The 130,828-nt window shown below is 41.5% G+C and overlaps 1 protein-coding gene and 2 long non-coding RNA genes across 3 annotated transcripts; 2 read left to right on the top strand and 1 right to left on the bottom strand.

Moving 5' to 3' along the window:
* The first annotated feature begins 12,520 nt into the window (after positions 1–12,520).
* Positions 12,521–19,790, top strand: LOC121825395 (disks large homolog 5-like). Its single transcript, XM_076560685.1, has 3 exons — positions 12,521–12,704; positions 15,168–15,330; positions 18,047–19,790. Exons 1-3 carry the CDS (start codon positions 12,572–12,574, stop codon positions 18,237–18,239), a joined length of 489 nt encoding a protein of 162 aa, XP_076416800.1. The 5' UTR covers positions 12,521–12,571; the 3' UTR covers positions 18,240–19,790.
* LOC121826290 (uncharacterized) lies at positions 17,476–117,910 on the bottom strand. The gene is made up of 4 exons (XR_013047692.1): positions 117,792–117,910; positions 110,622–110,801; positions 28,739–28,975; positions 17,476–18,604 (listed from the first exon to the last, which is right to left on the bottom strand). It is a non-coding gene; the product is annotated as an uncharacterized LOC121826290 (long non-coding RNA).
* LOC143270510 (uncharacterized) lies at positions 21,944–27,398 on the top strand. Its single transcript, XR_013047693.1, has 2 exons — positions 21,944–22,181; positions 23,115–27,398. It is a non-coding gene; the product is annotated as an uncharacterized LOC143270510 (long non-coding RNA).
* Positions 117,911–130,828: the final 12,918 nt, after the last annotated feature.

Genomic DNA, 130,828 nt, shown 5'->3' with positions numbered 1-130,828 from the left:
GGTTCTGTGCAGTGCTGGGACTAGAACCCGGGGCATCGTTTTTTTACTAGGCAAGAACCCTACCAACAGAATTACTTTCCCAGTCAGGCTGTGGCACACCCCTTTAATCCCAGCACTCAGGAAGCAGAGGTAGGTGTATCTCTGTGGGTTTGAGGCCAGCCTGGTCTATAGAGTGAGTTCCATGACAGCCAAAATACAGAGAAATCTTGTCTCAAAAAAAAAAGAACAACAACAAAAAAAAAAAAACTCCAAGAAAACAATTATGAAATACAAATAAAACTTTTTCAGAAATAAGATTCTATAATGAGGTCACTCAACTCCAGCAAGTTTCTGTATAATTTCACTAGATTTTATGAAAGTTGAGAGAAAATTGTCAGATATTCATATATGCAAGCACTTATGAATTGGGAATATTCAATTTGAGACCCATAGGTTTCAAATCCCTGAAAGACACCCAATCATCAAACACTCTAATTTGCTCTGTAGGCTGAGCTAACAATCTGAATACAAGTTTATGAATGTTTTGGAGGCTCTTGCCAAGTGGAAGTAACACGTGACTTTAATCCTGGCACTCAGGAGATGGGAATGGTTACACTGGCATTTGTGTTAAGGGTATCGTCATGGAAGCCATGTGCTTAGCTTTGGAAAATTGCCCCAGCATTCCTTAGCAGATTGAGAATGCAGCCAACAGGGTGCTGGCAGCCTCCAGCCTCAGGTTTCCTGGCCACAGAAAAGTCACAAGGTTGGAGGCTGACTTAGCCATCTCATCCAGGTAACAAAATCCCCTCTGATCTGCCCTTGATGGGATACTGTTGCTGTGCTAGGCACCAGGGTGGGATGGCAGCTGACATTCCTACCATCAGCTGGCAGGTGCCAAGGATTCTGCACACCTTGTGGCAGACACGGGTGTCCACACGCAGTCTATACTAACATCAGGAGCCTAAGCAGAGTGGACAGAATGCAAGAGGTGACACCCTGATCCTTGCTCCCTCATGCACCCCTGGCTTCAGGAGCATGCTCAGACCCACCTGGGCATCCAGGATGGCATTCTGCTCCTGGTCTTTCTGTTTTTCTTAAAAAAAAAGGAAAAAGAAAAATTTATTTTATGTGTACAAAGTGTTGCCTGCATGTGTGTTTATACACCATCACACTAACATTAGTTAAATCACTGTTACATCAAATGTAAAAGACAAGAATAATTAAATCTCAATTACAATATAGCTAATGGGGGGGTGCTGGAGATGGTTCAGTGGCTAAGAGCACTGGCTGCTCTTGCAGAAGATCCAGGTTCAGTTCCTAGTGGCTCATAACTGCCTGTAACTCCAGTTCCAGGGGCATTATTCTGGACTTGATGGGCACCAAGCATGCACATGGCACACAGACACACATTAGGCAAAACACTTGGACACATAAAACAAGTAAATAAAACACATGGCTAACAGATCTATAATTCAGGGATTTCTGTCTCAGTGGCTTTGGTTATCACTTCTCTCCCCTGAAGACCTGCCTTCCTGACAATTCAGCCCTACTGGCTTCTATGATATCGCCTATCTACATAGGGCATGAACTGGTAAACACATTAGGCCAAGGTTTCCAAAGCAATCTGCTCCTCACTATTACACCTTCAGCATGGCTTTCCCTAAGTGTGCAGACTTGGAAGGGTACAGGTCCAAAGCCAAACAGTCAAATCTATTACTGTCCTCAGTATACAACATAAGTTTTTTTTTTTTGTTTTGTTTTGTTTTTTTGTTTTTTTGAGACAGGGTTTCTCTGTGTAACACTCTGGCTGTCCTGGAACTCAATCTGTAGACCAGGGTGGCCTGGAACTCAGAGATCTGCCTGCCTTTGCCTCCTGAGTGCTAGGGGCTGTAACTCTGTGGTAAGTGTCTTGCCCAGTACTGAACACACAGGTAGCATCACATCACCTCCCTTTATCTTAATACTTGATAAAAAGACTTTATGTGACTCTTCTAAAATAGAACCGGAGCTCTTTCTGGAGAAGTCAAGCCTACAGGATGGGCAAGGCCCGATAGGGATAGTACCAAAACATCCCCACACAGTAGAGCACACATGGTTAGAAACCACTTATTAGAATGTGTATGTCCTGAGAATGCACAGGGCACAGCTGATGCTGCTGAGGTCCAGATTCATGCACTGAGCAACAACTGGGTTGTGGGTCTCTCCAAATGGGAGACAGTCACTGTGGGACAACTATATCGGCTGAGGTAGCCAGCCTCAAGTTACCAGAATCTTGGGCTTTCAGATAACTGTTATGCTATTATAACTCAACCTTTGTAGTGCCTGTGGTACCACCCATTCACCATGTCCGAGGGATGGGCTGAGTATTAAAAATAGAGACAAGACAGCAGGACATTCGTCTCAGCAGAATGCCAATGCCGTTTATTGAAGAAGGGAAGAGGCCTTAAATACAGGCTTACAGCACAATGGGAGAACCCCAGAGGGTAGAAGTTCACTACAGAAGTTTTACATAATTGCATCCTAGCTGTTTACACCAAATATGCAGGATACACAAACAAGGAACCTCCTTGAGCTCTTCAGGAGGAAGGAAACTGGCAGGGAATTAGCATAGGGAGGTCATCTGATCAAGGTCAGCAAGCAAGGCAACAGCTACCCAAAGAATGGGGATCAGGGCCCAATAAACCTTATTTGATATATTCTTTTAAAATGTGTGTGTGTGTGTGTGTGTGTGTGTGTGTGTGTGTGTTTTGCAAAACTCTAGTAAGCACAAGGTCTACTTTTGAAATACAGCATGAAAAGTATTTTCTTCAAGTTGTGAGCTGAAAATTTGTGTGCAGTGTGTGAAATAAGATGTTGTTTTCTCTTCTGTCCAAACTAATGCTTAGAGCTAAGGTTAAAGTAAGTCTCTCCTTTCATAAGTAATTAAAATTGATTCACAGTGGATTAACAGAGTGTTTGAATTCATTGGAATATCAGTATAGAAAGGAAGGGCTTGATGACTAGGAAGACAAGAGAGTATTTCACATTGGCAGATGACTCACTGAAGGCCTTGTATTTGCAATCATTTTGCATTACCCAGTGTTCTCACAGTATCTGTACCCTACTGAAGACTGACAGTGAATGAGAAAAGACAAATCAGGCTAAATCTCAGATCTTACAGATCCCTGGAGTTTTTATGAGAACATTGGCACCAGTGGAAATCTGGTGACATGGGAGAGGAACTGTTAAATCACTCTGACTTACTTCACTTGTATATTTGTAGACTGAAGACCATCGACAATGTGTACAAATGTAAAAATCTCTCAAAGAAAATTTTACATCTTACTTAAAAGTTTTTAAATAGGAATTCCTAGGCATTTTTGTGTGTGTGTGTGTGTGTGTGTGTGTGTGTGTGTGTGTACCAAGGCATGTACTACAAATGTTGACCAGTAGCAATTGCTATTGTTAGACACCCCTGACTACCAAATTTTCTAGGTGTTGGATATTACATTTTTAGTGTGAATGATGAAGCAATGGGATACTAAGGCTTATATGCTAGTGGATACTCAGTTTGGGCCACTTTGCTCCTTCTGGTTTCCCATCCCGTTTTTTTTTTTTCTTACTTATATAGATATGTTATGATTATTTTATATGGATGAGTGTTTGCTTGCATGCATCTCTGTGGAGATGAGCAGGGCACATTAGACCATGAGTATATAAAAGTGTAGGTGGTTCTGAGTTGACATGAGGGTCCTGAGAATGAAACCCAGATCCTCTGAAAGAAAGAGGGAGGGAGGGAAGGAGGGAAGGAAGAAAAGAAGGAAGGAGACATGACTACTCCTAAATTCAGAGGTTGATTATAGGTATGTGAGAATACATAAGAGAAAGAGGTGTGTGGAAGAGTGTGAGGCATTTACCCACCAACCCCACAGCTCCCCAGAATTTTCTTGAGTGTGAGCAGCAGGAAATATTAGATAGAAGGATTTATTTGAGGATAATCTTGCTGAGATAAACAGATAGAAAATAAAGGATAGCCTTGAGAGGGCCTGGAACCTTTTCCAACGGGCCCCAACTGTCTCTGCCCCAGGGTTTTTATAGAGACACCAAGGGGTGGAGCAAATGACCTCCTCCCCCAGCACAGCCAAGTGCAGAGCATCTCAGACACCTGCACTCAGGCCCCTGGTCCTAATCATCCTCTATGCGGAACTGCTGGGTAAAGCCACGAGGAACCCGAAAACGGGCTCCCACAGGTCCCCCTTTCTTAATATATAAAAAATAACTATTAATGGCTTACATCAATCTCCATAGCTGTTACACCTCCCAGTATGGGAGCAGAGGATGATAAAGTTGGCATTTCTCTTTTGAATTAGGTCCAAGGTGATACAGCAGTCTTAGCTGCCTCAAGTCCTTTCTAAACCAAAAACTCTTAAGGCGACTACAAACTTAAAAAATCCCTTAGCTTTATCATTACCATTAACAGGTTAACATAAATATTGCTATGTACATAGTATGGTGCTATATATAGTTAACAATTTTCTCCATCTTACAACTTTAACTCAATCATTTGAATTCTCTTGCTAACAGAACATAGGAAAAACTTCAATGTACTCACATCAAACTTCCTTAACTCCACAAAACCAGGGTGCATTAATATCAATAGGTTTCTGCAAACATAATTCAATCTCATAACTCCTCCCTTTCTTTATAATTTTTTAAACAAAATCTCAAACCTAGTTAGAGGAACCCAAACTTATACAGTTCCTACAAACCCATATTGAAAAGCAATATTTTCAATCTAACCATTAACACTTTGAAAACTTTTAGCAAAACATCCAAAAGCAGTTTCTTAATAAAACTCTTTACACTTTAAAAGTAGTCTCTTAGTATACCTCATTTTCATTTCTTACTAATCAAAACATGACATGAATCCACTGAAACAATTTCTTAAATTAAACTAAGGAATATTAACTCTCACTTTTCGTTATAACTTTTTAAGCAAAATCTCAAGCCTAGTTAGAAAAACCAAACTTTTCCATTTAAACAGTTCCATTTGTAACGCAAAACCAGTTCTGTACGTAATTCCATTTTTACATTAACAGTTCCACAAAACAATTGCATTTTTAACACAGAACAGTACATGAATCACCAGCATATATACATACACAAAACTGCATCTTGAGTCAAGGTAGAAACAATAAATTTCTTCATTGAAATAGTTCCATTTTTAACCCAATTCCAGAAAACAGTTTCTAGCTCATTACGATAAGTAAACTCAAAATTGTCCCATTGCAATGAAATCTATTGTTCATTTCATTAAGTCCCAAAATTCAATTAATTCTGGTACAAGCCTTCCAAATATGAAGAAATCCATAACAAAAATTTTTCTGTAGTATTATCCGATTTTAATTTCAAAACAGTAAATTCTGGTATCAGACTCTCACTTCCAAATATGAAGAGACGTTTTACAACCAAAACTTTTTGCAGTTAACAATTTTAGTTAAAACAAGCATATCTCCAACTTTCATTCTCAAGCTGGAGATCTTTTTAGTTACATTAATAGTTTAAACCACACCGTTTTTTGTTGTTAGCTCAGGTTTTTCTGTGTTGCGTTGATTTTTCACGGATCTCAGCTGTGGATTCCTTGTTGTGCTGGTTCTGGCATCTGCCATTCTTAGCTTCTTAGTGGCTTCTGGAGCTTTTGAAACCATTCAGACTGCCTACTTTGTAGTCTACTAGGACACTAACCTTCTGTGTCTCGGGTTCTTTCACCATATACATTCAGAATAGATTCACACTTAACATTTACACTTTACAAACTCACATATAACATTTTTTTTGCCTTGCAAAGCATTTAGACTCACATTCAACCTTTACATTTTACAAACTCACATATAACTTATTAACATCTACTTATTTATACTCCTTAAGGAAACTTTTTACAAGCTTATTACTACATGTCTTAAGACTACCTTAGATATTTCTTGCAAGCTTATATTCTTAAAGGAACTCTATGGACCTATTTTACAAACTTATATAGGGCTACCATTAGCATATATCTAAATTAGCAAACACCCAAAGATTTCTTAACACAGATCTAACAAGACAGAATAATCTCTACAAACTCACATATCTTATTTTCATCTTTTTCTACTTTTTACTCTTATCATCACTATCTCTATCAGAAAGATTCTCTTAACTAGACAGGAAGTACGTACATCATTTCTAAAGTTTAGAGTTTATAGTCAGCTTTGCTATACAGCACTGGAATTTAATGAGTGTTGTCCTTATAGAGTTGTGATACTTGTGGCTAGGGGATTGTAACATTCTGGGATGGGGGGAGCCACACCCCAAAGTTGAGTTCTCTCAGCCTTTCCGGAACTGGCAGAGATGCACCATGGTAGACGGTTTTTAACTAGAGGCTGTCCCTTCACCCAAATTCATAATAGCTCCCCTAAGTGCTTCAATTCAGATAAATGTTTCTATTACAGCAGTACTTTTGGTTTGCTCTACAGAAAAACTTCACTTCATGCTGAGTGAAATTACCATATTTAGTTGCTGTAAAGCTCTTCGCCAAAATTGCACAGCTACTAGGTGATATAAAGTATTTCTCTAAAAGAGCTAGTAAAGCCAAAAGCAGCACAGCTCGGAACTCTATTTCCTCACTGTTTGCATTAACCAGTGACAAAACCTCAGAAACACTAATCCGGCCACTTTCATTCTGGTTCCTTTAAAGGAAGGTCATGGGAGTTGACCTTCCTTAGTTCCATGCTCCTTACCAGAGGCTTCGGTATCCACTGAGCTTCATTCTCCTCTTGTGATAAAACAAACAAGCAAACAAACATGTCTTGACCCCATATTAAAACAGGATAGGGACCCTTCCATAATCCCGAGCAGGGATCTTTCCATTTCACTTGAGCAAAAGTCGCTTGGGTGCCACTGTGCCAAAATCTATATGCCGCAGACTGTTCATAGACATCCATATTCAAAAAGTTCATAACAAAAAAAGCATGATTTAATGCATTATGTGGAGATTGAGGGTAAATTTCTTCCTTTTATTTTTGAAGTTGTATTTTAAGACTGCTATGAGCCCTTTCTACAATACCTTTTCCCTGAGGATTATAAAGAATACCTGTTTTATGTACGATTTCCCATTGGGTACAAAACTGTTGAAATGCCTTACTACTATATCCAGAAACATTACCAGTTTTAATAATTTTTTGGTATACCCATATACAAAAAACACTTCAAGCAGTGCATAATTACATGTTTTGTAGCTTCCCCAGGTTGTGCACTAGCCATTAAAATTCCTGAATAAGTGTCAATGGTCACATGTACATATCTTAATTTGCCAAATTCTACAATATGAGTAACATCCATTTGCCATAGATGATTGGAAAGAAGACCTTGAGGGTTTACCCCCAAGTGAGGGACAGAAAATATTTTGGACATACCCCCACATCGTTTAACTATTTAATGAGCTGCTTCTTTGGTGAGATTGAATTGCTTTCTCTTAAGCTTTCGCTATTTTGATGAAGAGCATTTGACTGTTGAGCCATTTCCACTTGGGATAATGCTCAGCCATTGCATTACCCCTCAGCTAAAGGACCAGGAAGATTGGAGTGAGCTCTAATATGGCCCACAAAGCATGGCAGCTTTCTTTTGTGAATAGCATCTTGAATTTGTTGAAACATTTTGACTTGATTGTTGTCAGTTCCAATATTTTCACCAAAACTGTTACTATTCAAAGGAGTCAAGAACATAGATGTTCTTTCATGAAACATATCCTTCATTAGCTTACTTGGAGAAAAAGCATTTTCAGGATTTAGTATTTTCACTTCATTAGCTTTAACTCCTGATATTATCCGCTGTGATATTTAGCAATGATTTCTTATAAGGAACTTTCAGGTGAAGCAACTATTTTTTTCAGACAGCTTTTCTGAAGTTTCCCGTCTCTAAAGCAGTCATTTTTTGAATGGCTGTTTCCTTGTCTCCTTATTAGATTTGCAAAGGAATTACTCATTGAAAGCTGTTGGTTCAAAAGGCAAAGAACTTTATTTTCCCATAAGTTTCTTCATATCTAAAACAATGTTCAGTGTATAAACGGCTTTCTCAAGGATTTTAAAGTGGCTTGTTTGCTCTTAAAGGTAGCTTTTTGTCATCCAACTACCTTAAAAATTTGCACAGCTATTAGGGTAAATAAGGCATTTTACCAATGGAGCCCCAAAACGCGAAGCACCTAGTTCGTTATCCTTTCAATTTTTCATTGGAACTGACACTTAAACTCTTAGACGACTTTCCTTATTCTTTAAAAAGCTCTATATTAAGTTTAACATGAACGTATTTTCGAGCTGACAAAAGTGTTTCAGGACAATGTCGCCATCTTTAGCAGAAAAACTACCTTTCTCAGAATGCGTTTCCCTTATATCAGTCCATTAAATCATTTCCCTTATATCAGTCATTTCCCATAGTTCTTTTGGGGTCTGAGAGTCAACTGGTTCTCTTTTACCACACTTGCATACAAATTCTTGCCCGGGAGGATTGAACAAATTTTTTTGCTTTTGCAGTGGGAGATTTGAACAAGCATCTTACATTTTCAATTATGGGACATTGGGACGTTTCTGGTCTCTCCTCAGCTGGCTTTAACAGGTGTCTCTCCTTTATTTGACACTGGCCCTGGATCAGAACTGCACCTGCCTCATTAGCTGGCACTGAGGCTGGCATTTCTAATAGCAACTTTCCTTGGGGCTGTGTTTGTTTTAGCCAGTCAGTGAAAAACAAGATCATGTACAACAGTTTTTCCATAGCTCTTTCAGAGAGATATTCTCCCACTGATTTTATTCTCATTTTGCTTGTTCCTTCTCCCCTAGATGCAGAGCTTCAGCATTCTGTGGCTCTGTACCTCTGCTAGCTGCCTTTGGAAGTAGGGGCTCCCCCGCCCCATCTGCCTCAAATTCTAGCAGCTTTTCACATGTCATGCATTTTCAGGGGAGGAATCTGTCCCTTCTGTTTTTTCAGAGTCTTTCTCCCAGACAACTCCCAGTTTGGTCTCAGTTTATTCCCTCTACCCCAGAAACAGTTTCTGACACTACTGTGGCGGCTTTCCCTGCTACTGAAGGTAGGGGCTTTTTTGTCTGTTTGTTTGTGGGGTCTGTGTGGTTTGCATACAGACGGAAAATCTAACCAGGGAGGTTTTTGCCATTTCTAAACACCCATTAGGACAGGTGCTTTGCCTCATTAGGCCTTCACCTGGCCCAGTCCCCCAGTGGGTTGTGTTTGCTTGTCTGGGTGCTCAAGGACAGAGCTTATGCCAGAGGCAATCACCCCTTAGGGCTACACTCCCTCATCTCATGGGAGTCAGTTGAAACAAAGCTTTTCTCAAAGAGATGCTTTCTCTGATAGAAAAGAAAGCTTTACTCCTGGATAGTCCTGTTCTGCCCTGGCTGGACTCTTTTCCCAGACAGCGTTCTGACTCAGCAGCAAGACTGCTTCAGACACAATTCAGCTCAACTGTTTTCCCAGAAGGTCCTTTCTCTGATAGGAAAGCTTTTTCTCAGATTTATTTTTGCAGCTGTGGACCTATCAACCTAGGACTTGTAGGAAAGTGGGCAACTGTGCTGTTCCCACTGGTTTTAGCTTTGTTTGTTCATTAGCAATCTTCCCCTGGGTCCTGCACCTTCCTGCCTCAGCTCTGTGCTCCAGGAAGTTTGCAACTGCAGGAACCCTAGTGTCCCCAAAATACTCCCCAACTCAGAGATGCTGGATAGGCGCCTCTGGGTTTTTGGTCAGAAGAGAGGACACAATGCTAACAGTTTGCATTGCTTCAGGGGATCTTTGATTTAGGATGATTAGGAGCACCTTTTCATTCTGAAATGCTCACTCAGACAAAACCCTTGTTGCCTCAGCTCACTGTAACTGAAAAGCTTGGCCTTTTTGCCTTTCTCAGGTAAAGTTTCCTGCCCTTTTGGGCTCTCTGTAGCTCTTCACCCACACTCTCGTAAGCGTTTCCCTCAGGGTACTCTGACCCACTGTCTTACTAACTTGAAGAGACAGAGCTTAGAAGAGGTTTTTAGGAACTTGTCCCTGCCTCCTGCATTGCAGGGAGGATTGTTAAAGCTTGAAAGAACTTAGGTTTTGCTGTCTTAAGTTTGTTTTCCCTTAGAGCTAATCACAGGTGCTCCCCATACTAATATCTTCAGGTGATTCTAATTTTTGCCCTTTTGAGAAAGTTAAAGGCTTTAGTTTTTAAGTTTAAGAGATTATAAAAAAGATTAAGGGTTTTTAGAGAGATTTCCCCCCAAATATTCCAAGAAAAGCTTTATAGTTTAAGAGACAGATTTTTTCCCCAAAAGAGAAAGGCCAACTTTTCCCCAAACTTCCCAACTTTAAACTTTTTGGCTTTTTACACCCCCATTTTTGCCTCAGGCAGAAAACACTTTCTTGAACTTTAGTATTTCAGCTGTCCCCAGGACAAAAGCTTCCATAGGAAACTTTTTCTTCCCCCAAAAGCTCAGAGAAGAGCTTTTTTACTACCTGTAAATCACAAAGAAAGATTTTTTCCCCAGTCTGTATTCAAAGCCCCCAAAGTTAGAAAATTGAGTTTTTCTGTCTAGTTAGTTGACTGACTTATTTTTTTCTACACGATCTTACACTTCTAAGTTTCTCCTACACTATATTACTAACCTATACCTTATACTTATTTTTCACAGATAGAAACTGAGAAAGGGATAGAAGATTGAAAATTTTGACAGAAGAGAATTTTGCGCTGCAGCATCAGACATCCTTCTAGTCTGTTTTCCTTTACTCTCAAGGATAAACCCCTGCCCTTCAATAATATATATAAAATATATATTTTCTATAACACTGGCATGCCTTTCCACTGGCAGGGCTGACTCAGCACTTTCACCAAAAACTCTGTAATAAAACTATTATTTTCCTTTATCTTTGGTCCCTATTATTTTGTCTTTAGTCCCTCTTCATTTGTCTTTAGTCCCCCCGTTCTTTCTTTAGTCCCTGTTCATGGCGCCATTCTGTGGGGCATTTACCCACAAACCCCACAGCTCCCCAGAGTTTTCTTGAGTGTGAGTAGCAGGAAATATTAGATAGAAGGATTTATTGCAGAGAATCTTGCTGAAATAAACAGACAGAAAATAAAGGATAGCCTTGAGAGGGCCTGGAACCTCTTCCAACTGCCCCTACTGTCTCTGCCCCAGGGTTTTTATAGAGATGCCAAGGGGTGGAGCAAATGACCTCCTCCCCCAGCACAGCCAAGTGCAAATATCTCAGACACCTGCACTCAGGCCCAAGGTCCTAATCATCCTCCATGCGGACCTGTAGGGTAAAACCATGAGGAACCTGAAAACCGGCTCCCACTGAAGAGTCCACAGTTATCAGGACACAACTGAGGTAGACCATGTGAGGAGAGAGAGGAACAAGAGCAAAGGAAGAGCCACAGACAAAGAGAGGCAGCTTGGGCCAAGGGAGGATGAGGCCAAGAGACTGGTGTAGCAAAAATTCTTCAGTTATATAGGTGCCAGTGGAACTGGGGAAGGGAAGCTTTTAATACCAGGAAGTGATGGCAGGAAGCAGAAAGGTATATAATGTGTGAGGACCAGGAACTAGAGCCTTTTTTAAGCTTTTAGCTTTTAGCAGCAACTCAGCTGAGATCCATTCAGATGAGGACTCAGAGGCTTCCAGTCTGAGGAAATATGATTGGCTGAGAAATTGGCTAGCTGAAGGTAGCTATGGGAAAAGATCTTCACAAGCCCACATCTGACAGAGAGATGATCTCCAAAATATATGAGGAACTCAAGAAACTAGACATCAAATTACCAAATAATCCAATTTAAAAAATGGGGTACAAATCTAAACAGGGAATTCAAAACAGAAGAATATTAAATGGCAAAAAGAAATTTAAGGAATTGCTCAAAATCCTTAGCCATCAGGCAAATGCAAATCAAAATGACACTGATGCGAACTTATACCTATCAGAATGACTAAGATCAAATCCATTAATGACAGCTTATGTTGGAGAAGATATGGAGCAAGGGGAACACTCCTCCACTGTTGGTGGAGTGCAAACTTGTACAGCCACTCAGGAAATCAGTAGGGCAGTACCTCAGAAAGTTAGGAATCTACCTATATTAAGACACAGCTATACCACTCTTGGGCATATACCCAAAGGATGCTCAATCATACCACAGGTCACTTGCTTTACCATGTTTATAGCAGCATTATTTATAATAGCCAGAACCAGGAAACAACCTAGATGGCCCTCAACTGAAGGATATAATAATATAAATGTGGTACCTTTACACAATGGAATATTACCCAGTGGTAAAAAAAAATAGTGATATCATAAAATTTGTAGGCAAATGGATAGCACTAGATACTGAGGGAGGTACACAGACCCAGAAAGACAAATATGGTATGTGCTTACTCTTAAATGGATATTAAATGCAAAGCAAAGGGTAGCAGATATACCATGTGACATCAGCACATGGACATTCTACTGTCTCCTGGAGAGCCCTGGCATTCCATGTGATGTCACCAGTGTTGTGGCAACACCAACTGTCATTGGGGCATTGGGGCAGTGTCTCCTGTTTCACCGACAGACATGCTGACTAGACTGAACAGGATTCTTGGGAGACAGGATGGCGAGCACAGGGAGATCAGAGGAAGGCAGAAGGAAGATGGCCTTCAGTCTCCATGTCACACACCAAGAAACAAATGGTTCTGGGGAAAGCCCAGTGAGTCCTGAGAAAGGGATGGGGAGCTTCCTGAAGGAGGAAGGCTTCAGCTGATCCTTCCAGGAGGGAGGCTCAGGAGGGGAGAGTTTCTGAGAAGCAATGGGCCTATCCTGGTCCTCTGAGTTCTTCAAGAGCAGACCCAGAGATGAGGATTTCCCATGGTTAGTTTGCAGAGAGCCAGGCATGGTCAAGGCTGAAGCTGCTCTGTTGAGGGCCCTCTGCTTTCACTCTGAGTGGGAAGGAAGGACAGAGGGACTAAAGAGGTTTCAGTTCCAGCCCTGCACTTCACCCACACTGGATTTCTTTTGCTGTGTGTCACTAATAACAGGGAGAGTAAAGTCCCCTGGCCAGATCTAGAGAGTCTCACATTTTAAATAACCTCTATCAGGGCAGGAGCCACCAAGTATTGCTGCATGTCAGTGACCCCTAAGGTTTCTGAGTTCCTGCCCTCTCACTAGCCAGTCCTCTTTCCTCTATCTTGAGTGCAGGACTGGGACATCACTCTTCCTGTAAGTATTTGTTCTTGGTGTCTGAGGGCTTACCTATGGATGCCCAGTCATTAGGTACATTCAGTCATACTTATCAGTGGTTGATAACACCTTTGCTAACATCATGATGGCTGGAATGTATTCTGCTGAAGCTTTTGGCAAAAGTTTCATCATTACCTGTGTGACTTATCATTGTTCTGACAGGACCCACAAAATCCTCCACCACCCCCATACATTGTAACAGCCCCGTGGATCTTCTCTGATGTGCTTGTTCAACTCATGGAACTGATTTTCCCTCTCCATTGTCCTGAGCTAATTTCTTAGCATCCTTAATTTCTCATCTTATAAGGTGGGAATCATCAGGATGAGAAGAGCTATTCCTGGGCGGTGTGTGGAAAATGAGTCTTGCTTTCCACACATGATGAATTATTGAATTAGAATGAACTAGATTTTAATGAATCACAGAGATCTCGGGATTGGAAGGAGGAGGTGCTGAAGGCCTTCCCCTGTGTCTCAGGAAAGGCTCCTGGAAAAGGCATCTTGGCTATTGTTGAATTGGGGAAGAGCTTGTTAAACATAGGTGATGACCATTGGTAGTGGCCCTAACAGTCCATTCTCCGGAAATTCTATTGTATACTGGAGAGCCTGTGGCATTCCCTGTGAAATCACCAGTGTTGTGGCAATGCCAACTACCCTTGAGGCATTCACTAAGTCCTTATATTGTTCATCAAATTGACATGTTGGCAAGACTGATCACACTGATTGGCAGAGAGAGGCCTCGTTTCCTAAGGAGGAGGTGTGGCTAGAACTGGACCTTCTAGTCATGGGGTTCAGTAGCTGTGATCATGAAGCAATGGGCCTATGCTGCTTACCCAGGTTCCTCAGAGCAGATCCAAGGTGGAGGATTCCTGATGGTTAGTTGGCAGAGGGCCAGGAATGGTCAAGGCTGCAGCTGCTGTGTTGTAACCTCCTTCAGTTCATTGTGAGTGGCAAAGAATGCAACAGGAGGCTGAGAACCACTAGTGTGGTATCAGAATGGGATGTTGTTGCACTTTATGTCTGATGTAAATACCAAGGAGGGAAATTTTCCATCAATGTACTAAGGTCTGAGACATTTAGTTCCTTTTAGTCGTGGACACAGGATATCAGGGCTGGGAGGTGAAAAGCACTAGGGACTCCTGGACTTCCTTGCATCACATCAGTGCAGCACGGATCTTACAATTCTTATTAATAAAATCAAACCTGAGCCAAGTATTGGGGTGAATGCTGGAAGATCAGAGAAGCAGAACAAGCCACAGCTTCCTCACCTCGACAGTTCCTCAGCTGGTCCTGTTTCCTCAGACTTGAAGCTTCTGTGTCCTCGTCCCAATGGCTCTCAGCTGAACTGCTGCTCAAAAGCCTGAATGCTTAACCAGCCAAAAGCTTCTAGTTTCTGTTCCTCATGCCTTATATACCTTTCTGCTATCTGCTATCACACCCTGGGATTAGAGGCGAGGGTCACCATGCCTGGCTGTTTCCAGTGTGACCTTGAAATCACACAGATTCAGAGGGATTTCTGCCTCTAGAATGCTAGGATTAAAGGCATGAATACCACCACTTTCTGGCCTGTGTATCTAGTGGCTGTTCCTATCTCTGAAGCCAGATAAGTTTATTAGGGTGCACAATATTTGGGGGAACATAATACCACTACCTATCAGGTATGAGCTGACAATTCCAAACCAACATGGCTGGCCTTGCTTATGTCTTTCAGGGCCAGTGGGCAGCAGTAGGGGCTGAGGCATATATCTAGCCATAGGGATTGGAGAGAGACACATGGCTTATAAGGCCCAGCTTAAGGAGAGCTGCTCTGATCTTTGAGGTCTTCACTGGGTTCCATGCATTTCCTCTTACTCAGGCCTCCTCTTGGGACTCCACATGACCTTCTTGGCTTATGCCATTCATCTGTAGAAATTCACTTGTGTTTATGTACCTACAGGGACGGCTAGGAAGGCATCATCCACACCCTTCTTCCTCACTGAGCAGCAACAGCACCTGAACCAGGTGGAAAAACTGAAACTTCAGCTACAGATGATGACCAATGACAGGAATGAACTGCATGAATTCCTGGCCCATTACAAAAACAATGAGTTGAACAACAGGTATTCATCATGCCTTGTTCTCTGGTGAATGTCTTGACACTACTGTGTCAATTCCAGCAGTCCTTGGGTCACTGGAAGCTGCACCTGCATGGCTACCTGCACAAAAATTTTCCTGAATGCATCTGTGAGGCAGAATTGAAGCCTGTAGGAGTGAGACAGGTCACAGGCTGTTCTGATTCCTCCTAATGAAAACCAGAGCCTGTGGCCTGAATCACAATCCACAGAGAGGGGCAGTAGGGTGTAAGATCACAACATGCATTTCAAGAGGCCTTGACAGGTGTTGGCTTGTAGGAAATACTGTGTGCTCTGAGTTTAACCTGAGTCTCTGTATTTGACAAGATATTTACTTTTGCTCATTGCTCTGGGAGCAGCTTGAAGGGCCTGGTGGTTCTACTTGTTCCATCTCTGTGTGTCTGGAAGGCCTGGAGTCCATCCCTGCTCCTCTCTGGTCTTGTTCCTTGTACTGGGAGACAATGCCACACAGCTGCATTTCTCTGACATACTGTGTGTGGGTTTGTGTGCATGTGAATTGCCCTCTAAGGGGCCCAAACATTGCAAACATGGCAGTGGCAGATTTTGCCATTTTCACCTTCCTCTCCCTTGAAAAACCATTAGATTACATTCCTTAATTTAGTCTCCAGAGTTCATTCCCTTTTGTGAACACTGACTCATTCTTGAAACTAAGCATCAAAGTCCAACCATAAAAATTCATTTCTCAGCTACACTTGCCAACCTGACAAATCAGATCTCAGCAACTTACCCTAGCACAGACTTAACCTTTCTATTTAAAATCCCACTGTGGAAAAAGCCTGCTGCATGTTGTCTGCCTTTGCCTGATCCAGAGGCAGGCTCCCAATGCCATGCTTGCCCTGCTAGGGAAATGCATCTCTTTGTGCTAAGGATTTGGTGTCTCAGTGTGTTCTGTACTGTCTCTGAGAGGCTCCCTTACACTGTGTGTGTATGGGGGTAGTGGGTCCCTTCAGATCTTGTGAGTTAGAGATTGATAGTAGGCCTGAGAATTTGCCTGATTCAAAGATGTCAGGTGATATAAGTGCTGAGACCACGGAGCTCAACTTTAAGCATCACTGTTCTCAGTCTTTTTGCTCACCCTGGTGCCTCATTGGAATCCCCTTGGGAGTTTATATAGTCAGCCTCATGCTGTGCCTCATGCATGGCAATACTGATGATGAGTCTGGGTATCCTTGTAAGGACAAAGCATTTCTGTTCTCACGACAGTGGAAATGTCATTGCAGATTTCAGGTAAGCCCATGCCGCTGGACCTTCTTAGAGAGCTACTCTATACTTTCCAGGCCTACTAAGGAAGCTCATGGAACCCTGTCGCCCTCCCTGTTGACACCCAGCCTCTCCTGGCCCTGGGGCAGGGTAGCAAGTCTAATGCACATCAGGAGTTCCCAGTACATAGGATTCAGTGTGTGACATCCAGTAGGCTAGGGTAGTGCAAAATACAACCTTAATTCATGGGGTCCCTGAGGCCTATGATCACAGGGTTCTTTGTTCCTGGGGCTATGCCCTACCAAAGGCTGAATTCGGAGCATGAGATGCAGAACACAGAGCATAAGAAGGATATGTCAGATGTGAAGAAATTACCCAAGGAGTTTAGTGAGGCCTTGTACAAGTGCATAGAGCTGAGTGAGAAGACCAAAATCTACTGGTGAGTGCCTGACTTGGGTGGACTCCAGAACTTGGTAAGGACTGCTTCTTGTTGTCTGAAGTTTCTCCAGTCCTGCCCGACCCCGCTGTCAGGAGGAATCCGTCCCTCCTGCCTCCTTCAGCCAAATGGCCCCAATAAACACACAGAGGCTCACATTACTTACACACTCTATGGCCAATGGCTTAAGTTTCAGGATAGCTAGCTCTATCATCTTAAATTAACCCAATATTATTCATCTGTGTTTTCCCATATGGCTGCTACATTGCCAAGCTGCTGGCATGTTGCTCCTTGGGTGGCAGCTGGCATCTCCTCCACCTCTGCCTTTCTTCTCTGTCTCTCCTGGATTTTCCTGCCTGGCTCCTTCCTGCCTTGCCATAGGACAAAGCAGGTTATTTATTAACCAATGGAAGCAATACCTATTCACGGCATAGAGAAAGACATCCTACAGCATCTTCTTCCCTTCTCCACTGTGGTTCTAGTCTGTTTACCTCTTAGCAAGCAGCCTGCCTTATAGCTCTTGGACTTGTGCCTCCTAGACTGAGTTCTCCTAAGTGTTAAAAGTTGAGAGCCCCTCCCAACATTTTCCTGTCAGCTTCTGGAACTTCTAGACAGAAAATATAGTTTGCACCATGGCTTCTGTGGCTCTGACAGGAGCTTAGACAGCTGGTTTCTATGGGACACATGGGTGGAATATATTCCAGATAGGTCTTCTGTCTTCCTCAGAGCATGGTTTCCCTCTACCTGCTTGTTTTCCCAATACTGTGAACAGTAAAGTACCAGGATGTGTGTTCGTGAGGTAGCAGATCCAATCTTCAAAAGTACATGGATCCGTTTTGCTGTCAGGGTCTTCAGAAGTAGTATAAATCTTTCTGGAATTTGGCTATTCTCTGGCTTTGGCCTGCACCTGAGTGATACTGGCATGGACAATGAGGGCTCCAGCCCAGGGCTTTTGGGGATGGGGACATGGGACCTTGCAGGAATCATGATATACCAGGCAGGGTTGGCAGATGGAGGTGGAGCTCATCATTTCTTATGATATTTCAGCACCCTCTACAGTCAGCATCTGAGTGAACAGACTCAGCTGAAGGAAAAAGTGAGAATGTTGCTAGAAGACAAGAAAAAGCTGCAGGGGGAGCAGATTTTACTACAAGAGTTGCATGCGGAGGCCAAGAGGCTCCATGAAGAGGCCCATGAGAAGATCTATGACCTCTGGACAAGGCAGCTGCAGGTAGGTTGAAGCAGCAGGGCCAACCTGGCCATCAGTCTGACCATACACACACATATACACACACTCATGTAACCATCTACTCACTTATCCAACTGACCCATCCCATCCAATAGTTCACTTCTGTGATCATTCACAAGTCTTTCTGGGAGTTAGCCTCTGATAGCAAGCAAACCCAACTGCTCTGCTGGAAGCTGCAGTCCATTCAGTGAGACGAGTAAGTCACATATCACTCACCTGTATGTCAATATGGGAGGAGCCGGGCTGTGATGGGAGCCACAGATATCGAGTGAGTCAGGTCAAGGGTCTGGGTCTCATTTGCTTGGCAGGGGTCATGTGAGATCAGAGCAGACACAGCATGGAAGGAGGAACGCCCCCTGAAAGAGTCAAAGACCGTGTCACATTGACATCTTTTTGGGTGTCATATGGCATTTTACCCTCTTGTTCCCAGATTGCCATGGTGTCCTCTTTACCTGGCCAACCTCTTGGTTCACAGTGACAGAAACTAAATTAACAGCTTTTCAGTACTGTTTGCTGTGAGTGGCATTGGCCCATTCTCCCATCCTGGATCTTACATTCTGAAGCTCACTGGATGATCAGGGATGTGGCAAGGGCTTATGACAGGCGGTGTTCAGGGTGACAGATTTGAGCCAACTGCATCAACATAGCCTGCAGAGACACAGCATGCTTCTCTAGGCAATTTTAGTCCAAAATTATGCAGAACTGTGGGACTCACTTATAACAGCTATTGTGAAGAGTTTAAAACCAACTGGCAATGTCATCCTCATCCAGTGTGATGTCCTCCTCACTGCATCCTGGTCACTGATGATTTGAAGGGTGTTTGTCTGAGGGCACATACATCTGTGAGTGTTTTGGAAGGTCTGATGATGACATCGAGTGTGCTCTGTTGCTTTCTCCCTTATGCTCTTCAGCCTGAGTCTCTCACTGAACCTGAAAGTTTCTGTTCTGGCTAAGCTGGATAGCCACAGATCTTTGGATCTCCTGTCTCCTCACAGTAGAGCGTCCTGTCTTTTTCTGTCTCATTTTGTTGCTAAATGGTTCATTTGGTCAGAAAGAGAACTGACTTGTTGGTTTCTCTTAATTTTTAAACAATTTTATTACTTTGGATTTAATGCGTCTTATAATAAATAACAAAAATCAAACAATGGAGCTACTTTATAAACAAAAAAGTAGATTTCTTTTCTTTCATGACATAGAGATAACTTCCCAGGAAAGGTCTGTTTTGTCTTCTAGCTTCACAACATGGAACCTGACATATTGATAGGCACTCTTAGGACAGAGTCCAACTCATAGTTGTATAGAGTGCTGCATTTTAGAAAGTGCTGTGGATGATCTAAGTAGCCTTCCACGGACTGGCCTGGGGCTGTTTTCATATAATGTGCACTGTAATCAGGTCAAAGGTTGTTGGGTAATGACAATGGGTGACTTCCATTCTCTGGTGCTGTCAATGTCTTCTGTGGAGGAGGCTGGGTAAGTTTAGTGAGGAGACTATGATGGTTCAACTTAAATCTATCAGGAGGCTTCATGTCCCACTCTCTTTCCTCAGCACTTGGTTTTGTGTGGTCCAACTCAGTTGTGCAGAGGTTGTTACTTATCTGTATGATCAGTGAGTCTGGTGATAAGAACTTCCCTGGGAAGGGAAATAAGTTCAGGCCAGGACAGAAGAGCTTGGCTGGGTCTAAGAGGCTTGTAGACAGCAGAGAGGACCCACTACCCCCACCCCTCCAGAGTAGAAAAGGTGCTGCAACATTCTAGTCTTCTACCTTGCCTTTCTAGATTCAAGAAAGATATGTGTGTGTGTGTGTGTGTCTATGTGTGTGTGTGTGTGTGTGTGTGTGTTTGTGTGTGTGTTCTTGTTGTTGCTGTTGTTGTTGTTATGGGTATCTTTGGTGAATGAGAATATGTGTTTGAGCCTCTATGTGTATGTTCACTCTCTCACGGAACAATGGAATATCTTTAAGACTGATGGAGATGGATTTCAATGAGAAAGTACTGTGCCTAATCTGGTTAGTACGACTTTGCCTCCGTCAAAGAACAGATGGAGTTGCCCATCCTTCTGCATGTCCATACAGCTAACTACAACCAAAGGCCACATAACTCATGCAAGCTAAAAGTTTTTATGTTATTTGTAGAGCAAGAATTATTTATCTGCAAAGAAATTCTCTGGAGAAAAACAAAGTAATGGGGTCCATGACAGTAACAAAGAGGCTACTTAGAGGCAGGAAAGGCTGCCGTCGGATTGTATCTTTCTCTGTTCTGGGTGAAAGGAGGCTGACCACTGATGTCTTCCCTGCATCCTGTTTTGTTCTTCTCCACATCGCCTGCTGCCATTTTTCTTTCACCTTTGCCTAACCTTGGTTCCGCTAACCTGTTCCTTGGAGCTGGACCTGGACTTTATTCTCAGAGAAATTCTGAACTGCATCCCAGCCCAGCAAAAGTCCCACAGCTATGCTCAGGTGTGAGATGAGGTTGTCTTTGCGCACCACTTAGGCTCATCATACTCTCAAGTACCCACTCCATGTTGTGTCTGCAGCACTCAGAAAATGCTTTTATTCCAAACATCTTCATCCTGAGTTAAATTCAGCCTGATGGAGAATTTGGTGAAATGAGAACTCTCAGACATTGCTAGTAGTGTAAAATGGTGCAGCCCTGTGAGAAGCTATGTACAATTATTCAGAAAGTGGAACTGCAGACTTTGGGTGGAGCATTGATTCCAGAATGGAAAATGGTGTCCACAGAGAATAGGGGACAACAGGGATACAGCAGGACTCATCAGAACAGTCCAACTACAAACTCTTCAGATTCCCATCACTGATGAGTACAAACATACAATGTGGTCCATGAGATATTGTTAAGTATGGAATGATATATGCAGTCATTTGGCCATGAGTTAGTCAACCTTCTGTTACTCAAAGAAATCCCTGACACAATCAACTTACTTGGAGGAAAGGTTAATATAGACGCCAGATTGTAGAGATTTTCTAGTTTTCTGACCTCATTCCTTTGGACCTAAATGGAAGCAACCTGTGGTACAGAGAGCTTTTTTAAGAGGAAGCTGCCCTCCTTGGAGGCACTGGAAAGCACTGAGTGAGAGCAAGGGGCTGATCCACTGCCATCCAGTGGTCCTGTGCTGGGGAACTAAGCCTTCAATGCACAGACTGGGGAACTTGCTAGGAGAGCTTAGATTACAGATCAAGGAACCCTGGTGTTCACCTGTCTGTGTACAGGTTTTCAAGGCAAGCAGTACATTCACTTATCTGCCCACTGAGTTCTTCTCCCAGGTCACCAGACATGCACATGTTATACAGATACACAGGCAGGCTGAACACCTGCACATATAAACAAAAAATAAAATGAAAAATTATCAAAACTGAGTAAAAATACACAATGTTCTCCACATCCCTGTGCTCAAAGCATCCTGTATTTCCTGCCTCTGTGCAGGAATATGGGTAGAGAGGGTATAGATTAATCAAAGGTAACTTTCTTCTCCATAGTATCCCAGGTGATCTCTTCTTACATTAGTGTTTTCTCAGAAACTAAGTGTGGATAGAATGTAGTGTGCTTGTATGTATGCATCCATATACATGTTTGTGCTAGAGAGAGAGAGAGAGAGAGACAGAGAGAGAGAGAGAGAGAGAGAGAGAGAGAGAGAGAGAGAGAGAGGAGAGAGAGAGGAGAGAGAGAGAGACGAGAGAGGAGAGAGAGAGAGAGAGAGAGAGAGACAGAGAGAGAGAGAGAGAGAGAGAGAGAGAGAGAATGCATGTTTATGTACATGGTGTGGAAACCTCCCCTAAAACCACAATCTTCTAATGAACAGGAACATCAAAGACTTGAGGAAAATCTTCAGTCTCTGCTGAAGCAGAAGGAGCTGTTCACCCGGCAAAGGGACTTGGCAATAAAGCTGCAGCATCACTTCACTGTGTCCCAGATGAGGTAGGAACCCGGGCTTCGAGAAGCAGGTGGATCCAAGTGGGTCCGCTGTACCTGGATCTCCGTCCTCTTTGAGTTTTGTCAATTGGCAAAGCTGCCAGCCATGGGCAGGGAAAGAATGCCTCAGAGTGTCGTTGCTGGCTCAGTCAACAGGAAGCAATATGCTCTCTCCTTGGTCTCATGGGGACTGTGTCCTCCTCTTCCTTTCTGAGACCTCTAGTATGCACTGAGTATCTCATCTCTTAGATTAGATCTCCCCAAAAATATTCCCATGACAGCCAGAAACGTGGAAAGGAGGATCATTGATCATGAAGGAAAGTATGTCCCCTGCATCTTTTCCATCAGGAACATCACATTTAGAGAGAAGTGTCCAGCCTTTGCAGTTTTGCATAGAGCACACTCCTGCTGACTGCAGGGTCTCTGTAGTGTCTATCAGTTTCTCATGAGAAGATTTACTCTTGGTCATAAAGTAGGAGCTGACAAGGTAATCCCATGCAGGGTTCTGAGCTGTAGGAATAACCAGAGCCTTCTCTGCATTACTGTGTAGGCTCCACTAGAGGGCAGGCATAGAATTCTCCAGGAGGTTCACATTCACCTTGATATAATCAAGGCCAGGGATATCTTTCCTGACCTGTGCCTCAGACCTTGACATACTGATATTTCTCCAAAATGATGTTTTTGGTCTGTTAGAGAAATATGCTGTTTTTTCTAATTCAGCAAAGTGTGTATATTTCAGTTCAACTTCTAGTACTTTTTAAAAGCTGAGAAAAAAAATCCTGCCCAGGTGCTCTCTGACCCCTTTGGCTTGGGGAAAAAGGGAATGAACTCAGCTGAAAGGTAAGGCTTGATTGTCTAGCTGAGTAGAGCTGGTGGGGGCTCAAAAGCTGACAGGGCAGGTCCCCCCAGGCTTATGCCCCAGCTGCCTTCCTCCCCTAGGTTTGAAACCCTCCAGCAGGAACTGGAGCAGACCACAGCCCAGGAAGAGAGCCTCATGCAGAAGGAGCTGGTGGTGCAGAAACACTATGTTCCAGGCAAGTAAGCCACCATTGAGTCCCATCCCAGCAGCCAGGGTGTTCATGGGGTGTGTTTTCTTCCTTAACTTTTGTTTACTATGGATTAATAGGCCCTGATTATTCTTGCCAGTGGCAAGCAAAACTGTTTCTGAATCATATTTTCTTTGCTGATTTTCTCTGACAGCACCTCTTCAGAAAACTGAGAAGGCTGGGAGAAGCGAGACACACCTTGAAAGCATGACATTCTACACTCCAGATTCACGGCCTCCTCAGAAAATGCCACCTCTTTTCAGCTGTGAACTCACTAGTGAGGCAAATATCAACCTACCATCAGGCCATCCAGCCACAATCTGATCCACATCCATTGGCTCACTATTCCCAGAGAAAAGATTGTATCAGAAATAGTCTAAGATTCAGAGGACACAACACAAATTACTAAGAACCCTGACATCCATCAGCACGTGGCCCCAGTGAGGAGCAAAACAACATGGAGAGGACATGTGGGTGAGGAAGAGTTCTTCTGTCGACTTACTATCAAGGGCTTTGACAAGCTGACTCCATATGTGATAGAAGTCTGACAAGGAAGACTGTGTTAACATCACACTGCCATCCAGACAGACCACACCCAAACCATAAGATTCTCTCCAGTGCAGTGCTGAAGCTGACCCCATGTCATGGGCAAGAGTTACTGAAGATTATTCACTGCAGAGAATAAGACAGTTCCTCACCTCATTTGCTCTTCCATAATGAAATTCCAAAGGATCCTGAAATTTGCTTAATATTTTTTTGTTTATATGTTGGGATATTTATGCTTTAGATTTTGGTTTTCTTCATTTTGGTTTGAGGTTTTGTTAATTGTTATTTCTTTTATTCTTGTCACTGTTTTAATAGTTTGTAAGGCTATACATTGTATATAAGGACTGCTGTTTTGAATGCCCCCACTGAGTAAAATTAATGTATTTTTATGAATAACATCCATTTTCAAATTTCACTCTGAGACTCTTCTTTAGTCAGATGAGTTTTCACACTGCTGTAATCCCAGAACTCACAGGCTTGGATGTATCTCAGTAACTTTCAGGAAGCTTTGGCTGCATAAGGATTTCCCAGCCATGGGTCTCAAGGCTACACAGGAGGATGACACCTTGGATGTGGATGGAATAGCCTACTCCATGGATACCCACTACATAACAGAAAAAACTACACATATTGTATCCTTGACGTCATATATTTAGCTGCCAGCAAAATGTGGTATGCTGTATACACATGTTCATGAAATCATCATGTAGACCAAATTTAATGAAAACACAAGTATATTGCTCTAGGCCTCTCAGGAAATAAGAATATTCATTAAAATTGTATAAAAGAAATCAGAAAATGAAAAGCAATCTGCCTCTAGTTTTCCTGAAATATAACATGAATGATAACCGAGAAGGAGAGATAATTTCCTGAAAGACATGTTGGGATATTTTGTGGTGCTTTTCTTATACTTATGGGTGTTTGGCCACCATGTACATGCAATTCACACAGAGGCCAGGTGAGGGCAGATTCCACCTGGAATTTAGGTTAAAGAGGTTTGTTAGCTGTCCTGTGGGTCTTCTGAGACAGCAATGAGTGCTCTTCATGGATGAGCCATCTCTCCAGTCCCTGCAATTGACCTTGTCCTCCCAGCCATGTGTGCAGTCTTAGGTGGATTGGATCACTCCCAACCAAAAGATTCTTGAAACCTGTTGGGACAGGCAAGCTAATTGTCTTAGGCTGCCACATGTCCATGCAGGGCTCTCATAGGTTCAAGACCATGCCCCAGTATCACTCACTGTCAGACTGGCACAGATTTGCTAGATCTCTTCTAGGTTGACAACACGTATTAAGACTGATGAAATGCAGAATTGAGAAGATTGTCCTTGGGTGCAGGTGGGGTGAGGAATCCCTCTTGAAGGTCCTGATAAGCAATGTTGGGAGGAACCTCATGACTATGTGGAGTGGATGGAGCCTGCATCAGGGGCCACATGTTTCTGGTGCAGAGTGATTCTGTGCAAGACTAAAAACAGGAGAGAGGTGGTTGATGCTGCTCTTTTACCACAGCAGTCTCAGATTATATTGAGAAAGTTCTTCCAGATGACTGATTGACTCTTGTGAAGCTCCTCTGGAATAGATCAGACTCCTGAGACTGAGAGTGAGTCAGAGAATTCATGTGTAAAGGATGTTATCCTATGAGTCTCCAGACTGGAGCTGTCATATCAAGGGTAAAAAGAACCTCATGTCCTCTGTCTTCATGTGGTGGGGCTCTGCCAGATCTTGGCCCACAGAAGCTAAGACATCTGTTTTTTCATCCCTCACTTAAGCTAGAATCTCTCCATCTCATATAATTACTTGTTTAATTCGATTACTGTATGTTTCATTTGAGAAAATTTCAGAGTTGTGTTATTTTACTTTCTTGACCAGAAGTTATAGGAACCTAGTAGGCCAGCAATAAAGCATCATCTAAAAAACAGTTTAAGGGAATGTGACCATGTGGAATTTGGAACGGAGATTAGGCTGTTGTTAGGCCTAAACTACTCTAAAAGTTCTATACCTGTCTGGTTCATTGGTCAGGGTTTTATGGGGTAACAGAATGAATTTCTATATATACAAAAGGCTATATTTTAGAATGACTTAGAGGCTGTGGTCCAGCTAATTGAACATTGGCTGGCTATAATGGCAAAGTCCTCAAATCCAGTAGTTGCTCAGTCCACTATGCTTGATGTCTCAGTGCATCAGCAGATAGTCTGGAATCCCAAAGCAGTTGGCTTCAATGCCAGTGAAGGAATGGACTTGCTAGCAAGGTAAGAGCAAGCAGCTAAAGAGCAAAAGCCCCCTTCTTCCATTTCTTTATATGGCCTTCCAGCACAAGGCCTGGCTGAGATTACAGGCGGGATTTGGGGGCTCAAAACATCTGAGTTATAGTTGTTTTATTTCCTCATCAATATCCATATTAAAAGAATGTCTCTGTAATGCAATGATCAGGATTACATGTAGATCTTCTCTCTTCAAATTAAGCAAAAGTACCTCACAGTCATGCCCCTCCATTTGGGGGTTTTAGTTAATTCCAGATGTAATAAATTTGACAAACAAAAATAGCTATCACATCTGAACCCTTGTCAACTTGACACACAATTATATCTTTTTTTATGTCATGATTAATTTACAAATGTAAATCAATAAACATGTCTTAATATTGCCTAAATATGATATAATTATTGCAAGTACAACACAAAGACATTATGTATTAGACCAGCTCAAAACTGTGTCTAACATGATTTAATTATCCCTTGTAATTGGAGTTTTCCTGTGTCCACCCAGCTCCTGCAGCTGCTCAGATCCAAGTAAACGTACAGATACTTATAAACTGTATGGCCATGGCAGACTTCTTGCTATCTAGTTCTTATATCTTAAATTATTCCATTTCTATTAATCTATAAGTTGCCATGTGGCTTGTGGCTCACTGGTACTTTACATCTTACTTCTCATGGTGGCAGCGGCATCTCCTGACTCAGCTTTCCACTTCCAGCATTCTCCTCTCTGCTTATCCTGCCTGTACTATACTTCCTATCTGGCTAATGTCCAATCAGTGTTTATTTATCAATCACTCAGAGCAACACATTCACAGCATACAGAAAGGCATCCCCAGCAATCCCTGTACAACTGCAAACACATTATAAAGTTAGAATAAGTGGCAATGTCCCTGGAGGGACATTCTTTTAGTATCTCAAATTTAAATATGATAACCATCAATATTATTCCTCTTTTGGAATAAATTTGGTTTTATTTATTTCTTTATTTTTGTTTTTACACCCTAACCAAAATTTTCCCTCCATCCTCTCCTCTCAGTCCCTCCCCCCACCACCACTCTTCCTGCTCCCCATCCATTCCTCCTTTTTCTCTTCAGAAATGGGCAGGCCTCCTGTGCATTTCTGCCTTCCATGTTATATCAAGTTGTGGTGAGACTATGCATGACTTCTTACATTGAGGCTGGACACAGCAATTCAGTAGGAGGAATGGGTCCCAAAAGCAGGCATTAGAGACAAGCCCTGCTCCCACTGTTAGGAGTCTCACAAGAAGATCAAGTTATACAACTGTAAAATACATGGAGAGGACATAGATCAGTCCCATGCATACTCCCTGGTTGGTGGTTCAGTCTGTGAGTCACTATGAGCCTAGGTTAGTTAGTTCTGTGGGATGCTTGTAGGACTCCTGACCCCACTAGCTCCTACAAATATTTGTTTATTCACTATTTTATGTTCATTGGTGTTTTGCCTTTATGTATGCCTGTGTGAGCGTGTCAACTTTTCTGGTCCTGGAGTTACAAACAGTTGTGAGCTGCATGAGATTTTTTTCTTTATTTTAAAAATTAATTGTATCATATGATAAGTATATAGACATCTTCTGATTGGGATTTAAAATAATAACATCTATCTACTTATTTTGTGATGAGGAAATAAATACATATATACGATAGAGAGAGAATGAACATAGAATACACACCATGCCATTTTGTCATTCTGTTCATATGGAGGTCAATGAACAAATTAGGAGGAGTCAGCTCTTTCCTTCCACCCAACTAGCCATCTCATTGGCCCTTCCCTGGTACTTTTCATGATCAACTTGTGGCTTTCTGCCTTAGAGTGTTCTCTTGTGGTTCTGATAGTCAGAGAATATTTTAATATTAAAAGGCATTGTGAAAAATTTGTGCAGAATTTTGTTTCAAATGAATGATACTATTAATAAACATAACAGGCACTCAGGGTTGAGGCAGGAAAGAGCCAACAGAGCAATCCGTGCACTCGGAAAGTTCTGCTGCCTATTGGCTGGTGTCTGGGAGTTGGGATTTCAGTTTATCTTTTTATTTATATACACATGTATATGCAGTTAGATATGGTTGTACATATTAGGTACATCATATAAATACTTATAAAAATATGCACATAACTATACTCATAGTTCTGCATACAACATGCATATCATACACATGCATACAAATGCCACAAAGGTTGTTTGTTTATATTTAATTTCTTGTTATGCCAATTTATTGTACATCTAATTGAATTTCAAAGTATAATTCTGTGTGTGTGTCTGTGTGTCTGTCTGTTTGTGCATTCAAAGGTGTAGACACATACATGTTCTTAAAAGTATGAATGTGGGCACATATTTGTGTGTGTTATATGGAAACAAGCATGTGTGTATTGTGGAACAACACTGATGGTTCCTTCATCCTTTACAATGGGGTCGTAGCACTATTACAGTGGGGTGGGCATGCTTGATCATGCTTCATTCTGAGCATGGAACTTGCATGCTTCTAGAGCACTGATGTTGTCTACCATGTTACTAATAATGTGTCGATGTTTCAGCGTCTTTCTTAGATGGATATCTACAATCTATGTCACATGTTAAGTCCCTCAAATACCATTTGACACCAAGCACAGATAAGTTTTCAGTCTCTCCTTCCTCTTCCACTTCAATCTTTCAGATTATAGGAAATCACCCCCATCAAGTAAATCTAACTACGCTTACTAGCTATCCAGAATTTGGTGAAGAACAGGAAATTGTGGGTTCCCAGAATCCAGGCATCCAGGCTGAGACAGCAAAGGGACATCCCTGCTGGGCAACTGTATAACTTCTCTTCTTCCAGATTCTGCTGCGGCAGACAGGAAAAGGATTTCAAGGTCTGTAATTAGATAGCTGGTTTAACTGAGGCCACCCTCCCTAAATTCTGTTTACTTTGAGGGTAGCACAATGCTTACACTTCATCTAGAAATCACAGGAAGCATCTCCCCACAGTTTTTCTTTTATAACTGAGATTTGATTGGTTGAGGACCAGTAGAAAAAGATGTTAATTCAGTTTTGCTTTCTTTCGTTTTGCATGCCACAATTCTTAAGTGTAGGTTTCCATCCACAATAAGATAGAGGAATGGAACACTGTGATACCTTGACTAACTCCTCAAAGACCTAAGATGCCTCCCTCCCATTGTCCTTCAAATGTCATGTTAGGGCAGGAAAAAAGCACCCATGGAAAAGAATAATAAAAAGGAAACCCAACAATAAAGGACCCTGAGTTAGAAGGATTCCTGGAAATCTGAGACCAGCCTTCAGGGATAAACTTTCAGGGAAGGAGAGAGGCATGAAGGCAAAGGACAGTGGGAGATTGGGAAGGGGTATTCTCAGAATGGGATATGTCCATTATTTTCTATTCCAAATCTCCACTTGTGTTTCTTAGAAAAGATGAAAACAGCTGAGGCAGAGTCAGCACCTGTCCCAGCAGTCCACTTTCCAAATGGGACAGGATGAACTGCTGTTACACTGTTATCCAGTGAGTGACAGCCTCAGAAGTCATCAACTACCATGATGAGAGGAGGTAGGGAAAGCCTCATGGCTTTCTGCTTTCTGGTCAATCCCACTTCAAGGTGTGTTTAATGATGTGAAGGGACAGGCTGGAGGGCAAAATTCAAACAGCTCTGTTCCCCAAGCTGCAGGTCCTGCAGATGGCACAATACAAGGCTCATGATGAGAGACTCTTGATGAAAAACTGAGCATCAGAAATGACAGACCAATATTTGAACCGTGTACATATAGACTGAGTCTGACCTTTCCCTAATGACCTTCCTCTTCTCAGCAATGAAGTTCTGTAGTAGGAAATGATGATTGGATGGGAAATTGTCCCTAAGCAATGATGATAACTGAAGCCTTCGTGCACCTTCCCTAATTACCAGTCCAAAGACATCTGTATAGCTTCACCACCTATGTGCTTTCCCGAGCAGAGTGTGGCCTGGCCTCTGTGACACTACACAAGGAATCATTGTCATGGTTACATGTCTGCCCTTGACAGGTTGGCATCTCACTCTATTAAAGTTGGCTGTGATTCACAACAATAATAACACGAGCAGGAATCAATTTCTACTAAGACAGTGCAGACATTCTTTGTGGGAAGACCTGATCTCACATCAGTGTGTGGACTTGAAAGAGATCACGAAGGCATGGTTCATTGATCCAGGGATTTTCAAGGTAGAAGACAAATGACATTTTGAGAAGTGTTTCCATAGCAAGGACAGGAGGAACACCCTCATAGGGCATGCCATGAATGACATACAGGAGAGGACACCATGCCCACACTGCATAAGAGGCCCCATGAAGATCTGTACAACCCTCGTGTGCCTATCAAGGCAACCTCTAAATCAATGGAGGACCAGCCTCTGTTGTTATATTAACTCCCTGTGATATCCCTTCATGGGAGCAGATCACAGAAGGAAAGGCAGCAGGGACCTTGTTGGGACTCTATTTTGTTATCTTTATTGAGAAGCAACAATTTTCCACATGAGCTCATGGTGCCTCTTTATCATGGCCACATTCACCAATGCAACAGCAAGGACTCCCCCAAGCACCACTGTCTCTTTCCACTTCCCCTTTCTTTTTGTGTAATATGTAGTTTATTTCATCTGGAGTCTGTGCTTTGTGTTGGTTCCTGTGTCCATTTCCCTTAGAAAGAGCCAATGTTCCTCAGAATATACTTGAGATGTAAGAGAAGCACAATAAATACAGTCCTCTATCAATATCCACATGTTATTTTTATTCAGAATGGCTGAGCATAATCCAAGGCTAATTACAAATACAAAGTAGCTTCAGTCAAACCTCCACTCAAAAGTATCCGCTGCTTCAACCCTGAAGAGAAACAGGTACCAACAGTTCCAGAATATCAATATAACCAGGCTTACCTCTAACACAAAAACTGCCTGGACACAGCCACACCCCAGGCCAATATGGCCCCTGAAAAGGCCCATGCTAAGCACCTAAAGTGAAAGTAGACCAGGATTAACCATTAAACCATGATGTCAAGACAGAAGTATTCCAAGGCCTAAGAATGAACCTGATGAAGACCAAAAATAATGCCTACATTAGCAATGGCTTCCCTCACCCAGAAAGGCCAGGGACCAACCCTAGGAATGAAAAGGCCAAACCTGACCTAAAAGAGGCCTTCACCAAAACCTGAAGGTGCATAAGCTCTGGCTCAGAGGAAAAACAGAGGTATCCCTGGACCAGTCCATTAAATGGAAGAGCCAAGGGCAAAGGAGAAGAAGGAAAAGTAACAAAACAAAATGAAACAAAAAGAAAAGAAAAGAACACCCATGCCTAACCTTGACCCTGAAGAAGGCTGGCCCCAACCAAGAGGGAGATGAGTCCTATGCTATCCCTCAGAAGAAAAAGACCTGGCTCAAAGAAAGAAAAGGAGAGTATCCATGCCCCAACTTTACCTGGACTGAAGCCAGGGCCCTCACCAAATGAGAATTTGGCCTCAGCATACTTCTGACCCTGAAGAAGACTGGGCCAAACTAAGGAAGGACATGGGCCCAGACCAATCCCTCAAATGAAAGAGGCCGGGGGCGGGGGGCAGCAAAGCAAGAAAAGGAGAATGCAAGAGTGCTAACACTTACCCTGACAAAAAGCATGAACCAAAACAGGGAGAGAGGATGTCCTGGGACATTCTCCAAGGACCAAATGAAGAAGCAGGTCTGGGGCAAATATTGACTGGGAAAAATTAGGAGCTCATACAAAACTCATAGAACAAGCCAGGCAAAATCAAAAGTGGAAATGTTACAGGCCAACAATAGACCTTCATGAAGGTCAACCACAAACTCTAAAATCAATGGAGCTCCTGCCAACCCAATGAGAGATACGTGGTCAGACTTAATGTTGACCCTAGGAAGCACAGTTTGAAGAGACAATTTAAATGGAACCTGCTCCAACCACAATGGAGAACTCTTCCTAGGCCAAACCCTGATATCAAATAGCCAAGGACCAAGCCCTGTGTGAAAGGAGTCCAGGCAATAAAAGAGAAGAAACATCCTGACCATAAACTGCTATCAGTGGAGACCTGCAGCCTACTGAGGAAGAATTAAACTCAGAATCCCTGAACTTTAAGGATGAGTGGGCAGAATATTCTCTTCTTCATCCAACACCCTAAACAAAAGGGAACCAGAAACACCTCAATTATTGTCAATTGAGCTGATGGCTCCCTTACAGATGAAAGCAAATGGACATCATTAACATATTTGGTAGTTAGAGGGAACCTTGAGGCACACTGATCCCAGACCTCAATTTCACGCGATGTTTTACAGCCAATCAAGGCCTCAAAAGAGACACACAGAAGAATGTTTATTGAAGATCTTAGAGTCACAGACTTCATGTACAGATATAAGTTGACATCCTGAGTACCAACTGTGTGGATCACATACATTCCATTTACACTTATCATCCTCAGTACATGCAAACCAGGATGTGCTACTCATCATGATCCAAGCTCTCATCTGAGAAACCAATGATGGGACATAGCATAATACAAATGGTGTTATACTGCATGATGTATTGGTCTGATAAAACTCCAAATCTTGACTTCAGCTGATATTTTTAGGAACAAACAAGTCTGAAAAGTAACATAGGAATAACCCTTCCTACCAAGAAGCCCGGATTAACCCAAAATCTGCTTCACTAATTCTTTTCTACTTCTTTTAACAGAAACATGGTCCATAATGTTCCTCTTTTCTTATAAGATTTCAGAGAGATGAACTTAATATAAAATATTATGGCAATTGTGGAAATGATTTCTCAAAGAAGGATCCCATTGTATTAGTTTTTAAATTCCCAGGATGATGTGTAATGCCAATCACCAAAGCATTAACAAATACAGACTTTTCCCACATATTGTCAGAGTTCCTCCCATATTTAAATTTTCTTATTCTGACTTTTCTTGGTTAACATTCTGGAGTGACCCACCTTATACTCACTTCTCAACCGCAGGCACTTCCTCATTTCATTTCATCAACTTGCTGCATCTCCTCCTTCCTTAAAGAATTCCAGACTATGCCGGGCGGTGGTGGCGTACACCTTTAATCCCAGCACTCGGGAGGCACAGCCAGGAAGATCTCTGTGAGTTCAAGGCCAGCCTGGGCTACCAATTGAGTTCCAGGAAAAGGCGCAAAGCTACACAGAAAAACCCTGTCTCGAAAAACCAAAAAAAAAAAAAAAAAAAAAAAGAATTCCAGACTAATCATTGAGTGGGGTGTCCTTGTGCTGGTGAGCTCAATGCTAGCAACCCCCCTACTAAGTCTGTTGTCTTTATAAAAATAACATCCCCCAAAGACAAACACAATCAGTCCAACACACTCTAGGGAAGTCTTTGAGATGGCATCAGACATTGGTAGTCTTAAGTCCTCTATTTCCCTCTGACTTTTCTCTAAAGTATGTCCTTAAAAGTCAGGCAATGGGGATTTAGCTCAGTGGTAGAGTGCTTGTCTAGCAAGCACAAGGACTTGGGCTTGGTCCTCAGCTCTGAAAAAAAAAGTGGTCTAAATTTCATCTTCAAAGTATCTAGCCTGTTGCATATTCCTGCCCCAGAGACTCTTGCCTCTCCATTACAATACTGCATATCACCATTCGAGAATTCAGCCTGTTCTGTATCATCTGCTGTAGCCAGGATTCCTTGTTCCTTTTCTAGAGTTCTACACAAAACCTGGAGCATTCATTTAGAAAGATTCTTGGGGGTCTAGAATGCCAGGGTTTCCTGGATGACCAGTATTTGTCCCACCTCACCTCATATATTAGCCTAAAGTAAAAGTGGGACCACTGAGAGACAATTGGAACGGAACTTAATTTGAGGGCTATTTCTAGGGACCAGAAGTCCTAGCATTGTCCAGATTCAAAGGGCTTCAGATGCTGCAAGAAAAAATCGAGAGTTCCTCACCCATAACTAGTTCTCTGACCAATATGGGAAAAAAGAACAAACGTTCTGAGTCCATTCTGCCTTCAGTGGACACAATAACCACTGTACTGTATAGCCTGAAAAACTGTATATACTCTATTTTATATCAATTTATCTATCTACCCATCTATCTATCTATCTATCTATCTATCTATCTATCTATCTATCTATCTATCTATCTTTCTATCTTTCTATCAGCTATCTCCATCCTTCAATTCATCTATCCATCTATCTACCTCCATCCATCCTAACATCCAATTATCCATCTTCTCCTACTACTACTCTTCCTCTTCTATTTCTCCTTCTTCTTGCTCTTCCCTTATTTATCCAGGATATTATACTCATTTTTGCCTCCCTAAGTTTTTACAGGGCCTTATAAAATGCTAGTTACATTATAACAAATGAAAACTACTCTCTATGGGTTTTATTCTCCATATTTTCCCACCTGATATCTTTGTAATCCATATCCTCCCCAGCACTTGCTGAAATGTGACATTCCTTAGCTCTCTGACACTGCGACACTAAAAATCTTCTGTAAAAATATTAAAAAATGCAACTGTGCTTAAAACCAGCTAAAAACCTGCATCTAAAAACTTGATACTTTAATAACTTGCAAACACACCATCTTAGTTTGTTTTTTTTATGACAAATGTAATTTAGATATAATGAATTCAATGAGTTGATATATTCAGTGTTTATTAGTTCTTCATTAGCCATGAAGTACATAAAAATGTTTTCTCACTAAATAAATTTTTGTCTAGAGGTAAAATCCATAGAGTTTTCTAAATGGAAATGGAAAGATGTACACAAAGCCAGGAAATAGAGTTAATCATAAGTCAGAAGTTTTATGGAAGATAAAAAATCAAGATCATTTATGAAACTGCTGTATTCATTAAAATTTCTTAGGTCAAAATTCAGTACATTTGTATACAATTAGGATGTAATTCTCTGTTTGGAATAAAGGTGATAGAAGATGTCACATAGTTCAACCTTTTATACAGAGAAAAGGAAAATCCATGCTAGAACTTGCATTTGAGAGCCTTAAAATGGCCTACAAAAAAGAGACTGTCTTAGTCAGGGAGTAATCTGTCTCTCAACTGCTTGAATTACCAAAGACTTTCAAAAGATCAATGAAACCTCCTGCCAAAGCTTGGCTCATGGGATTGTAGGCTATGAGAACAGATGAGATCAATCTGAGTGCTGTAGAGTAGGCTATGTAATCTAGTGAAATCTGGGAGAGATTATTGCTGATGGACTGGCTCACAGGAAGCATTGGGGATGCTTGGTTATCACAGGCAGAGGTCTCACACAAAATGGAAGATGATGAAGGAAGGATGGGGTTCTGCTGATAAAATATATATGAGAGAAGCAGTGCTTTATGGCCAATTCACTGGGCATGAGGAAGCACTGGGCTGTGCTTACAGAAGAGGTCAAACATAAAATGGTTGATTCAACAGGGACTTCAGGACTGGTGTTTGCCGTCAGTGCCTTTGCAGAGCTCCATGGGAGAATGTGAACTTGTAGAAACAACTAACATTTTAAGGAAAGGGTAAATTGTTGTGTAACAGTTTCCTTTTTATGACATGAAATAGTTTTCTATTATTTATGAGATTACTTTCTCCTCTCTTTCATCCTTCAAACCCTCCCAATACTCTTCCTTGCTCTATTTCTAATTAATGACCTCTATTTTCATTCATTGTTGCTACATGCTTATACATATATATGTGTATGAATGTATATATATATGTATATATATAACTATATATATGTATATATATAGTTATATTTCCTAAATGTAAACCAATCATTTTGTATAGCTAGCATATATGTTTTCAGAAATAACCCTTTGATATTGAGTGTCCAACTGGTGTACTCTTCTCTGGACTATTTCATTAAGTCTCAGAAAGTTCTATGAAAAAAGAGAAGAGGTTCATAATATCCAGCAATTAAATCATGGCTGGGAAAGGTGAAACTTACAGGAATTACAAGGCCCTTCCATGTCCAAGGTTAAATGGGTGATAACTAAGGAGAACTGAAGAAAGGAGGCCCTCTGTCCCATTTACCTGCAAACAAGTCATGCAGCCACATTCAGAGTTCTAGTCCTAATGAGTCACCCATTCTAATGTGAGCTTTGTGATGCCACACATTAGAGTTATTCATATTCTTATAAGTAATTCCATACCTATACACTTGTATTAACCTCAATAAACTCATTAATTTGAGGGAATAGCAATCACAGTCTTCCCTGGGAAGCAGACAGATAAAGAAAGGGGAACTGATAAGTAATACAAATGGCCAACTTTGATAAGAGCTTCCATCCTGCCCCAGAGTTCCCATTTGGAAAAGAGAGCTACCATCTGGACAAGAGAAAGAGACTTCCTGAATCTGTCAGCTCTGTCTGAACTAAGTGCACTGATAATACCAAGAACGAACCACAAGGAGATGGGCAGGTGTCAAGGCAGGAGTACATACAAGAAAATGAAGAGCAATACAGCATCACCAGAAACTAGCACACCTCCAACATCTAGACCTGAACATCAAAAATTGGAAGAAGCAGAAGAAAACAGCCTTATGAATAACATCATGAAGAATGTAGAGGCTAATGTAGAGGAAAAGACAAAAAAAATCGGAAGAATGCTATAAACAACTAGCGGAAAGGGCAAACAAATTAGAAGAAAACAATAAAGTCCTGGAAGAAAACAATAAAGTACTGAAAGAAAATCATGAAAAAGCAATGAAACAAATAAAGGAAACAGTCCAAGACCTGAAAAGGGAAATGGAAAAAATGAAGAAGACACAAACAGAGGGAATGCTGGAAATAGAAAATCTGAGTAAACGATTGGGAACTTCAGATGCAAATATAACCAACAGAATGCAAGAGATGGTAGAGAGGATCTCTGGCATTGAAGATACAGTAGAAGAAATAGCTTCATCAGTCAAAGAAAACACTAAAGCCAACAAAGTCATGACCCAAAAATGTCCAAGAAATTTGGGACACCATGAAAAGACCAAACCTATGAATAATAGGGATAGAAGGAGATGAATACCAACTCAAAGGCACAGAAAATATATTCAACAAAATCATAGAAAACTTTCCCAACTTAAAGAAGGAAATGCCTATGAAGATACAAGAAGCCTATAGAACACCAAACAGACTAGACCCCCCAAAAAGTCCCCTCGCCACATAATAAATTAAACAACTAAACATACAGAATAAAGAAAGAATTTTAAGAGCAGCAAAGGAAAAAGGCCATGTGACCTATAAAGGTAAACCTATCAGAATAACTCCCGATTTCTCAATTTAGATTTTGAAAGCCAGAAGGACCTGAACAGATGTAATGCAGACACTAAGAGACCATGGATGTCAGCTCAGACTAATATACCCAGCAAAATTTTCAGTCATCATAGACGGAATGAACAAGACATTCCAAGACAAAGCCAGATTTAAACAACACTCATCCACAAACCCAGCCCTACAGAAAGCGCTAGAAGGAAAATCCCAACCTAAGGAAGTCAGATACACCCTTGAAAACACAGGTAATAGATAAAGCCACAGCAGTAAACCCCAAAGAAGGGAAGTACACACACACACTACCACCAAAAAATAACATGAATTAACAATCACTGGTCATTAATATCCCTTAATATCAATGGACTTAATTCACCTATAAAAAGACACAGGCTTACAGAATGGATACAAAAGCAGGACCCATCTTTCTGCTGCATACAATAAAAAAAATATAAAATTCAAAGACAGACACTACCTAAGAATAAAAGGCTGGAAAAAGACTTTCCAATCAAACGGTTTTAAAAAACAAGCAGGTGTAGCCATCCTGATATCCAGCAAAATAGACTTCAAATTAAAATCAATCAAAAGAGATCAAGAAGGGCATTACATACTCATCACAGGAAAAATCCACCAAGATGAAGTTTCAATTTTGAACATTTATGCCCCAAACACAAGGGTACCCACATATGTAAAAGAAACATTACTAAAGTTTAAACCACAAATAAAACCCCATGCATTAATAGTGGGAGATCTCAACACCCCACTTTCACCACTGGACAGATCTCCCAAATAGAAACTTAACAGAGAAATAAAGGACTTAACTGATGTCATGACCTAAATGGACCTAATAGATATCTACAGAACATTCCATCCTAACAGGAAAGAATATACCTTCTTCTCAGCACCACATGGAATTTCTCTAAAATGGACCACATACTTGGACACAAAGCAAATCTCAACAGATACAAAACAATTGGAATAACCTCCTGTGTTCTATCAGACCACCATGGTTTAAAGTTAGATTTCAACAACAACAAAAACTACAGAACACCTACAATCTCATGGAAACTGAATAATGCTCACCTGAATCACCAATGGGTTAAGGAAAAAATAAAGAAAGTAATTAAAGACTTCCTAGAGATCAATGAAAATGAAGACACCACATACCCAAACTTATGGGACAATATGAAAGCAGTGGTAAGAGGGAAATTCATAGCAGTAAATGCCCACATAAAGAAGTGGAGAAATCTCACACTAGTGACTTAACAGCACACCTGAAAGCTCTAGAACAGGAAGAAGCAAAGTCTCCCAGGAAGAATAGACGCCAGGAAATTATCAAAGTGAGAGGTGAAATCAATAAAATAGAAACTAAGAGAACAATACAAAAAATTAATGAAACAAAGAGTTGGTTCTTTGAGAAAATCAACAAGATAGACTAGCCCCTATCCAAACTAACCGAAAGACAGAGGGAGAGAATCCAAATCAACAAAATCAGAAATGAAAAAAAGGGACATAACAACAGACATTGAGGAAATCCAGAGAATTATCAGGTCATATTTCAAAAACCTCTACTCCACAAAACTGGAAAACCTAAAAGAAATGGACATTTTTCTGGATACATACCACATACCTAAGTTAAATCATGACCAGATAAACTATTTAAATATTCCAATAACTCCTAAGGAAATAGAAACAGTCATTAAAAGTCTCCCAACCAAAAAAAGCCCAGGACCAGATGGTTTCAGCACAGAATTCTACCAGATCTTCAAAGAAGAGTTAATACCAATATTCTCTAAATTGTTTCACACAATAGAAACAGAAGGAACATTACCAAACTCCTTCTATAAGGCTAGGCTCCGGGTGGAGCTCCGGGAGTCTAATTAGTGAGAAAGAGGAGGGTTTATATGAGCAAGAATGGTTGAAACCAAGGTTGGATCAAGCACAGGGGCAAATAGCCAAATGAATGGAAACACATGAACTATGAACCAAAGGCTGAGGGGCCCCCAACTGGATCAGGCCCTCTGAATAGGCGACACAGTTGATTGGCTTGATCTGTTTGGGAGGCATCTAGGCAGTGGGACCGGGTCCTGTGCTCATTGCATGAGTTGGCTGTGTGAAACCTGGGGCTTATGCAGGGACACTTGCCTCAGTCTGGGAGGAGGGGAATGGACTTGCCTGGACTGAGTCTACCAGGTCGATCTCAGTCCTCGTGGAGGGGACTTTGCCCTGGAGGAGGTGGGAATGGGGAGTGGGCTGGGGGGAAAAGGAGGGGGGCAGAAGGGGGGAGAACAAGGGAATCCATGGCTGATATGTAGAAGTGAACGGTATTGTAAAATAAAAAAGGAAGAAAGAAAGAAAGAAAGAAAGAAAGAAGGGAGGGAGGGAGGGAGGGAGGGAGGGAGGGAGGGAGGGAGGGAAGGAAGGAAGGAAGGAAGGAAGGAAGGAAGGAAGGAAGGAAGGAAGGAAGGAAGGAAGGAAGAAATTTGAGAGCCTTAAAATGGCCTACAAAAAAGAGACTGTCTTAGTCAGGGAATAATCTGTCTCTCAACTGCTTGAATTACAAAATACTTTCAAAAGATCAATGAAAACTCCTGCCAAAGCTTGGCTCATGGGATTGTAGGCTATGAGAACAGATGAGATCAATCTGAGTGCTACAGAAGTGGGAAAGTAGGTCATGCACTTACTTCCACCTCCTTGAAATACAGGCTATGTAATCTAATGACATCTGAGAGAGATTATTCCTGATGGACTGGCTCACAGGAAGCATTGGGGATGTTTGGTTATCACAAGCAGAGGTCTCACACAGAAGGGAAGATGATGAAGGAAGGATGGGGTTCTCCTGATAAAATATATATGAGAGAAGCAGTGCTTTATGGCCAATTCACTGGGCATGATGGAGCACTTGGCTGTGGTGACAGAAGAGGTCAAACATAAAATGGTTGATTCACCAGGGACTTCAGGACAGGTGTTTGCCATTAGTGCCTTTGCAGAGCTCCATGGGAGAATGTGAACTTGTAGAAACACCTAACATTTTAAGGAAAGGGTAAAGTGTTGTGTAACAGTTTTCCTTTTTATGACATGAAATAGTTTTCTATTATTTTTGAGATTATTATTACATTACTTTCTCCTCTCTTTCATCCTTCAAACCCTTCCAATACTCTTCCTTGCTCCATTTCTAATTAATGACCTCTATTTTCATTCATTGTTGCTACATGCTTATACATATATATGTGTATGAATGTATATATATATGTATATATATAACTATATATATGTATATATATAGTTATATTTCCTAAATGTAAACCAATCATTCTGTATAGTTAGCATATATATTTTCAGAAATGACCCCTTGATATTGAGTATTCAACTGGTGTACTCTTCCCTGGGCAGGACTATTCCCTTAAGTCTAAAAAGTTGTATGAAAAGAGATAAGAGGTTCATAATATCCAGCAATTAAATCATGGGAGGGAAAGGTGAAACTTACAGGAATTCTAAGGCCCTTCCACTTCCAAGGTTAAATGAGTGATTACTAAGGAGACCTGAAGAAAGGAGACCCTCTGTCCCATTCAGCTGCAAACAAGTCATGCAGACACATTCAGAGTTCTAGTCCTCATGAGTCCCCCATTCTAATGTGAGCCTTTGTGATGTCACACATTAGAGTTATTCATATTCCTATAAGTAATCCCATACCTATACACCTGTATTAACCTCAATAAACTCATTAATTTGAGGGAATAGGAATCACAGTCTTCCCTGGGAAGCAGACAGATAAAGAAAGGGGAACTGATAAGTATTACAAATGGCCAAGTTTGATAAGAGCTTCCATCCTGCCACGAGTTCCCATTTGGACAAGAGTGCTCCCATCTGGACAAGAGAGAGAGACTTCCTGAATCTGTCAGCTCTGTCTGAAACAAGTGCGCTGATAAGACCAAGAATAAACCAGGAGATGGGCAGATGTCAAGGCAGAAGTACATACAACAAAATGAAGAGCAATACACCATCACCAGAACCTAGCCCGCCTCCAACATCTAGACCTGAACATCAAAAATTCGAAGAAGCAGAAGAAAACAGCCTTATAATTAACATCATGAAGAAGGTAGAGACTTGTGTAGAGGAAAAGACAAAAAAAATAGGAAGAACGCTATAAACAACTAGAGCAAAGAACAAACAAATTAGAAGAAAACAATAAAGTCCAGGAAGAAAACAATGAATCCTGGAAGAAAATAATAAAGTACTGAAAGAAAATTATGAAAAAGCAATGAAACAAATGAAGGAAATAGTCCAAGACCTGAAAAGGAAAATAGAAAAAATGAAGAAGACACAGAGGGAATGCTGGAAATAGAAAATCTGAGTAAATGATCGGGAAATTCAGATGCAAGTATAACCAACAGAATGCAAGAGATGGAAGAGAGGATCTCTGGCGTTGAAGATACAGTAGAAGAAATAGATTCATCAGTCAAAGAAAACACTAAAGCCAACAAAGTCATGAACCAAAATGTACAAGAAATTTGGGACACCATGAAAAGACCAAACCTACAAATAATAGGGATAGAAGAAGGAGAAGAATACCAACTCAAAGGCACAGAAAAACAAAAAACCCAGGATAGCCAAAAGAATCCTGTAAAATAAAACAACCTCTGGAGGCATCACGATCCCTGACTTCAAGCTCTACTATAGAGCTACAGTAATAAAAAACAGCTTGGTATTGGCATAAAAACCGAGAAGTGGACCAATGGAATCGAATTGAAGACCCTGACATTAACCCGCACACCTATGAACATATAATTTTTGACAAAGAAGCCAAAAGTATACAATGGAAAAAAGAAAGCATCTTCAACAAATGGTGCTGGTATAACTGGATATCAGCATGTAGAAGGCTGCAAATAGATCCATTATCTGTCACTGTGCACAAAACTTAAGTCCAAGTGGATCAAGGACCTCAACATAAATCCAGCTACTCTGAACCTGCTTAAGAGAAAGTAGGAAGTAGTCTTGAACGCATTGGCATAGGAGATCACTTCCTAAATATAACACCAGTAGCACAGACACTGAGAGTAACAATCAATCAGTGGGACCTCTTGAAACTGAGAAGCTTTTGTAGAGCAAAGGATACAGTCAACAAGGCAAAGCAACAGCCTACAGAATGGGAAAAGGTCTTCACCAACCCCACATCTGACAGAGGACTGATATCCAGAATATATAAGGAACTCAAGAAATTAGACATCAAAACGACCAACAGTCCAATTAAGAAATGGGCTATAGAACTAAACAGAGAATTCTCAACAGAGGAAACTCAAATGGCTGAAAGACATCTAAGGAATTGCTCAACATCCCTAATCATCAGGGAAATGCAAATCAAAACAACTCTGAGATACCACCTTATGCCTGTCAGAATGGCTAAGATCAAAAACACTGAAGACACTTTATGCTGGAGAGGATGTGGAACTAGGGGAACTCTCCTCCACTGCTGGTGGGAATGCAAGCTTGTACAATCACTTTGGAAATCAATATGGCGCTTTCTTGGAAAATTGGGAATCATTCTCCCCCGAGATCCAGCTATACTACTCTTGGGCATATACGCAAGAAATGCTCAATCATACCACAAGAGCACTTGCTCAGCTATGTTCATATCAGCAGTGTTTGTAATAGCCAAAACCTGGAAACAACCTAGATGCCCTTCAACTGAAGAATGGATAAATAAATTGTGGCACATATACACAATGGAATACTACTCTGCAGAGAAAAACAATGACATCATGAGGTTTGCAGGCAAATGGATGGATCTAGAAAAAATCATCCTGAGTAAGGTAACCCAGACTCAGAAAGACAAATATGGTATGTACTCACTCATAGGAGGATACTAGAGGTGGAACAAGGATGACTGGACTGCTACTCACATCACCAGGTTGGCTACCTGGAAAACAGGACCCCAAGAAAGACACACGGATCGCCCAATGACGGAGAAATGGCTGCGATCTACATGAACAACCTGGACATGAGTGGGAGTAATGAAAGGCAAGAGTCGAGGGAAAGAGCCTGTGGGAGCAGGAGATCCCAGCTGGATCAAGAACAGAGAGGGAGAACAAGGAATAGGAGACCATGGTAAATGAAGACCACATGAGAAAAGGAAGAAACAAAGTGCTAGAGAGGACCACAGAAATCCACAAAGATACCCCCACAATAGACTGCTGGCAATGGTCGAGAGACAGCCGGAACTGACCTACTCTGGTGATGGGATGGCCAAACAACCTAATAGTTGCGCCAGAAACCCCATCCAAGGACTGAGGGATCTGGATGCAGAGATCCACGGCTAGTCTCTGGGTGGAGCTCCGGGAGTCTAATTAGTGAGAAAGAGGAGGGTTTATATGAGCGAGAATTGTTGAAACCAAGGTTGGATCAAGCACAGGGACAAATAGCCAAACGAATGGAAACACATGAACTATGAACCAAAGGCTGAGGGCCCCCCAACTGGATCAGGCCCTCTAAATAGGTGAGACAGTTGATTGGCTTGATCTGTTTGGGAGGCATCTAGGCAGTGGAACCGGGTCCTGTGCTCATTGCATGAGTTGGCTGTTTGAAACCTGGGACTTATGCAGGGATGCTTGGCTCAGTCTGGGAGGAGGGGAATGGACCTGCCTGGACTGAGTCTACCAGGCCGATCTCAGTCCTTAGGGGAGGCTTTGCCCTGGAGGAAGTGGGAATGGGGAGTGGGCTGGGGGGAAAAGGAGGGGGCAGGAGGGGGGAGAACAAGGGAATCCATGGCTGATATGTAGAAGTGAATGTTATTGTAAAATAAAATAAAAGGAAAAAAGAAAGAAAGAAAGAGAGAGAGAAGAAAGGAAGGAAGGAAGGAAAGAAAGATAGATAGATAGATAGGAAGAGAAAGAAAGGAAGAAAGAAAGAAAGAAAGAAAGAAAGAAAGGAAGGAAGGAAGGAAGGAAGGAAGGAAGGAAGGAAGGAAGGAAGGAAGGAAGGAAGAAAGAAAGAAAGAAAGAAAGAAAGAAAGAAAGAAAGAAAGAAAGAAAGAAAGAAAGAAAGAAAGAAAGAAAGAAAGAAAGAAAGAAAAGAAAAGAAAAAAACAAAGGGCCAGCTTCTAGCTTCCTTCTTATTTTCTGTACTGAGACAGAGGCTTAGTAGGCTTTGTCTTCCACCAGCAGGCTGCCTCTTCCAGCTGTCTGGTTCAGGACAGATAGGTGTGTTCACAGTCAGTCCTGAACACTGTCACCTGGAGCTGCAGGTGATCACAGCTCTTGTGAATGAGAAATGGCTATGTTATGTCCAAAGGACAGCATGTCACAGCAGTTCCCTCATGCTCATTCAGGACATTCAGGACCCACTTCCAGGATGTTTCCTATCCTAGGGGAAGTGGTTGATCTACAGGTCCCATTTAGGAATGAGCATGCATGATCATTTCAACATTTTGAAGTTATGAGGCTGTGCATTTGCTGCTGCATACCATAGAAAGAGAACCCTGGCCAAGAGTTGGAGGGAGTATAACTGGGAAACAAGGTGGTGTACAGAAACAAATGACTTATTGTATATAATTAAAATGTACAGAATAATAAGATTAACTTTAGAAGTAACAAAACAGAAAAAGAATTACTTATTTGCACAAGGGCTCATATATTTTTGCCCCAGCCAGCAGGGCTTCAACAGCTTCTCGACCACACTAAGGACAGAATGATAGGGACAGGAGACACAAAGGAAATATACCAAGTCAAGATGCTGATCAAGGTGCCACTTGATTTTTCTCCAGGATGGTTTATATAGTTCCTGCAGGGTAGGGAGAGCAAGAAGCTGTTATCTGCACAGGGTGGTGCAAGCTAACAGGAGGTTCATGGAGGATGTTTACAGGGTGAAAGGGTCAAGGGCTCTAACTCAATGTCCTGTTGCTAGGCAACCTGACTGTAAGATGATCTAGTTCCCTGTCTTATCGGGGGTCTGTATTTTTCCACTAACTAGAGATTCTGTCCTTGTCCCTGACATATTTTTATACAACTAAACATAATGACTACGTTTTTACTATCTTCCAAACTTCTCTTAAGGTTTTTGAATGGTAGGACTAGAGTTAGCCTAACAGAAAAACGCACACTGTACTCTTTTGAAGGACTTGAGTTCAGTTCCCATCACCCATCACAGTGACTCATAATCAAACACCAATATCTCTAGTTCCAGGGAATCTGGAGCCTCTTCTCATCTCTGTGGGAACTGCACTCATGTGTACATACCCACATGTCTAATCACATATGTGCAATTTTCAAATCATTGTTTTATTAATTTCTCGATTTATTTTATGGACCCAGGGAGGCAGAGAGACTTGCACCCATGCAGTACATGAGGTCAGTTCATTGTCATGCTCTCAGTTGTAAGAATAAAGGATTGTGACCAAACAGAATGTAAGGACTATAAGGTGATTCTGGAACCCAGATCCATAAAAAGATAGAGCCAGGGAAATATAAAATAATTGAATCATGCAAGACACCTGAGTTGTACAGAGTTGATACAAGTAAATCTGCATAAAATTTAAACTTTATAAGGGGTTTCTTAGCATTTCATTTGTTTTAGTCACTAAAAGGCACAGTGTTCCATCACCATATTGTCATTCATCATGTGTATGTAATTAAGAGAGGTTTACAAAAGTCTTGAATTCCACCATAACAAAAGACAGAAATTTTGGCACAAATACTCTGTAAAATATAAACTATTATTTGGCTCAGCTAATATAACACACAATGGATGAGCTCCAGAAGTCTGGTAGCTTTCTGGCATTTTTAGCAAGGAAGGAGTTCTGAGTTTAGTAGCTCTGAGGCCTTCAGTGCCTGAAAAGCAGCTATTAATTTTTTTTTAAAGGTGTCTAAATAACAAGCTAGGTGAGGGGATAAATAGAATGATAAACTGAACACAAAACCAGACACAAAAGACATTTTGGACAGAAACAGTGAACTGAAAACAAGATAGAAGACTCAAACTAACCATGTAACTGCATTAAATATAAAGTTCTAGATGGGAAAAATCACCAGAGAAGATAAACAACCCCACAGGATTTCACTCAATGATGAATAGAAAACAAATGTATGGGCAGAGTGTCAGAGTAATGAGGCAGGAAAAGGCAGAATTCTTTAAAATGCCTTAGTACCCATGCTGCTACCAAAGTAAACTGCTGAACAGTAAGTTTTACTAGGGAAAGTATCTATTCTGAATAACACAAATATTATAATATACATGTGTGTGGTGAAAAGGGATCAATTTTCCAGGCAGAGAGAACACTCCAATTGAAAATTATTTAACTATGAATCCTCCAACCTGAATGAGAAAATGGATGGAAACTGACAAATCCACAATTGAAGTTGGAGATGGGAGTCGACAGAACAAAAGGAGGGAAAGTCCAACAGCTTCACCTGCAAATGTTCGTTGTGTAATGGGATGTTGGTCAGGTTCAAGGCCCCTGGCTTCAGTACACCATCAATACTAGACCTGCATGATACACAGCAGCTGTCAATGCCATTACGATGATGGAGAGATGATGGAGATGTGATGGAGACATGATGGAGAGGTGGGAAAGATGGGGGTTGGGGGAGAAAAGTGCTTAACTGTTTTCTTTTATTATTATTATTATTATTATTATTATTATTATTATTTATTTTTATCTTATTTTTATTCCTTTTTTGCTTTCCTTTCTGGCAGGACTCTACAAGAGGTAGGGTCAGATATGGAGGGTCTGAGAGGGGAGTGGGATTTAAGTATATAGCATGAAATTCCCAAAGAATCAATAAAAAATACAATGCATATGTAAAAAATTGACTTTCACTTTCTACCATTTGTTAATATGAATTAAACAATAAGAAGTTGTCAAATGAATGAGGTTTTAAACTTTTAAAAATCATGAACAAATTGAATAATTCAGTGCAATTTTGATATAGGGACAGAAGTTCATATTTAACAAGGGTTCAAGATGTATTTGGAATAGAAAATTCCATTTAACTCCTGATATATCCACATGATAAGATTTGATAATAAGAAAAATTTAAATTATAACCAAATTAAGTTCTTTTACTGTAAAATGAGAAAAGAAAGAATGTAAAGCAGAGAAAGTCATTAAGGAAAAGGAGAAAATGAACACTGTTGTCAATCAATTTCACCTGACAGACATTTACAGAACACCTCCTCAAATGACAGCTTAAGACAGCATTTCCAGAACACACAAGTGACTTTTCAACATACTCCACGTTACAAGCTACTAAACAGGTTTAAATATACATAAAAGACCTGATATAAAGTGATGTGTGCAATCTGACTACACGGAAATTAAAAGGCTAGTTAATAACAGAATAGTATCTTGATAATCCCCAATAAATAAAAATTAAATATTTCATTCTTAAAATAATCAATAAATTTAAAGAGAAAGTCATAGTGAAAGTAAAATAATTGAAGTGGAAATAAAATATAACGAAATTTATGGAATAAGCTAAACCATGATTAGAAAAAAACTAAAACATTAAATGATTTCATCTGAAAGTGAACACATACAGATTTGTTTGTATGTTCTACAATAAGATGTCACTCTGTAGCAGTGTATCGAGAGCTACGTGTGTAACCCACACTGTTCTCAAACTCATGAAATCCTGATTCCCAAGGGCTTGGATTATAGACATGAAATACTTAACACGTGACTTAAGTAGATTTGTAATCTATGACATAAATTTTATATAAATACTAAAAACAAAGTGATTAAGAAGCCTCTAGTCAATTTTTAAAATTCAATCAATTGAAAATAAACATGACAAGAGGTAAGAAAAAGATGTATATCTATACAACACTGATAAATCTCTAGGCACACTAGCAAAGAAAAATGAGATTATTAAAGTTACTCACATAAGGAATGAGAAAGGGGATATTGCAGATCCCACAGGAACTAAGATGAAGTAAAGAAATATGGAAAACGTTAAGCCCATAATAATCTGGATGAGAGGCTACAATTTTTTTCAGAACTGCATCCTGCCATCCTGGATCTTCACTGAGGGCATCTCAGCCTCATGAGAACTGGGCTGTGAGGAGTCTCCAGGCTGAGAAGATGGCCTCACTAGACCTGGTCTAAGAAGAGACTGCTGTCAAGAAGGCCGGTTCGTCTTCACCTCAGCCTCCCTAGTACCGGGGCTGTGAGGAAGTCCAGACTCTGAGGAGACCCTGAGCCTGGCCACCCTGACCTGGGACTGTCCTCACCAGATGAACTCCACAGACCTCCTCCACAACGGCTCAGCACCTCCTCAGCAGTTCCTTAATGTCCTCAAGTCTGAGCATGCTCAATGTCCCAGGCAGGAAGACCAAGGTGGAATAGGGGAGGTTTAGAGTCTCTGCCCGGATGCTCATTGGGCCGGAATGCTTCAGGGGCGGGCTTAAGCCTCACATGCCATTCATGATTGGATGTGTTGCATGTGGCTCTATTTGGAGGCTGGCATTTTCTGGTGGGATGTGGCTTTGGTAGGTCTGCTGTGTCTCAAAGGTCTGCAGGGTCTCAAAGGGACAGATATTGTGGAGCCTCTCAACATTGGGGTCTGCACATATCAGACTTCCAGCTCAGCACAGGACAAGTTGGATGCTCATAAGTTACAGAGGGTGACCTTGTGGCCAGAGCTGCACACCTACCATCCCATAGTTCTTATTCTGTCTCACCTTGCCTCATCTTACTGACCTAGCCTCACATCCTCTTACCTTAACAGAAATCCCATTTGGCGCTCTTGGAGGCCACCAGATAGCGCTGCTTTATTGCAAAAATGAGAAAATTAAAATGACAACCAGATAGTTCTTTCTCAAAATCACACAGCTGCTTGTATGGGACAGGGACCCTAGTCAAGTCAATTCCACAGAAAACTAGATTAGAGTTGACTTCTATTCTTTAGAACTGGCTCTGTTTATCCCAGTGAGGAAGCTGTACATAATAATGTTGATTTTGTATCAGGTTATCAGCTTGGCCTTCCTGTGACTCAGCATGGACAAGGAGCTTGCATCAGCGGGACTGCACCCTTATCATTCACCTGCCCTCGTGGTTTGGTAAACATGCAGCATGTAAAATGACTTAGTGGCTCATGGCTGAGAAATAACAAAAGCATATGTTTGAGTGAGTTTATGATTTTTAAGATAAGAACTGTCATGCAGAAGAGAAAGGTGGAAAACAGTTTGTGTCCAGGAAAACAGATTTTATTTTAGTCTTACTGTGAGGCTTCTCAAGTTGTGCCTCCTCTGTCTTCCATCAGGGTCACTGTTGATCCTGAAGGTTGTAATAATGATAATCTGTGTTGGTTACCAGCGCTGGATACTGTGAGGAAAGGTCATGGCCACAAAAAACCCCAGTATCAGTATCAGATCTTTATTAGGAGGAAGAGGGTTAGGAGAGAACAAGAGAACCAGGCCTGGGGAAGGAGAGAGAAAGAAAAATGGTGGGGGGGCGGGGAGAACAGAACAGACTGGGAGGAGGTGAGGTCTGTGTCTGGTTCTTTAAGGTGCAGATGAGCTTACAGAGCTACGCCATGCATGCTAGATTGCTTGACCACACTACACATACGTAATCACCAGCGCACACTGATGACTTAAGACACAAGACCCCAGACCCCTTGAGTAGTTCCTGAACTGGGCATGTGTTGTCATGCAGCTGGACTGTGGCAAAATCCCAACAAAGGTGTTGTTAAATCAGTTGCCAAGATAGAGAAATGATTTGGGGTTGGGATAATTTTGAAACGAGGCAGCAAGTTCTACCTTCATCAAAGTATCTATCTAGAGCTTTGTTCTTGCAAACTTCCACTCAATATCAGTAGGACCCTATGAAAGACACAAGTGCTGAGTCACACTTCTGCAAAGTCAGAAGCCTCAAATGTCTGGAAATGACCAAGAGTTAAATATCACAGCCTCGTCAGCCCTCGGCCTCTCTTGTGACCATTCATTTTTGGTATTGTAGCAAAAGTGGCCACATGCAGTATTTCTGCCTTGATATAAAACTTTATTTATAAAAGCAGGCAAGGAAGACTACCACATCCTGCTTCTACTGGCCAGTCTCATGAACAAACTCCTCTTCATCCTTCAGAGCCCCTCTTTTAGGTTACCATACCTTTTCTAGAGTGCTTGTCAGCTCTAGAAGAGTCACTCTTACTGTGTTTCAATTTTTCTTGGGTTGCAGACCAGCTTCTCTTGCTGGCCTAGAGCAAAGGCCTCATTTGTCTTCAGTTGGTACACAGTGATCTCATGCACTTGACCCATATGGCATTTGTGTCTCTTTCTGCAAGATACCAGATAGGCTATTAGGAGCATCAACCCATTCTTTGTTCTTACAGCCTTCAGAAGTAAGTATATTTTATTAAAAATAGATCTTTTCAGGGTTAGAGCATGACTCAGGGTTGGAGCACCTTCCACCCCATCAAATAGACCTTCCCTCTCTCCTGCCCCAAACAGATTGACTTTCTGCGTTCATCTCATATATACACCATTATCCTCTTTGCCTCCCTCCCTCCCTTTAGGTCCCCTTCTCCCATCTCATAGTCACTTTTCTAGATGTGCACGTGCGTGCATGCGTGCGTGTGTGCGTGTGTGCATGTGTGTGTGTGTGTGCGCGCGCGCATGTTCAAGCTCAGGAGAGAGAGAGAGAGAGAGAGAGAGAGAGAGAGAGAGAGAGAGAGAGAGAGAGCAACCCCTAGATGGCACACTTTACCACATCCTGCCACGGTCTACCTCACTGTGGTCACTTAATCCTTTACATGACAGATAATATATAATTTATGGTCTCTTGAAACTATGAGAAAAAAGGGAGTTCATAAAGATTTTAGTTACCAGTTTCAACTAGTCATGACAGGCAAAGGCTAGAGGTTATCTTCCTGACTACTAAGTCAATTCACAATATAATGGAAAACAGATCTAATAAAACACCTACTTTATAACTAAGCAGTCTGATGCTAGGATGGAAAAAAATCACAGTCTTGATCTTAACTCCCAGCAAATCTCTTTATACCACATTTAATCTATGATACAATTTCAGACATGAACACAGATGCCAAGTTCTTCTTTTACAACCTACTTCCGGTTATGTCCACGTCATGAGCTATGGTGATATTTTATTTGTACTGAAATGCGATTTTAATTTTATGTTAATAAATAAAGTTGCCATGGGGTCAGAGCTATTAGAGCCATAGCAAGAGCGTGATGGTTAGAAGAGCTAGGTAGATTTCTGTGTGTTCAGGGATACAGCCAGTATTGGAGACATATGTCTTTAAGACCTGGAGGGCGGTACTTACAGGCAGTGATGAGGCAGTCATGTGGTTGGGTTTAGAACCAATGAGAAGGCAGAACAGAAAGACTATTTAAACACAGACAAACAGGAAGTAGCTCTCTCTCGGGGAAGCTAGGAGCACTGCAGGAGGTAAGATTTTATCTCTGAGCTCTGACCTCTCGGCTTTCTCTTTTACATTGGCTCTGTGTTTCTTATCTAAAAAGACGATTGGTTACATCTACAATGAGCCTCTCAGAGACCACCAGGAGTTCGAGTTCATATGCAAAAGCAAAGAACCTTAATGCAAGATCCAGCTTGGTCTCTCCATCCATTCTGACACAGCAGTTGGATCAGGGAGAGCAACGAGCTCAGTTAAGGCAGGGGAGGGCTGGGGGAATTCTGGATTCAGATGGGAGTTGGACTCCTGATTGATTGGGCAGGTGTAAGGTAACAGAAGTTTTGTCAAACAGTGGTTGGTACTGGCTGCAAGGAAACTGGCAATCTATGTACAAATTATATAAGCTATCCTTAATGTTCTAGAGCACTTAGTACTTTTTTGTCTCAATTCTGATTGATCTCCTGCAGTGTACAGTTTGTGGCTTTTCCTGGTTATTGTAATGGTGAGGCCTAGTTCTAATATTGTTAGTTTTCAGCCTGTCATGGCTGCACTAATGTTGGGTTAGGCCTCTTTGCTTCTCTATAAAGAAGGCAACATTCAGAGGTTCTCTTGCCTAGCAGCACTAACAGACTTTCACAGCAGCAGCAAAGGTCTGGAGGAGTTGCATGTGTTCACAAAGGAAGCTGTCAGGAGGTGTTTAGGAAGGCATTTTGGAATCACCATACAGATGCTTTAGCATCAAAGGAGGGTCGGAAGGAAGTTGACAGCTCTAGTGTTTGTCTGGCTCTTCAGCTTGCTACCCCAAGATTGAACTACCAGCTCCTCCCCAGCCTCCCCTCTGCTTGGCAAAATAAATCCCTTTGGATAGAAGGTATTGACTTATTACAATATGGTGTCTTTCTTTCCCTTATTTAGTTTCTACTCATAACCACAAACTTAACTGTGCAATCCAGTTCAACTTCAGGGGAATGAGGAAATTACAAACCCAAAGAAGAGCAGCAGGACTCAAGGACTATAAGATATTAATAGAAGAAGCATGGGTGCCACAGATGGTTGGGTGCCCTTTGAGCAGCAGATGGGAAGGTCTGGTGTTTAAGGTGTATGTCAGTCAGAACTGTCACAGCTGTGCCATAGTTGTCAGTGGTGTGCTTCTTGCTGAACTTGCTCTTCTTGGACCCAAGTTGCTCATGGATTCAACAATGTTCATGTCTTCTTTAGCATTCCCAAGGACCATGTGTTTGCCATGAAAACATTGAGTCTCTGCATTGCGGATGAAAACTGGAAATTGCCTTGGTTCATCATTTGCCATGGACAAAATACCAGGACCTGAACCTTCAGGGTGATGTTCTCATCCTTAAATTTCAACTCATACATAAATGGACTAGCTTTCCTTTTCCTCCTCCGGGGACCATGCTTAGAGGCACTCAGAATGGTCCAGCATTTGACATACCGTCATGGGCTTTCATACAACACAACCTCTAACAAAACTAGGCTGTCTCAAACCCCTGGCAACAGGATTGTTTACCTTTATACCAAGAAGGTGGGAAAAGCACCTAAATCGGCATGTGGTGTGTGCCCAGGCAGGCTTCGAGGGGTTGCCTTGAAACTGTTCTAGATGTTGGATCATCTGGGACATGGTGTCATTGGAGACCTTTCAGGGGATCTTGGCTACTCAAACCTGATATATCTTCATATGGAACAAATCCATAGCCTCTTGCTTTCTGTGGAAACAAAAGCAGAGCATCCTTTCCAAAGCAACATATCCTTAGATCCAAATTTTGAAGTCGAGTTACCTTTAAAATGTAATATTGGTTTAACTGAGCAGTTTTTACAATTGAATGTCTTTCTGCAGTTAAAAATATCAAAGACAACACAATACAGATTTTCTGTGTAATATCCATCTTTTCATGGTTTATTTTTTATATTACTTTTAATGTCTCTTTAAAGATTCTATTTTTAAAACTATTAGTTTATATAACTGTCTATATTCATTTTTTTCTCTCTTCCAAGTCTACATACATTTTTACCTACATACACATTGTAAACCATTTAAAGTCTTGTTCCATCTGAATCTGCCTTATTGTGTAACTATAGCTTTAAACTGCAGTGGCTAGTACTGAAGTAGAAGCCTTGGCTGCTGACTCCGCCCAACTCAGCTTCCCAACATGGCAGAACTCCGGGGAGCAGTGGGTCTATGCTTCCATCTCACCATTTATAGCCCAAAAAACTTTTCTTTCCCTTCCTTCCTTCCTTCCTTCCTTCCTTCCTTCCTTCCTTCCTTCCTTCCTTCCTTCCTTCCTTCCTACCTTTCTCTCTCTTTCTTTCTCTCCTTCCTTCCTTCCTCTCTCTCTCTCTCTCTCTCTCTCTCTCTCTCTCTCTCTCTCTCTCTCTCTTTTATTAGCAAAGGCTAAATTTACCATGCAGTACAATGTGCAACATGGAGAAGCCTCATTGCTGCCATGCTGCAGGTCAAGCCCGCATGCCACGAACCCACTATGAAGTACCTCAAACCCACATGGTGTGGCATCTCACCACCCACATGACACATGAAGCAGGAATCTGTTTTGGGCTCCATTTAGAATTGCTTATTAAATATTCTCAAGATTCAGGTACAAATTCCAGCTATTGGGTGCCATTTGTAGCTGAAGTTTTATTGCTCCTGCCTGGCTACTGCAGCCCTGTAGCCTCTTGGACCCAAGTAAACACAGAGAGGCTTATATTAATTAAGACTGCTCGGCCATTAGCTCAAGATAACTATTGACTAGCTCTTATACTTAAATTAACCCATAATTCTTATTCATGTTCAGCCACATGGCTTGGTACCTTTTCTCAGTTCTGCCTTCACATCTTGCTTCCTCTGTGTCTTGCTGTTGACTCCTGACTCAACCTTCCTGTTGCCAGAATTCTCCTCCCTGGTTTTCCCACCTACACTATACTTCCTGCCTGGCTACTGGCCAATCAGTATTTAATTTATCAACCACATCAGAGCAACACACATTCACCATATACAGAAAGACATCCCCAGCAATCCTCTGGTTTTCCAACATGTCCCATAAAGGGTTTGTCAGCTCTTCTGCTCTGTACATTCATCTTTACAGTACAACTAAGACATGTTAATGATCTATTTTTTCATAGAAACTTGCCTTCCTTGCTGCCTCAGGAAACAGATGCCTGAGGTCTCCAGGATGACAATTGACTGGAGGCTCCTCCCCTCACACCTCCTGCTGTGTGAGCCCAGCAACTCCCAACTCCTCTTCCTCATGTCACCCCATGCCTGAAGGAAGTAGTCAGACTTGAACCAGTGCCCCTATACCCAAAGAGTCTTGAATATTTGGGTGGGACCTCCACCTCAGCCCCTGGCACCCTGGCTTCCCTATACCCAAAGAGTCGGGAATGTTTGGAAGGAGTGTGGTGGAAGATCCATCTTAACTCTCCTCCCCCATCTCTTTCTCCAAACCTACACCTTCAAAGCTCACCAAACACAGTTCCTCCCCAAATCCACCCCTTTGAAGCCTGCTAAACACAGCTCCTCCCCCAGAGCTGCATCCCAGAGAATAGACATGTGGTTCGTCAAGTCTATAGTCCCTGTCTCCTCTCTGAGGGGTGGGGGATTCATCTGGGAACACTTTAACCATTAAACCTGGGCTTTTCCAATTCTGTCTGATTCAGTTTAGTTTGGATTGCATTCAGGCTGCAAAAAAATTATCAGAAAGTTCAATGACTTTCCTAGCAGATGGAGGGTCTGTATCAGGCAATCAGGCCCAAGGCAGGGTTACTTTGTTTTCACATCTTGGCATAAGGGATGACGACCAGGGCAGTGAGAATATGTAACCCTAGGCCCCTGGTTTACCTGCCAGTACTGTAAAATCTAAACGTAAAGGTAAAGTTCACCCTATCACCTAAAGTCTTCTGAGAATTTAAGAACTGGACAAGTGTGAACCAGGGAAAAACAGGGCTGCAGATGATTTTCTAGCCAGTGTTCATTGAGCTCTGAGATTCTGAAGTTCAGTCCCAATCTTGATTTGAAGGGGAGTGGTTAGATGAAAGGAGGGATCAACAGTCTCACGGGAACTGAAAAAGGGTAGTGTTCTCCCTTTGTCTTCCCCACAGAACCATGTGATCCCTGAGAAGTCATCAATACAAGGTGGAGTTAGAATCTTCAGTGGTGTCTACATGTGAGTCAGGTTACAAGAGACGTGTCCAGGACTGGCTCAGTGATGGCTCCAGAAAGGATAGGGTGACGACAGATCCCCAGTTGCTCCTTAGTGATTGGGGAACACTTGCCTCGTATAAGGTAGAAGGTGTGTTAGTGTAGGAAATAAAGTCCCAAACCTCTTACCCACTCAGCTGCTCCTGGCATGGGCTGCTATGGAACCTTTTACCTTTATCCAATCTCCAACATTGCTAGCTTTTATTGTCATAGATCTTTCATGGTATGGATGCCATCTGGTTCTTTCTGATGGACAATGAGCCAGCAATGAGCAGATACTCTAGTCATTAGTGCCATGCCAATTGCCCTTTGGCCTTGGTCTTTAACTTCATTCTTACAATCCATGGAGGATCAGCATCATTTGGGGATTTTTTTCTATATGAGATCTTGGTTATTAACATATGACACTGAATGTCTACACAGTATGATTTGAAACCAAGGGGAAAGGGAGGTATGCTGTGGCCAAGACACAGCTGAAGGTCAATGGTCGTGGCATTCCACCTTGCTTTACTGGGGTTGGCATCACTGTGGAGCTTCCCTCCTTAAGTCTCACCAGGTGGTCTCCATAGCCCACTGCTCTCAGACTGTTTTAACTTTCCTGGGGCACCAGAAATTGGCAAGTCAGGAGTAAGCGGCTGGGTGAGGTCAGGAAAGGCATGGATAATAACAAATCTTACCCATCAGGTACATTATTCATGGGCAGTTTGCTTCCACTAATGGAGCATATGTCTTTCCTTGACATGGTCCCTGCCATGTGGATTATCCTAATCACCGCCCAGCACTGGATCTGCCAGATCTTCAAAAGTGCTCACATCCCACACCCCACAACAATATCTGCCCAATGACACCAATATATTCCCAGAGTAATAGCCATGTTTTTTTGTCCATCTACAGACCTCCTCTTATCCCAGTGTTCTCTACCGTTCTGGAAGTCAAGACTTGCCCAATTGGGATTATACTGAGCAGTATGTGTTAGGAAGCAGAGTGGTACACAGCAGGGACTCACAAATAGGTTCCCAAGAGCCAGTCAAAGCCCAAGGGACAGCCCCACTACCATTGTTAGGAGTCAAACAAGTAGACCAAGCTACACATCTGTCACATATATGTAGAGGGCATAGGTTATTCCTATGGAGGCTCCCTGGTTATTGGTTCAGACTCTGTGAGTTCCAACTACCCAGGTTACTTGCTTCTGCTTTTTGTGGTATTCTTGACCCTTCTGACTCCTATAATTCCTACTCCCTCTCTTCATCAGGATTCCCTCAACCCAAAAGAGATCTAATGTTTTGTTGTGAATCTCTGCATGTATTTCCCTCAGTTACTGAATGAAGTCTCCCTGATGACAATTGAGGTAGCCATCAACTAATCACTAGAGATGGCTTGTTCCAGCTGGCTATTCACTATTACTAGAAGTCTTAGTTGGCATCATCCTTGTAGATTTTGGGGAGTTTCCCTTACATCATGTTCTACCTGACCCTAAAATGCTCCCTGCTTCCAATCATCTCTCAATAGAGTACCCCTTCATACACCTCCCAACCCAAACCCTCATGCTCCCATCCTAAGTGCCCCCAGGAGATATTCCTTTATTTCCCCTTCCCAGGGAGATCCATGCATCTGCCATTGGGCTTTCCTTGTTACCCAGCCTTGAATTTGGTTAAGTCTCTCTTATTGTTGGCCAATACTTTGGAACTGGTCATTTTGGGAGGAGTTATGTTGTCGTGGTTTTTGATGTTTCTTCTTGCTCATCTGGATTTAGTTTGTTATTTGAGCATTTCTGTTTGCTTTCATTTGGGGAGTATTTGGATTGATCCTTGGTGTTCCTAGTGTGGCTGTGCTAGGTTCATCTGTGTTCTGCTTGAGCTCAGGTGTGGAGACACAGGGTGCAGTTTTGTAGGTGGGATAACTTCCTCATGCTGGATGATCTAGGAGTAGTATCCCTTCTGACCTCATCAACCAGAATGCAGGAATTGAGATGTCTGCTGGGTCAGGATTCAGAATATCCCACATGCTCTGATCTCATGAGCCAGGTGATGTGTATTACAATGATTGTGTGTGCTGGTCTCAATGTGCTAACATGTATTCTGACCTCATGAGCCATGTTCCACAGAGTGCAGTGGGTATATTCACCAACGTATCCAGAGCGTGAACAAGCCATGATGTTTTCACAGTTCTGCCAGCCTCCTAAACTGAGTTTTCAGCAATCACTGTTATTAATTACATGCCCCATGATTAACTGTCTCAAGTCATAGGATTCCACTCTTCTATTTATACTTTGTTTGGTACTTAACATATTTAAAAATAAACTGAGATTCCTCCCCTGTCTCTGTATATACCGTCAGGCACTATTTGTTTGTCCTTTCTCATTCAGCAGTATTTCTCCATCTGTCTACTTGAGATGTATTCGATGATTAACTTCAGTAAAATAACCTCACCTGATGAAATTGTATTGCACTGGTCCTCGATTTGTTTTCTCCCTGAGATCTAGTCAAACTTAAAGCTTCTATTTGTTCATACAGGTTTATATTACATTCTTAAAGCCAATGGTCAGTAGATGAAGTTTGGAGGATTACAAATTGAGGCCAGTCCTGGGATACTGTCTTAGTATACTTTGTATTGTTGATAGACAGGTCCTGATATAACCCAATGTTGTAGAAAGAGTTTATTTGGCCCCCATGCCCTGTTCAATGTCCATCATTAGGGAAGTTTTCAAGGAACTCTAGCAGATTCAGAGGACAGCTGTTTCCTGACTTGCTCTTCATGGCTAATTCAGTTTCCTTCCTTACACAATTCCTGACATATGTACAGGGATGGGGGCACCCACATTGGGCCTGATCTCCCACATTAGGCATTAATAAAGAAATGAGTCCTGTAAACTGCATGCAACTGAAAAATCACAGGACTAGTTTCAGATACTCAGCAAATAATCCTCTTTGTTTAAGCCATCCTTCTGTGTAAATGGATGAATGTGGAAAAGATGATATTGAGTGAGAGAACCCAGATCCAGAAAGACAAATGCCAGAGGTCATCTCCATCAGCTGTTTCTGGCTCCCACACTTCTGAATTGAGTATAAAACATAGAGATACACAGATGGGATTGGATACCAAAAGAACTGACACCTAGCTTTTTGTGTCTAGGTTTGGCGGTATGTATATTCCTCTTACTCAGCTAGATACCATGTCCTCTTAGAGGTTCTTCTGAGATCTTACTAGGGAGATTGTATCTAGCAGGAGTAGAAATCTAGCCCTGTCTGTGTTATGTGGGACTTTCCTGGGGGGAGGAAATGTCTAGAAGTAACAGATACATAGTTTGTGTGTGTGTGTGTGTGTGTGTGTGTGTGTGTGTGTGTGTGTGTGTGTGTGTAAGAGAGACAGACAGAGACAGAGATAGAGTCTTTGATTATAAGTCTAGGGGCAGTCAGAATGACCTAACTCCATCTCTTTGTGTACCTGTAACATTGGCTGTAGAGATTAGGGTACCTAGCATGATGTGACACCTGGCCAGTATATTTGAAGCTTTGCTTTTAGGGACATGATACTGAGGAGGACATGATGCTCTAGTCATAGGTGGGTCTTTTCAATATAGGGTGATATTCCTAGCAGGTTCTGAGATTTGTGTCAGTTTGGCTAGGCTGTAAGGAATTGTTTATCCAGCAGGAACTGATAGTGAGCCATATATGTGAATAAAGGTTTTGGCTGTAGGGTAGGTGTGTAAAGACCTACTAGGCATTACTTCACCAAGCTAATGCACAACCCTACACACACACACACACACACACACACACACACACACACACACACACAAAGTCAAGTCCTGATGGACTTCTTTCTATTTTAATCCCTAGTTCTCCACACAGGGCTAGGTGTCAAGGGTAGCATTGTAGTCTCACCCTTACAGCCAAAGCCATAAACACATACATGACTACTTGTATTCCTGTGAGGAAGACCCCAGTTCTACATCAAAGCCACACACTCACAGGTAGGTGCCAAGTCCTAGCCTTCCCCTAAATCCATAGCTCCATTCATGTGTCTAGGGTACTTCTGGGACTCACACTCAGGGGAGGGTTCCCACAGGCCTGCATGCATTATTGTATATGTGCATGTGTGCATGCTTGTATGTTTGTTAACCTGGTGTTTTGCTGTGGGGAAGAAGGTACCTAGCAGATCCTAAAACCTAACCATGTTTGTGTATGTGGAACTTTGGTTGTAAGGCTAGAGACAAATACCTGACCTGACACTTGCCTTATATGAATATGAGAGCTGTGCCTGGGTGTTTGCCTGTGTCAGGGGTTCCTAGCAGGATGTGACGCCTTGCCTTTTGCATGGGACTCTAGTGTATCGCATTGGATCTCTAGGAGTTCATGATACCTAGCTGCGTAAGAGGAATATTGGCTGTAGGGAAGAGTGGACCTAACAGAAGCTGACACCTGGCCCTGTTTAGATGCTTTGGCTCTAAGGAAGCGGTTAGTCCAACAGATCCTGCCATGTAACTGCACTTTGTGTGTGTGTGTGTGTGTGTGTGTGTGTGTGTGTGTGTGTGTGTATTGTGTGTTGATGAGGGGGTGGCTTTGCCTATAATGGAGACAATAACCCTAAAAGTTCAGTCAAATTGCATGTATTGGGAATCTTTGGCTCTAGGCAAATGTATACCTAACAGTACAGGGCCTTAGATGTACACATATACATGTATGTGTATGTGACAGAGGGAGGGGATGCAGTGGGAGAGGGGAGAGAAAGAGACAGAGAGATTTGCCTTAGTAATGGACACCTAGCAGCAGAAGCACCTTGTTGGCTGTGTGTAAATAGGGCTTTGGCTCTGTGTGGGACACCTCACTGGACCTAACACCTAGAGGTGTATGTGGGGATATTTTTGGTATGGGTGATACCTCTACCTCACAGGACTTAACACCTAGAAGTATATGAGGGGTTTTCCTTGTATGGTGGCTATCTTCTAGGACCTGATAGCTAGCTGAGAGTGTATTGAATTCGTGAAGGCATTTATAGGAGCATGCATGCCTGAGTGTTTTTCTGAGTGTGTTAGTGTGTACCTAGCATTTGATTATAGGGGAGGGGGTGCATATTGGTAAACTAGCTGTGCAAGAATATTGCACTATGAATATAGAAAAAGAGGTAGGTATCAGGACCTGACACCTAGCCCTGAGTAGACAGCTTTGTTTGTTATGGAGTAGGAACAGCAGTACCTGACCTCAGACTCTGTGTCTCTCTGTCTGTATCTTTGTCTCTGTGTCTCTGTCTGTCTCTGTGTATGTGTTTGGCTGCAGGGGATGGACACCCAGAAGGGCAGCACTTTGACAGCTGTGTGTAAATAGGGCTTTGGGTGAATGGGGGAGACCTTGTTGACATGACAGCTAGATGAAAGTGCATGAGTACGTGCATGGGATCATACAAGCATTTGTGCCTGAGTGTGTTTGTGAGTGTGTGGCTGTGTACAAGGCATTTGACTATGGGGGAGGGGTACCAGTACTAGAAAACTAGCTGTGTAACTGTGTGGTCCTTTGGATGTAAGGGAAGAGGTGCCCAGCAGGATCTGAAGCCTAGTTCTGGGTGTGTTGCGCTGCTGTAGCTGAGGTGATTCCTATCAGGAAAGTGACCTAACCATTTATGTATATGTGGTTGTATGGGAATAGATAAATACTGGCCCCTGACACTTGTGTCATAGTATGTGGGCATCCGTTTATGGCTTCTGCTGCTGTAGGTAAGGGGATCCTTAGAAACATCAGATACCCAGCACTGTGCATGGGGCTTTAGCCATTGCATTGTTGATGTCGTGGAGAACAAGCTACCCAACTGTATGAGAGGAGCATTTTCTTTAATGGACAGTTGACCCACCAGACCTCACGCCTAGGCATGTGTGTTTGGCACCTGCTGTAGAAGACATTTTTCAGAGTAGACGCTGACACCCAGCAATGTGGGGGTGGGTTTTAAGTGTGGGGACACCATACAGATGGTGATACCTAGTGTTGTTGGCAAAGAGAAAACTTGGCTTCTTGGTACAGTAAACATAAAGTCAAATTCCTCCCCTAGGCCTGTATTCATCAAGCCTCACATTTCTAGTTTTCTACCCTTACTCTTCCAAATCTCTCAAGTCCATGTCTTGAAGATACTTTCTCAGATCAACTCCATTAATAATATACTGACCCTGGGATTCTATTTGCCTAGTCACTGACTCATTTTCTCTAAGACAGCTATCCCCATGACAATGCAGCACACTCTCTGACCACTCACCACAAGTTCAAACACGTGTGCACGCATGCGCGCATGCGGGCACACACACACTTTTCCTTATAACATCATCAGCTTTAGCAATGATCCACATACACTACTATTGAACAGACAGGGCTGCAAACGCGCCTGATATCCTACATAGACTGCTAGGTGTCATGTCATAAGGAATCTATGCAGCTCCCAACTGATGCCACCCAACATACACTGTTGTGTTCTTAAGAAACACTGTAGAGCATCTTCCTGCTTCTTCCACAGAGACTCATCCCACTATGAGGGGCTGCCCACACAACCGGCCTTGCTAGCTACTGCCCCCCAGTCCTGCTGCCAAACCCATCCATGTCCCACTAGTTACCAGGCCCAGCTGGACACCCCCACCCCTGCCACTATAGCCTGAAACACACTGTTTGGTTTCAGGCTTTGCTGCACACCTGCCTGAGGCCTGGATGCCCTACTGTGTATCACATCCTCAGGACTCCCCAGTCCTAACCCGGATATTGTGCAGGATAACAGGCCTCATCTAATAAGTTTCTCTTCCTTCACCCATCCTGCTGCCACAATAGCCCTGCTAGTTTTCAGGTGTGATTACACCCATGCCCCTGTCTGGTAGTGTATGTTGTCAACAGAATGGTGCTATTTTGGGTAAGGCTTGAAGCCAATTATTGTATATGCATACAATATACTTCAATATACATGACTGAAATCTGCACAGAGTGGTAGTGTCTGATAGCAAGAAACTTGATATGTCAGTGATGGAGGTGTCTAGAAGAGCCTTAAAATTGCAGTGTTCACTGGGCCAGTAGTGTATATAGGGGGTAAGGGTGTGTGTCAACATTGTCTGGTACCTAGCAAGTCATGTGTGATGAAGCTTGTGTTCAAGTGAACCTGAAACACAGCACTTTATAGGCACTGTGGTTTGGAAAGGGGTTAATGTCCAGCATGGCCCAGTAACCAGCAGTAGAACCTGAGACCCAGCACGTGGTATAGCATAGGAAGGAGTCCAGTAGAAGCTGATGCCTAGCAGTGTGGGTGTGTCTTCAGCAGAAGGAGGGGGTCCAGAAATGCTAATTGCTACATATTGTGCAAGACCTGACAGGGGGAATGTTCCCAGCATGGTCTGATGGCTGTCGATTAATGTGGGGTATGAGGTCAAACTGGACCTGGTACCTAGAGTGGATGTGTGGTCACAGGGGTGATGGTGTGTCCAGTGTGTTTGATGATAACTGTATGTCAGAGGGGAGCAGGATGGGTGTCGAGCTCTGCACAATCCCTACTGAGTATGTGTCAGCTTATGGGTGATCTGGTGTCCATCAAGTTCTGATCATTCATGTTGAAGTACATTGGCAGTATGCGATGTATGGTACAAGTGTGCTTGACACTTCAGTGTGTGAGTGAGGCATTGAGGGAGCCAGCAGAGCCTGACACCTGACATTGCATGTGAGGGCTGCAGGGTGATGTGTCCATTCCAGGGCCTTCAGCTAGCCTGGTAGGAGTTGCCATGGAGTTTGGAATGCCCAGCAGGTCTGAAATCTAACAGGGATATGTGGGTTGATGGAATGTGGTATCCAGTGGGCCCTGATACTAACACTGTAGATTGTGGTGGTGCGGTGTGATACTCAAGAGGGTATGAACCCCAGAAGTGTATGTGAATTTTCAGTGATGTTAGGGTATCAAGTGAGGTCTAATACTAGCAGAGTATTTGCGTACAGTGGCAAGAGAGTGTCCTGTATGACCTGATAAGCAGCTGTTAATAAAGGATTATGTAGGTTGCATTCTGGATACAGACCTAGGAATACATGAGAGGTATGTGTGAGGGTTTAGCAATGCCTGATACCTAGCAGTCAATGTGTGGTTTGGTGGGAAGTCATGCATGGCCCAATACTTAGAAGTGTATTAAAGTGTGTGTGTGTGTGTGTGTGTGTGTGTGTGTGTGTGTGTGTGTGTGATGTAGGGGTTGTTTATCATGGTCTGACAGCTGGTAGTACAAGTGAGGTGGCATGGCTGTAGTGTCCCGTGCTGCATTATACCTAGAGTTGTATGTCAGTGCAGGAAGATTCCAGGAGTGTTTGAACCAAGCAGTAACTGTGTGTCCTTGTCAGAAGGTAAAGTGTGCAACAGGGCCTGATACCTTTCCCCATGTCTTAGTACATTGTGGTTGGAGGCATTTAGCATGTTCTAGAATCTAGCATTGCGTGTGGGATAGCAGAAGGTAGTTGAATATCTAGGCCTAATACCTAGAGAACTATGTGGTGAGTGTGTGTGAGGGGAGTCCTTCATGTCCTTATACTGACACTGTATGTAAGTTGTTAACAAGGGGAGGGGCATAGGTAGCACATGTTAGTATCTAGGTGTCAGCCCTGCTGCTTTCCCCAGCTGACTGGACCATCCATACTATGCTGTAATCAGATAGCTGGACAGCTCATCTCCATCCGACATGATGTGATAGGTTTCAGCCCTCCTCACACCACACAATACACACTACACCTCCACCTCCTCTTAGCCACACGACGTTCACTGTCAGGGATTTGTTGTCTGCTGAGGTGTGTCAGTGGCCAGGTTCTCTCTAGATGTCCTGGGGGAGTGTCCTGCTCTTGCCATGTTCCAGCTTCTGTATTTTCATGGCTGGTGGCATCAGGGCTCCTGAGTCCACAGTTCATCTTTTCCATGTTATTTCTGATCTTCCTTTCTATAAGGCAGGAATGTATGTAGTCCTCTAGTATAACTTTATGTGAGCATTATAGTGTTTGTATTTGAGGTCAATAGAAATGGTGACTGTGTTCAGTTTTTCAATAGGTTCCTTATTGCTTGTTTTTTAAATCTTCTTCTGCAATCATTTGTGGACAAGCCATTCTCTCTGCCTTGATTTCCATGGGTGACTATGAGAAAATCAGCTGGCAGGATCTTGCTGGGTTTGCTTCTGAGCATTTGTTCTGTTCCACGTATCCAGTCTCCATTACTTCCCTGTAGCCTTTTGTGGATCTCTGAGGCTTTGTGCAAAGTCCGGGGAGAAGATCAGAGTCTGGAGGGATCTCTGCTGTCCTCTGCCATGTCTTCTAGGTTTAGATCCCATTGGTTGTTATATCTTGTGTTTGAGCATCAGACTGGATTTTGCTGATCCTATAGATGAAGGGCAAACATCTGTCACCTTTAGAATAACAACTGGTGGAGCCAGAGAGCTCATTAGCTTTGGATTTCTCTCCTCCAGTGGTCAAAACATTCTGAATGCCAATTTATAGAAATTATGTTAGAATTCTAATTAAATACTTGAGTATTTCTTTGTAAATTGTCTCTGCCTAATACCAGTGAGAAATTGGCCAATTGTATGACCTCAAGTTCTGCCTCATCATGTTAGTAGAGGCCTGTGACAGGTGGTCCATGGATATTGCCCTTCTCAGGAGATCCCCTCTAAAGTTCAGAAAGAGAAGCACATTTAATTTCCAAGGCTCTTCTGAGATATTTCTTTACCTGCTTGGGCAGGTTTTCTTTGTTATCTGTGAAGACAGAGAAGCATAGGTGACTTTCTGAACTGTCAAAATGCAAAGGGGTCTAAGTTGGGCAGGATTCAACAGTAAGTACCCACTAGGAGGCTTCCACAAGGGGACGCTCCTGTAGATTCCCCGGGTCATTTTGGTAATTTTGGGTGGTTGTCTGTAGTTGGATGATGGAAGAGAAACCATACCATCGTCCTCCACAGCATGTCCTCCTGTTTCTTTGTGGAGCCTCTGAGTTCCTCTGGAGCTCAGACAACGGCATGCTAGTCTGCCAGGAAGGGGAGGGGAGAGGTGCTCTTCTTCCTCCATGTCACTAATGCTCAGTGTGCACACACCCAGGTCAGGAGTTCTCAGGGTCAGGATATGGCCAGGCACCTAAAAGAAAAAGCTTGTGTTAGACCATTGGTGAGGCTGGCAGAAAGATTCATTCACCACCCTAGACCTGTGGCCTTTCAGATAATAGCTGGTTTATTTCTGGTGGAGTTCAGGACCTAATGAGGCAGGAATAATGACTTTTTTCTTCCCATGTGACTTCCTGTGGGAGAATTCAGTGGAGTCTCTTTGAGGAGCCCTGATTGCAGGGATTGGTTTGTCCTAGCTGCTCTGCTACTGTCTCATAAACAGGCTCTAGGATCAAGAAGGAAACGCAGTTTCACCAACATGTCTGTGTCTAGACGCTGTGCTTCCTGCACCCAGCTCACTGAACACTTGCCTAGATGAGACAGGATGCACATACGGTGAAGATGAGCTTTGTCTCAGAACATATCCAGCAGAACCTGTACATCTGAGGAAAGAAAGAACGTCAATGAGAGTTCTGGGGTTGGCCTCTGAGACTAAAAGAGACCCAGGCTGTTACCACACTAGTCATCCTATCTGTGTCAATGACCTTGGAGGAATTTAAACAGTCCCAACCAGTCAGCCTTTGTCCAAAAGCAAGCTACCCAGCATCCTTGGGACTCACTTTATTCCACTGGGAAGTGAGTATTACTGAGCAACTGTGGCGTAGTGTGTGAAAAGATCTTGGTACAAAAAGCATGTATTGTCTGCACCTCTTCCTGCTGCCTCCAGGACGTAGGCAGTGGGAAAGGAGTGTGTTGAATGTGTGAGCCTCATCATAATCTGACATTTGACATGTAACAATCTAAAGGCCACCACATGCTCCCTGCAGTGGCCAGCAATATAAAAAGTTCACATTAAACTCACCTGGCCTCTTAGGCATCAAATCTGGTTCCTAAGGGTCACGTTCTTAGAGACCATCATTACTAGGGTTTGGAGTCCTGGTCTGCATGTGCTGTCTCCTGAGAGATTCCATGGCTGGCCACATTACCCAAGGCTCCCTTCCACAGGCCATGAGTTCAGTTAAGTGCATCAGTGTGAGACATTCGTTAATGGTCACTCACTGACATACAGACCAGACATGGGCAGAGGAGCAAGCAGTCATTGTCTCCTGGCTGGTTTCCCTTGCTAGGTTGTGTGAATCCCCATTCCCCAGTCTCTGGAACCCAACACAGACTAAGTCACTGGCCAGTGACAGAATGGATGTCACAGCATACAGGTGTGAGAAGATGTTCACCATCTTTGATTCAAAGTGTTCCTTCTCAATGGTGTTAGGGTCAGAGGGGAGAGACGTGCCACTTACACCAAGTTATATCAATATCCCTCTGTAGCCATGACATAGCTGTTTCTCTCTCTCTCTCTCCTATGTTCTAAAGACTGAAGGATGTTCACTTCAGTACTGATATCAGCCACACTGTTCATGTTTTTCTCAAGGACCTTGACAGCCACTCGTGTATGTGTGGGAAGGTGGCAGGCCAGCTTCACCTCCCCGAAGGAACCACAACCTAGAGATGTTAACATCCTGAAATCCTTTTCAAGAATGTCCTCATCCATGTGGCTGCCCATGGTGTTCTGCTCAATTTCAACCACTTTATCTTGTGGGCAATCTCAGACACACACAATGCTAAAAGAAAAAGATTAATGCAGTTTTAGAAGGGGAGGACATAGCTTTGGATTCTGTTATGAAATTGAGATATCCCAAACAATCTAATGATGCTCTTCAAGAATATAAAAATACTAGAAGAACCCAAATCTAAGGCAGTGGATGAGAAATCATAGGAAAGATCAGAGTTGGTATTAGTAAATTTGGTATGCAAAGGAAAATCCTGAGAATCCTGAAAGAATGATCTGCTCTGTTCACAGATGTGCCATGATGCAAACAAAGAGAGATCAGATAAAATTAACACCATAGAAAAATCGATGTTGTAACTGATACTACTACAGTCCAGATGGTCTTTAGGATGTTACAATATTTATACTCCAGAAAATTATAAAATATGAAAGGAATTCCTAGACATGTGTGAGTATTGAGTTAAAATAAAATAAAAACACTTAAACACATAAGTCATAAACAGCAGTGTGGATTGGCAACAAAAACAGCTCCAAACAAGGCAGAGCCCAGATCTCATGGATTCCCTGAATCATTCAAAGCTTTGCAGAAGAATGAAGACCAGGCTTACAAAAAATACTTCAAGAAAGAAATAGCAAAGAACACATCCAAACTCATCCCTTTGCCAGTGTTAGCCTGATCCCACCACCAAGTAAGCTCAACAAATGAAGCAAGTGTGAGCTCCTTTCCTTGATGAACATAGATGTGAAAATCATTCATGAGAGTCCCTCATACTTCACCTCCATCTCAGCAACACTCTAAAGAGCCTTTTTTCATGCTCAGAATGGCAGAAGCAACATTTGTAACAAATGGAACAACAGCATAGCACATAAGGAGACTGTGGGAAGAATCCACACTCAGCACAGTGACTAGAGAACTGCTGTGTTATAAGGAAAGTAGCTAAACTAGATATAGTTTTTAGGAGACAAGGCAGCTCCACAGACAGAAACAGGATCTACTTTGTCTCTCCTGGTCACAGGATGGAGAGGGCTAGGCTTGTGTAAAGTCACAGTATCAGTCACAAAGATATGGTGGGGGACTGACATAGTGCAGAGGAACATGATCAAAGTACAGTATAGGCATGTATGGAAATGTATCATGCAATTGCTTATGAGAATGTATATAAAAATTATCCCAAGATAACCCATACTCAGAATGATAAACATGGTATGTATTCACTCACAAGTGGATACTAGATGCAAAGCGAAGCTTATCCAGATTACAACCCACGGCTCCAGAGAAGCTAGCTAATAATGAAGATGCCAAGAGAGACACATAGATAGCCCAACGAAGGAGAAATAGATGAGATCTACATGAGCAACCTGGGGGTGAGGTGGGGTAATGGAGGGCAAGGAATGGAGAATGAGAACATAAGGGAATGGGGTGGGGGTTGAGCTGGAAAAAGGACAGAGTGGAAGAGCAAGGAAAGAGATAACATAATAAAAGAAGAAATCATTGAAATAGAGAGAAACAGGGTGCTAGAGAAGTTCTCAGGAATCCACAAGGATGACCCCACCTTAGACCTTAGCAATAGTCAAGTGGGTGCCTGAACTGTCCTACTCCAGTAATCAGAACAGTGAATACCCTAACTGTCATCATAGAGCCTCTATGCAGTAACTGATAGAAGCAGATGCAAATATCCACAACTAAGGTCAGGCCAAGGTCCAGGAGTCCAATCAATGAGAGAGAGGAGGGATTCTATGAGCAAGGGACATTGAGATCATGATGGAAAAAAGTACAGAGACAACTAGCCAAACTAGAGGACACATGAACTGTGGACCAATAGCTGAGGGGCCCCCATGGGACTGGACTAAGCCCTCTTGATAGGCGAGACTGTTGTTTAGCTTGAACTGGCTAGGGGGCCCCCAGGCAGTGGGATTGTTGCATAAGCAGGCTTTTTTGAACTCAGTGCCTATGGTGGGACACCTTGTGCAGACTTAGTGCAGGGAGAGGGGCTTGGACCTGCCTCATCTGAATGTACCAGGTTCTGCTGACTCCCCATGGGAGACCTTGCCTTGAAGAAGGTGGGAATGAGGGGTGGGTTGGGAGGATGCTCAGGGGTGGGGGGATGGAGGACGGGGAAATCTGTGGTTGGTATGTAAAATGCAAAGAAAAATTTATAATAATAAAAATAAAATAAAATTCTCAAAGAACAAAAAATTAAACGTTTCTTCAAAAGTATTTACACATTAAAAAAAGAAAAAAAAACAAAATTTAAATATACTCTAATTGAATCTTGTTATCCCATGTTTAGTTGCTATCCTTTGGGGCCTGCTCTTTTCTCAAGGAAAACTGAAGAGCAGTGGATCAGGTGGAGAGAGGAGGTGAGGGGCAACTGGGAGGAGTGGAGAGAGGGGAGGATACAGTCAGGATGTAGTGTACAAAAGAAGAATAAATATAAAGAAAACTGAAAAACATAAATATAAATATGAAGCAGAAAATCTACATCCCAGGGCCCAGAACTAACAAACTGGAAATCAACTTGTCCAATCTCAACAACTAGCAGCAATATCTGCAGTATTTCAGTAGTCCATAAAACCGAGGGAAGGCACACTTTCAAGCACATTTCATGAAAGAAATATTAGCCCAATTTCCAAACCATATAAGACATTTCAAAAAGATCCTAGTATCAGCCAATATCCTTGACTGACAGATTGGAAAAAACCTGAATGAGAATAATTGATAGCTTACCTCAAATTCAACACCACATTAATAAGACCAGACTTCATGATCAAGACGTCTTTAACAAGGAACACTCAAGATTTGTACACAGACACAAATTGCCAAAGGGCATAGCATACATAACACACTGAGGTAAGTCCTAAATCAGACATCAGTGGAATGGAATGCGTAATTCAGGAAAAACTTGGAATTAGTGAAAGTGTTACTACAAACATGCCAGTTCCACAAAAACAAGTGTCACATTTGTTTACTCCAGGTCATGAGCCGGCAGGGGGATAGCATTTGTATAATGGGTCCAATTCAATGGGACTTGTCCCTTTGACAAAGTGCTTGTCCAATTCAATGGGTCAGGAAGTAAAATGTAGCAGATAAATATGATCAAGATAGAGTACAGCCAGATATCAGTCATGATCAAATTCCTCATCCTATGCATTTATTATATAACAATAAATTTGTAAAATACACAAGAACACTGCCAAAAATGACAAAGAAAAGAAGGTGATAGAAGAAAAATAAGTTGAGATGAAGAAAAGGAATTATAGAAAAAATAATACCCAAATAATGTAAATAAAGAAATAATTAAATACAGTTGACAAAATTCCAAACTGAGAACTTGGGAATCAACCTCACTGTCCAGATCCAACAGGTCAGGGAAAAGGTCAAGTATATGGGAAACAACAGAGTCCAACTGCTCTCCTACCAACCAACAGATTTTCTGAAGTACAGACAAAACCCAGCCTCAGGCAGTGCGTTTTCATTGGCTAGTATCTAGCATACATCACAAGGAATCCATGTGATGTCACATACTATGGACCAATCAAGGCTCAGAAAAAAACCACAGTGATTTTTTAAAATTATTTTCTGTTAAATTATTAATTTTTTTCATTCTCATTCTTGTTCCCAAGGAAATGCCCTTAGCAGAGAGGGCTGCTATCCTTCCCAACCCCACTCCTGTTACTTTCCCAGAAGCCAAGACAGATTCATTGTTGTCACACAGTCACTCATTTAACATATCTCTCCCACCCATCCTGTGAATATAATCAATGAGCTCTTCAAATAGCCTAAATTCCAGATCCCATCCTCTGTCATGTAGCATAGGTCTCTTATTAACCAAGCCTGCTTCTTGATGTTGAAGCAACTCCTTTCCCCTCAGACACCATGAAGTTAATGGAGACATACTTTGTCTAGTGATACTGAGGTTCTGGTTATACGAGGAGATTGTAGGATTTTGAAGAGTTTGGGCCTCTATGGTGAAAGTAGGTCATTATTCACAGACTTTTGAGGGTGCTACCTACCTCAGGTTCTGGCCTCCAGTTCAGGTTCCTTGTACTCTGCTCTGTAAAGAGTTGATACACTCAAATCTAACCACCTGCAGCTCTCCTGAATCCTACAATGTCTGCTCTTTAATATTGATGATATCTCTTAAAAACAAGGAAGCAAAATAAGCCTATCTGCCATTACATTTTTCATTTCAGGTAATTTTTCTCACAGGGAACAGAGAAGTAAATTATAAAAATGATGAGCAACTATTTGTCCAGAAGTCAATATATATATATGAGCTGATATGTATTTTTGGATTTTGCTAGAATATTGGAATACTAGAAGCAGAGAGGTGTGTTTTAAAGAACTTTTAGGTTAAAGTGTGGAGTCTGAGTGTGTAAATGTCTTTGTTGTACCTTATGTCTCTCTCCACAGTACTTGTCCTTGTTACTATAAGAATTAAATTGAACATTGCTTATTTTAATAAATTTTGATCTAGAGTCAAAGCTATCTTTTGGGAGGTAATCTGTCCAGGTTTGTTTTCCACCATCAAGTATTTATTACATTTTAAAGAAAGAGCATGAGTTCTGAAGACTAGATAGTTATAGCTATAGTTTTCCATGCTAACAAATGCAGAAAAGAAACTCACTAAAGAAGTGTAAAGTGTACAAGTCTGAAAGACATCAAAAGACAGTTTTCAGTCGGTAATACAAGGTAGTGTAGGAAATGAATTAGATACAACATTTTGGACTCACTAAAATAGGATAAATAATGTAGCTCTTTGTCTGAATTTGTCAAATGTTAATGTACTGGACATTGTTAATGTAATTGTTCACTGTATGTATTGTATATACTTATTGTATATAGTTTTTCTTATATTAACTATAACCTCCTCTTATCATTTTAGACAAAAATGCAGGAATGTGGTGATATATTGTGCACCCTAATAAAATTTACCTGAAGATCAGAGAACAGAACAAGTCACTAGATTAAACATAGATGCCAGACAGTGGTGGCACATACCTTTAATCCTAGCACTCCTAAGGCAGAGATCGTCTGGATGTCTGTGAGTTCAAAGCCACCCTGGACTACATATGATTGACTCAATCTAGGAGATAAATAGAGTCAAACAGTGGTGGCCTTTTTGGTTGAGGAAGCTCATTAAACCTGAATCCTATCAGCTGAGGACTTTTCATGCTGAGGAGTCCTAGAGGTAAGACCTGGCAGTGGCTTGTTGCTTTGTCCCTCTGATCTTCTGACAAAGTTTAGTGTGGTTCACAATATATCATGAATGAGCCCATTTTAAAGAATTTCCACCTGGGCAGTGGTGGCCCATGCCTTTAATCCCAGCACTCAGGAGGCAGAAGCACGTGGATCTCAGTGAGTTTGAGACCAGCCTGGTCTACAAAGCAAGTTCTAGGACAGCCAGGGCTGTTACACATGGAAACCTTGTCTCAAAAAACAAAAACAAAGACAAAGACAATTTCCCTTCCTCTTATGGCCAATTTTTTGTTACTTCAGATGCTTTAAGAAGAAAAATCCAACTTTTTCAGTTAATCACTGCAGAAACTTAAAGCTGCTTAGGAAATGAAAGGAAAAATTTGTTTCTCCCATGAGGTCTCACAGGATACACAAAGGACACTGAAGGGCAGGTCCTATGCGCAGCAGGAGATGGCAACAAAAAATGAACTCAGCGGGGAATGATGACTTTTTCTATTTGTTTGTTTCCTATTCTGGATTATTTTTATTGACTTATTTATTTTGCATGTCTGTGTGTTTTTAATGAGAGGGCAAGAGAAAAGTTGTGTTTTGGGGTGGGTAGGAAGGTGCAGGAGATCTGGGAGGAGTGGGGGAAGGAAAACCCTGATAACAAAATGGTGCATGAAAAAAATCTATTTTTAATAAACAACAAAATTAAAAAATGAAATCAATGATACCTTGGAAGTTTTGGGGCTCATAATATTCTGTTTTTCAATATTTGGTTTACACATCATTTGCTTAGATATGATTGTTTCCAATTATATTTTTTATATTTTTTATTTTTCCTTTTTATTGATGGAAAATAACTTTTTTTTCTATGATATATCCTAATTACAGTTTCCCCACTCTGTTCTTCTCCATGTTCCTCCCCATCACTCCTCCTGCTCAGATCTAACTCCATTCTATCTCTCATTAGAAAACAATCAGGCTTCTAAGGAATATTTATGAAATATAATATAATATAATATAATATAATATAATATAATATAATATAATATAATATAATATAATATAATATAATATAGCAGTATATCAAACAAAAACTAGCACATCAGAATAGTACAAAACTACCACACAAGAGGAAAATTGCTCAAGAGAGCACACAAAAACACATATAGACACAGAGACCCACTTGTTCACGCTCTCAGGAATCTCATAAAACCACTAAATGAGAAACCATAATACATACACAAAATACATAATAAAATATTATGACACAAGGATGCTCCAAAGACACCATTGACTTTCTTTTCTTATGGCAATCTAGTGTTAGTTTTGTATCCTATACTTAGAAGGAGCTTTTGTTTCCTTAGTGAGACTCTCTCGGAAAAAATTAGATTTTCCATTTGCAATTGCTTAGCAATTGGAAACAGCTACTGGGTTAGGAATGGAGGAATATGAACACATCCACTTTCACCCCATCTGGTACAGACCAGTGCAGACCCTGTGCATGTTGCCACAGTCTGTGCGAGATCACTTGAGTACCTATCTTGTTGACGTAGAGGGCCTTGTTCTTCTAGTGTCCTCTAGTCCTTCTCCCTCCAACACTCTTTCTGTGGTGGTAATCTAATTGTACTGAATTATTATTTTGATTGTATGTTAATAAATAAAGTTGTCCGGGGGTCAGAGCTAGTAGAGCCATAGAGCCATAGCAAGAGTGTGGCGGTGGTGGCACACGCCTTTAATCCCATAAGATCTCTGTGTGTTCAGGGATACAGTCAGCATTGGAGACATAAGCCTTTAAGACCTAGGGGGCTGTACATTCAGACAGTGACGAGGCAGTCATGTGTTTGGGTTTACAACCAATGAGAAGGCAGAACAACATACTATAAAAAAACGAACCGACAGGAAGTAGGTCTCTTTTCGCGAAGCTAGGACAGCAGGAGGAAGGGTGAGATTTTAGCTCTGAGCTCTGACTTCTCGGCTTTCTCTTTTACATTGTTTCTGTGTTTCTTATTTAATAAGACGGTTGGTTACATTTACATCTGGCGCCCAACGTGACAAGAATCCATTAAAAACTGCTTGGCTTGGCGGCAGGTCCGCTTTCCCGCAAGGGCGGCAGGCGGCCCGCGGCGGCGGCGGCGGTGGCGGCGGGGGTGGCGGCGGCGGCGGCAGCAGCGGCCCGCAGCGGCCGGTGGCAATCGGCTTCTTAGTCCGAGCAGCGGCTTCTTAGCCTGGGTCTAGTTCTGCTTGACCTCAGGCTGGACTATCGGTGAGCTGCTTGCTTAAATCCTGCTTGCTTAAAGCCGGTGCTACAAACAACTCAGACCTGCCCTGCCGAACAGGGCCCTGCCTGTAAAGCCAACGCACGTGGTCAGAGCTTAAGGAAGTCAGACCCAAGCCTTGACTCGGCACAAGAGGGAACACGTGGCTGCATTTAAACTTTAGCCAGCTACGCTTTCTTGTTCTCTCTCTCTCTCTCTCTCTCTCTCTCTCTCTCTCTCTCTCTCTCTCTTTCTCTTTGGATTTACACCTGGGACACTAGGTGGCTGCTTTGAAAATCCCCTCGAATTTCTACTGTTCTACGCAGATTTGGTAAGTCATAATATATCAGATATTTTAAAGGAAACTATCTAAAAGAGAATTTTTTTCCACATTAAAAAACAAATGGGTTTTATGTGTACATTGGAAGAAAATTGGTTTTTGTTCGAAATTTTAGGCAGTCTGGCAATGGAACAACTATATAATATTAGTATTGGTGGAATTATGCACCTTATCACTATAATAATCCACATTTTAATATTTAAAAAGATAGTCAATTTAAGTGCCAGGATAACAGCTTTAGAAGAACTTGCTAAACCTGTAAAAATTCAGACAGAAGAAATTAACAGTGAAGTTGTTTCAAGTCGGGATCATAAGGTTGCAGAAAGAAAGCCTGTTTTCACACAGTCACCCTTAATTTATCCTGTAACTGAACACCAGATGCCTGATCAAATGGCTACACAAAATACTTGGGCTCCAATTGAAATGTTGGATTTAAAAAGGTTTAAGGAGGCAATAGTATCTTATGGCATGCATTCCCCATATGTAAAGCAAATGTTAAACACTTGGTCAACATATAATAGGATAGTACCACAGGACTGGCGGGACCTTGCACAAGGTGTTCTGGAACCCAGCCAGAGACTTCAATTTCTGACTTGGTTTAAGGAGGAGGCTAAAAACATAGAAAAACAATGGAGGGATAAAGGAATACAAGTTTGCCAGGATCAGCTTATGGGCGAAGGCCAATATGCTTCATCACAAACACAATGTTTATATGATGTCCAAACCCTAATTTTATGTCGAACAGCAGCCTTGAATGCATGGGACAGAGTTGAGGAACCAGGAAAAAAATCTGAGTCATTTACAAAGGTGATGCAAGGCCCAAAAGAGTCTTTTACTGATTTTCTACAAAGACTGGCTTCAGCAGTAAAGAGAATGGTCTCGGATTCAGAAGCTAGTAAGGCAATAATTGAATCTTTGGCCTTTGAGAATGCGAATGCAGCATGCAAAAGAATAATCAGGCCATTAAGGGCAAGATCTGCACCTATGGAAGATTGGATTAGAGAAACAATGTTGAAGCTGATGAGCATGATGATACATGGGTAGGAGAAGTAATTTCAAAAGGTTTGAGGAGTGTTAGATGTTTTGGGTGTGGAAAGCAAGGACATTTGAAAAGGGACTGTAGACAGGTCATTCCCAGAAACAATGTTTCTTCAAGGAACAATGGCAACAGAATGCCCCTTCCTTCTGGAGTATGCAGAAGGTGTGGTAAAGGAAAACACTGGACCAACGAATGTAGATCAACAAAGGACAGACAGGGTAATCCTTTGCCTCAGTCTTCGGGAAACTCCCAGAGGGGCCTCAGGCAGGCCCCCAGTGCAAATCCAGTTCAAACCTTTCCTGCAGCCATAGAGGAAATGCCTGCTCTGGAGAGCGATTAAATAACCAAATGCCTATTGGAATAAATCATGCTGGTCAGGATGATGAAACAGAGAGAATAGAAAATTCAGGAGAAAACATAAAGAAAATTTTTTGGCAAACTTCTATTAATGAACAAAGACCAAAATTAACAATAAAAATAAATGGTGTTTTGTTGTCTGGTCTGGTAGACACAGGTGCGGACGTTACCATAATTGCACCAGAATTTTGGCATCCAACTTGGCCTCTTCAGGAGGTAAACGTTCAACTGTTAGGAATTGGGACATTATCTCAGGTGAAACAGAGCGCAAGACGGCTCGAATGTATAGGTCCAGAAGGACAGAGAGGAAAATTAAAACCATATGTGGCTAACATAACTATGAACCTGTGGGGTCGAGACTTGTTGCAACAATGGAATACTCAGATTAACATCCCTCCAATCTCAGAAACAAATCATAAACTAGCACATGTTACTGAGAGAAATATTAGAAGATATTGTTCTAATGAGTGGTCACCAGCCATCCATATTATACAAGAACAGGGCACAATAACTGATGATCTTCCAAAGACACCAACAGCTCTACCTTTAAAATGGTTAACAGACAAGCCTGTATGGGTCCAGCAATGGCCTTTAACAACAGAGAAACTCCAGGCTTTAGAAGAGCTGGTAGAAGAACAGTTAAATGCTCAGCATATTGAAGAATCAACCAGCCCTTGGAATTCTCCTGTATTTGTTATTAAAAAGAAATCTGGTAAATGGAGAATGGTAACAGACCTTAGAGCAATTAACAAAGTAATTCAGCCAATGGGTTCTCTACAATCTGGGATGCCTTTGCCTACTCTGTTACCAAAAGGATGGCCTCCCATAGTTATTGATTTAAAAGACTGTTTCTTTTCAATACCCTTACAAGAAAAAGACAGAGAAAGATTTGCTTTCACAGTGCCTACTTATAATAATTCTCAACCGGTTAAAAGATTTCAATGGAGGGTCCTCCCACAGGGAATGTTGAATAGCCCAACTCTGTGCCAATATTTTGTACAACAGCCATTGGAAGTGATACGTAAAAAATTTCCTAAATCTATAATTTATCATTATATGGACGATATTTTACTAGCTGACTCAAATGCAGATACTTTAGAAATAATATTTGAAGAAGTAAAGAAAATTTTGCCTTGCTGGGGATTACAAATTGCTCTTGAAAAGATACAAAGAGGAGATTCTATTAATTATTTAGGATATAAAATAGAGCTACAAAAAATTAGACCCCAAAAGGTGCAAATTCGGAGAGATAGACTACAGACTCTTAATGACTTTCAAAGATTATTTGGAGATATTTCTCATCTACGAACTATTGTTGGGGTAAAAAATGATGAACTGACTAATTTGTTCAAAACCTTAGAAGGTGACAAGGACTTAAATAGTCCAAGAGAATTATCACCTGAAGCTGAGAAAGAATTAGCCTTGGTAGAAAAGAAAGTGCATGAAGGACACGTGAATCGTATTGATCCAAAGCTGGATTGCATTTTGGTTATCTTACCTTCTAGGCGTTCTCCTACTGGAATATTAATGCAGAGGGAAGATATCATATTGGAATGGATATTTTTACCAAATAAACCAAATAAAAAATTAAAAACTTATGTGGAAAAAATCTCTGACTTGATTTACAAAGGAAAATTGAGACTTCGTCAATTAGCAGGAATAGACCCAGCAGAAATTGTCGTACCATTAACTAAGGAGGACATTGAAAAATTATGGACAGAAAGTGAACCTTGGCAAAGAGCTTGCAGTAATTTTTTGGGAGAAATTAACAGCAAATATCCCAAAAGCAATAGAATTGATCTTATAAAGAGAGCTGAATGGATCTTGCCTCGAATTGTACGGCAAAAACCCATATCTGGAGTTCGTACATTTTATACAGATGCCAACAAAGAAGGAAAGGCAGGTTACAAATCAGAAAATTTAAGTAAAGTGGTTCAAAGTCCGTATAATTCAGTGCAAAAATCAGAATTGTATGCTATTCTGTTGGTATTAATGGATTTTTCAGAACCTCTCAACATAGTAACTGACTCTCAGTATGCTGAAAGAGTGGTGTTACATATTGAGACTGCAGAATTTATCCCTGATGCTTCAGAATTAACTTCACTATTTATTCAATTACAAGATACAATCAGGAAAAGGAATCATCCTTTATATATAACTCACATTCGATCCCATACTGGTCTGCCAGGCCCTCTAGCACAAGGCAATGAAGAGATTGATAAATTATTGATAGGAAATGTGCTGGAGGCCTCAGAATTTCATAAAAAACATCACGTTAATAGTAAAGGTTTAAAAAAGGATTTTTCCATAACCTGGCAACAAGCCAAAGAAATAATAAAGAAATGTCCTACTTGTTCCTTCTACAATCAGACGCCATTACCAGCAGGATGTAACCCAAAGGGTACTCAGAGAAATGAAATCTGGCAGATGGACGTGTTTCACTTTGCAGAATTTGGAAAATTGAAATATGTACACCACACTATCGATACTTATTCAGGATTTCAATGGGCAACTGCTTTGAGTTCTGAAAAAGCTGATTCTGTAATCACTCATTTGCTAGAAGTTATGGCCATCATGGGTATACCTGCACAAATCAAAACTGACAATGCTCCATCATATGTCTCTGTTAAAATGAAACAGTTTTTTGCTTATTACAATATAAAGCATATTACAGGCATACCACATAATCCTACAGGTCAAGCAGTTATAGAAAGATCAAACAGAACTCTAAAGGATATGCTAAATAAACAGAAATGGGTAACAAAAACCCCCAGAAATAGACTGCATAATGCTCTATTAACTTTGAATTTTCTGAATGCCAATGAGAAAGGAACAACAGCTGCAGAGAGACATTGGATAATAGAAAAAACTACAGAATTAAATCAGCCTATATACTTTAAGGATGTGCTGACCTCAGAATGGAAACCAGGGTATGTATTACATTGGGGACGTGGTTTTGCTTTTGTTTCTACAGGAGAAGATAAGCTGTGGGTACCATCAAAATTGATAAAGGTTCGATTTGAACAAGAGAGACCTCTTAATTAGAGGAGGTGATAGTTCATCAACCAGCATGAACATCCAATTTAAACTAACTTGTATCAATAACACATGCCTTTTCATTTAATCAGATAATAACTTGTCAAAAGGAAACATCCCCAAAATTAGTCTTGGGGAAAGGTTTTTGTTTTTGTCTTTTAGGAGAATGAAGGTTAAGGAATCTGAAGAACACTGGACAAATGAGACAACTGAAGAAAAGGGACAAATCATCTATCCCAAGAAACAGAGTGAAACGGTGTATGGGTATATATTATCTAAAAAAATTTTATGTCTTCCTAAATGTTTGTTTCTGCTTTTCTCTAAAGATTTAACACTATTGGTCTTCTAACAGTCCCAGTTCAATTAAAATTTAAAGCTGACTTTGGAGTTGGAGAATGGCTCTCTCCTTCTTTAAAATCAAGCATGTTGTTAAAAGGAAAATGCAAACTCCCTGTATCATGCCAGAATAAGAGCCATTTCTGCTATGGTACAGGACAAAAGCAAAATTAATTAAGGGACTATTCTATTACTAATCTCAACTCTTTGATTCTATTCTGATTCTTTAAACTTTTCTCAAAGTATAAATTTTATATCAAAATTTACAAGATTAATATATATATACATTTTAAACTTTGTTAAGATATGTATGGTCACATAGAGTACTAACTAATTCTAGAAAAAAGGCTAGCTGCATATATATGTTTTTGTGTTCGAGTCTCTTATCAGTTTTCTGCAGGAAATCATGGCCAGGCCTAACATCAACTGAAGTCTCCAGAAAGAAGATGGGGCCCCACAACAACAACAATTCCATGTGGACAATAATAATATCATTAAGCTGACAAACATCATCCATAGATCAGCTTTGAACTACAAGGTGCTCAGAGCAAATTTGAGATGACTAGCTGAGATGATCCAGTCTCAAAGACTACTTGAATAAGGACTTGAGATAAACCCTGAACTTTGGCATTATACACAGACTGGATAATGAAGGATATAGTTACCTCTCCTAGAATTTGACAATTAACCTAAAATTTTTCTTTCAGGATAAAGAAAACTTCGCCCATACCCAGCAGGAAGCAATTTTAAGAATACGACCCCCACATTCCCAAAGAGGTGGTGTGGGGCGGGTGGTTTTTTGGTCTTTTTAATGGGTTTTGGGTCTGGGATAATTTTCAGTATTTAGGGGGGTTGGTTGCAAGTTATTGTCAAGGGTTAGGAAAAAGGCTAAGCAAAGGAGATTAGATTTAAGGTTCTTGTTTCAAAAAAAGAGAGAAAGAAAGAAAAGAAAAAGACAATTACTAGTTTTAAATACTTTACATTGGATTGAATTGTTTTATATTGTACACAAATTTGAAACTGATATTGTTAGAAAATGTTATATGTATATTTCTAATTGTATTTATTCCATCCATTTAACAATGTAATGCAAATTTCTGATCCTTGAATGTTATTATTATCAACTATTAGGATATAAAGAAATGAAAGCTAGTAGTTAGACATTATCATAGAACTTGTAGTCATATTAGATATGTTTTAAAAATTGAGCAGAGATGTTTTAGACAGGTCATCTTCAAACCCTTCAGAGATCTACAGAATATGGCATTTAAAATGTTTTAATAACTTAGAAAATTTTTCTTTTTTGAGACATGTCGGCTCCTGGCAGTACCGATCTACTTTAGAGAAAATATGGGCATTGAAGAAACTGCATATGGAGTCAACTTTCATTCTGGCAAAAGTTAGCCACTGGACAACAAAGTATCCTCGAATCAACAGGACAAAATGGACAGACAGATCACGAAACAAGGGACTACTGATTCTTGCCAAAACAAGTGTGGTTATGGCTTTATCAAAAGGCATCTTCTGAGGCCAGGACAATATGGCCCCATCCCTGAAGTGGCCTTCGCATCTGGAAAAGGTACAGTGCCCTTTTCTTCGAAGGCAGCTTAACAGGCAGAGGGCCGATGGATTCTGTTGTACAATGGAACAGCAGCTGAAAGCTCATGCCTCTCAAAAGTAGACTGGCATTTAATAGAGGGATGTGGAGAAGAAGGGGATGCTGAGATGAAGCCATATATACACAGCCAAGAAGAATGGACAGCTGAATTAAAAAACTGTCAACAATTTCCAGAATTTAAAATCCTGAATCATGACAGGACACTAGTGGAATTCAGGTGTTTCTGGTACATGGACTGCTCTCACCCAATGTGAGGTTGAACTGTTGACCTTGTGTACATCCTACTTCACAAATGAGTCTGTCAGATACACTAAGCCTATAGGCTGAAGATGATGCCCCAACACTGCGGAGAAACCTCAGGTGACTGCCCAGGCAGCTGGCTGTTTCTGTCAACTCACAAAATTTTTTGGAAGTTGCTTGCATGCACTTCCTGTTTTTATTTTTGTTAGCTAATATTATTCCCTTCTTGGGTCTCTGAGGGAGTTGAAGATTAGTTAGTTATGGTTGAAGATTAGTTAGTTATAGTTGAAGATTAATTAGGATAGAAAGTGCATTAGATACATCTTGGATTTACCAAAATAGGATAGATAATGGAATTATTTTCTCTGATTTGTCAAATACCTGTTTAGGTATTTATTACTTGTATATATTGTATATAGTTATTGTACTTTTGTATATAGTTTTTCTTTTGTTAGTTATAACCTTTTGCTTTTTTTTCTTTTTATTAAAATAGAAAAGGGGAAATGTGGTGGTAATCTAATTGTACTGAATTATTATTTTGATTGTATGTTAATAAATAAAGTTGTCCGGGGGTCAGAGCTAGTAGAGCCATAGCAAGAGTGTGGCGGTGGTGGCACACGCCTTTAATCCCATAAGATCTCTGTGTGTTCAGGGATACAGTCAGCATTGGAGACATATGCCTTTAAGACCTAGGGGGCTGTACATTCAGACAGTGACGAGGCAGTCATGTGTTTGGGTTTACAACCAATGAGAAGGCAGAACAACATACTATAAAAAAACGAACCGACAGGAAGTAGGTCTCTTTTCGCGAAGCTAGGACAGCAGGAGGAAGGGTGAGATTTTAGCTCTGAGCTCTGACTTCTCGGCTTTCTCTTTTACATTGTTTCTGTGTTTCTTATTTAATAAGACGGTTGGTTACATCTACACTCTTTCTGCCTCATCTACCACAGTGATCCCTACATCCTGAGGGGAGGGATTAGAGGGAGACATAACATTTAGGGCTGAAAGTTCCAAGGTCTATCGTTCTCAGCATGATGTCCAACTGTGGGTCTCTCTATTTGCTCTCATCTGCTGCAGGAGGAAGCTTCTCTGACAGTGGTTGAGGAAGGCACTGATCTATTGCAGAATGTCATTAGGAGTCATCTTATTGCAATGTTCTTTTAATAGAACAGTGGCATTTGGTTTTAGCCTCCTCCCTTGTTCCGTTTACTTTCAGGTGTTTGGCACACACACAAAAGTGTCAGGTGTGTTTTTCATAGAGTGGACCTAAAGTCAAATCAGATGTTGACTGGTTACTCCCTCAAAATCTATGCCACAGTTGCACTAGCTTATATTGCAGGCAAGACACCTGTGTGTGTGTGTGTGTGTGTGTGTGTGTGTGTGTGTGTGTGTGTTTGTGTGTGTGCCTACCTTTCCATGTGTTGAACAAACTTTAACTAGTTTTGTTGTTTTTTGTTTTATTTTGTTCTGGTTGGGTGTTTTTCCTGTTTGTTTCCTAAAGAGAGAGAAAAAGGGGTCAGGGAGTTGGTTGGTTGGCTTTAAGGAGGATCTGGGAGGAGATGACGGAAGGCAAACCATGATAACAACTTAACCTATGAGAAAATGTATTCATAAAAGTCACCCTGATGAGCCCATTCACAAAGACAGACTCTGGCTTGTTTTCATTTTACCTGTAGTGATTGTCATAAGTTATCCTCTACCTTATTCTTGAAAGTTTACAGCTTGTAAACTAAAAAACTAGACAAACGACAAGATACAAGGCACACAACACATAATGTCTTACATATTTATGCAAATGTACACTGCACATGAAATAAGAAGAGTCAGAAATGTTGTTCCCAAAGAATTACATATCTCTTAAGTGATATTGACAAAATATGGAGAAATGAGTACTCATAAATATGCAGGAGTTACACAATAAAGAATACAGAGTCATTAATCAAAATTGAAAAATTGTTAACAAGTGAGTAGAAAAGCCATATTGATATCTATAGTCAAAGATAGACATGAGCACAGATTCTACAGAACTGGTTACAGCAGGACATTTCACAATCTTTACAGATTTAACAGAAGCTTCATATAATTGGGTAAATATCTTATTAACTGACATCTGACTTTGGGTTATAATTAAGAAATGAATTGGTCTATTCTATTCTAGTATGCAGCTAATTATGCAGTTTTTTTGCAGAGTAATTCCTTCATGTCAAAATCATATTCAATTTAATAATGTGCCTTCCTTCATAGCAAAAGCATACATGAAATGTAAGCATGAATAATCCAGGAAACAAACCAAGGGCATCAAAAACACATGGATACATATGAAAACATTTGATGCTGTAAAGGGAAAGTTATTCAATGTGGAAGAGGTAAAGAAGACATATGCATCCCATTAATATTGTCTTTAATATTGATTGAGAGTGGTAATGGATTTTTATGAAAACAGGCTTCCTAATTTAGAGAACTACGTAAAAACAATAGAAGATGAGAGAATGAAGATCAATTTCATCAGTAAACAGAACCAACAAATATAAAATCTCAAATTGCTATATGATCTCTTACAATTGGATTTGTGCTAAACTGGCTTGAAGACTTCTATGTAACTAAGAAAAACATGGAATAATCTGTAAGATCCACAGAGGTATGCCAGGAAAGAATGGAAGGCAATAGTGGAGCACTTGTTGCATATAATAATTATGTGTCCATGCTCAGAGTAAGCATCTGACTCAATAAATAGAGGAGAGGTGCTCAGCCAAATTCCACAGAGCACAAGGTGGATAATGGTGCAGATGGGAATTATGTAGTTAGGTGCTCTTGATACCATTATTCACCTTATTAGTCTCCCTGCAACAGTTATCTTGAAAGCCAGAACCACAGTAATAGTTTGGCCGAGACTTTGGAGAGAGCCACCATGAACAAAACTACAAATGTGCTCTGCTGCAGGATACAGGTGGCTGTGTTAGGACGGCCAATGAAGAGCAATGGACAGAGAAAACAGAAGGTCAGAGTGATGATCAGGATGTAAGTGAGAACCTGACTGTTGGCCTTGACAATGGGAGTTTGGTGGTACTTCACAAATACACCAGAACACCAGCTGTTAGTGCAGAGAAGCCCAGGATTAAGTAGGTGAGTGCCTTTCCCAAAGGGTCTTCATGTTACTGCTTTCTGGAGGCAGTGGTTCTGCTCTGAGTTTGCATAATGACTTTCTGGACACATCACACAATGATCCATATCTACTAGGAACAAAAGTTCTTGTGGGTTTCTGCTCAGGTTCTCCTTTTTTTTCAAGCCATTTCTCTGCACCAGCTCTCTGGCGTTTGCCCACATTTCCTTTGATTTTTCAGACTCAAGTAAATCATTGCTCAATAGCGAAATTTCCCAAATGCTCTCAATTAACCATTCCAGATTGGTATTGCCCATCTACTTTGTTGGAATAAAGTGAACAATCTATCCTTTTCATTGTCACACTTTAATATATTTTCAATTAAGTGATAATTTGTATTTACTTATATTGACAAAATTATTGAAATAAATTACACAAACCTAACATGATCATAGAATTTCCTCCTTCTGCAGCACATTTCCTATCAATAGTTTATTGATCTCATCATTTCCTTATGCTAGAGGGCCTGGGAGACTCATATGGGATTGAATGTGAGTTATATATATATATATAGGATGATTCCTATCCCTGATTATATCCTGTAATATATATATTGTAACAAAGTTTTTTATGACTCATCAGGGATAAATTCTGCAGTCTCAATATGTAATACCACTCTTTCAACATACTGAGAGTTAGTAACTATGTTGAGAGGTTCAGAAAAATCCATTAATGCCAACAGAATAGCATATAATTCCAATTTTTGAACTGAATTATAAGGACTTTGAACCACTTTACTTAAATTGTTTGACATGTAACTTGCTTTTCCTTGTTTGTTTGCAGCTGTATAAAACGTACAAGCTCCAGATATGTGTGTTTCCCAAACAATTTGAGGCAGAATCCAATCAGCACTTCAAGTACTGGCATAAAAACAGACATGTGAACCAATGGAAACAAACTGAAGACCCTGACATTAATCCCAACACCTATGAACATATGATTTTCAACAAAGAAGCCAAAACTGTACAATGGAAAAAAGAAAGTATCTTCAACAAGTGATGCTGGCACAACTGGATATCAACATGTAGAAGGCTGCAAATATATCCCTATCTGTCAGCATGCACAAAACTTAAGTCCAAGTGGATCATAGACCTCAACATAAATCCAGCTACTCTGAACCTAATAGTAGAGAAAGTAGGAAGTAGTCTTGAACACATTGGCATAGGGGATCACTTCCCAAATATAACACCCGTAGCAAAGATACTGAGAGAAACAATCAATCAATGGGACCTCTTGAAACTGAGAAGCTTTTGTAGAGCAAAGTATACAGTCAACAAGGCAAAGTGACAGCCTACAGAATGAGAAAAGGTCTTCACCAACCCCACATCTGACAGAGGACAAAATATATAAAGAACTCAAGAAATTAGACATCAAAATGCCCAACAGTCCAATTAAGAAATGGGCTATTGAACTAAACAGAGAATTCTCAAACTAAACATGGGGAAGCTCAAATGGCTGAAAAACATCTAAGGAATTCCTCAACATCCCTAGTCATCAGGGAATTGCAAATCAAAATGACTCTGAGATACCACCTTATACCTGTCAGAAGGGCTAAGATCAAAAACACTGAGGACAGCATATGCTGGAGGGGATGTGGAGCTAGGGGAACTCTCCTCCACTGTTGGTGGGAATGCAGGCTTGTACAACCACTTTGGAAATCAATATGGCACTTTCTTAGAAAATTGGAAATCAATCTCCCTCAAGACCCAGCTATACCACTCTTGGGCATATACCCAAGGAATGCTCAATCATACCACAAGGGCACTTGCTCAGCTATGTTCATAGCAGCATTGTTTGTAATAGCCAGAACCTGAAAACAACCTAGATGCCCTTCAACTGAAGAATGGATAAATAAAATGTGGTACATATACACAATGAAATACTACTCAACAGAGAAAAACAATGACATCATGAGATTTGCAGTCAAATGGATGGATCTAGAAAAAATCATCCTGAGTGAGGTAACCCAGACTCAGAAAGACAAACGTGGTATGTACTCACTCATAGGAGGATACTAGATGTAAAACAAAGATGACTAGACTGCTACTCACAACTCCAAGGAGGCTACCTAGAAAACAGGACCCTAACAGAGACACAGGGATTGCCCAATGACAGAGAAATGGATGAGATCTACATGAACACCCTGGACATGAGGCGGGGGGAGGGTAATAAAGGGCAAGGGTGGAGGGAAAGAGAGCCTAGCGGAGCGGGAGATCCAATGGCCCCAACTGTCTCTGCCCCAGGGTTTTTATAGAGATGCCAAGGGGTAGACAAAAGACCTCCTCCCCCAGCACAGCCAAGTGCAGACCATCTCAGACACCTGCACTCAGGCCCATGGTCCTAATCATCCTCTATTCGGACCTGCAGGGTAAAGCCAGGAGGAACCCAAATACGGGCTCCCACAGGTCCCCCTTTCTTAATATAAAAAAAAATAACTATTAATGGCTTAGAGCAATCTCCATAGCTGTTACACCTCCCAGGATGGGAGTAGAGGATGATAAAGATGGCATTTTCTTTTGAATTAGGTCCAAGGTGACTACAGCAGTCTTAGCTGCCTCAAGCCCTTTCTAAATCAAAAACTCTTAAGGTGACTACAAACTGAAAGAATCCCTTAGCTTTATCATTACCATTAACAAGTTAACATAAATATTGCTATACATAGTATGGTGCTATATATAGTTAACAGTTTTCTCTGTCTTAAAACTTTAACTCAATCATTTGAATTTTCTTGCTAACAGAACATAGGAAACACTTCAATGTACTCACATCAAACTTCCTTAACTCCACAAAACCAGGGTGCATTAATATCAATAGGTTTCTGCAAACATAATTCAATCTCATAACTCTTCCTTTTCTTTATAATTTTTTAAACAAAATCTCAACCTAGTTAGAGGAACCCAAACTTATACAGTTCCTACAAACCCATATTGAAAAGCAATATTTTCAATCTAACCATTAACACTTTGAAAACTTTTAGCAAAACATCCAAAAGCAGTTTCTTAATAAAAATCTTTACACTTTAAAAGTAGTCTCTTAGTATACCCCATTTGCATTTCTTACTAATCAAAACATGACATTAATCCACTCAAACAATTTTTTAAATTAAACTAAGGAATCTTAACTCTCCCTTTTCTTTATAATTTTTTAAGCAAAATCTCAAGCCTAGTTAGAAAAACCAAACTTTTCCATTTAAACAGTTCCATTTGTAACACAAAACCAGTTCTGTACGTAATTCCATTTTTACATAAACAGTTCCATAAAACAATTGCATTTTTAACACAGAACAATACATGAATCACCAGCATATATGCATACACAAAACTGCATCTTGAGTCAAGGTAGAAACAATAAATTTCTTCATTGAAATAGTTCCATTTTTACCCCAATTTGAGAAAACAGTTTCTAGGTCATTACTATAATGTAATGTAAATTCAAAATTGTCCCATTGCAATGAAATCTATTGTTCATTTCATTAAGTCCCAAAATTCAAATAATTCTGGTACAAGCCTTCCAAATATGAAGAAATCCATAACAAAAATCTTTCTGTAGTTTTATCTCATTTTAAGTTCAAAAAGTTCAAAAAAGTAAATTCTGGTATCAGACTTTCACTTCCAAATATGAAGAGACGTCTTACAACCAAAACTTTTTGCAGTTAACAATTTTAGTTAAAACAGGCATATCTACAACTTTCATTCTCAAGCTGGAGATCTTTTTAGTTACAGTAATAGTTTAAATAGCACCGTTTTTTGTTGTTAGCTCAGGTTTTTCTGTGTTGCGTTGATTTTTCACAGATCTTAGCTGTGGATTCCTTGTTGTGCTGGTTCTGGCGTTGGCCATTCTTAGCTTCTTAGAGGCCAGCCTGGGCTACCAAGTGAGCTCCAGGAAAGGTGCAAAGCTAAGCAGAGAAACCCTGTCTCGAAAAACCAAAAAAATAAAAAAGGCAAAGAACTTTATTTTCCCATAAGTTTCTTCATATCTAAAACAAGGTTCAGTGCATAAACTGCTTTCTCTTGCTTTCTTAAGGATTTAAAAGTGGCTTGTTTGCTCTTAAAGGTAGCTTTTTGTCATTCAAATACCATAAAAACTTTGCACCGCTATTAGGGTAAATAAGGCCGACCAACCTTATTTACCCTAATAGCTGTGCAACCAACCTAGCCCCAAACCAGGAAGCACCTAGTTCCGTATCCTTTCAATTTTTCATTGGAACTGACACTTAAACTCTCAGATGACTTTCCTTATTCTTTTAAAAGCTGTATTTTAAGTTTACCATCAACGTATTTTCGAGCTGACAAAAGTGTTTCAGGGCAATGTCGCCATCTTTAGCAGAAAAACTACGTTTCCCAGAATGCAATTCCCTTATATCAGTCCATAATAATATCAGTCCCTCATATCAGGCCCTTATATCATTTCCCTTATATCAGTCATTTCCCATAGTTCTTTTGGGGTCTAAGAGTCAACTGGTTCTCTTTTGCCAGACTTGCTTACAAATTCTTGCCCAGGAGGTTTGAACAAAGTTTTTTGCAACGGGAGATTTGAACAAGCATCTTACATTTTCAATTATGGGACACTGGGAGGTTTCTGGTCTCTCCTCAGCTGGCTTTAACAGGTGTCTCTCCTTCATTTGACACTGGCCCCAGATCAGAACCGCACCTGCCTCTTTAGCCAGCACTGAGGCTGGCATTTTGATAGCAACTTTCCTTGGGGCTTGTGTTTGTTTTAGCCAGTCAGTGAAAAAAACAAGATCATGTACAACAGCTTTTCCATAGCTCTTTCAGAGAGATTTTCTCCCACTGATTTTATTCTCATTTTGCTTGTTCCTTCCCCCTCAGATGCAGAGCTTCAGGTATCTGTCTGCAACTCTCTACCTCTGATAGCTGCCTTTGGAAGTAGGGGTTCCCCCTCCCCCCAGTCTGCCTCAAATTCTAGCAGCTTTTCACACATCATGCATTTTCTGGGGAGGAATCTGTCCCTTCTGTTTCTTCAGAGTCTTTCTCACAGACATCTCCCAATTTGGTCTCAGTTTATCCCCTCTACCCTAGAAACAGTTTCCAACACTACTGTTGTGGCTTTCCCTGCTACTGAAGGTAGGGGCTTTTTTGTCTGTTTGTTTTTGGGGTCTGTGTGGTTTGCATACAGACTGAAAATCTAACAAGGGAGGTTTTTGCCATTTCTAAACTCCCATTAGGACAGGTGCTTTGCCTCATCAGGCCTTCACCTGGCCCAGTCCCCCAGTGGGTTGTGTTTGGTTGTCTGGATGCTCAAGAACAGAGCTTATGCCAGAGGCAATCACCCCTTAGGGCTACACTCCCTCATCTCATGGGAGTCAATTGAAACAAAGCTTTTTTCAAAGAGATGCTTTCTCTGATAGAAAAGAAACCTTTACTCCTGGATAGTTCTGTTCTGCCCTGGCTGGGCTCTTTCCCCAGACAGCATTCTGACTCAGCAGCACAACTGCTTTACTTGTTTTCCCAGAAAGGTCCTTTCTCTGATAGGAAAGCTTTTTCTCAGATTTCTTTTTGCAGCTGTGGACCTATCAACCCAGGATTTGTAGGAAAGTGGGAAACTGTGCCGTTCCCACTGGCTTTAGCTTTGTTCATTAGCAATCTTCCCCTGGGTCCTGCACCTTCCTGCCTCAGCTCTGTGCTCCAGGAAATTTGCATATGCAGAAACCCTAGTATCCCTGAAATGCTCCCCAACTCAGAGACGCTGGAGAGTCGCCTGTGGGTTTTGGGTCAGAAGAGAGGATACAATGCTAACAATTTGCATTGCTTCAGGGGATCTTTGATTTAGGATGATTAGTAGCACCTTTTCATTCTGAAACAAAACCCTTGATGCCTCAGCTCACTGTAACTGAAAAGCTTGGTCTTTTTGCCTTTCTAAGGTAGTTTCCTGCCCTTTTGGGCTCTCTGTAGCTCTTCACCCATGCTCTCCCAAGCGTTTCCCTCAGGGTACTCTGACTCACTGTCTTACTAGCTTGAAGAGACAGAGCTTAGAAGAGGTTTTTTAGGAACTTGTCCCTTCCTCCTGCAATGCAGGAGGATTGTTAAAGCTTGAAAGAACTTAGAGAGGTTTTGCTGTCTTAAAAAGTTTGTTTTCCCTTAGAGCTAATCAACAGTGGTCCCCATACTAATATCTTCAGTTGATTCTGATTTTTGCCCTTTTGAGAAAGTTAAAGGCTTTAGGTTTTAAGTTTAAGAGCTTTTGAGAAAGATTAAGGCTTTTAAAAAAAATTTCCCCCCAAATTTTCTAAGAAAAGCTATAGTTTAAGAGAAAGATTTTTTTCCCCAAAAGAGAAAGACCAACTTTTCCCAAAACTTCCCAACTTTAAACTTTTTGGCTTTTTACAACCCCCATTTTTGCCTCAGGGAGAAAACACTTTCTCCTGTTGCTTGAACTTTAGCATTTCAGCTGTCCCCAGGACAAAAGCTTCCATAGGAATGTTTTTCTTCCCCCATAAGATCAGAGAAGAGCTTTTTTAGTACCCATAAAGCCCAAAGAAAGATTTTTCCCCCAGTCTGTATTCAAAGCCCCCAAAGTTAGAAAATTGAGTTTTTCTGTCTAGTTGCCTTACTTATTTTTCCAGCAAGATGTTACACTTCTCAGTTTTTCCTACACTATATTGTGATACCTCAGTAAAAAACCCCCACTCTATCCACTACAGACAAAGAGAAGCTTAAACCAGGATTCCTAAGTGTAGATAAGAACTTAGACCCCTTTTCCCCAGGTGGCTGTATCTGCTACAGGGACTTTTGAAAACACAGTCAGGATATTAGACCAAAAGACTAAAAAGGGAGGCAGGTTAAAATAAATTATATGGTTTGTGCCTTTAAGAACTAGCCTCACAAAGAAAGGGTAGCACTCCTTCCAACCTCCCTGCTGTGAGTGAGAGATTTGGAAGAGCCTCCCTGGAGGCTTATAAACTTAGAAAACACCTTACTTTTGCATTTTGTACCTAAAGTGGCAGCTTTGGGGACTTGATCTAGGCACAAGACCCTCACTCTATTGTCTCAAAAAGGGGGCCTTAGACAAAGATATCTCAATATAGATAGCCCCAGGCCAGTTTCAAGTCCCCAGAAATGATGGCATGGTGCCAGCCCCAGGAACAAAAGAACAGAGTCAGGATGTCTGATGGTAACCAATTAACCATGAGATGCCCCTCTGGAGATAACATGACCAGACCCCGGAGAGGAGTTGTAAAACTCCTGACAGGGCAAACAGATAAGCTAGAATAAGATAAAGTCCAGGCCTGGAAAAACTGGACCAATCAAGGATGGACCCATACTAACCCCCTCCCCTCTAAGAAATTTTATAGGTGTTGCCTATAAAAACTAACTTCCCCAAGAAAGAGTAACTCTTCCCTGCCTCACTTGAGATGAGTTCCCTGTCATGACTTGTAACAGATAAACCTTGCTTTTGCATTCTGTTATGCTCGTCCTTGGTGGTCTCTCTGGTGGTTACGATCTGGGCACAACAATATTACTACCCTATACCTTATATGTATTTTTCACAGATAGAAATTGAGAAAGGGATAGAAGATAGAAAATTTTGACAGAAGAGAATTTTGCAGTACAGCATAGGACATCCTTCCAGTCTGGTTTCCTTTTCCCTCGAGGATAAAACACCTGCCCTTCAATATATATAAAATTTATATTTTCTATAACACTGGCATGCCTTTCCACTGCAGGGCTGACTCAGCACTTTCACCAAAAGCTCATTATACAAAACTATTATTTTGCTTTATCTTTGGTCCCTATTACTTTGTCTTTAGTCCTTGTTCATTTGTCTTTAATCCCCCCTTTCTTTCTTTAGTCCCTGTTCATGGCACCATTCTGTGGGGCATTTACCCACCAACTCCACAGCTCCCCAGAGTTTTCTTGAGTGTGAGCAGCAGGAAATATTAGATAGGAGGATTTATTGTGGAGAATCTTGCTAAGATAAACAGGTAGAAAATAAAGGATAGCCTTGAGAGGACCTGGAACATTTTTCCAGCGGGCCCTGACTATCTCTTCCCCATGGTTTTTATAGAGACACCAAGGGGTGGAGCAAATGACCTCCTCCCCCAGCACAGCCAAGTGCAGACCATCCCAGACACCTGCACTCTGGCCCGTGGTCCTAATCATCCTCTATGCAGACATGTTGGGTAAAGACACGAGGAACCAGAAAATGGGCTTCCACAGAAGAGTCCACAGTTATCAGGACAAGACTGAGCTAGACCATGTAAGGAGAGAGAGGAGCAAGAGCAAGAGAAGACCCACAGACCAAGAGAGGCAGCTTGGGCCAAGGGAGCATGAGGTCAAGAGACTGGTATAGCAAAAATTCTTCAGTTATATAGGTGCCAGTGGAGCTGGGGGAGGGAAGCCTTTAATACCAGGAAGTGATGGCAGGAAGCAGAAAGGTATATAATGTGTGAGGACCAGGAACTAGAGCCTTTTTTAAGCTTTTAGCTTTTAGCAGCAACTCAGCTGAGATCCATTCAGATGAGGACTCAGAGGCTTCCAGTCTGAGGAAATAGGATTGGCTGAGAAATTGGCGAGCTGAGGATAGCTGTGGCTTGTTCTGTTTCTCTGATCTTTCAGCATTCACCCCAATATCTGCCTCCAGGTTTGTTTTTATTAATATGAACTGTTAAGATTTGTGCTACAAATGATAGAGAGTCAACAAGACAAAATGACAGCCTACAGAATAGGAAAAGATCTTCACAAGCCCACATCTGACAGGGGGATGATCTCCAAAATATATAAGGAACTCAAGAAACTAGATATCAAATTACCAAATAATCCAATTTAAAAAATGGGGTAAAGATCTAAACAGAGAATTCGAAGCAGAAGAATATTAAATGGCAAAAAGAAATTTAAGTAATTGCTCAAAATCCTTAGCCATCAGGCAAACGCAAATCAAAATGACACTGATACCATCTTACACCTGTCAGAATGACTAAGATCAAATCCATTAATTACGGCTTATGTTGAAGAGGATGTGGAGCAAGGGGAACACTCCTCCGAAGTTGGTGGAGTGCAAACATATACAGCCACTCAGGAAATCAGTAGGGCAGTACCTCAGAAAGTTAGGAATCTACTGACATTATGACACAGCAATACCACTCTTGGGCATATACCCAAAGGATGCTCAATGATGCCACAGGTAACTTGCTCAACTATGTTTATAGCAGCATTATTTGTAATAGCCAGAACCAGGAAACAACCTAGATGGCCCTCAACTGAAGGATATAATAATATAAATGTGGTACCTTTACACAATGGAATATTACTCAGTGGTTAAAAAAATAGTGACATTATAAAGTTTGTAGGCAAATGGATGGAACTAGAAACTGAGGGAGGTACACAGACCCAGAAAGACAAATATGTTATGTGGTTACTCTTAAATGGATATTAAATGCAAAGCAAAGGGTAGCAGATATACCATGTGACATCAGCACATGGACATTCTACTGTCTCCTGGAGAGCCCTGGCATTCCATGTGATGTCACCAGTGTTGTGGCAACACCAACTGTCATTGGGGCATTGGTGCAGTGCCTCTTGTTTCACCGACAGACATGCTGACTAGACTGAACAGGATTCTTGGGAGACAGGATGGCGAGCACAGGGAGATCAGAGGGAGGCAGAAGGAAGATGGCCTTCAGTCTCCGTGTCACACATCAAGAAACAAATGGTTCTGGGGAAAGCACAGTGAGTCCTGGGAAAGGGTTGGGGAGCTTCCTGAAGGAGGAAGGCTTCAGCTGATCCTTCCAGGAGTGGGGTTCAGGAGAGGAGAGCTTCTGAGAAGCAATGATGGGCCTATCCTGGTCCTCTGAGTTCTTCAAGAGGAGACCCAGACTTGAGGATTTTCCATGGTTCATTTGGCAGAAAGCCAGGGATGGTCAAGTCTGAAGCTGTTCAGTTCAGGGCCCTCTGCTTTCACTCTGAGTGGGAAGGAAGCCCAGAGGGACTAAGGAGGTCTCAGTTCCAACCCTGCACTTCACCCACACTGTATTTCTTTTGGTCTGTGTCACTAATAACAGAGAGAGTAAAGTCCCCTGGCCAGAGCTAGAGAGTCTCACATTTTAAATAACAACCACTAGCAGGGCAGGAGCCCCCAAGCATTGCTGCATGTCAGTGACCCCTAAGGTTTCTGAGTTCCTGCCCTCTCACTAGCCAGTCCTCTTTCCTCTAGCTTGAGTGCAGGACTAGGACATCACTCTTTCTGTAAGTATTTGTTCTTGGTTTCTGAGGGCTCACCTAAGGATGCCCAGTCCTTAGGTACTTTCAGTCATACTTATCAGTAGTTGATAATACCTTTGCTAACATCATGATGGCTGGAATGTATTCTGCTGAAGCTTTTGCCAAAAGTTTCATCATTACCTGTATGACTTATCATTGTTCTGACAGGACCCACATAATCCTCTACCACCATACATTGTAACAGCCCTGTGGATCTTCTTTGATGTCTTGTTCACCTCATGGAACTGATTTTCCCTCCCCATTGTCCTGAGCTAATTTCTTAAATCCTTAATTTTTCATCTTATTAGTTGGAGATCATCAGGATGAGAAGAGCTATTCCTGGGCATTGTGTGGAAAATGAGTCTTGCTTTCCACACATGATGAACTATTGAATTAGAATGAACTAGATTCTAATGAATCAAAAAGATCTCGGGATTGGAAGGAGGAGGTGCTGAAGGCCTTCCCCTGTGTCTCAGGAAAGAATCCTGGAAAGGGCATCTTGGCTATTGGTGAATTGGGGAAGAGCTTTTTATCAGATAGGAGATGACCATTGACAGTGGCCCTAACAGTCCATTCTCTGGAAATTCTGTTATATCCTGGAGAGCCTGTGGCATCTTCTGTGAAATCACCAGAGTCCGGGCAATGCCAACTGCCCTTGAGGCATTCACTAAGTGTTTATATTGTTCACCAAATTGACATGTTGGCAAGACTGATCACACTGATTGACAGAGAGAGCCCTAGTTTCCTAAGGAGGAGATGAGGCTAGAAATGGACTTTCTAGTAATGGGGATCAGAAGCTGTGATCATGAAGCAATGGGCCTATGCCGCTTGTCCGGGTTCCTAAAGAGCAGATCCAAGATGGAGGATTCCTGATGGTTAGTTGGCAGAGGGCCAGGGATGGTCAAGGCTGCAGCTGCTGTGCTGTGACCTCCTTCAGTTCATTCTGAGTGGCAACGAATGCAACAGGAGGCCCAGAACCACTAATGCGGTATCAGAATGGGATATTGTTGCGTTTTATATCTGATGTAAATACCAAGGAGGGAAATTTTTCATCCATGTACTAAGGTCTGAGACATTCAGTTCCTTTTAGTCGTGGACACAGGTTATCAGTGCTGGGAGGTGAAAAGCACTAGGACTCCGGGATTTTCTTGCATCTCATGAGTGGAGCATGAATCTTACAATTCTTATTAATAAAATCAAACGACAGCCAGGTATTGGGGTGAATGCTGGAAGATCAGAGAAGCAGAACAAGCCACAACTTCCTCACCTCAACAGTTCCTGAGCTGATCCTGTTTCCTCAGAATTGATGATTCTGTGTACTCGTCCCAATGGCTCTCAGCTGAACTGCTGCTCAAAAGCCTGAAAGCTTAACCAGCCAAAAGCTTCTAGTTTCTGGTCCTCGTGCCTTATATACCTTTCTGCTTTCTGCCATCACTCCCTGGGATTAAAGGTGTGAGTCACCATGCCTGGCTGTTTCCATTGTGGCCTTGAACTCACAGAGATCCAGAGGGATTTCTGCCTCTAGAATGCTAGGATTAAAGGCGTGAGTGCCACCACTTTTAGCCTCTGCATCTAGTGGCTGTTCCTATCTCTGAACCCAGATAATTTTATTAGTGTGCACAATATTTGGGGGAACATAATACCACCACCTATCAGGTATTAGCTGACAATTCCAAACCAACATGACTGGCCTTGCTTATGTCTTTCAGGGCCAGTGGGGCTGCAGTAGGGGCTGAGGCATATATCTAGCCATAGTGATTGGAGACAGACACATGGCTTATGAGGCCCAGCTTAAGGAGAGCTGCTCTGAGCTTTGAGGGCTTTACTGGGTTCCATGCATTTCCTCTTCCTCGGGCCTCCTCTTGGGACTCCACATGACCTTCTTGGCTTATGCCATTCATTTGTACAAATTCACTCATGTTTATGTACCTACAGGGGCTGCTAGGAAGGCAGCATCCACACCCTTCTTCCTCACTGAGTAGGAGCACCAGCTGAACCAGGTGGAAAAACTGAAACTTCAGCTACAGATGATGAACAATGACAGGAATGAACTGTGTGAATTCCTGGCCCATTACAACAATGAGTTGAACAACAGGTATTCATCATGCCATGTTCTCTGGTGAATGTCTTGACCCTACTGTGTCAATTCCAGCAGTCCTTGGGTCACTGAAAGTTGCACCAGCAAGGTGACCTGCACAAGCAAATTTTCCTGAATGTATCTGAGAGGCAGAACTGAAGCTTGTAGGAGTGAGATGGGACACAGGCTGTTCTGATTCCTCCTTATGAAAACCAGAGCCTGTGGCCTGAATCACAATCTACAGAGAGGGGCAGTAGGGTGCAAGATCACAGCATGCATTTCAAGAGGCCTTGACAGGTGTTGGCTTGTAGGAGATGCTGGGTGCTCTGAGTTTAACCTGAGTCTCTGTATTTGACAAGATATTTTTTTGCTTGTTGCTCTGGGAGCAGCTTGAAGGGCCTGGTGGTCCTACTTGGTACATCTGTGTATAACTGGAAGGCCTGGTGTCCATGCTTCCTGCTCTCTGGTCTTGTTCCTTGCACTGTGAGACAATGCCACCCACCTGCATTTCTCTGACATACTGTGTGTGGGTTTGCGTGCATGTGAATTGCCCTCTCAGGGGCCCAATCATCGCAAACATGGCAGTGGCAGGTTTTGCCCTTTTCAGTTCCCTCTCCCTTGATAAACCATTAGATTACATTCCTAAATTTAGTTCCCAAAGTTCATTCCCTTTTGAGGAAACTGACTCATTCCTGAAACTGAACACCAAAGTCCAATCATCAAATTCATTACTTGCCTACACTGGCCAAACTGTCCAATTAGATCTTAGCAACTCATGGTAGCACAGACTTAACCTTTCTATTTAAAATCCCACTGCTGAAAAGAAGCCTGCTGCGTGTTGTCTGCCTTTGCCTGACCCAGAGGCAGGTTCCCAATGCGATGCTTGCCCTGCTGGGGAATACATCTCTTTCTGCTGAGAATTTGGTGTCTCAGTGTGTTCTCTACTGTCTCTGGGAGGCTCCCATACAGTGTGTGTGTGTGTGTGTGTGTGTGTGTGTGTGTGTGTGTGCGTGTGTGTGTGTGTGTGTGTGTGTGTGTGTGTGTGTGTGCGCGTGTGTGTGTGTATGTGTGTGTGTGTGTGTGTGTGTGTTGTATGTGTGTGTCCCTTCAGATCTTGTGGGTTGGAGATTGATAGTAGGCCTGAGGATTTGCCTGTTTCAAAGATTTCAGGTGATTTAAGTGCTGAGACCAGGGAGCTCCACTTTGAGCATCACTGTTCTCAGTCTTTGTGCTCACCCTGGTGCCTCACTGGAATCCTGTTGGGAGTTTATAAAGTCATCCTCATGGAGAGCCTCATGCATGGCAATACTGATAATGAGTTCTGGATATCCATGTAAGGACAAAGCATTTCTGTTCTCACACCAGTGGAAATGTCATCACAGATTTCAGGTAGACCCACACCTGTGGACCTTCCAGAAGAGCTACTCTACCTCTCCAGGCCTACTGAGGGAGCTCATCGAGCCCTGTCTCCCTCCCTGTTGACACCCAGCCTTTCCTGGCCCTGGGCCAGGGTAGCAAGTCTAATGCACATCAGGAGATCCCAGTATATAGGATTCAGGGTGTGACATCCAATAGGCTAGGGTAGTGCAAAATACAACCTTAATTCATGGGGTCCCTGAGGCCTGTGTTCACAGGGTTCTTTGCTCCTGGGGCTATGCCCTACCACAGGCTGAATTCAGAGAATGTGATACAGAACACAGAGCATAAGACAGATATGTCAGATATGAAGAAATTACCTAAGGAGTTTAGTGAGGCTTTGTACAAGTGCATAGAGCTGAGAGAGAAGACCAAAATCTACCGGTGAGTGCCTGACTTGGGTGGACTCCAGAACTTGGTAAGGATTGCTTCTTGTTGTCTGAAGTTTCTCCAGTCCTGCCTGACCCCAATGTCAGGAGGAATCTGTCCCACCTGCCCCCTACAGCAAAATTTCCCAAATAAACACACAGAGGCTCATATTATTCACAAACTATATGGCCAAGGGCTTAAATTTCAGGCTAGCTAGCTCTATTATTTTAAATTAACCCAATTCTATTCATCTGTGTTTTCCCACATGGCTGCTGCCTGCCAGGCTGCTGGCATGTTGCTCCTTGGGTGGCAGCTGGCATCTCCTCCACCTCTGCCTTTCTTTTCTGTCTCTCCTGGATTTTCCTGCCTGGCTCCTTCCTGCCTTGCCATAGGCCAAAACAGCTTATTTATTAACCAATGGGAGCAATACATATTCACGGCATACAGAAAGACATCCCACAGCATCTTCTCCTCTTCTACACCTTTAAACCAAAGTGAGGGCTGTGGTTCTAGTCTGTTTACCCCTTAGCAAGCAGCCTGCCTTATAGTTCTTGGACTTGTGCCTCCTACACTGAGTTCTCCTAAGTGTTAAGAGTCTGAGAGCCCTTCCCAACATTTTCCTGTCAGCTTCTGGAATTTCTAGACAGAAAACATAGTTTGCACCATGAACAGTTTCTGTGGCTCTGGCAGGAGCTTACAGAGCTGCTTTCTATGAGACACATGGATGGAATGTATTCCCGATGGGTCTTCTGTCTCCCTCAGAGCATGGTTTCCCTCTACCTGCTTATGTTTTCCCAATACTGTGAACAGTTAAGCACCAGGGTGTGTGTGCGGGAGGCAGCAGATCCAGTCTTCAGAGGTAGATGGATCCCTTTTGCTGTCAGGGTCTTCAGAAGTAGTGTAAATCTCTCTGGAATTTGGCTATTCTCTGGGTTGGCCTGCACCTGAGTGATGCTGCCATGGCTAATGAGGGCTCCAGGCCAGGGCTGTTGGGGATGGGGACATGGGACCTTGCAGGAATCATGGTATTAGGAGGCAGGAGTGGCAGATGGAGGTGGAGCTCATCATTTTTGGTGATATTTCAGCACCCTCTACAGTCAGCACCTGAGTGAACAGACTCAGCTGAAGGAAAAAGTGAGAATGTTGCTAGAGGACAAGAGAAAGCTGCAGGGGGAGCAGATTTTACTACAAGAGTCCTGTGAGGAGGCAAAGAGGCTCTGTGAGGAAGCCCATGGGAAGATCTATGACCTCTGGACAAGGCAGCTGCAGGTAAGTTGAAGCAGCAGGGCCAACCTGGCTACTTGTCTGACCATACACACACATATACACACACTCATGTAACCATCTACTCACTTATCCAACTGACCCATCCAATAGTTAGTTTACTTCTGTGATCATTCACAAGTCTTTCTGGGAGTTAGCCTCTTAGAGCAAGCAAACTCTACTGCTCTGCTAGAAGCTGCAGTCCATTGAGGGAGACAGGTCAATCACACACCACTCACCTGCATGTCAGTATGGGAGGAGCCATCCTATGATGGAGCCAAACAGATTTGAGTGAGTCGGGTCAAGGGTCTGGGTCTAATTTGCTTGCCATGGGTCATGTGAGATGAGAGCAGACACAGCATGGAACGAGGAACACCCCCTGAAAAAGCCAAATGACTAGGGCTCATAGACATCTTTTTGGGTGTCATGTGGCATTTTTCCCTCTTGTTCCCAGACGGCCATGGTGTTCTCTTTGCCTGGCCAAGCCCTTGGCTCACAGTTGATGAAACTAAATTAACAGTTTGTCAGTACTGTTTGCTGTGAGTGCCTTTGGCCAGTTCTCCCATCCTGGATTTTACATTCAGAAGCTCACTGGATGACCAGGGATGTGGCAAGGGCTTATGACATGCAGGGGTCAGGGTGGCAGATTTGAGCCAACTGCATCAACATAGCCTGCAGAAACACAGCATGATTCTCCAGGCATTTTTGTTCCAAAATGATGCAACATTGTGGGACTCACTTATAACTGCTAGTGTGAGGAGTCTTAATCCAACTGGTAATGTCATCCTCATCCAGTGTGATGTCCTCCTCATTGCATTCTGATCACTGATTACTTGAGGGCTGTGTGTCTGTGTGTGAATATGCCTGTCTAAGGGTGCATACATCTGTTGGTGATTTGGAAGGTCTGATGATGAAATTGAGTGTCCCCTGTTGCTTTCTCCCTTATTCACTTCATCCCAGGTCTCTCACTGAACCTGAAAATTTCTGTTCTGTCTAAGCTGGATAGCCACAGATCTTTGGATCTCCTGTTTCCTCACAGTAGAGCATCCTGTCTTTTTCTGTTTCATCTTCTTGCTAAATGGTTCATTTGGTCAGAAAGAGAATTGACTTGTTGGTTTCTCTTAATTTTTAAACATTTTTATTACTTTGGAATTAATGCCTCTTGTAATAAATAACAAAATCAAACAATGGAGCTAATTTAAAAATAAATAATAGATTTCTTTTTTTTTTTTTCACGGCATAAAGGTAACTTCCCAGGAAAGGTCTGGTTTGTCTACTGGCTTTACAACATGGAACCTGACATTTTGATGCTCACTCTATCATGTATGTGTCTGTGTCTTAGGACAGATTCCAACTGATAGTTGGATGGAGTGCTGCAGTTTAGAAAAGAGCTGTGGATGATCTAAGTAGCCTTCCACTGACTGGCCTGGGGCTGTTTTCATATAATGTGCACTGTAATCTGGTCAAAAGTTGTTGGGTAATGACAATGGGTGACTTCTAGTCTCTGGTGCTGTCGATGTCTTCTGTGGAGGAGTCAGGGTAAGTTTAGTGAGGAGATAATGATGGTTCAACTTAAATCTATCAGGAGGCTTCCTGCCCCGCCCTTTTCTCCTAGCACCTGGTCTTGTGTGGTCAAACTCAGTGGTGCAGAGGTTGTTACTTATCTGTATGATAAATAAGTCTGGTGATAAGAACTTCCCTGTGAAGGGAAATAAGTTCAGGCCAGGGCAGAAAAGCTTGGCTGGGTCTAAGAGGCTTGTAGAGAGCAGGGGGGACCCACTACCTCCACACGGAGTAGGAAAGGTGCTGCAACATTCTAGTCTTATCTCTTGCCTTCCTGGATTCAAGAAAAGTGTGTGTGTGTGTGTGTGTATGTGTGTGTGCGTTGTTTTTGTGTGTATCTTTGGGGAATGAAAACATGTGTTTGAGCCTCTATGTGCATTTTCACTCTCTCATGGAACAATGAAGCATCTTTAAGAATCATAGACATGGATTTCAATGAAAAAATACTGTGCCTCATCTGGTTAGTACCACTTTGCCTCATCAAAGAACAGATGGAGCTGTCCATTCTTCTGCATGTCCACAGAGATAACTACAACAAAAGTCAGAAAATTGATGCAAGCTAAAAGTTTTTTCAGGTATTTGCAGAGACAGAATTATTTTTCTACAAAGAAATTCTCTGGAGAAAAACAAAGTAATTGGGGTCCATGAAGGTGAGAACGAGGCTACTGAGAGGAAGGAAAGGCTGCCTGAGGGTTTTTGTCCTTCTCTACTCTGGGTGAAAGGAGGCTGGCGACTGATGACTTCCCTGCATCCTGTTTTGTTCTTCTCATCGCCTGCTGCCATATTCCTTTCACCTTTGCCTAACCTTGGTTCAGCTAACCTGTACTAGGAGCTTGGCCTAGGCTTTATTCTCAGAAATTCTGAACTGCAAAGGTACTTGTGGCTGCATCCCAGCCCAGCAGAAGTCCCACAGCTATGCTGAGGTGTGAGGAGAAGCTGTCTCAGGGCACTGCTTATGCTTTTAAACTCTAAAGCACCCACTCCATGTTGTGTCTGAAGCACTCAGAATCTGCTTTTATTCCAAACTGCTTCATCCTGAGTTAAAATCAGCCTGAAGGAGAGTTGGGAGAAGTGAGATCTCTCAGACATTGCTAGTAGTATAAAATGGTGCAGCCCTGTGAGAAGCTATGTACAATTATTCAGAAAGTGGAACTACAGACTTCAGGTGAAGCATTGATTCCAGAATGGAAAGTGGTGTCCACAGAGAATAGGGGACAACAGAGATACAGCAGGACTCATCAGAACAGTCCAAATACAAACTCTTCAGATACCCATCACTGATGAGTGCAAACATACAATGTGGTCCTTGGGATATTGTTAAGTATAGAATAATGTATGCAATCATTTGGCTGTGAGTTAGTCAACCTTCTCTTACTCATAGAATTCCCTGACACAATCATCTTACTTGGAGGAAAGGTTACTATAGACTCCTGATTGGAGAGATTTTCTAGTTTTCTGAGATCATTCCTTTGGGCCTAAATTGAGGCAACCTGGGGTACAGAGAGCTTCTTTAGGAGGAAGCTGCCCTCCTTGGAGGCACTGGGAAGCACTGAGTGAGAGCAAGGGGCTGGTCCACTGCCATCCAGTGGTCCTGTGCTGGGGAACTAAGCCTTCAATGCACAGACTGGGGAACTTGCTAGGAGAGCTTAGATTACAGATCAAGGAACCCTGGTGTTCACCTGTCTGTGTACAGGATTTCAAGGGAAGCACTATATTGACTTATCTGCCCACTGAGTTCCTGTACCAGGTCACAAGGCATGCCAATGCCATACACACACACAGGCAGGCTGAACACCTGAACATATAAACTAAAAATAAGCTGAAAAATTATCAAAACCAAGTAAAAGTACACAATCTTCTCCACAACCTTGTGCTCAGAGCATCCTGTGTTTCCTGCCGCTGGGCTGGGATAAGGGTAGAAAGGATGTAGGTTAATGAAAGGTAACTTTCTTCTCCATAGTATCCCAGGTGATCTCTTCTTACATTAGTGTTATCTGAGAAACTAAGCATGGATGGAATGTAGTGTGCTTGTATGTGTGCATGGATATAAATGTGTGTGCTGGAGAGAGAGACAGAGACAGAGACAAAGAGAGTGCACCCACACATACACGTTTATGTACATGGTGAGGAAATCTCCCCTAAAAACACAATCTTCTAATGAACAGGAACATCAAAGACTTAAGGAAAATCTTCAGTCCCTGCTGAAGCAGAAGGAGCTGTGCACGCGCCAAAGGGACTTGGCAGTAAAGCTACAGCATCACTTCACTGTGTCCCAGATGAGGTAGGAGCCCAGGCTTCCAAAAGCAGGTAGATCCAAGTGGGTCTGCTGTACCTGATCTCCATCCTATTTGAGTTTTATCAATTGGCAAAGCTCCCAGCCACAGCCAGGGAAAGAACCCCTCAGAGTGTCATTGCTGGCTCAGTCAACAGGAATTATGACCAGGAAACAATATGCTTCTCCTTGGTCTTACGGGGACTGTGCCCCCTTCTTCCATTATGAGACCTCTAGTATGCTCTGAGTATCTCATCTCTTAGATTAGATCTCCCCACAAATATTGCCACGGCAGCCAGAAACCTGGAAAGGAGGATCTCTGGTCATGAAGGAAAGTGTGTCCTCCTGCATCTTTTCCATCGGGAATATCACATTTAGAGATAAGTGTCTACTCTTTGCAGATTTGCATACAGCACACTCCTGCTGACTGCAGGCTCTCTGCAGTGTTTCTCAGTTTCTCATAAGAAGATTTACTCTTGGTCATAAACAGAGTAGGAGCTGACAAGGTAATCCCATGCAGGGTTCTGAGCTGTAGGAATAACCAGAGCCTTCTCTGTATTGCTGTGTAGGCTCCACTAGAGGGCAGGCAGAGAGTTTTCCAGGAGGTTCACATTCACCTGGATCCAATCGAGGCCAGTTGTATTTTTCCTGACCTGTACCTCAGACCTTGACATACTAATATTTCTCCAAAATGATGTCTTTGGACTGTTGGAGAAATATGCTGTTTTTTTTTCTAATCTAGCAAAGTGTGTATATTCCAGTTCAACTTCTATCAGTTTTTAAAAGCTGAGAAAAAAATCCTGCCCAGGTGCTCTCTGACCCTTTTCCCTTGGGGAAGCAGGGAATGAACTCAGGTGAAAGGTAATGCTTGATTGTCCAGCTGAGTAGAGCTGGTGGGGTCTCAAAAGCTGACATGGCAGGTCCCCACCAGACTTGTGCCCCAGCTGCCTTCCTTCCCTTTGTATGAAAACCTCCAGCAGGAACTGGAGCATACCACAGCCCAGGAAGACAGCCTCCTGCAGAAGGAGCTGCAGGGGCAGAACCACTATGTTCCAGGCAAGTAAGCCACCATTGTCTCCCATCCCAGCAGCCAGGGTGTTCATGGGGTGAGTTTTCTTCCTTAACTTTTGATTACTAGGGATGAATAGGCCCTGATTGTTCTTGCCAGTGGCACAGCAAAACTGTTTCTAAATCCTATTTTCTTTACTGATTTTCCCTGACAGCACCTCTTCAGAAAACTGAGAAGACGGGAAGAAGCCCGAGACACCTTGAAGGCTTGACATTCTACACTCCAGGATCACGGCATCCTCAGAAATTGCCGCCTCTTTTCAGCTGTGAACTCACTAGTGAAGCAAATATCAACCAACCATCAGGTGATCCAGTCACAGTCTGAGGCACATGCATTGGCTCACTATTCCCAGAGAAAGGATTGTTTCAGAAATAGTCTGACATTCAGAGGACATATCACAAATTACTAAGACCCCTGACATCCATCAGCACGTGGCCCCAGTGAGGGGCAAAACAACATGGAAGAGGACATGTGGGTGAGCAAGAGTTCTTCTGTCTGCTTCCTATCAAGGGCTTTGACAAGCTGACTCCATATGTGAAGGAAATTTGACAAGGAAGACTGTTAACATCACACTGCCATCCAGACAGCCCACACCCAAAGGATAAGATACTCACTGGTGCATTGCTGAAGCTGACACCATGTCATATGCTACTGTTGCTGAAGATAATTCACTGCAGAGAATAAGACAGTTCCTCACCTCATTTGCTCTTCCATAATGAAATTCCAAAGGATACTGAAATTTGCTTAATTTTTTTGTTTATATGTTGGGATATTTATGCTTTAGATTTTGGTTTTCTTCATTTTGGTTTAAGGTTTTGTTAATTGTCGTTATTTCTTTTATTCTTGTCACTATTTTAATAGTTTGATAAGGCTATACATTGTATATAAGGACTGATATTTTGAATGCCCCCATCGAGTAAAATGTATGTATTTTTATGAATAAAATCAATTTTCAAATTTCACTCTGAGACTCTTCTTTCATCAGATGAGGTTTCACACTTCTGTAATCCCAGAACTCACAGGCTTAGATGTATCTCAGTAAGTTTCAGGAATCTTTGGCTGCATAAGGATTTCCCAGGCATGGGTCTCAGGGATACACAAGAGGATGACACCTTGGATGTGGATGGAATAGACTACTCATGGATACCCACTACATAATAGAAAAACTAGACATATTGTATGCTTGACATCATATATTTAGCTGTAAATGTGGTACACTGTATACACATGTTCACAAAATCATCATGTAGACCAAATTAAAAGAAAACACAAGTATATTGCTCTAGGCCTCTCAGGAAATAGGAACATTCATTAAAATTGTATAAAAGAAATCAGAAAATGACAAGCAATCTGCCTCTAGTTTTCCTGAAATATAACATGAATGATAACCGAGAAGAAGAGATAATTTCCTGCAAGACATGTTGGGATATTTTGTGGTGAGCTGTCTTAGGTGGATTAGATCACTCCCAACCAAAAGATTCTTGAAACCTGTTGGGACAGGCATGCTAATTGTCTTAGGCTGCCACACATCCATGCAGGGCTCTCATAGGTTCAAGATCCTGCCCCAGTATCCCTCACTGTCAGACTGGAACTGATTTCCTAGATCTCTTCTAGGTTGACAACATGTATTAAGACTGTCTGATGAAATGCAGAAATTAGAAGACTGTCCTGGGGTGGAGGTGGGGTGAGGAATCCCTCTTGATGGTCCAGATAAGCAATGTTGGGAGGAACCTCATGACAAGGTGGAGTGGATGGAGCCTACATCAGGGGCCACATGTCTCTGGTGCAGAGTGATTCTGTGCAAGACTAAAAACAGGAGGAGGTAGTTGATGCTGCTCTTTTACCACAGCAGATCTCAGATTATATTGAGAAAGTTCTTCCAGATGACTGATTGACTCTTGTGAAGCTCCTCTGGAATAGATCTGACTCCTGAGACTGAGAGTGAGGCAGAGAGATCATGTGTAAAGGATGTTATCCCGTGGCTCTCCAGACTGGAGCTCTCATATCAAGGGTAAAAAGAACCTCGTGTCCTCTGGTCTTCATGTGGTGGAGCTGTGCCAGGTCTTGGCCCACAGAAGCTAAGACATCTGGTTTTTCCTTCCTCACTTAAGCTAGAATCTCTCCATCTCATATAATAACTTGTTTAGTTATATTACTGTGTGTTCCATTTGAGAAATTGTATTATTTTCAGAATTGTGTTATTTTACATTTTTCCAGAATCCATAGAAGCCTTGTAGGTGAGCATCAAAGCATCATCTAAAAAGCAGGTTAAGGGATTGTGACCATGTGGAATTTATAACTGAGATAAGGCTGTTGTCAGGCCCAAACTACTCTAAAAGTTCTATACCTGTCTGGTGCATTGGTCAGGATTTTATGGGGTAACAAAATGAATTTCTATAGATACAAAAGGCTCTATTTTAGAATGACTTAGAGGCTTTGGTCCAGGTAAGTGAACATTGTTTGGCTATAATGGCAAAGTCCTCGAATCCAGTAGTTGCTCAGTACACTATGCTTGATGTCTCAGCCCATCAGCAGTATAGTCTGGAATCCCAAAGCAGTTGGCTCCAATGCCAGTGAAGGCATGGACTTGCTAGCAAGGTGAGAGCAAGCAGGTAAAGAGCAAAGCTCCCTTCCTCCATTTCGTTATATGGACTTCCAGCACAAGGCCTGGCTGAGATTACAAGTGGGGTTTTGGGGCTCAAAACATCTGAGTTATAGGTGTTTCTTTTCTCATCAATATCCAGATTAAAAGAGTATCTCCCTAATGCAAAGATCAGGACTACATGTGGATCTTCTCTCTTCAAAATAAGCAAAAGTACCTCACAGGCATGCCCCTCCATTTTGGGTTTTAGTTAATTCCAGATGTAATAAATGTGACAAACAAAAATAGATATCACATCTGCACCTTTGTCAACTTGACACAGAATTGTATCTTTTTATGTCATGATTAATTTCCAAATGTAGTACAATAACCATGTATTAATATTGACTAAATATTATATAATTATTCCAAGTACAACACAAAGACATTATGTATTAGACCAGCTCAAAATTATGCCTAACATGATTTAATTGTCCCTTGTAGTTGGAGTTTTCCTGTGTCCATCCAGCTCCTGCAGCTGCTCAGACCCAACTAAACACACAGAGACTTAAAAACTGTATGGCTGTGGCAGGCTTCTTACTATCTAGTACTTATATCTTAAATTAACCATTTCTATTAATCTATAAGTTGCCATGTGGCTGGTGGCTTACAGGTACTTTACATCTTACTTCTCATGGTGGCGGTGGCTTCTCCTGACTCAGCCTTCCACTCGCAGCATTCTCCTCTCTGCTAATCCTGCCTATAGTATACTTCCTGCCTGGCTAGTGTCAAATCACCATTTATTTATCAAGCACTCAGAGCAACACATTCACAGCATACAGAAAGACATCCCCAGCAATCCCTGTACAACTGCAAACACATTATAAGTTACAATAAGTGGCAATGTCCCTGGAGGGACATTTTTTTAGTATCTCAAATTTAAATATGGTAACCATCAATATTCTCCCTCTTTTGGAATAAATTTGGTTTTATTTATTTGTTTATTTTTGTTATTATACCCTAACCAAAATTTCCCCTCTGTCCTCTCCTCTCAGTCCCTCCCCCACCCTCTAATCTTCCTACTCCCCATCCATTCCTCCTTCATATTTTTCTGTTCAGAAATGGACAGGCCTCCTGTGCATATCTGCCTGCCATGTTATATCAAGTTGTGGTGAGCCTAGGCATGACTTCTTACATTAAGGCTGGACAAAGCAATTCAGTAGGAGGAATGGGTCCCAAAAGCAGGGATTAGTGACAAGCCCTGCTCCCACCGTTAGGAGTCTCACAAGAAGAACAAGTTATACAACTGTAAAATAAATGGAGAGGACAAAGGTCAGTCCCATGCATGCTCCCTGGTTGGTGGTTCATTCCGTGAATCACTATGAGCCTAGGTTAGTAAGTTCTGTGGGATGCTTGTGGGGCTCCTGACCCCACTAGCTCCTAGAAATATTTAATTGTTTATTCACTATTTTTTGTATATTGGTATTTTGCCTTTATGTATGCCTGTGTGAGAGTGTCAACTCCTCTGGTCCTGGAGTTACAAACAGTTGTGAGCTGCATGAGATTTTTTCGTTATTTTAAATAATAATTATATCATATAAGTGTATTGAAATCTTCTGATTGGTATTTAAAATAATAACATCTATCTATTTTGTGATGAGGAAATAAATACATACATATGGTAGAGAGAGAATGAACACACAATACACTCCATGCCATTCTGTTATTCTGTTCATATGGAGGTCAATAAACAAATTAGGAAGAGTAAGCGTTTTCCTTCCACCAAACTAGCCATCTCATTGGCCCTTCCATGGTACTTTTTATGATCAACTCGTGGCTTTCTGCCTTAGAGTGTTTTCTTGTGGTTCTGAAAACTAGAGAATATTTTAATATTAAATGGCATTATGAAAAATGTGTGCATAATTTTGTTTCAAATGAATGATACTGTTAATAAACATAACAGGCACTCAGAGTTGAAGGCAGGAAAGAGCTGACACATCAAGCTGGCCACTCAGAAAGTTCTGCTGCCTCCTTGGCTGGTGTCTGGAAGTTGGGATTTCAGTTTATCTTTATATTTATATACACATGTATATGCAGTTAGATATGGTTGTACATATTAGGTATATCATATAGATACTTATAAAAATATGCTTATAACTATACTCATAGTTCTGCATACAACTTGCATACCATACACATGCATACCAATGCCACAAAGGTTGTTTGTTTATATTTAATTTCTTGTTATGCCAATTTATTGTACATCTAATTGAAATTCAAAGTATAATTCTGTGTGTGTGTGTGTGTGTGTGTGTGTGTGTGTGTGTGTGTGCATGTAAAGGTGTAGACAAATACATGTTCTTAAATGTATGAATGTGGGCACACATTTGTGTGTGTTGTATAGAAACAAGCATGTGTGTATTGTGGCACAACACTGATGGTGACTTCATCCTTTATGATGGGGTAGTAGCACTATTACATTGAGGTGGGGCATGCTTGATCATGCTTCAATCTGTGCATGGAACTTCCATGCTTCTAGAGCACTGATGTTGTCTACCATGTTACTAACAATGTGTAGATGGTTCAGCATCTTTCTTAGATAGATATCTACAATCTATGTCACATGTTAAGTCCCTCAGATACCATTTGACACCAAGCACAGATAAGATTTCAGTCTCTCCTTCCTCTTCCACTGCACATTTTATAGGAAATCACCCCCATCTAGTAAGTCTAACTATGCTTACTGGCTATCCAGAACTTGGTGAAGAGCAGGAAATTGTGGGTTTCCAGGATCCAATGATGCTGACGGGAAGACTTCCAGGTAGGGTGTTCCTACTGCAACTGTTGCCACAGGCATCCAGGCTGAGACAGCAAAGAGGCATCCCTTCTGGGCAACTGTATAACTTCTCTTTCAGATTCTGCTGCTGCAAACAGGAAAAGTATTTCAAGCTCTGTGATTAGATAGCTGGTTTAATTGAGGCCACCCTTCCCTAAATCCTGTTTGGCATTGAGGGTAGCACAATGCTTACACTTCATCTAGAAATCACAGGAAGAATCTCCCCACAGTTTTTATTTTATAACTGAGATTTGATTGTTTGAGGACCAGTAGAAAAAGATGTTAATTCGGTTTTGTTCTCTTTCTTTTTGCATGCCACAATTGTTAAGTGTAGGTTTCCATCCACAATATAATAGAGGAATGGAACACTGTGATACCTTGACTAACTCTGCAGATCTCTAAGATGCCTCCTTCCCATTGGCCTTCAAATGTCATGTTAGGGCAGGAAAAAAGCATCCATGGAAAAGAAGAATAAAAAGGAAACCTAACAATAAAGGACCCTGAGTTGGAAGGATTGCTGGAAATCTGAGACCAGCCTTCAGGGATAAACTTTCAGGGAAGGAGAGAGGCATGAGGCAAATGACAGTGGGAGATTAGGAATGAATATGCTCAGAGTAGGATATGTCCATTATTTTCTACTACTAATCTCCACTTGTGTTTGTTAGAAAAGGTGACAACAGCTGAGGCAGAGTCAGCACCTGTCCCAGGACTCCACTTTCCAAATGGGACAGGATGAACTGTTGTTACACTGCTATCCAGTGAGTGACAGCCTCAGAACTCATCAACTACCATGATGAGAGGAGGTAGGGAAAGCCTCATGGCTTTCTGATTTCTGGTCAATCCCACTTCAAGGTGTGTTTAATGATGTTGAAGGGACAGGATGGAGGGCAAATTTCAAACAGCTCTGTTCCCCAAACCCAGGTCCTGGAGATGGCACAATACAAGCCTCATGATGAGAGACTCTTGATGATAAACTGAGCTTCAGAAATGACAGACCAATATTTGAACCGTGTACATATGGACTGGGTCTGACCTTTCCCCAATGACCCTCGAATTCTCAGCAGTGAAGTTCTGTAGTAGGAAATGATGATTGGATGGGAAATTGTCCCCAAGGAATGATGATAACTGAAGCCTTCAGGCACCTCCCCTAATTACCAGTCCAAAGACATCTGCATAGCTTCATCAACTATGTGCTTCCCTGAGCAGAGTGAGGCCTGGCATAGGTGACACTACACAAGGAATCATTGTCATGGTTACATGTGTGCCCTTGTCAAGATGGCAGCTCACTCTATTAAAGTGGGCTGTGATTCACAATAATAACATGAGCAGGAATCAATCTGGTAAGTCAATGCAGACATTCTTTGTGGGAAGACCTGATCTCACACCAGTGAGTAGACATGACAAGGAGCTTTCTTGAAAGAGATCATGAAGGCATGGTTCATTGTTCCAGGGGTTTTCAAGGTAGAAGACAAATGACATTTTGAGAAGTGTTTCCATAGCAAGGACAATAGGAACACCCTCATTGTGCATGCCATGAATGACATACAGGAGAGGACACCATGCCCACACTGCATAAGAGGTCCCATGAAGATCTGCATAACCCTCATGTGCCTATCAAGGCAGCATCTAGATCAATGGAGGACCAGCATCTGCTGTTATATTAACTCCCTGTGATATCCCTTCATGGGAGCAGATCACAGAAGGAAAGGTAGCAGGGACCTTGTTGGGACTCCATTTTGTTATCTTTATTGAGAAGCAACAATTTTCCACACGATCTCATGGTGCCTCTTTACCATGGTCACAGTCACCAATGCAACAGCAAGGACTCTCCCAAGTACCACTGTCTCCTCCCTACTTCCCCTTTCTATTTGTGTAATATGTAGTTTATTTCATCTGAAGTCTGTGCTGTGTGTTGGTGTTTGTGCCCATTTCCCTTGGAAAGAGCCAATGTTCCTCAGAATATACTTGAGATGTAAGAGAAGCACAATAAATACAGTCCTCTATCAATATCCACATGTTATTTTTATTCAGAAAGGCTGAGCATAATCCAAGGCTAATTACAAAGTAGCTCCAGTCAAACCTGCACTCAAAAGTATCCGCTGCTTCAACCCTGAAGAGAAACAGGTACCAACAGTCCCAGAATATCAATATAACCAGGCTTAACTCTAACACAAAAACTGCCTGGACACAGCCACACCCTTAAAGTACCCCAGGCCAACATGGCCCCTGAAAAGGCCCAAGCTAAGCACCTAAAGTGAAAGTAGACCAGGATTAACCATTAAACCATGATGTCAAGACAGAAGTATCCCAAGGCCTAATGATGAACCTGATGAAGACCAGGAATAAGGCCTACATTACCAATGGCTTCCCTCACCCAGAAAGGCCAGGGACCAAAGGAATGAAATGGCCAATGAAATGAAAATCTAGGAATGAAAAGGCCAAACCTGACCTAAAAGAGGCCTTCACCAAAACCTGAAGCTGCATAAGCTCTGGCTCAGAGGGAAAACAGAGGTATCCCTGAGCCAATCCATTAAATGGAAGAGCCAAGGGCAAAGGAGAAGAAGGAAAAGTAATAAAATAAAATGAAACAAAAAGAAAAGAAAAGAACACCCATGCCTACCCTTTAACATAAAGAAGGCTGGCCCCAACCAAGAGGGAGATGAGTTCTACCCTATCCCTCAGAAGAAAAAGACCTGGCTCATAGAAAGAAAAGGAGAGTATTCATGCCCCAACTTTACCTGGACTGAAGCCAGGGCCTTCACCAAGATGAGAAGTTGGCCTCAGCACACCTCTGACCCTGAAGAAGACTGGGCCAAACTAAGGAAGGACGTGGGCCCAGACCAATCCCTCAAATGAAATAGGCCAGGAGGCAAAGCAGGAAAAGGAGAATGCAAGAGTGCTAACACTTACCCTGACAAAAGCATGAACAAAATCATGGAGAAAGAACGACATGGGACATTCTCCAAGGACCAAATGAAGAAGCAGGTCTGGGGCAAATATTGACTGGGAAGAATTCAGAGCTCATACAAAACTCATAGAACAAGCCAGGCAAAATCAAAAGTGGAAATGTTATAGGCCAACAATAGACCTTCATGAAGATAAACCACAAACTCTAAAATCAAGGGAGCTCCTGCCAACACAATGAGAGTTACATGGTCAGACTTAATGTTGACCCTAGGAAGCACAGTTTGAAGAGACAATTTCAATGGAACCTGCTCCAACCACAATGGAGAACTCTTCCTAGGCCAAACACTGATATCAAGTAGCCAAGGACCAAGCCCTGTGTGAAAGGAGTCCAGGCAATCCAAGAGAAGAAACATCCTGACCATAAACTGCTATCAGTGGAGACCTGCAGCCTACTGAGGAAGAATTAAACTCAGAAGCCCTGAACTTTGAGGATGTGTAGGCAGAATATTCTCTTCTTCATCCAACACCCTAAAAAAAAGGGAGCCAGAAACACCTCAATTGTTGTCAATTGAGTCGATGGCTCCCTTACAGATGAAAGCAAATGGACATCATTAACATATTTGGTAGTTATAGGGAACCTTGAGGCACTCTGATCCCAGACCTCAATTTCACTGGATGTTTTACAGTCAATCAAGGCCTCAAAAGAGACACACAGAAGAATGTTAAATGAAGATCTTAGACTCAAAGACTTCATGTACAGATATAAGTTGACATCCTGAGTACCAACTGTGTGGATCACATACATTTCATTTACAACACTTATCATCCTTAGTACATGCAAGCCAGGATGTGCCACTCACCATGATCCAAGCTCTCACTGAGTAACCAATGAATATGGACATAGCATAATACAAATGGTGTTATACTGCATAATGTAGTGGCCTGATAAAACTCCAAATCTTGTCTTCAGCTGATATTTTTAGGAACAAGTCTCAAAAGTAACATAGGAACAACGCTTCCTACCAAGAAGCTCAGACTAACCCAAAATCTGCTTCAATAATTCTTTTCTACTTCTTTTAACAGAAACATGGTCCATAATGTTCCTCTTTTCTTACAAGATTTCAGAGAGTTGAACTTAATATAAAATATTATATCAATTGTGGAAATGATTTCTCAAAGAAGGATCCCATTTTATTAGTTTTTAAATTCCCAGGATGATGTGTAATGCCAATCACCAAAGCATTAACAAATACAGACTTTTCTCACATATTGTCAGAGTTCCTCCCATATTTCATTTTTCTTATTCTGACTTTTCTTGATTAACATTCTGGAGTGACCCACCTCATCCTCACTTCTCAACTGCAGGCACTTTGACATTTCATTTCATCAACTTGCTGCATCTCCTCCTTCCTTAAAGAATTCCAGACTAATCATTGAGTGGGGTGTCCTTGTGCTGGTGAGCTCAATGCTAGCAACCCCCCCCAACTAAGTCTGTTGTCTTTATATAAATAACATCCCCCAAAGACAAACACAATCAGTCCAACACATTCTAGGGAAGTCTATGAGATGGCATCAGACATTGGTAGTCGTAAGTCCTCCATTTCCCTCTGACTTTTCTCTAAAGTATGTCCTTAAAAGTCAGGTGATGGGGATTTAGCTCAGTGGTAGAGTGCTTGTCTAGCAAGCACAAGGCCTTAGGCTTGATCATCAGCTCTGAAAAAAAAAAGTGTTCTAAATTTTACCTTCAGAGTGTCTAGCCTGTTGCATATTCCTGACCCAGAGACTCTTGCCTCTCCATTACAATAATCCATATCACCATGTGATAACTCAGCCTGTTTTGTCACAACATTTCTGTATCGTCTGCTGTATCCAGGGTTCCTTGTTCCTTTTCTAGAGTTCTACACAAAACCTGGAGCATTCATTTAGAAAGATTCTTGGGGATCCAGAATGCCAGGGCTCCCTGGATGACCAGTATTTGTCCCACCTCACCTCACATATCAGCCAAAAGTAAAAGTGGGACCACTGAGAGACAATTAAAACAGAACTAAATTTGAGGGCTATTTCTGGGAACCAGAAGTCCTAGAATTGTCCAGATTCAAAGGGCTTCAGATGCTGAAAGAAAAAATTCAGAGTTCTTCACCCATAACTAGTTTTATGACCAATATGGGAAAAAAGGAATAATGTTCTGAGTCAATTCTGCCTTCAGTGGACACCACAACCATTATATTGTATAGCCTGAAAAACTGTATATACTTAATCTATTTTTCTATCTATCTATCTATCTATCTATCTATCTATCTATCTATCTATCTTTCCATCAGCTATCTCTATCCATCAATCCATCTATCCATCGATCTGCCTCCATCCATCCATCAATCCATCCATCCACCCTTACATCCATGCTTACATCCATCCATCCATGCATCCATCTTCTCCTACTACTACTCTTCCTCTTCTATTTCTCCTTCTTCTTGCTCTTCCCTTATTCATCCAGGACATTATAATCATTTTTGCCTCCCTAAGTTTTTACAGGGCCTTATAAAATGCTAGTTACATTATAACAAATGAAAACTTTCTCTGTGGGTTTTATTCTCCATATTCCCCCCCCCGAAATCTTTGTAATCCATATCCTCCCCAGCACTTGCTGAAATGTGACATTCCTTAGATCTCTGACACTGCGACACTAAAAATCTTGTGTAAAAGTGTGTTTGTTAAAAAATGCAACTGTGCTTCAAACAAGCTAAAAACCTACATCTAAAAACATGATACTTTAATAACTTGCAAACACATCATCTTAGTTTGTTTTTTTTATGACAAATGTAATTTAGATATAATGAATTCAATGAGTTGATATATTCAGTGTTTATTAGTTCTTCATTAGCCATGAAGTTCACAAAAATGTTTTCTCACTAAATAAATTTTTGTCAAGAGGCAAAATCCATAGAGTTTTCTAAATGGAAATGGAAAGATGTGCACAAAGCCAGGAAATAGAGTTAATCATAAGTCAAAAGTTTTATGGAAGATAAAAAAATCAAGATCATATATGAAACTGCTGTATTCATTAAAATTCCTTAGGCCAAAATTCAGTACACTTGTATACAATTAGGATGTAATTCTCTGTTTGGAATAAAGGTGATAGAAGATGTCACATAGTTCAACCTTTTATACAGAGAAAAGGAAAATCCATGCTAGAACTTGCATTTGAGAGCCTTAAAATGGCCTACAAAAAGAGACTGTCTTAGTCAGGGAGTACTCTGTCTCTCAACTGCTTGAATTACAAAAGACTTTCAAAAGATCAATGAAACATCCTGCCAAAGATTGGCTCATGGGATTGTAGGCTATGAGAACAGATGAGATCAATCTGAGTGCTACAGAAGTGGGAAAGTAGGTCATGCACTTACTTCCACCTCCTTGAAATATAGGCTATTTAATCTAATGAAATCTGAGAGAGATTATTCCTGATGGACTGGCTCACAGGAAGCATTGGTGATGCTTGGTTATCACAGGCAGAGGTCTCACACAGACTGGAAGATGATGAAGAAAGGATGGGGTTCTGCTGATATATGAGAGAAGCAGTGCTTTTCGGCCAATTCACTGGGCATGATGGAGCACTGGGCTGTGCTTACAGAAGAGGTCAAACATAAAATGGTTGATTCACCAGGGACTTCAGGACTGATGTTTGCCATTAGTGCCTTTGCAGAACTCCATGGGAGAGTGTGAACTTGTAGAAACACCTAACATTTTAAGGAAAGGGTAAAGTGTTATGTAACAGTTTTCCTTTTTATGACATGAAATAGTTTTCTATTATTTTTGAGATTATAATTACATTACTTTCTCCTCTCTTTCATCCTTCAAACCCTCCCAATACTCTTCCTTGCTCTATTTCTAATTAATGACCTCTCTTTTCATTAATTTTTGCTACATGATTATACATATATATGTGTATGAAAAAAATATATATCCATATAGTTTTATTTCCTAAATGTAAACCAATCATTCTGTATAGCTAGCATATATGTTTTCAGAAATGACCCTTTGATATTGAATATCCAACTGGTGTACTCTTCCCTGGGCAGGACTATTTCATTAAGTCTCAAAAAGTTCTATGAAAAAAGAGAAGAGGTTCATAATATCCAGCAATGAAATCATTGCTGGGAAAGCTGAAACTTACAGGATTAACAAGGCCCTTCCACTTCCAAGGTTAAATGGGTGATAACTAAGGAGAACCAAAGAAAGGAGACCCTCTGTCCCATTCAGCTGCAAACAAGTCATGCAGACACATTCAGAGTTCTAGTCCTCATGAGTCACCCATTCTAATGTGAGCCTTTGTGATGTCACACATTAGAGTTATTCATATTCCTATAGGTAATCCCATACCTATACTCCTGTATTAACCTCAATAAACTCATTAATTTGAGGGAATAGGAATCACAGTCTTCCCTGGGAGGCAGACAGATAAAGAAAGGGGAATTGATAAGTATTACAAATGGCCAACTTCAATAAGAGCTTACATCTTGCCTCAGAGTTCCCATTTGGACAAGAGAGCTCCCATCTGGACGAGAGAGAGACTTCCTGAATCTGTCAGCTCTGCCTGAAACAAGTGCGCTGATAAGACCAAGAACGAACCACAAGGAAATGGGCAGATGTCAAGGCAGAAGTACATACAACAAAATGAAGAGCAATACAGCATCACCAGAACCTAGCCCACCTCCAACATCTAGACCTGAACATCAAAAATTGGAAGAAGCAGAAGAAAACAGCCTTACGAATAACATCATGAAGAAGGTAGAGACTTGTGTAGAGGAAAAGACAAAAAAAAATAGGAATAATGTTATAAACAACGAGAGGAAAGGGCAAATAATTAGAAGAAAACAATAAAGTCCTAGAAGAAAACAATAAAGTCCTGGAAGAAAACAATAAAGCACTGAAAGAAAATCATGAAAAAGCAATGAAACAAATGAAGGAAACAGTCCAAGACCTGAAAAGGAAAATAGAAAAAATGAAGAAGATACAAACAGAGGGAATGCTGGAAATAGAAAATCTGAGTAAACAATCGGGAAATTCAGATGCAAGTATAACCAACAGAATGTAAGAGATGGAAGAAAGGATCTCTGGCGTTGAACATACAGTAAAAGAAATAGATTCATCAGTCAAAGAAAACACTAATGCCAACAAAGTCATGAACCAAAATGTCCAAGAAATTTGGGACACCATGAAAAGACCAAACCGATGAATAATAGGGATAGAAGAAGGAGAAGAACACCAACTCAACGGCACAGAAAAACAAAAAACCCAGGATAGCCAAATACAGAATCCTGTACAATAAAACAACCTCTGGAGGCATCATGATCTCTGACTTCAAGCTCTACTATAGAGCTACAGTAATAAAAACAGCTTGGTATTGGCATAAAAACTGACATGTGGAACAATGGAATCAAATTGAAGACCATGAAATTAACCCACACACTTATGAACATATAATTTTTGACAAAGAAGCCCAAAGTGTACAATGGAAAAAAGAAAGCATCTTCAACAAATGGTGCTGGCATAACTGGATATCAACATGTAGAAGGCTGCAAATAGATCCATATCTGTCACCGTGCACAAAACTCAAGTCCAAGTGAATCAAGGACCTCAACATAAATCCAGCTACTCTGAACCTGCTAGAAGGGAAAGTAGGAAGTAGTCTTGAACGTATTGGCATAGGAGATCACCTCCTAAATATAACAAGAGTAGCACAGACACTGAGACAAACAATCAATCAATGGGACCTCTTGAAACTGAGAAGCTTTTGTAGAGCAAAGGATACGGTCAACAAGGCAAAGCGGCAGCCTACAAAATGGGAAAAGGTCTTCACCAACCCCATATCTGACAGAGGACTGATATCCAGAATATATAAGGAACTCAAGAAATTAGACATCAAAACGACCAACAGTCCAATTAAGAAATGGGCTATAGAACTAAACAGAGAATTCTCAACAGAGGAAACTCAAATGGCTGAAAGACATCTAAGGAATTGCTCAACATCCCTAATCATCAGGGAAATGCAAATCACAACAACTCTGAGATACCACCTTATGCCTGTCAGAATGGCTAAGATCAAAAACACTGAAGACACTTTATGCTGGAGAGGATGTGGAACTAGGGGAACTCTCCTCCACTGCTGGTGGGAATGCAAGCTTGTACAACCACTTTGGAAATCAATATGGCATTTTCTTAGAAAACTGGGAATCAATCTCCCCTGAGATCCAGCTATACCACTCTTGGGCATATACCCAAGAAATGCTTAACCATACCACAAGAGCACTTGCTCAGCTATGTTCATATCAGCATTGTTTGTAATAGGCAAAACCTGAAAACAACCTAGATGCCCTTCAACTGAAGAATGGATAAATAAATTGTGGCACATATACACAATGGAATACTACTCAGCAGAGAAAAACAATGACATCATGAGGTTTGCAGGCAAATGGATGGATCTAGAAAAAATGATCCTGAGTGAGGTAACCCAGACTCAGAAAGACAAATATGGTATGTACTCACTCATAGGAGGATACTAGAGGTGGAACAAGGATGACTGGACTGCTACTCACATCACCAGAGAGACTACTTGGAAAACAGGACCCCAAGAAAGACACGAGGATTGCCCAATGACTGAGAAATGGCTGCCATCTACATGAACAACCTGGACATGAGTGGGAGTAAAGAAGGGCGAGGGTCGAGGGAAAGAGAGCCTGTGAGAGCGGGAGATCCCAGCTGGATCAAGAACAGAGAGGGAGAACAAGGAAGCGGAGACCATGGTAAATGAAGACCACATGAGAAAAGGAAGAAACAAAGTGCTAGAGAGGACCACAGAAATCCACAAAGATACCCCCACAATAGACTGCTGGCAATGGTCGAGAGACAGCCGGAACTGACCTACTCTGGTGATGGGATGGCCAAACACCCTAATAGTTGTGCCAGAAACCCCATCCAAGGACTGAGGGATCTGGATGCAGAGATCCACGGCTAGGCTCTGGGTGGAGTTCCGGGAGTCTAATTAGCGAGAAAGAGGAGGGTTTATATGAGCGAGAATTGTTGAAACCAAGGGTGGATAAAGCACCGGGACAAATAGCCAAACGAATGGAAACACATGAACTATGAACCAAAGGCTGAGGGGCCCCCAACTGGATCAGGCCCTCTAAATAGGTGAGACAGTTGATAGGCTTGATTTGTTTGGGAGGCATCTAGGCAGTGGGACCGGGTCCTGTGCTCATTGCATGAGCTGGCTGTTTGAAACCTGGGACTTATGCAGGGATGCTTGCCTCAGTCTGGGAGGATGGGAATGGTCATGCCTGACTGAGTCTACCAAGTCGATCTCAGTCCTTGGGGGAGGCTTTGCCCTGGAGGAAGTGGGAATGGGAGTGGGCTGGGGGGAAAAGGAGGGGGGCAGGAGAGGGGAGAACAAGGGAATCTGTGGCTGATATGTAGAAGTGAATGGTATTGTAAAATAAAATAAAGGAAAAAAGAAAGAAAGAGAGAGAGAAGGAAGGAAGGAAGGAAGGAAGGAAGGAAGGAAGGAAGGAAGGAAGGAAGGAAGGAAGGAAGGAAAGAAAGAAAGAAAGAAAGAAAGAAAGAAAGAACGAAAGAAAGAAAAAGAAAGGAAAGGAAAAGAAAAGAAAAGAAAAGAAAAGAAAAGAAAAGAAAAGAAAAAAGAAAAGAAAAGAAAAAAAACAAATGGCCAGCTTCTAGCTTCCTTCTTATTTTCTGTATTGAGACAGAGGCTTAGTAGGCTTTGTCTTCCACCAGCAGGCTGCCTCTTCCAGCTGTCTGGTTCAGGACAGATAGCTGTGTTCACAGTCAGTCCTGAACATGGTCACCTGAAGCTGCAGGTGATCACAGCTCTTGTGAGTGAGCAATGATTATGTTATGTCCAAAGGACAGCATGTCACAGCAGTTCCCTCATGCTCAGTCAGGACATTCAGGACCCACTTCCAGGATGTTTCCTATGCCTAGGGGAAGTGGTTGATCTACAGGTCCCATTTAGGATGAGCATTCATGGTCATTTCAACATTTTGAAGTTATGAGGCTTTGCATTTGCTGCTGCATACCACAGAAAGAGAATCTTTGGCCAAGACTGAGAGCTAAAGAGATCTATGTATAAAACAAAAATATTTACAAAGCAGTTGCTACTACACTAAGTAACAATAGTAGCATCATCTAAAGGGCTATGACCTGCCAAGCCATGGTTTTGACCATGGCCACCGTACCAGGTTCTAATTCCTTCCTATCGTGCAGGCCTCACCAGATCAGAAGGAAGTTAATTACACAGTTACTCTGATGCCAATATTACACCAGTGATTTTCTCATATTCTGTATGCTACCACTTAAATTGTATTTCCTTATGCGGAAATAAAAAGTCTTAATTTTATGAGATCCTATTTGTTGATTTTTGGTCTCATTTACTATTGGACAAAAGTCCTATTCAGAAAATCCTTACCTGTGCTTAGCAGTGGGAGTATTTTCTCTACTGTGTCCTTTGGCATTTTCAGGGTATCTGGTCTATGGCACATTTGGTGCAGAGCTTGTGTATGGTAGAAGATAGAGAGCAGAGTTTCCTTTTCTGCATGCTGAAAACAATTTTTCACAATCAGCATATCTGAGACAGTATCTCAAATGCCAACAAATATATGAACTACAAATATAGGGGCAAAGTTAAACTAGGTACTCACAAGTACATTCTCCTTACCAAATGGACCACTTTGAGGTCACCAGCCATGCAGTAATATGAGGTCCAGCTCTGACCACTCAGAACAATGCATGGTAACCATTTCAATAGAATAAATTGTGATCAGGACTTACAGCCTGGCTCAAATACTATAGACTCTGTGGTCATTTTCTTGGGCCCCAGACCCATTTGTCACATTAGTAAAATAATATTCAGATTGCCCCATAATTCCAGCTTTAAGTGTCTTTAAAATGATTACATTTTTCAACAAATCTAATTTTTTAAATGCTGCAAAGGAGGTGGAACAGGAACATATACGTTATGTTCATTGTAAACTAAAACATTCCAGGTACTGTGGATGCTGTAACGATGGTTATGAATGAAAATTTAACATTGTCACACCTGCTGTACCACTCCTGGTTGTGCATACTTATCGAAATGAATGACACTGAATCACTACATATGTAAGGTGAGGTTGTGTGTAATTTTTTATCACTGCACTACCTGCAATAGATGATTCAGGGAATGAGCTCAGAGAAACACCAATATAAGAAAGACTAAAGACCACACAATATGCATAAATAATGCAAGATAATTCAAAATAAAATTATAGAAAAAAGTTGCATAATTGTCAAGAAAATTGTTCCAACTATGTATCATCAAGTTTAGAAACAGACAACTCTCCAAAAACAATTAATACATATCTTCTCTCATAAATGGAATCTAGAAAAATAAGAAAAGGGTTAAAAATTTTTGAAGTGTGAGGGGAAATATTTTAAATGGAGGGAGTATAACTGGGAAACAATGTGGTGTACAGAAACAAATGACTGATTTTATATAATTAAAATGTACAGAATAATAAGATTAACTTTAGTAGTAACAAAACAGAAAAAGAATTACTTATTTGCACAGGGGCTCATATATTTTTGCCCCAGCCAGCAGGGCTTCAACAGCTTCTCGACCACCCTATGGATAGAATGATAGGGACAGGGGACACAAAGGAAATACACCAAGTCAAGATTCTGATCAAGGTGCCACTTTATTTTTCTCCAGGAGGGGTTATATAGTTCCTGCAGGGTAGGGGGAGCAAGAAGCTGTTATCTGCACAGGGTGGTGCAAACTAACAGGATGTTCATGGAGGATGTTTACAGGGTGAAAGGGTCAAGGGCTCTGACTCAATGTCCTGTTGCTAGGTAACCTGATGGTAAGATGATCTAGTTCCCTGTCTTAAGGGGGGGGGGGTCTGTATTTTTTCACTAACTAGAGATTCTGTCCTTGTCCCTGACATATTTTTATACAACTAAACATAATGACTACATTTTTACTCTCTTCCAAATTTCTCTTAAGGTTTTTGAATGATGGGGCTAGAGTTGGCCTAACAGAAAAACGCACACTGTACTCTTTCGAAGGACTTGAGTTCAGTTCCCATCACCCATCACAGTGACCCAAACTCAAACACCAATATCTCTAGTTCCAGGGAATCTGGAGCCTCTTCTCATCTCTGTGGGAACTGCACTCATGTGTACATACCTATATGTCTAATCACATATGTGCAATTTTTAAATCATTTTTTCATAATTTCTCGATTTATTTATGGACCGAGGGAGGCAGAGAGGCTTGCACCCATGCAGCATATTATGTCAGTTCATTCTTCTACTCTCAGTTGTAAGAATAAAGGTTTGTCACCAAACAGAATGTAAGGACTATAAGGTTATTCTGGAACCCAGATCCATAAAAAGATAGTGCCAGGAAAATATAAAATAATTGGATCATGCAAGAAACCTGAGTTGTACAGAGTTGATGCAAATAAATCTGCATAAAATTTAAACTTTATAAGGGATTTCTTAGCATTTCATAAGTTTTAGTCACTAAAAGGTACAGTGTTCCATCACCATATTGTCATTCATCATGTGCATGTAATTAAGAGAGGTTTACAAAAGTCTTGAATTCCACCATAACAAGAAACAGAAATTTTGGCACAAATAATCTATAAAATATAAACTATTATATGGCTCAGCTGATATAACACACAATGGATGAGCTCCAGAGCTCTGGTAGCTTTCTGGCATTTTCAGCAAGGAAGGAGCTCTGAGTTTAGTAGCTCTTGGGCCTTCAGTGCCTGAAAAGCAGCTATTAATTTTTTTTAAAAGATGTCTAAATAACAAGCTAGGTAAGGGGATAAATATAATGATAAACTGAACCCAAAACCAGACACAAGAGACATTTTGGACAGAAATAGTGAACTGAAAACAAGATAGAAGACTCAAACTATCCATGTAACTGCATTAAACATAAAGTTCTAGATGGGAGAAATCACCAGAGAAGATAAACAACCACACAGGATTTCACTCTATGATGAATAGAAAACAAATGTATGTGCAGAGTGTCAGAGTAATGAGGCAGGAAAAGAAAGAATGCTTTACAACACTCTAGTACCCATGCTGCTACCAAAGTAACCGGCTGAACAGTAAGTTTCACTAGGGAAAGTATCTATTCTGAATAACACAAATACGATAATATACATGTGTGTGGTGAAAAGGGATCAATTTTCCAGTCAGACAGAACACGCCACTTGAAAATTATTTAACTATGAGTCCTCCAACCTGGATGAGAAAGTGGATGGAAACTGACAAATCCACAATTGAAGTTGGAGATGGGAGTCGACAGAACAAAAGGAGGGAAAGTTCAACAGCTTCACTTGCAAATGTTCGTTGTGTAATGGGATGTTGGTCAGGTTCAAGGCCCCTGGCTTCAGTATACCATCAATACTAGACCTGCATGATACACAGCAGCTGCCAACGCCACTACAATGATGGAGAGATGATGGAGAGGTGATAGAGACATGATGGAGAGGTGGGAAAGATGGGGGCTGGGGGAAAAAAAGTGCTTTACTGTTTTCTTCTTTTTTATTATTATTGTTTTTTTATCTGATTTTTATTCCTTTTTTGTTTTCCTTTGTGGTGGGACTCTACAAGAGGTAGGGGCAGATATGGAGGGTCAGGGAGAGGAGTGGGATTAGAGTGTATGGTATGAAGTTCCCAAAGAATCAATAAAAACTACAATGCATATGTAAAAAATTGACTTTCACTTTCTACCATTTGTTAATATGAACTAAACAATAAGAAGTTGTCAAATGAATGAGGTTTTAAACTTTTAAAAAACATGAACATATTGAATAATTCAGTGCAATTTTGACATAGGGACAGTATTTGGAATAGAAAATTCCATTTAACTCCTGATATATCCATATGACAAAATTTGGTAATAAGAAAAATTTGAATTATAACCAAATTAAGTTCTATTACTGTAAAAAGAGAAAAGAAAGAACGAAAAGCAGAGAAAGTCATTAAGGACAAGGAGAACATGAACACGGCTGTCAATCAATTTCACTTGACAGACATTTACAAAACACCTCCTCAAATGACAGCTTAAGACAGCATTTCCAGAACACACATGTCACTTTTCAACATACTCCACGTTACAAGCTACTAAACAGGTTTAAATAAACATAAAAGACCTGATATAAAGTGATGTGTGCAATCTGACTACAGGGAAATAGAAAGGCAAGTTAATAACAGAATAGTATCTTGATAATCCCCAATAAATGAAAATTAAATATTTCATTCTTAAAATAATCAATTAATTACAATAGAAAGTCATAGCGAAAGTAAAAGTATTGAAGTGGAAATAAAATATAACCAAATTTATGGAATAAGCTAAACCATGATTAGAAAAAACTAAAACATGATTAAATGAATTCATATGAAAGTGAATACATTTGGATTTTGTTTGTATGTTCTACAATAAGATGTCACTCTGTAGCAGTGTATCCAGAGCTACGTGTGGAACCCACACTGTTCTCAAACTCATGGAATCCTGATTCCCAAGGGCTTGGATTATAGATATGAAATACTTAACACCTGACTTAAGTAAATTTGTAATCTGTGACATAAATTTTATATAAATACTAAAAAGAAAGTGAATAAGAAGCCCCACTCAATTTTTAAAATTCAATCAATTGAAAATAAACATGACAAGAGGCATGAAAAAGATGTATATCTATACAACACTGATAAATCTCTAGGTACACTAGCAAAGAAAAACGAAAGATTATTAAAGTTACTCACATAAGGAATGAGAAAGGGGATATTGCAGATCCCACAGGTACTAAGATGAAGTAAAGAAATATTGAAAACGTTAAGCCCATAATCTTGATGAAAACCTATAATCATTCTTTCAGAACTGCATCCTGACATCCTGGATCTTCACTGAGGGCATCTCAGCCTCATGAGGACTGGGCTATAAGGAGTCTCCAGGCTCTGAGAAGACGGCCTCACTAGACCTGGTCTAAGAAGAGACTGCTGTCAAGAAGGCAGGTTTGTCTTCACCTCAGCCTCCCCAGAACCGGGGCTGTGAGGAAGTCCAGACTCAGAGGAGACCCTGAGCCTGGCCACTCTGGCCTGGGACTGCCCTCAACAGATGAACTCTACAACAGCTCAGCAGCTCCTCAGCATTTCCTTAACGACCTCAAGTCTGAGCATGCTCAATGTCCCAGGCAGGAAGACCAAGGTGGAATGGGGGAGATTTAGTCTCTGCCCGGATGCTCATTGGGCCAGAAGGCTTCAGGGGCGGACTTAAGCCTCACATGCCATTTATGATTGGATGTGTTGAATGTTGCTGTATTTGGAGGCTGGCATTTTCTGGTGGGATGTGGCTTTGGTGGGAAAGGTCTGCAGTGTTTCAAAGGGACAGATATTGTAGAGCCCCTCAACTGGGGTCTGTACATCTCAGACTTCCAGCTCAGCACAGGACAAGTGGGATGCTCATAAGTTACAGAGGGAGGCCTTGTGGCCAGAGCTGCACACCTACCATCCCATAGTTCTTGTTCTGTCTCACCTTGCCTCATCTTACTGACCTAGCCTCACATCCTCTTACCATAGCAGAAAACCCATTTGACCCTCTGTGAAGCCACCATCCTGAGCAGGGATCTTTCCATTTCACTTGAGCAAAAGTCGCTTGGGTGCCACTGTACCAAAATCTATCTGCAGCAGACTAGTCATAGACGTCCATATTCAAAAAGTTCAGAACAAAAAGAGCATGATTTAATGCATTATTTGGAGATTGAGGGTAAATTTCTTCCATTTATTTTTTGAAGTTGTATTTTAAGACTGCTCTGAGCCCTTTCTATAATTCCTTGTCCCTGAGGATTATAAGGAATACCTGTTTTATGTACAATTTCCCATTGGGTACAAAACTGTTGAAATGCCTTACTACTATATTCAGAACCATTATCAGTTTTAATATTTTTTGGTATACCCATATACAAAAAACACTTCAAGCAGTGCATAATTACATGTTTTGTAGCTTCCCCAGGTTATGCACTAGCCATTAAAAATCCTGAATAAGTGTCAATGATCACATGTACATATCTTCATTTGCCAAATTCTACAATATGAGTAACATCCATTTGCCATAGATGATTGGGAAGAAGACCTTGAGGGTTTATTCCTAAGTGAGGGACAGGAAAATATTTTGGACATACCCCCACATCATTTAACTATTTAATGAGCTGCTTCTTTCGTGAGATTGAATTGCTTTCTCCTTAGCTTTCACTATTTTAATGAAGAGCATGTGACTGTTGAGCCATTTCCACTTGGGATAATGCTCAGCCATTGCATTACCCCTCAGCTAAAGGACCAGGAAGATTGGAGTGAGCTCTAATATGGCCCACAAGGCATGGCAGCTTTCTTTTGTGGAATAGCATCTTGAATTTGTTGAAACATTTGACTAGATTGTTGTCAGTTCCAATATTTTCACCAAAACTGTTACTATTCAAAGGAGTCAAGAACATAGATGTTCTTTCATGAAATGTATCCTTCATTAGCTTACTTTGAGAAAAAGCATTTTCAGGATTTAATATTTTCACTTCATTGGCTTTAACTCCTGATGTTATTAGCAGCTGTGATATTTAGCATTGATTTCTTATAAGGAACTTTCAGGTGAAGCAACTATTTTTTTTAAGACAGCTTTTCTGAAGTTTCCCATCTCTAAAGCAGTCATTTTTTAAATGCCTGTTTCCTTGTCTCCTTATTAGATTTGCAAAGGAATCATTCATTGCGGGCTGTTTGCTCAAAAGGCAAAGAACTGGCTGTTGGGGATTTAGCTCAGTGGTAGAGTGCTTGGCTAGCAAGCCCAAGTCCCTGGGTTCGGACCTCATCTCTGGGGAGTGGGGGGGGGGCACATCCAGGATAGTATGTTCTACATATTGAGTCTGAATACAGTCTGAAATAAAATTAAAAAATAATGTAAAATATAAAAGAGCCCTGGGCCGGTTGGTGGTGGTGCAGCTTTTAATGCAGGGCAGTGGTGGCGCACGCCTTTAATCCCAGCACTCGGGAGGCAGAGCCAGGCAGTTCTCTGTGAGTTCAAGGCCAGCCTGTGCTACAAAGTGAGCTCCAGGAAAGGTGCAAAGCTACATAGAGAAACCCTTTCTCCAAAAACCAAAAATAAAAAATAAAAAAAACAAAAAAGGCAAAGAACTTTATTTGTCCATAAGTTTCTTCATATCTAAAACAAGGTTCAGTGCATAAACTGCTTTCTCTTGCTTTCTTAAGGATTTTAAAGTGGCTTGATGCTCTTAAAGGTAGCTTTTTGTCATCCAAATACCATAAAAACTTTGTACAGCTATTAGGGTAAATAAGGCCGGATCAGAACCGCACCTGCCTCGTTAGCCAGCACTGAGGCTGGCATTTTGATAGCAACTTTCCTTGGGGCTGTGTTTGTTTTAGCCAGTCAGTGAAAAACAAGATCATGTACAACAGCTTTTCCATAGCTCTTTCAGAGAGATTTTCTCCCACTGATCTTATTCTCATTTTGCTTGTTCCTTCCCCCTCAGATGCAGAGCTTCAGGTATCTGTCTTCAGCTTTGTACCTCTGATAGCTGCTTTTGGAAGTAGGGGTTCCCCCTCCTCCCAATCTGCCTCAAATTCTGGCAGCTTTTCACACATCATGCATTTTCTGGGGAGGACTGTCCCTTCTGTTTCTTCAGAGACTTTCTCCCAGACAGCTCCCAATTTGGTCTCAGTTTATCCCCTTTACCCAAGAAACAGTTTCTGATACTACTGTGGCGGCTTTCCCTGCTACTGAAGGTAGGGGCTTTTTTTTCTGTTTGTTTTTGGGGTCTGTGTGGTTTGCATACAGACTGAAAATCTAACAAGGGAGGTTTTTGCCATTTCTAAACGCCCATTAGGACAGGTGCTTTGCCTCATCAGGCCTTCACCTGGCCCAGTCCCCCAGTGGGTTGTGTTTGCTTGTCTGGGTGCTCAAGGACAGAGCTTATGCCAGAGGCAATCACCCCTTAAGGTTACACTCCCTCATCTCATGGGAGTCAGTTGAAACAAAGCTTTTTCCAAAGAGATGCTTTCTCTGATAGACAAGAAAGCTTTACTCCTGGATAGTCCTGTTCTGCCCTGGCTGGGCTCTTTCCCCAGACAGCATTCTGACTCAGAAGCAAGACTGCTTCAGACATAGTTCAGCTTTACTGTTTTCCCAGAAAGGTCCTTTGTCTGATAGGAAAGCTTTTTCTCAGATTTCCTTTTGTAGCTCTAGACCTATAAACCTGGGACTTGTAGGAAAGTGGGCAACTGTGCTGTTCCCACCAGCTTTAGCTTTGTTTGTTCATTAGCAATCTTTCCCTGGGTCCTGCACCTTCCTGCCTCAGCTCTGTGCTCCATGAAGTTTACAACTGCAAGAACCCTAGTATCACCAAAATGCACCCAAACTCAGAGACACTGGCCAGTTGCCTCTGGGTTTTTTTGGTCAGAAGTGAGGATACAATGCTAACAGTTTGCATTGCTTCAGGGGATCTTTGATTTAGGATGATTAGGAGCACCTTTTCATTCTGAAACAAAACCCTTGATGCCTCAGCTCACTGTAACTGAAAAGCTTGGTCTTTTTGCCTTTCTAAGGTAGTTTCCTGCCCTTTTGGGCTCTCTGTAGCTCTTTACCCACACTCTCCCAAGTGTTTCCCTCAGGGTACTCTGACTCACTGTCTTACTAGCTTGAAGAGACAGAGCTTAGAAGAGGCTTTTAGGAACTTGTCCCTGTCTCCCACGTTGCAGGGAGGATTGTTAAAGCTTGAAAGAACTTAAAGAGGTTTTGCTGTCTTAAGAAGTTTGTTTTCCCTTAGAGCTAATCACAGTGGTCCCCATACTAATATCTTCAGGTGATTCTAATTTTTGCCCTTTTGAGAAAGTTAAAGGCTTTAGTTTTTAAGTTTAAGAGCTTTTGAGAAAGATTAAGGCTTTTAAAAAAAATTCCTTCAAATTTTCCAAGAAAAGCTATAGTTTAAGAGAAAGATTTTTTCCCCAAAAGGAAAGACCAACTTTTCCCAAAACTTCCCAACTTTAAACTTTTTGGCTTTTAAACCCCCATTTTTGCCTCAGGGAGACAACACTTTCTCCTGTTGTTTGTACATAGCATTTCAGCTGTCCCCAGGACAA

This window comes from Peromyscus maniculatus, chromosome 23 (genome assembly GCF_049852395.1).
Source record: "Peromyscus maniculatus bairdii isolate BWxNUB_F1_BW_parent chromosome 23, HU_Pman_BW_mat_3.1, whole genome shotgun sequence".
Classification (NCBI taxonomy): domain Eukaryota; kingdom Metazoa; phylum Chordata; class Mammalia; order Rodentia; family Cricetidae; genus Peromyscus; species Peromyscus maniculatus.
This window is presented reverse-complemented; position numbering and strand designations above follow the sequence as displayed.

What these genes read in the sequence shown, in the direction of transcription:
- LOC121825395 (XM_076560685.1), top strand. Translation starts at nt 12,572, where the DNA reads ATGCTGACTAGACTGAACAGGATTCTTGGGAGACAGGATGGCGAGCAC. An exon ending in ATGGTTCTGGGGAAAGCCCA is followed by an intron (nt 12,705 to 15,167) that starts GTGAGTCCTGAG and finishes ATGTACCTACAG; the next exon opens with GGACGGCTAGGAAGGCATCA. An exon ending in AACAATGAGTTGAACAACAG is followed by an intron (nt 15,331 to 18,046) that starts GTATTCATCATG and finishes ATGATATTTCAG; the next exon opens with CACCCTCTACAGTCAGCATC.